Source organism: Hyperolius riggenbachi, chromosome 2, assembly GCF_040937935.1.
Source record: "Hyperolius riggenbachi isolate aHypRig1 chromosome 2, aHypRig1.pri, whole genome shotgun sequence".
In the NCBI taxonomy this organism is placed as follows: Eukaryota; Metazoa; Chordata; class Amphibia; order Anura; family Hyperoliidae; genus Hyperolius; species Hyperolius riggenbachi.
Genome location: NC_090647.1, coordinates 561,969,080 through 562,099,400, shown reverse-complemented (window position 1 = coordinate 562,099,400; position 130,321 = coordinate 561,969,080). Strand labels below are relative to the sequence as shown.

General features: G+C 48.2%; 1 protein-coding gene and 2 long non-coding RNA genes across 3 annotated transcripts; 2 read left to right on the top strand and 1 right to left on the bottom strand.

The window, feature by feature from the left end:
- The first annotated feature begins 12,104 nt into the window (after window positions 1-12,104).
- Window positions 12,105-39,253, top strand: LOC137545170 (uncharacterized). The gene is made up of 4 exons (XR_011026007.1): window positions 12,105-12,244; window positions 15,100-15,136; window positions 15,206-15,233; window positions 39,203-39,253. It is a non-coding gene; the product is annotated as an uncharacterized lncRNA (long non-coding RNA).
- A 5,107-nt stretch (window positions 39,254-44,360) lies between these two features.
- LOC137547384 (uncharacterized) lies at window positions 44,361-106,608 on the bottom strand. The gene is made up of 5 exons (XM_068270933.1): window positions 106,451-106,608; window positions 75,494-75,796; window positions 53,609-53,872; window positions 52,300-52,391; window positions 44,361-44,999 (listed from the first exon to the last, which is right to left on the bottom strand). Exons 1-5 carry the CDS (start codon window positions 106,530-106,532, stop codon window positions 44,562-44,564), a joined length of 1,179 nt encoding a protein of 392 aa, XP_068127034.1. The 5' UTR covers window positions 106,533-106,608; the 3' UTR covers window positions 44,361-44,561.
- Window positions 94,772-120,501, top strand: LOC137547385 (uncharacterized). The gene is made up of 2 exons (XR_011026580.1): window positions 94,772-94,886; window positions 119,395-120,501. It is a non-coding gene; the product is annotated as an uncharacterized lncRNA (long non-coding RNA).
- The last annotated feature ends 9,820 nt before the right edge of the window (window positions 120,502-130,321 follow it).

The following is a 130,321-nucleotide window of genomic DNA, read 5'->3' as shown; positions in this document are numbered from 1 at the left end:
AGAGTACAAACATATACAGTATACATACACAATACACATACACACACACAGTACAAACAGTACACACATACAGCACACACGAAGGTCACACCCAAAGTACATACGGTACGCATAGACACAGGTCACACATACAGTGCACACACACACAGGTCACACACAGAGTACAAACATATACAGTACATACGCACACACACAGTACACATACACACAGTACAAACAGTACACACATATACAACACACACACACAGAGTACAAACATATACAGTACACACACACACACACACACACACACAGTACACATACACACAGTACAAACAGTACACACACATACAACACACACACACAGAGTACAAACATATACAGTACACACACACACACACACAGTACACATACACACAGTACAAACAGTACACACACATACAACACACCAGAGGCGGGACAAGGTCCTCCAGCACCCAAGGCTGAGACACCAAAGTGCGCCCCTCCATCCCTCCCACCCGTCACACACTGATTGCCAGGGGCGTAGCAATAGGGGGTGCAGCGGTAGCGACCGCATCGGGGCCCTTGAGCCAAAGGGGCCCCGAAGGGCCCTCCCTCAACTACAGTATTAGTTCTCTATTGGTCCTGTGCTCATAATAATCACTTCTATATATACATTGAGTAGTGGTAAACATTAACAAGCTCTTCCCCATACCCTTCTTGCACCTCTGACACTGTAGTTGCCATTGGCAGGTTTTGGTGCGCCGTATCAATTGTTATGTATAGAGTGCCTGGGGGGCCCCATTGTAAAACTCGCATCGGGGCCCACAACTCTTTAGCTACGCCACTGCTGATTGCTATTAGACTAAGAGGTGCCACAGGGCCCACAACCTCCCCAACACCTTAATTTCTAGTTATCTGGCTTGCAGTCACTGCCATTTATCCCCTTTTCTTATTTATTTCTGCTTCAAATACAATTAGGAATGACAGCTGAATGAATTCTGCGCCCCCTCCTACACTGCGCCCTGAGGCTGGAGCCTCTCCCGCCTATGCCTCGGCCCGGCCCTGCAACACACACACACAGAGTACAAACATATACAGTACACACACACACACACAGTACACATACACACAGTACAAACAGTACACACACATGCAACACACACACACACACAGTACTTATTGTTGGTGGGGGGTATTGTGTAACTTACCTAATAAGAATACTGAATTATAGGAGATACTTACCGCTTGAACTTATAATGTACTCCTAACTCAGTAGCATTTGTACAGAAAATGTATATGACATAAGAGCAGTTAGTTGGTTGTTTTAATAAGTTTTATTAAAAGTTAAGTTTTAATAATATTCCCCTCAAACAGAGGGTATTTGCTGTTGAATCTGGTAATTGTAATGACGCAAGAAAAAGAAAGAGAATTGTCATACAGTGAATATTATGAGGCTGGGGTACATTTTAACACGTACGCCAAAAGGAACACTGTCCATTATTGCAGTGGTGCTCACCGCCAGGTCGTGATCACGCTTACGCGTGGATTCATGACCATTTTGACGCATTCCGCCTCGGACACGCTAAGCCGTGAATAGATTTTCAACCATGAAAATCTACTTCGGCTTCGCGTGAATGCGGACAGAAATCCGCATTCACGCTCGTGAAACCCGGCGCTGAAGTCGTGGTTTGCGGAAATGCGTCAAACTATGCGGAAGTGACACATTGCAGGCCAATCAGAGTGCCCCAGCCAGGCCCTAGCAACCAATCACAGGAGGGGAGCTATGCCCTCCCCTCCTGAATATAAAGCGGCGGCCATGATGGAAAAGCTCTGTCCTTGCTAGACTGTGGTGCTGAGAGGATTATCTCCAGGCCATTGTTGTTTGAGCAAGTGCATTTATTGTGTTAAAAACAAAGCGTTTTTTTTGCTAACACTGCTCTTATACTGTACACAGTTAGCTAGTCAGTGAGTGATTGCTGTAGTTAGTTGTAGTCAGTGTAGTGTAGTGGGAGTGTGGGAGTCTAGTGAATATTTAACTGTGTGTAGTGCAGGCAGGTTCAGTGCTGCAGTGTAGTCAGTGTAGTGGGAGTGGGGATTATCTGTGTGTAGTGCAGGCAGGCAGGTTAGTGCAGCTGCAGTGTTCACTTGTATATTCCAGTGACAGTTATACACTTGTACTATTTGCAGGCAGCCAGTCACACCGCCGGCGCCGCCACTCTCTGCCAGCGCTGTTCATTCATTCTGTCAGTGACCTTGTGCCGTGCCCAGTGCCCACTGCTCGCTCGCTGGCATATGAGCATCTCATTACACAGTGTGACATCCTTGTGTGCCCACTGCATCCTTCAGTGACCTAGTTGTATATCCAGTGCCCACTGCTGTGCTCACTGCATCCTTCAGTGACCTTGTACTATGCCCACTGCATCCTTCAGTGACCTAGTTGTATATCCAGTGCCCACTGCTGTGCCCACTGCATCCTTCAGTGACCTTGTACTGTGCCCACTGCATCCTTCAGTGACCTAGTTGTATATCCAGTGCCCACTGCTGTGCCCACTGCATCCTTCAGTGACCTTGTACTGTGCCCACTGAATCCTTCAGTGACCTAGTTGTATATCCAGTGCCCACTGCTGTGCCCACTGCATCCTTCAGTGACCTTGTACTGTGCCCACTGCATCCTTCAGTGACCTAGTTGTATATCCAGTGCCCACTGCATCCTTCAGTGACCTAGTTGTATATCCAGTGCCCACTGCTGTGCCCACTGCATCCTTCAGTGACCTTGTACTGTGCCCACTGCATCCTTCAGTGACCTAGTTGTATATCCAGTGCCCACTGCTGTGCCCACTGCATCCTTCAGTGATCTTGTACTGTGCCCACTGCATCCTTCAGTGACCTAGTTGTATATCCAGTGCCCACTGCATCCTTCAGTGACCTTGTACTGTGCCCACTGCATCCTTCAGTGACCTTGTACTGTGCCCACTGCATCCTTCAGTGATCTAGTTGTATATCCAGTGCCCACTGCTGTGCCCACTGCATCCTTCAGTGACCTTGTACTGTGCCCACTGCATCCTTCAGTGACCTAGTTGTATATCCAGTGCCCACTGCTGTGCCCACTGCATCCTTCAGTGACCTTGAACTTTGACCACTGCATCCTTCAGTGACCTAGTTGTATATCCAGTGCCCACTGCTGTGCCCACTGCATCCTTCAGTGACCTTGTACTGTGCCCACTGCATCCTTCAGTGACCTAGTTGTATATCCAGTGCCCACTGCTGTGCCCACTGCATCCTTCAGTGACCTTGTACTGTGCCCACTGCATCCTTCAGTGACCTAGTTGTATATCCAGTGCCCACTGCTGTGCCCACTGCATCCTTCAGTGACCTTGTACTGTGCCCACTGCATCCTTCAGTGACCTTGTACTGTGCCCACTGCATCCTTCAGTGACCTAGTTGTATATCCAATGCCCACTGCTGTGCCCACTGCATCCTTCAGTGACCTTGTACTGTGCCCACTGCATCCTTCAGTGACCTAGTTGTATATCCAGTGCCCACTGCTGTGCCCACTGCATCCTTCAGTGACCTTGTACTGTGCCCACTGCATCCTTCAGTGACCTAGTTGTATATCCAGTGCCCACTGCTGTGCCCACTGCATCCTTCAGTGACCTTGTACTGTGCCCACTGCATCCTTCAGTGACCTTGTACTGTGCCCACTGCATCCTTCAGTGACCTAGTTCTATATCCAGTGCCCACTGCTGTGCCCACTGCATCCTTCAGTGACCTTGTACTGTGCCCACTGCATCCTTCAGTGACCTAGTTGTATATCCAGTGCCCACTGCTGTGCCCACTGCATCCTTCAGTGATCTTGTACTGTGCCCACTGCATCCTTCAGTGACCTAGTTGTATATCCAGTGCCCACTGCTGTTCCCACTGCATCCTTCAGTGACCTTGTACTGTGCCCACTGCATCCTTCAGTGACCTAGTTGTATATCCAGTGCCCACTGCTGTGCCCACTGCATCCTTCAGTGACCTTGTACTGTGCCCACTGCATCCTTCAATGACCTAGTTGTATATCCAGTGCCCACTGCTGTGCCCACTGCATCCTTCAGTGACCTTGTACTGTGCCCACTGCATCCTTCAGTGACCTAGTTGTATATCCAGTGCCCACTGCTGTGCCCACTGCATCCTTCAGTGACCTTGTACTGTGCCCACTGCATCCTTCAGTGACCTAGTTGTATATCCAGTGCCCACTGCTGTGCCCACTGCATCCTTAAGTGACCTTGTACTGTGCCCACTGCATCCTTCAGTGACCTTGTACTGTGCCCACTGCATCCTTCAGTGACCTAGTTGTATATCCAGTGCCCACTGCTGTGCCCACTGCATCCTTCAGTGACCTTATACTGTGCCCACTGCATCCTTCAGTGACCTAGTTGTATATCCAGTGCCCACTGCTGTGCCCACTGCATCCTTCAGTGACCTTGTACTGTGCCCACTGCATCCTTCAGTGACCTAGTTGTATATCCAGTGCCCACTGCTGTGCCCACTGCATCCTTCAGTGACCTTGTACTGTGCCCACTGCATCCTTCAGTGACCTTGTACTGTGCCCACTGCATCCTTCAGTGACCTAGTTGTATATCCAGTGCCCACTGCTGTGCCCACTGCATCCTTCAGTGACCTTGTACTGTGCCCACTGCATCCTTCAGTGACCTAGTTGTATATCCAGTGCCCACTGCATCCTTCAGTGACCTTGTACTGTGCCCACTGCATCCTTCAGTGACCTAGTTGTATATCCAGTGCCCACTGCTGTGCCCACTGCATCCTTCAGTGACCTTGTACTGTGCCCACTGCATCCTTCAGTGACCTTGTACTGTGCCCACTGCATCCTTCAGTGACCTAGTTGTATATCCAGTGCCCACTGCTGTGCCCACTGCATCCTTCAGTGACCTTGTACTGTGCCCACTGCATCCTTCAGTGACCTAGTTGTATATCCAGTGCCCACTGCTGTGCCCACTGCATCCTTCAGTGACCTTGTACTGTGCCCACTGCATCCGTCAATGACCTTGTACTGTGCCCACTGCATCCTTCAGTGACCTAGTTGTATATCCAGTGCCCACTGCTGTGCCCACTGCATCCTTCAGTGACCTTGTACTGTGCCCACTGCATCCTTCAGTGACCTAGTTGTATATCCAGTGCCCACTGCTGTGCCCACTGCATCCTTCAGTGACCTTGTACTGTGCCCACTGCATCCTTCAGTGATCTAGTTGTATATCCAGTGCCCACTGCTGTGCCCACTGCATCCTTCAGTGACCTTGTACTGTGCCCACTGCATCCTTCAGTGACCTAGTTGTATATCCAGTGCCCACTGCTGTGCCCACTGCATCCTTCAGTGACCTTGTACTGTGCCCACTGCATCCTTCAATGACCTAGTTGTATATCCAGTGCCCACTGCTGTGCCCACTGCATCCTTCAGTGACCTTGTACTGTGCCCACTGCATCCTTCAGTGACCTAGTTGTATATCCAGTGCCCACTGCTGTGCCCACTGCATCCTTCAGTGACCTTGTACTGTGCCCACTGCATCCTTCAGTGACCTAGTTGTATATCCAGTGCCCACTGCTGTGCCCACTGCAACCTTCAGTGACCTTGTACTGTGCCCACTGCATCCTTCAGTGACCTTGTACTGTGCCCACTGCATCCTTCAGTGACCTAGTTTTATATCCAGTGCCCACTGCTGTGCCCACTGCATCCTTCAGTGACCTTGTACTGTGCCCACTGCATCCTTCAGTGACCTAGTTGTATATCCAGTGCCCACTGCTGTGCCCACTGCATCCTTCAGTGACCTTGTACTGTGCCCACTGCATCCTTCAGTGACCTAGCTGTATATCCTGTGCCCACTGCATCCTTCAGTGACCTTGTACTGTGCCCACTGCATCCTTCAGTGACCTTGTACTGTGCCCACTGCATCCTTCAGTGATCTAGTTGTATATCCAGTGCCCACTGCTGTGCCCACTGCATCCTTCAGTGACCTTGTACTGTGCCCACTGCATCCTTCAGTGACCTAGTTGTATATCCAGTGCCCACTGCTGTGCCCACTGCAACCTTCAGTGACCTTGTACTGTGCCCACTGCATCCTTCAGTGACCTTGTACTGTGCCCACTGCATCCTTCAGTGACCTAGTTTTATATCCAGTGCCCACTGCTGTGCCCACTGCATCCTTCAGTGACCTTGTACTGTGCCCACTGCATCCTTCAGTGACCTAGTTGTATATCCAGTGCCCACTGCTGTGCCCACTGCATCCTTCAGTGACCTTGTACTGTGCCCACTGCATCCTTCAGTGACCTAGCTGTATATCCTGTGCCCACTGCATCCTTCAGTGACCTTGTACTGTGCCCACTGCATCCTTCAGTGACCTTGTACTGTGCCCACTGCATCCTTCAGTGACCTAGTTTTATATCCAGTGCCCACTGCTGTGCCCACTGCATCCTTCAGTGACCTTGTACTGTGCCCACTGCATCCTTCAGTGACCTAGTTGTATATCCAGTGCCCACTGCTGTGCCCACTGCATCCTTCAATGACCTTGTACTGTGCCCACTGCATCCTTCAGTGACCTAGTTGTATATCCAGTGCCCACTGCTGTGCCCACTGCATCCTTCAGTGACCTTGTACTGTGCCCACTGCATCCTTCAGTGCCGTTGTACTGTGCCTGGTGCATCCTTCAGTGACCTTGTACTGTGCCCACTGCATCCAGTGATTCATTACTGGCAACATGTCTGGCAGGGTTTCGCGGGGTGAGAGGAAAGGGAGTTCAATTGCCTCAGCCACTTCTGGGACTGCTCCATGTCCAGGGAGAGGACGCCCAGCTGTACGTGGTCGTGATGCAGCAGAAAGGGGGGCAGCAAAGCCTGGGCCGAGTCAGCGGACGCCATTGTCCAAATATTTTAAAGTTTCTGGTCCCCGTGTGGTGGTTGAGCAAATGGAACCTGACGTACTCATGGACATCATGACTTCCTCCCAGACCTCTACTGTGAGCACCACTCCAAGCAGCAGCAGCAGCCAACGTCCCACGCTTGTTGTGACATCCACCCCAGCACCCACTGGTCAGCAGCCCTCCCAGGATGACAGCGTTCTGTCCCTCAGTCCGGCTTCTGGGAACCTGCTGATGCAAGAAGCTCAGGACTTACTGGGGACTGATGTGGCAGAGATTGAGATCGGGCCACAATCACAAGCGTTGTTGAGTTCTGGTGATGAAGAAGAGGGGTCTGTGTCTGGGGATGTAGGGACAGAAGAGTAGGCGGGGGAGTCAGAGGAAGAGCTGGATTATGATGATGCTGCTGATGATGACGACGTTGTGGACCCTAACTATGTGCAGCCTGCTGAGTCCGTGGAAGAATGGTCAGAGGCAGAGCAGGATGACGAGTCGCCTAGGCAAGGATATCGCCATATGTCAGGCAGGGGCAGGGGCATCGGCAGCAGTGGGCGTGGAGGAAGTAGACAGGACACTGCTTCAGCCGGCACCACCACCATGCAACCCCCGGCAACTACTACCACACATTGTTCCGCTGCACCCTCTGCTAGTGGGGGCCGCAGTAAATTAAAGTCACCAGTGTGGGATTGCTTTGAGGAATGTACTGATGACAAAAGGTATGCGGTGTGCAGGTTATGCAGCAAAAGATTGAGCCGTGGGAAAAGTCTGAGCAAGATGGGTACCTCATCCCTCCAGGGCCACCTGAGAAGCCGCCACTGCCGCGAGTATGCGGACTTTAAGAGGAAGCAGGCACTGCTGGCAGGGGTTCCTGAGAGCAGAAGGCCCACCAGCGCAGCAGCATCATCCCTCCCTCAGGGTCGTGAATCCCCCACAGCAGCAGCAGTAGTAGCACGCAAGCGCTCTTCCACCTCGGCTACTCAGGACACAGACATTGAGGCTGGCAGCCAGTGTTCGTCTCTCTCCTCTGTCTCCCCTGCATCCCAGCGTCGTCAGACCCTGCTGAGCGACACCTTTCAGGGTCTGACCAAGCCTCTGCCTCCAAGCCACAGGCGGATCCGCAAACTAAATGGCTTGCTGGTCCGGGCCATGACATCACAGCTGCTTCCCTACTCCCAGGTGCAGGAGGGGAGCGCCATGCGGACGCTGTTTCAATTTGGCATCCCCGACTGGCAAGTCCCCAGTCACCACTATTTCAGCAGGAGCGCGATCCCAGCACTCCACAAGTTTGCGGTGGAAAACATGGCCCGTTCCCTGGACTACTCTGTGGGCAAGCGGGTCCACGTGACCATGGACTCGTGGAGTAGCAGATTTGGGACAGGTCGCTACCTGTCCTTTACGGCCCACTGGGTGACACTGATGGAAGGGAGGGAGGACAAGAGCGCATTAGCCCAGCTAGTGGTGCCACCACGCGGGATCTGGGGGGATGCAGAAGGGTCCTGTCACGACACTCCCTCTGCACCCGGAAAGCAAGCCCGCCTCGGCAGCAGCAGCGCCAAGCCTTGGCACTGCCAAGCCCTTTTAAAATTGGTGACCCTGGGGAAGGAGAGGCTTACGGCCACCAACATCCTGGCCGCCCTCAGGAAGCAGGAGCGGAGGTGGCTGACCCCCAGAGGTCTGGAAGTGGGGTATGTGGCAGCCGATAACGGCGTCAACCTGGTGGCAGCAGTGCAGCAGGGAAACCTCCAGCACATCCCCTGCTTGGCCCACGTGCTCAATCTTGTGGTGCAGCGCTTCTTGCGCACCTACCAGGGGATGAGCGAGCTGCTGCAGGATGCCCGGGCGGTGTTACGCTTTTTCCGCCTGTCAGCCACTGCCTCTGCACTCTTGTCCACCTTACAGCAGCAGTATGGAAGGCCACAACACCGGATGATCATCGACATGCCAGTTCGCTGGAATTCGACTCTGGCCATGTTGGAGCGGCTGTGTCAGCACAGGCTGGCTCTTAGGGCCTACATGCTAGACCCAAGTGTCCCCAGCAACCAGCAAGTCCCCATGATTACTGCCACTCAGTGGACACTGATGCAGCAAGTATGCCTGGTGCTGAGTCCCTTCCTGGAGGCAACCAAGATGGTCAGTGAGGAGCGGGCCTCTGTGTGCCAGTGGGTGCCCTTGGTTTGTCTACTGGAGCAGGCAATGGACAATTTAATTGAGCGTGGGGATGAAGCCCTGAGGCAGTTGGAAGAACAGGAGCAGATGGCAGCACAGTCCAGCTCAGAGGAGGGCTCACAGCAGGTAGTGGAAGAGTTGGAGGTCCCTAACCTGAATGAGGAGGAGGAGGAGGAGCAGAGTGCAGCAGGCGTTGTACGTGGATGGCGGTTTGAGGAGGACAACGACATGGCACAGGAAGAGGACAGGCATGCGTTATGGGACAATGGCGAGGACGAGGAAGATCTTGCTGGCAGGGCCCACTTGTTTCCCATGGCTGTGCACATGTTGCGCTGCCTTCGCAGGGATCCCCGGGTGATCCAGATGCGTTCAAGGGAGGACATCTGGATTACCTTGATGCTTGATCCCCGTCTGAAGGGGAAGCTGGGAGACTTAATGACGCCATCCACCACCGAGCAACGCACAAGGGAGTTGAAGGAGGCCCTTGTGCGCAGACTACTGGAAGCATTCCCCCAGCCTTCCACCCCCACTGTAACTGCTCTGCCAAGCCAGCAAGAGGTGCCTGCCATTGCCACTAGCAGCACAACAACAACCACCAGCAGCAGCAGCAGCAACTGGCGCCCCGGAGACCTGAAGAGCCTAAGCAAGAGCCTGTATGCAGTGCAGCAGCCCAGAACAGAGGTGCCCGCCACAGCATCCACCACCAACCAGCACAAGCAACGACTGACCACCATGGTGTCTGACTATATGGGGTCATCCAGCGGGCTCAATGACACCGACAGCCCCGTGGACCCCTTGGAGTACTGGGTCAAGAGACTGGACATCTGGAGCGAGCTTTCCCAGTACGCCCTGGAACTCCTATCCTGCCCTCCTTCCAGTGTCCTCTCAGAGAGATGCTTTAGTGCGGCCGGTGGCGTGGTCACAGAGAAGCGCTCTCGGCTCTCCCACGCCTCTGTGGACAAACTCACCTTCCTGAAAATCAACCAGGCTTGGGTGGAAGGTGAGTTCCTGGCCCCTATTGTCGGACACAGGGGGACATGAAGTGGCTGCTGCATGTGCTGTTGTTAACTATGCCTGCCTTTATAAAGACAGTTACTACCTGCCTAGTGCCTACCTTGGTTAATTTTTTGGTGTTATGGTACTACTACCAGTAAGTTGCTATGGTCCTCCTTCTGAGCTGCTGAACTGACCGCCCGCTTTGTCCTCCTGACTCAGTCGCTACTACACTCTGCGTTCACACTGCCCGGGTCACCGGGTGCATTTAATTTTTTGGCCAGCACTATGACGCTGTGCTGCTACTACTACCACCAGTATGTTGCCATGGTCCTTCTGTGCTGCTGCTGCTGCTGCTGAACTGAACGCCCGCTTTGTCCTCCTCCTCCTCCTGACTCAGTCGCTACCACGGTACCACCAATGTACTCTGTCTGCGTTATCACTGCCCGGGTCACCGGGTGCATTTAATTTTTTGGCCAGCACTATGACGCTGTGCTGCTACTACTACCACCAGTATGTTGCCATGGTCCTTCTGTGCTGCTGCTGCTGCTGCTGAACTGAACGCCCGCTTTGTCCTCCTCCTCCTCCTGACTCAGTCGCTACCACGGTACCACCAATGTACTCTGTCTGCGTTATCACTGCCCGGATCACCGGGTGCATTTAATTTTTTGGCCAGCACTTTGACGCTGTGCTGCTACTACTACCACCAGTATGTTGCCATGGTCCTTCTGTGCTGCTGCTGCTGCTGAACTGACCGCCCGCATTGTCCTCCTCCTCCTCCTGACTCAGTCGCTACCACCACTGCACTCTGCGTTCACACTGCCCATGTCCACTGACAACTCTGCTGCGATTTCATTGCTAATTGCTGCAAAAAAAACAAAAAAAAATTACAAAAACCTCTCTGGGGCCTTTTTGACGTCAGCCACTCATCCTCCTCCAGCGGTACCTTCGCCGCCAAGTGCCATTGGAACTCGCCTTCACCTCTTTGACTGCTTAACGCGTATATCCCTTTTTAAAACCACTTATTACCAATTAATAGCCCCATTTAAAGTGTTGATTTCACTTTAAAATCCATTTTCTCTAGAAAAAAAAATTTGGGGGAATTTTTTATGTTGAAGTTATGTTGCCCCTTATCACCTCGATAATCCATGCAATTTGGGGGACTGTAGCATGTATGGGGGCTTTGTTATTAACGTTAAAAGAAAATCCGCCTCCGGGCGGGAATCCACGCGTGATTACGCCATTCACGGCAGAAAATCCGCGTGGTTGCGTGGACGCGAACGAAAATCCACATGCGGCGGGGCCGAATGCGGATTTTTTTTGCAACCACGCGGATTGCCGAATTCGTGGATGAGGCACATCCGAGCATCCCTGCATTATAGTCAATGGCCCACTCGGGAATGGGATGTCATTTGCATACGTTCGCGTTCCTAGTGTGTGTGTTTTCCCTGCATTTTTTAATCCATCAGCTTTCTTCCTTTTCCCACATGATGCGCATGTTCACAATTATAGTGTAATCCGCCACAGCCAAAAATTGCTTTATGAACATGGAAAATCACGCGTGGGAAAACGCAATTACAAATGGGAACACAGAACAATGGAAACTCAGGAATTGCGGCGGATGGGGGGGATCCACTGTGACGTGTGTACCCTGCCTCACACCTATCCTGCGATTTCCAGCCACATTTTTTCATATTTGCAATTCTGCAGTTTGTGATTTTATTATTATTTTTATTTTTTTATTTTTTTGCATTTTATGCACATTACAATAATTTTTATGTAATTAACTTCACATTTGCATGCGAAAATTCCCATTCCCATTGACTTGCATTGCGTGCAAATATGTCCCGTGCAGAAATAAGCACCCAAGTAGGACTTTTATTTTCTGCCAAAAGATTGTACAACAATGCCAGTCAGATGAGATGCCGATGACTTGTACTAGATGTGCTGTTATGTGTGAAAGGTGCCAAGGCAGCAGCTGGAGAGGCACCAGCCTCTGGAAGAACAGCCATGAGGGCACGCCCATACCACCTCACAACTGGCCATTGGAGAGTATGGTGAGCGGAGCGCTGAAGAAGTACTACTCATATCTTGGCAACTTCAGTGTTGCTTTAAGTGGTTTCCATTATTACATGCTTCACTAGAGGGAGACGAGAGGAGCTGCTAGGAGCCTGTGACATGCTGAGAGGGAGGTGAGTAGCTACTTTTTTTTTTAACACGTTTTATTGAAAATACTGCAAAAACAGTGCAGACAACAAGGTACAATACCAAGTAAATGATTCAGCAGAAAGAGAAAAAAAAAACCATGAAGTGGTAATACAACATTGGCATTAAACACATAAAGGAGAATAGACAATATGCAGTCTTACACACTACTTCTTGCAGAGTAATATTATAACACATAATCAATAGAACAAACGACAAAGCTTAGGTTGGCTGTCGGGATTAGAAGCGCCAACAAGTAAATTTAAATAATATGCTTCTATAAGGGAAGTTCATACATTAACCTCCTGAACGGTATGCCCGACACTGTGTCGGGCAAGAACTTTTTGCTGAAGGCAGTATGCCAGACACATTGTCAGGCTTGCCACTCAGAAGGTTTTGCGCCGCATAAGAGTCCCCCATTATAGATTATATAGGTGTGGGGTCATGACGTTAGTCTAGATCCTCCACAAATCAAAGAATACCGGAGCTGTGCGGACTGCAGAGAGGCTGCAGCCATTGCTGGAACAAGGCTTTGTATGCAAAGAGGCTGCATTAGGGGGTGGGAGGCACATACATTAGTGGTCCTATTCCTGCCTACATGGACCTGAACCCTCCACACCTATCTAACCAATACTGGGGGACACCTGTGTGATGAATGATACGGAAGTCGGGGTGATTAGCGATTCTGTATCGTTCTGCAAACAGATGTCTTTCCTTCTCTTCTGCGTGAAAGCAAACCCATCACCCACATTTAATTAACTTGTTCAAGTCCCTCTCCTGGCCAGTGACACAGAAGTGTGAACCCTAGCCTGGTATAATACATCAAAGGGTGTTCTAGCTGGTCACACTCAGGTGCTAAATAGCATACCAAAAGTCCTATTTATCCAGGGGAAGCTAGCTCCCCAGGGGTCCACTGAAGGGCTCAGACACAGAGGCACCGCTAGGGAACAGGTTTTAATGCATGTAGTTTTGATTCTGGTCTGTTAAATGAAAACCGTGTATAGCACAGATATGAAATTAATATAGTCTTATTCGTTAAAATCTGCCCAATGTGCTGATATAAAATTCATAACCATAACCCGTCCGGTTATTGGTGTACGATCCTTATTGGGGGCAGGACAGCCTAACCCACTCATGCAAGATGTCATATTAATCAGTATTTTCTGACAATTATGAATCTGCTATCCACCTAAATATGACACGTGTAGTTTATGAGTTACAGTGTTTTACCTTTATAAGCTCAAAATCCTCCTAGGAGGAGGTGGACTGTCATTGGTGAGTAATTCAGAGGGGGCAGGCGTTGCCACACCCCCAAACCAGCTTCATCAAAATCACATTGCCAGCAGGCGGACTTTAGTCCTCCAAATCTCATCTTCACGAGAGCCTGCTGCTGCTAACCAGAGGACCATGTGGTTAGCAGCCATCTTGGATCTGTAACATCTGTCTGAATTACAAAATATACCTAAAGGCCTATGATTCTGAAACCAAGGACTTTGCATTTCTTTTAACAGAAGGAAATATTCCCACACAGACTGCATTTCGCCTAAGTAAACCTTTCACAATTATTCCCTTTTATTTTAAGCTTTGTATGTATATGTTAATTAGTGTATGTAAATGTGTGTAATGCATTTTTGTATTAAAACGTTAAAAAATTGTTTAGCGGTTATGACCTGTTGCTGAACTTACACAATCGTAATTACTCCACCGAAAACGTTACCTTGTGTTCTATAGTATCTTGTATTTATAACCCGTATGCTTGAATCGGGCACAGATAGACAGATATGGCACCGATCCCTGCATACAGCTAAGGGTTAACTTACAGTGTTGGCAGTGTGCTAATATATTTACAGTCCTGTGCTGACTCACAGGTGGTGGCAAGCTTTTGAATTGTACATGTGTGGTAAATCCTTTGGAGTCAGGACGCTCCTCTCGGCTAGTCGGTTCATAGACTGTGAATCCACATATGGGCATCTATGTGCAAAGTGACAGCGAGACCAAGTTTCTGAGTGATTGACCCGATCAAGGACCGGCCCGTGCGGTCTATGACAACCTGTACCTATCTAGCCTACAATGGGGGACAGCTGTACCTCCCTAGCCTATACTGGAGGACACCTGTTACCTACCTAGCCTAGACAGGTAAAAACCTGTACCTAGATAGCCTATACTGGGCGACACCTGTACCTATCTAGCCTACACTGGGGGACAGCTGTACCTCCCTAGCCTATACTGGGGGACACCTGTTACCTACCTAGTCTAGACAGAAGAAAACCTGTACCTATCTAGCCTATACTGGGCGACACCTGTACCTACCTAGCCTATACTGTGGGAGACCGGTACCTGCCTAGCCTATACTGGGGGACACCGGTACCTACCTAGTCTATACTGGGGGACACCTGTACCTACCTAGCCTATAGTGAGGGGACACCTGTACCTACCTAGCTAGCTTATACTGGGGGACACCTGTACCTACCTAGCCTAAGCTGGGGGGGGGGGGGAGACACCTGTACCTACCTAGCCTATACTGGGAGGGACACACCTGTACCTACCTAGCCTATACTGGGGGGGAGACACCTGTACCTACCTAGCCTATACTGGGGGACACCTGTGTAGACTGTTTCAACTGCCAACTGAAGGAGAACTCCACAAACACCAATGCAGGTTGTAAAATTCAAAAAGTTTGTTGAAAATAAAAAATAGATGGATATAAAGAAAAAATGACTCCGTCACTTGTTCTCATGAGAAAACTAATCAATATGCTTGCTCCAAAAATACAGAAAAACTAAAAACTTTGCAGATCCAAAATCTGTCGCTATGGTATGCAATTACTTCTGTTCTTTTGCAGGACTAGTCTACTGCTAGGAAAAACAGTCTATTAACAGGTACTTATTCCAAATCTTTCACTACTGCTGGTAAATCAACATATTAATAATTTCTCCTTTCTTTTACAGGAATCCAGCTGGACGACTCTTCCCAAAGGTAAGTATTTCTCCAATATAACGTTGCACTGTCTTGTGCACCACACATAAAAATAAATAAAGCAAAAATGTCTTCTGGCATTTATTACTTTGTAAAGTCAATAGGCTATAAGAGGATATGATAGGCCTCTAGCAGACAGGGCAATAGCCTATTTCATTAACCAGATTCACTTTCTTCTCAATCTCACTATTTCATAGTCTTATGCACAGTATATGGGTAATAGGCAGTTCTTTGACTTTTATAACAGAAACTGTTTCCCCATTTCCGCAACCATCCAGTCAAACTTATAAAAATACAAGTGACATTATAATCATCACAATTAGGGATGGTCAGTATTAATTCTCATCCTCACTAACACTATGCTTCAGCAGTGAGGGACATTACCAGAGCCAGCTTCCCTGTAATCAAAATATTCAAGAACCTTCCTTGTCACATGCTGATTTATCACAACATTAATCATAGTTCATACGTGTCATCTTGAACAGTTTCTTTTCTAGCATCTCTATATCAAGAATCACTGGCTATACATCTGTCTGGCTCTTTTTCTCTGACTGGAATCTCTCTCCTGGCTTCCCCTCTCCTTGTCAGCTTTGATGGACTGATGGCTATATGTGGAGGATTGAAGAATCATCTAAGCGCATTACTTTCTACCCGACATGTCGTCTGCCACAGCTTTTGGCCTGCTTTTCTTCAGCTCAGCCTGCTGCATCCTTCCTCATCCTCTGTCCGCTCCAAACTGTGCCACACCGTCTCCTCAGAGAGCTGTTATCTCCCTAACGGCTCTATCGCGCGCGCCTGGTTGCTTAGCAACCTTCCCTCCTCACACGCGTAATGAACGCGGCCGGCTCTACGCATGAGAGCCTCACCCGACGCGTCCTGGTTGTCTGGGCAACCGGGAGGAGTGCATGCGTCAATATGTACGCGTGCACTCGCTCCCCTCTCCGCATAGCCATCAGCCCTGCCTACACACGCGGCAGCGGCCATCTTGACTAAGGGCAAAATGCCCTTACTTACAAACCTGTGTCAGCAGCACCTTATTTAAAGCTGCTGACCAGGTAATAATGGTAAATATATATAAAAAAACAGGTACCCCCTTTTCTACCTGCTATACCTGTACCTACCTAGACTATACTGGGGGACATCTGTACCTACCTAGCCTATACTGAGGGGGAGTCACCTGTACCTACCTAGCCTATACTTGGGGACACCTGTTGACTACCTAGCCTAGACAGAGGGACACCTGTACCTAGCTAGCCTATACTGAGCAACACCTGTACCTACCTTGCCTATAATGGGGACACCTGTACCTACCTAGCCTATACTGAGCAACACCTATACCTACCTTGCCTATAATGGGGACACCTGTACCTACCTAGCCTATACTGAGCAACACCTGTACCTACCTTGCCTATACTGAGCAACACCTGTACCTACCTTGCCTATACTAAGCAACACTTGTACCTACCTAGCCTATACTGAGCGACACATGTGCCTACCTATCCTATACTGAGCGACACCTGTGCCTACCTATCCTATACTGAGCGACACCTGTGCCTTCCTATCCTATACTGGGGACACCTTTTCCTAGCTAGCCTATATTGGGGACACCTTACCTATCTAGCCTATACTGGGGGACACCTGTACCTACCTAGCCTATACTGGGGAAACCTTAACTAGCTAGCCTTAACTGGGGGACACCTGTACCTAGCTAGCCTATACTGGGGGACACCTGTACCTACCTAGCCTATACTGGGGACACCTTACCTAGATAGCCTTAACTGGGGGACAAATTTACCTATGTAGCCTATACTGGGGGACACCTGTACCTGGCTAGCCTATACTGGGGACACCTTACCTAGCGAACCTTAACTGGGGGACACCTGTACCTAGCTAGCCTATACTGGGGACACCTGTTGCTAGCTAGCCTATACTGGGGACACCTGTACCTAGCTAGCCTATACTGGGGACACCTGTACCTAGCTAGCCTATACTGGGGACACCTGTACCTAGCTAGCCTATACTGGGGACACCTGTACCTAGCTAGCCTATACTGAGCAACACCTGTACCTACCTTGCCTATAATGGGGACACCTCTACCTACCTAGCCTATACTAAGCAACACCTATACCTACCTTACCTATAATGGGGACACCTGTACCTACCTAGCCTATACTGAGCAACACCTGTACCTACCTAGCCTATACTGAGCAACACCTATACCTACCTATCCTATACTGAGCGACACCTGTGCCTACCTATCCTATACTGAACGACACCTGTACCTACCTAGACTATACTGGGGACACCTTTTCTTAGCAAGCCTATATTGGGGACACCTTACCTATCTAGCCTATACTGGGGGACACCTGTACCTACCTAGCCTATACTGGGGAAACCTTAACTAGCTAGCCTTAACTGGGGGACCCCTGTACCTAGCTACCCTATACTGGGGGACACCTGTACCTTCCTAGCCTATACTGGGGACACCTTACCTAGCTAGCCTTAACTGGGGGACAAATTTACCTATGTAGCCTATACTGGGGGACACCTGTGCCTGCCTAGCCTATACTGGGGACTCCTTACCTAGCGACCCTTAACTGGGGGACACCTGTACCTAGCTAGCCTATACTGGGGACACCTGCTGCTAGCTAGCCTATACTGGGGACACCTGTACCTAGCTAGCCTATACTGGGGACACCTGTACCTAGCTAGCCTATACTGGGGACACCTGTACCTAGCTAGCTTATACTGGATGACACCTTTACCTAGCTAGCCTATACTGGGGACACCTGTACCTAGCTAGCCTATACTGGGGACACCTGTACCTAGCTAGCCTATACTGGGGGACACCTGTACCTAGCTAGCCTTTGCTAGGGGAAACCTGTACCTACCTAGCCTATACTGGGGACACCTGTACCTAGCTAGCCTTAATTGGGGGACACATTTACCTATGTAGCCTATACTGGGAGACACCTGTACCTGGCTAGCCTATACTGGGGACACCTTACCTAGCGACCCTTAACTGGGGGACACCTGTACCTAGCTAGCCTATACTGGGGGCACCTGTACCTAGCTAGCCTATACTGGGGGCACCTGTTCCTAGCTAGCCTATACTGGGGAACACCTGTACCTGGCTACCTACCTACAATAATCTGCAGGGGATTCTGAAAACAGATAGGGACCGCACGTTAGGCGACACAGGAAAGGTAATATATAAATGCACACATGGGGGTAAATTTTTTTTTTTTTTAAAAAGTCAAGTTTTTATTGAATTTTTGCACATAGTTACAGAGCATACAAACATCCCCAGGCAACCCGCCCAAACTTCCCCTCCCCCCCTTCCCTCCCACCCCAGGTGCATCGTGTCTTCAAGGCTCAAAAACAGGGTAACGTGGAGAGCCACCCCCTCCCAGGGGCGCCGCGAGGCATAAAGCGAACCAAGCGGTCGCTTGGGGCCTCACAATCTTAGGGGCCTCGGCGGCTCCGTGACGTCGGCGTGACGTCACTTTTTCCCCGCAGCCCCGCCGGGCTGGCAGAGCAGAGCAGGGCTACAGGAAGATGGCCGCCGCCGAAGCCCTGCTCTGGAGACTATGTCTCCAGTACAGGGCTTCGGGTGGCCATCTTCCCGACCCGTAGCCCTGCATGAATCAGCGCGGGAGATTGGAGGAGGAAGCCAGGGAGGGAGCTCCGTGGGAACTGCGCGCCTGAGAAGCCGGCCGGGAGAGGAGACCAGGGAGAGAAGACTTCTGCCAGTGCCAGCCTGCCAGGTGAGTAAATTCTTTTCTTTTTGCAGCCGCAGCCCTAATTGCGAATTTGCGATTGATTTCTGCTGAACTGTGCCCTAATTGCATTTGATATCTGCTGGAAATGTGGCCCTAATTGCGATTGATTTCTGCTGAACTGTGCCCTAATTGCGTTTGATATCTGCTGAAAATGTGGCCCTAATTGCGATTGATTTCTGCTGAACTGTGCCCTAATTGCGTTTGATATCTGCTGAAAATGTGGCCCTAATTGCGATTGATTTCTGCTGAACTGTGCCCTAAATGCGTTTGATATCTGCTGAAAATGTGGCCCTAATTGCGATTGATTTCTGCTGAACTGTGCCCTAAATGCGTTTGATATCTGCTGAAAATGTGGCCCTAATTGCGATTGATTTCTGCTGAACTGTGCCCTAAATGCGTTTGATATCTGCTGAAAATGTGGCCCTAATTGCGATTGATTTCTGCTGAACTGTGCCCTAATTGCGTTTGATATCTGCTGAAAATGTGGCCCTAATTGCGATTGATTTCTGCTGAACTGTGCCCTAAATGCGTTTGATATCTGCTGAAAATGTGGCCCTAATTGCGATTGATTTCTGCTGAACTGTGCCCTAATTGCGTTTGATATCTGCTGAAAATGTGGCCCTAATTGCGATTGATTTCTGCTGAACTGTGCCCTAAATGCGTTTGATATCTGCTGAAAATGTGGCCCTAATTGCGATTGATTTCTGCTGAACTGTGCCCTAAATGCGTTTGATATCTGCTGAAAATGTGGCCCTAATTGCGTTTGATTTCTGCTGAACTCTGCCCTAATTGCGTTTGATTTCTGCTGAAAATGTGCCCTAATTGCGTTTGATTTCGGCTGAAAATGTGCCCTAATTGCGTTTGATTTCTGCTGAAAATGTGCCCTAATTGCGTTTGATTTCTGCTGAAATGTGGCCCAAATTGCGTTTTTATTTTCTGGTGTCTGGGGTAACTGTTGCTGCATTTATTATTTAATGGTCATAGTTGGCTATATTTGCTGTGCTACGGTTAAGCTTCGCCCATACAATGTCATGGCCGCGCCAATCTTTCGGCGCGCTACGCGCGCCTCAATCACCCCATCATCCATTTTTTCCCCGCAAACAGCCCCGCCCCAATCCGCCCTCCTGCTCCACCCACATGTCATGGCCACGCCCACTTATGCGGGATAGCCACACCCATTTTTCGCCGCGGCGCGCTTCGCGCGCCGCAGGATAGGGCCTCTTGCTACAGTCCGCTTGGGGCCACAAAAACCTTAGCTGCACCCCTGCCCCCTCCCATATAGAGACTGAGGCAGGCTGAGCGGACACTCTAAGTTCATGGAAAGGCGTAGCCCTAGCTCTCAACAGATTAAAAAGGAGGCATAGACCCAGCGGACTCATAAACATAGGGCAGACAGGCGGTGAGAAGCCACTGCATTTGTAGGTAGAGGTACAAAATTATGAACCAGAAGGAGGTGGCTGTGATGTAATATACTCAGACCACTGCAGCCAGATTCTTTCGAATTTCTGTGGACATTTCCTATTTAAATACGTTAGTTTGTACCATGCCATAACTTTATTTATTCTTGATATCCAGGAGCTTTTAGAAGGGGGCTGATCTGACATCCATTTAGAGAATAGTTCCCTGCGGGCATACAGGCACAAGATTTTAACCAGGGTGGTTTGGTGATTGGAAAGAGTGGCGTCATCATATAAACCCAGGAGGAGGACTTTGGGGTCCAGTACAATTCTCTCCCCCATAACCTTGGTAAGTGTTTTCGCTATCATATTCCAAAAGACTTGGAGGATATCACAGGACCAAATCATATGGAAAAAGGTTCCCACCTCCCTCTGACATTTAGGGCAGATATCTGATCTGTCCGGGAAAACCACCCTCAGCTGTATCGGTGTGCGGTACGTTCTGTATATTAGTTTAAGGTGCATGAACTTATCTGTAGCTGAGATTGTAACCCCTTCCATACTTGACAGGACGTCTCCCCATTCATTATCTGATAGGGGACCCACATCCCCCTCCCACTTCAGCCTGGTCTTATCTAGTCTAGGGATGGTTTGAGGAATCAGTCTAGAATAGATTTCAGAGAGAGGTCTCTCAAGCTGTTGTTTTATAAGAGGTGCTTCTATATGATCTGATTCCCAGATCCAGTGGCCAGGGAATTGACACTGCCAAGCGTGGCGGACCTGAAGATAACGGAACAGCATACTATTTGGTAGCCCAAATTTATTTTTCAGTTGGGAGAATGAGAGCAGTGTGCCGGAGGGGGCAAGCTGGGCTACCTGTTTGATACCCCTGGAGGCCCATATCTGGGGGTCCGGTATGGATACGAAGTGTGGGAGTTTGGGGTTTCCCCATAATGGAGTGTAAGGAGAAAGAGTATTTGGTTTTCCCGTGCCAGCTCTGCTAGTCTCCCAGGCCTTAATGGTGGTCCTCATAGGAGTCGTAATGAAGGAGTACCTGTTAATCCCCCTAAAAGGGAGGTTCAACAGCGACTCAAGTGAACCAGCAATAGCGGCTTCCAGTACCACTGCTGTATTCCGCGCATCCTGGGAGAACCACCATCGTATGGACACCAGCATAGAGGCCAAGAAATATTTGCGTAGATCGGGGAGAGCCAGTCCCCCCCCCCCGTCCAGGGGAAGCTGCAGGGCAGTAAGCGAGAGGCGTGGGGAGGAGTCGCCCCAGATAAAACTAGAGGTAACAGAGTCTATTTTTTTGAACACCGACTGTGGGATCCAGATAGGAGACTGCCTGAGAACATATGTGAACCTAGGGAGGAACAGCATCTTAAAGAGATTCACCCGTCCCACCACTGAAAGCGGAAGAGCCCTCCAAATCTGGGCCTTTCGGGAGTAGTGATCAATGACTGGTTGCAGATTCAGGGTAATAAAGTTGTCTAGGGAGTCGTCCACCACGATACCCAGATATTTAAAACTGTGGACCCATCTTAGTTGGGAATGGGAAGCCAAAGGGGCGATACTTTTGTCAATTGGGTATATTAGGGACTTGTCCCAGTTTATGCGTATACCTGAGAACGTACCAAAAGAGTTAAGGATATGGAGAGCTGCATTCAAGGATGACCCTGGATCACCCAAAAAAAGGACCATATCATCGGCGTAGAGCGCCACCTTCTCGACCAATCCCCCTACCCGAAGTCCTGTAACATCTGCAGAGGACCTAATTTGTATAGCTGCTGGCTCAATCGCCAGAGCAAACAGGAGGGGAGAAAGAGGACAGCCTTGGCGGGTACCTCTGCGAAGGGGAAAAGGATCTGAGACCTCATCATTAGTTTTAATTCTGGCAACTGGGGAATGGTACATTAGTTTAACCCATGCAATAAATTTGTCCCCGATCCCATACAATTGGAGGACCTCCCAGAGGTACGGCCACTCAACCAAGTCAAACGCCTTTTCGGCGTCGAGCGTTGCCATGACTCTGGAGCCAGAGTTATCATGGGGGATGGTGAGATTAGTAAAGAGTCGTCTCAGGTTGATGTCCGTACCCCTGCCAGGCATAAAGCCAGTCTGATCTGGGTGTATCAAGGTCTCGACTACTTGGGACAGCCTCTTGGCCAGGATTTTAGCCAGTATTTTAATATCGACGTTGAGGAGGGAGATTGGTCGATAGGAGGCACAGCATCTTGGGTCTTTGTCTTTCTTAGGGATTACCACTATAAGAGCAGTTCTCATAGATTCTGGGAGTCGGCTCTCCAGTAGCATAGAATTATATAAATCAGCCAGGGTAGAGGCAAGGTCCTCTTTATACAGTTTGTAGTATTCGGAGGGGATGCCATCTAGGCCAGGTGTTTTACCCGATTGCATACTGGCTATGGCCGTGGCTACCTCTTCTTCTGAAATTTCGGCATCTAGGAGCTCCCTCTGTTCCGCTTCCAGCCGTGGGAGGGGGATCCCACCAAGATACTCTAACAGCTCAGGCAGGGTGTAGTGGGCCCTGGAGGTGTATAGGTTAACGTAGTACTTACGAAAGACCCCATTAATCTCTGAAGGCAAGCTATGAGTGACACCTACTTCATCGATGATGAGTGGTATACTGACTTTGGTCGTCTGCTCTTTGGCCAACCAGGCCAGCAGGCTACCGCACTTATTACCTTGCTCAAAGATACGATGGGATTGTCTAAGGAGATATTTTTTAGTGAGATCCACCTCCAGCAGATTCACCTTCACCTGAGCAGACCTCCACCGCTTAAACGAAGCCGGTGAGGGGCTGCGGCCGAAGGCCATCTCCTCTGATTTTGCGGATTCCTCAGCCTGGGCAAGTGAGAGTTTCCTCTCCCCCCTGGTTTTCTTGATCGTTGACTTGTATATCCCTCTAATATAGGCCTTGGAGGCATCCCAAACCATGTCTTTAGAAGAGGTACCTTTGTTAGTGTTCCAGTAGTTGAGCAGTTCAGTGTGTATCTCCCCCCCCACCTACTCATCCTGAATCCAATACGCAGACACCCTCCAGGCAGCCAAGGACCTCGCACTCCCCGTGGTAAGCGATAACATTACAGGTGCGTGATCAGAGATGGCCCAAGGGAGGCGATCAATGTCCCCGACCACCTGGAGAACGTCCTGGGAAACAAAAAAATGGTCTAGCCTGGACATAGTGTTATGCGAGGAGGAATGACATGTGAATCCTTGCGCTGATAGGTGCTTCCACCTCCACACGTCGGTAAGGGCGAAGGTATCCGCCCAATTGCGCAGTTCAGGTGAGTATCTACCCGTCGCTGGCGTTCTGTCAGACATTGCCATAGTAAGATTAAAATCCCCGGCTATAATTACTCTAGCGGACGGATATTGGGCTATTAATGGCATGAGATCGCGTAGGATAGTGGAATCGGCCGGAGGAGGGAGATACACGCTCACAATCACATACTCTATCCTTTGTAGGTTTGCATGAAGGAGTACAAATCTGCCATGGGGGTCAATTTTGAGTGAGAGGGTCTCAAATGCCAGACTTCTGTTAATTAGTATGCAGACACCCCTAGAATAGGAGGAGTAGGTTGCATGATAATGTGCTGCGACCCAAGGCTTTTTAACCGTAAGAACTCGGCTGCCCTGGAGATGCGTCTCCTGGAGCAGGCACACATGAGGCTTATGCTGTTTTAAGTAATTGAAAACTAGAGAGCGCTTAATTTTATTATTAAGGCCTCGCACGTTCCACGTGAGAATAGAAAGCCGTTGAGTGTCAGCCATTAATATGTAGATTAAGAGGTAAGTTTATGGGAGGGGTGAACCCCCGTGGCAGAGTAAAATTGAACAACACGATGCACCAAAGTAACCCTTTAAACACCCGCCCTGTATTCCCCCCCAACAATGAGAATACTTTATACCCAAAACCCTTTACAAGCAGTTGCATGACGAAAATCTTGATCTTCTGTCTCATACACTGTAGTAAACAACCTGCATATTTATATGAACAGATAGCCCAAAGCAATTAACCTGTGTTACCGAAAAGAAAACAAAAATAATAGGACCCCAGTCCGGTACCGGGGGGGGCGAGATGAAAGATTAAATACTAGGCCCCCGCTGACCAAGTTTTTGCAGTGCAGAATCTAAGCCCCGGTTCATCCAAAGCAATAGGAGGATATACCCGCCATTTTAGAGAGACAAGGCCCAGGGAGTATAATAACGAGTGGCCAAAACTCAGGGTGGACGTAGGCAGAGCCCACCAATAAATGTTGTTCAGTTTAGATAGGAGGCATCTGGAGGAAAAGTTCTAAAACAACAGCCCAGGCCCAGAGGAAGAATACAGGCCCGCCTAGCCTCAGTTCTCAACCAGGCAGTACAACATATAACGAATAGGTAAGAGGAAACAGTACTTATCCTGGCAGGGTCTCCACCCAGTCAGCGGCCTCTTTCGGGGTAGAGAAGATATGGACGGTCCCTCCATGTTCCACCCGCAGCTTTGCGGGGAAGATTGTGGCATATTTTATCTCTCTATCCCGTAGGGTTTTCCGGACAGCTTCAAAGGACTTACGGAGGCGTTGGGTCTCGGCGGTGAAATCAGGAAAGAGAAGGAGAGACACATTTTCAAATTCCAGCTCTCCAACCCGGCGGGCTTCCCTCAGGGCGAGATCCCTGTCTCGAAAATTGAGGAGGCGGAAGATGAAGGGCCGCGGCCTTGCGCCGGGTGGGGGCCGTTTGGCTGGTATGCGGTGGGCGCACTCGACCACAAACTGCCGGGAGAATTTCGCCTCTGGGAGTAGTTTCCTAAGTAATTGCTCAGTAAAGGTTGTGGTATCCACCCCTTCAGCGCCCTCCGGCAAACCTACAATCCGGAGATTGTTACGGCGGCATCTGTTCTCCGAGTCCTCCGCTCTGGTCTCCAGTGTGCGAACTCTCTTCAGGAGAGATTGGACATCTGTCGTGTTCGAGGCCGTAGCGCGCTCGTTAGCCTCCACCCTCACCTCCACGTCCGTCAGGCGACCCCGGATCTGGACTAGGTCCTGCCGTATCAGACCCGTATCCGAGTGGACCTGGTCGATCTTGGCGGAGAGCTTTTCGTCTAACTTAGCCAGGACCTCGAGGAGAGAAGGATGGTCGTCCTCGGCCTCCGTCGCCATGGTTTGCACTGCCTTGCTGCGTTTCTTGCTAGCGGGCGTCTGGCGTGGGGTTGCTGTATCAGCCACAGGGTCTCTGGACTCCTTTTTATTCTTCCCCGGTGACATGCAGGAGTGTTCACTGGGTCCCCCTCGACCGAATTATCGTGTAAAAAGAGGTAGATAGGGCTATCCAGGATAATATAATAGAATCCTACAGCGGAGACTCGGGAGGCACGTCTGTTCACTCCGCCATCTTGGTCACCCCCCCATGGGGGTACATTTATACACTGGGGGGGCAGCGAGGCAATGGACGCGGCCGATTCCCAAGAGATTTCATGTTGAAATTGATCGGGAATCAGCCTGCGGTGTATGGACAGCCGACCAATCTCTCTCTAATCAAACTTGACTAGAGAGAGATTTGTCTCTTGGTCGAATCCCTGTGTCCCCCATTATAGGCTAGGTAGGTACAGATGTCCACCATTATAGGCTAGGTAGGCATAGGAGTCCCCTAGTATACATTAGATAGATGGAGGGAAGCCTCTAGGCATAGGCAGTACAGGCCATTGGTCTGGAGTGCCATTGGACCTGGGGGGCGCCATGTTGCTGTATTAAGCCACGCCCCCTGGATGAAGCCACGCCTCCTGACTAAGCCCCACCCCCACGGGTGTTCTATTACCTGCTTCGAATGCATCTGCTTAGCGTAAGTTACAGGCAGCTGCCACTATGGCCCTCTGTGCCGTGTACATCCCCCCCCCCCTTTGTGCCTCTTTCTGTCCCTTTTGAGCCTCCTTCTGTCTCCTTGTGCCTCCTTCAGTCCCTTGTGCCATGTCTGATCCCCTGTTTGTCTTTCTGTCTCCCTTTATGCCTCCTGTCTCCCTTTGTGCTTCCTGCTGTCTCCATGTGCCTGCTTCAGTCCCCCTGTGCCACCTCTGCCTCCTTCTGTCCCCTTGTGCCTTTCTTTGTCCCCCTGTGCTACCTCTGCCCCCCTATTCCTCCTTCAGTCCCACTCTGACTCCTTCTGTCCTCATGTGCCTCCTTCTGTCTCCATTTGTGCCTCATTCTGTCCCCATGTGCCACCTCTGTCCCCTGTGCCTTCCTCTGTGCCTCCTTCTGTGCCCCTTTGTGGCTCTCTGTCCCCCTCTGCCTCCTTCTGTCTCCCTGTGCCTCCTTGCATCCCCCTCTGCCTTCTTCTGTCACTCTTTTGTGGCTCATTCTGTGCCCCTTTGTGCATCCATCTGTTCCCCCTTGTGCCTCCTACTGTCTCCCTGTGCCTCCTTCTGTCCTCCTTTGTGTCTCATTCTGTCCCCCATTGTGCCTCCTTTTGTTGCCCATTGTGCCTCCTTGTGTCCCCGTGTGCCTCCTTCAGTCCTCCTGTGCCTCCTTCTGTCCCACTTTGTGCGTCATGAAAGTGGAGCCCTGCCTATGTGTATTTTCTGGTGAAACGCTGCCCACATTGTGTATTTTCTAGTGAAACGCTGCCTACATTGTGTATTTTCTGGTGAAACGCTGCCAGCATTGTGTATTTTCTGGTGAAACGCTGCCACAATAAGTGTATTTTCTGGTGAAACGCTGCCGCATTACGATTATTTTCATGGTGGGGGCACGCACCACGGGTGGGGGGTACGGGCACCACAGGTTTTCTCGCCTGGAGTGACAAAATGGCTAGAGGCGACTCTGGATGGACTAGATAGGTGTGGGGGAGGTCCAGATCCATGTAGGCGGCAATAGGGCCGCTAATGTAAGTGCCCCCCAGTACCCTGTAGTCAAGAGTAGCAACCTACTTAAAGTGACCCTGAACACAACCAAAAAATGCAATATTAAACTTACCTGGGGCTTCCTCCAGCCCCTCGTAGTCTTTGAGGTCCTTCGATTTCCTCTGTGCTCCCTCCGTTCTCCTGATGGTAGTACCGTTAGTTGCCCAGCAGGGAATCATGCGCAAATATGCATGGCCCATCTGTATGCCGGTCTCGATTGCTGTAAGCATTCTGCGCATGCACAGTTCATTCTTTCAAGAACCCGCTACGTCACGCAGCTAACGGAGCCACCAGTGGGAGAATGGAAGGAGCAAGGAGGATGCTGAGGGACCTCTTAGACTACAAGGGCCAGGAGGTAGCCCCAGGTAAGTTCAGTGTTGCATTTTTTTGGTTGTGTTCAGGGTCACTTTAAAGTGCACCCGTACTCTTGCACAGCACACAATGAAAATTTTTTATTTTACATATACAGTAGTTGCTGGAGAAACAAATGTATCTATGTTCTCTGTTTAGGCAGATCAATGTATCCAATTAGTTCTTATTAGCAACTGTGAATAGACTGCAGGAGAGCTCTGCTGAGGCAGCTCTCCCCATCTCCCCATATAGTAAAACACTTTACACTTTAGAGGCTTTACCCTTTCAGTGCTTCCTGAAGAAGTGAAACCAAGTTAAACATCAGGTTTGTTTTTATTAGGATTTCCATAAATTGTAAAGGAAGATTTTTTTTCCCCATAATGGTTATCAGGCTGTGGCTAATATTTTAGAGCAAAGAAGAAGTACTGAGTTTAGTTCTACTTTAATATTAGCGCTACATCTGCTACCTACACTGAGGTGGGCAGAATTGGGGGGGGGGGGGGGGTGTCAAAATTTGGAATCTCCATTCTAGTGCTGGAGAAACTTGTCCCAGCCCTGCTAACCTCATAGTACAGTAAGGTGTTGAATGGGTCAATCATTGATCAATCAAAGTTGGATGTGTACCAGGCTTAAAGGCTGATGATGCAATTTTCATGTCAGATAGACTGAACTATTGATGTAAATATTCATGTACTCCCCTTTTAAAAAACAATAAAAAAAAAAACCACTAGTGACTACATGGCTAGGGAGAAGTATGAGCTGCACCTCAAAACTTAACTAAAAGCGCTCCCATCAGGCACAACTCCCAAACGGATTACTGAGTAATATGTCTGCCTAGCCATATCACCACCAGTGGTTTTTTGTTTTGTTTTATTTTTTCAAAAATTTGTTTTTATTGAAGTAAAGGGCAATATAAAAGACAGTTAGTACATGATATCAATAAATGGGTAAGTGAGTAAACAGCCAAATATAATATCATGACAGTCTGAGTCTAAAATAATAATAGCATAAACTATAATAAGAGAGGAAAAGAAGGGAGAAAGGAATATATAGGAAGAGGAGGGAGAAAAGTAAGGGGGGGGGGGGGGCTAGGGAGAGGGGAATGGGGCAGTAGGGTAGAAGGAGTAAAAGGGGGGAAGGGTTGCCTCAAGTATATGTTGCATCATATGGAGGACAATATGTAGATTCATGCGTAGTAGGAAAGTAGGAGACACCATTGCATGGAATAGGGAGGAAGGGGAGTGGAGCAAAAGAGAGTTGGCCTGGCCTGGATGATCTATGGAAACAAACATAAAACATATAAGACACAACAAAACTTCACATAGCAAAATACAATAAATAGAAATAGAAATTTATACAGCGAGAGCAAGCAGAGATGAATAGGTTACACACAAAATGATAGATCATATTCTCGATTCATCCCTGCTCTGCCCATTGCATCAAGTCTCTTAATCCATCCTGGCTCGCCGCGTAGTAGTTCTTTAACTTTGTCACCCCCCTTCCAAGTTATTGGGACCCCATCTATGGCCATGACCCTCAATTGTGCTACACTATGTTTGCAACTGGTGAAATGTTCAGCAACAGCCTGTCCAGCAGTAGCATTGCGAATGGCAGTTTTATGTGCAGAAATACGTGTTTTCAAATTTTTTGTAGTCATACCAATATAAATGAAGCTACAGGGACACCCCAACAAATATACTACATAGGTAGAGTCGCAAGTGTATCTCCCCCTCACATACTGCATATGACACTGCCACACATGTGGCATGACATACAAAGATACATACCACAATGGGACGAGGGAATCTGAGGCATAGGCACTGTTTTAACCCGTAATTTATCTCTGACAGTCGGAGCACGTCGAAACGACATCAGAGGGGGGTATCTAAACTCGGGCACCCGTGGTAAACCGTTGCGAAGAATATGCCAGTGTCTACGAAGACTCCTGGCTATAACATTGCTACACGTATTATATGTCGACACGAAAGGTATACGCGAAACATTCCTGGGTTTGCTTCTCCGCTACGTAGATTCGGTGCCCAGAACTGTGTCTGGATACCCCTCAAACAAAATTTGTTAGTCAGCTCGATCTTCCGTGTGTCACATGCCTCAGGTTCACTCACAATTCTACTAACTCTCATTAGTTGAGTACGGGGGATACTGTTCTTGACACTCTCCGGATGAAAACTCCAGTAGTGTAAAGTGGAATTCCTATATAGGTCAGAGATGACCCTATTGCCCTGGCGACTTACCAAGACATCCAAAAAGGAAATACTGTAGGGATCCCAATTAATAGTAAGTCTAATGGCGGCGCACTGGGCATGCATGGCATGAATGAAATCATCCAGTGCTGAATGCGGCCCCCTCCAAATGCAGAAGACGTCGTCAATGTACCGCCACCAGCACACAGCGTGCTGGCGGAACAATGGATTAAGATACACGAACGACTCCTCGTAGAGACCCATAAAAAGGTTTGCATAAGAGGGGGCCACGTTCGACCCCATAGCTGTGCCACGACATTGTCCGTAGGCGGTACCCCTTAACCTCAAAATAATTGTATTTAAGAACAATTTCCAATAATTGCACCAAAAACCATCGTTGCTCAGCAGAACAGTCAATATAAATCATAAGAAACCAATCAGTAGCCTCCACACCCTTATCATGTGGGATGGAGGTGTAGAGACTTTCTACATCCAGTGTAACAATCCTAGGAAAGCCTCTGGCCCAGACGGCGTGTCATCCATGTGCCTAAGATCCTGCGCTAGCCAGCTAGCCCCGGTGCTGACCTCCATTTTTCAGAATTCCCTGTCGGCTGGCAAAGTACCCTCCTGCCTTAAAAGGTCCACCATCATCCCACTCCCCAAAAAACCAGGGGTCACGGATCTCAACAACTACAGACCCGTGGCCCTTACCTCAACAGTCATGAAGATCCTTGAAAAAATAGTCCTCACCCATCTGAAAAACTCCACCAACGCCCTCCTAGACCCACTTCAATTTGCATACAGGGCAAACAGGTCCGTAGAGGATGCCATCAACATCAGTCTGGCATACACTATGGAACATCTGGACAGACCCAACACCTACGCCAGGATCCTCTTCCTGGACTTTAGCTCTGCTTTCAATACGATCTGCCCGAACATCCTGTATAACAACTTAGCGCAACTTGGGCTTGAGGGTAATCTCTGCACATGGATCAAGGACTTCCTCACAAACAGGACGCAACAGGTCAGACTTGGTAGCTGCCTCTCCCAAACGAGGACCACAAATACTGGCGCCCCCCAAGGCTGTGTACTGTCTCCGATACTGTTTTCCCTGTACACGAACAGATGCACCTCAACCGCGGACTGCGTTAAGGTAATTAAATTTGCGGACGACACCACCATCCTTGGTCTCATCAGTGAGGGGGACGAACGCACCTACCGCAGTGAGATTGAGCGAATCTGCAGCTGGTGCAAGGACAACATGCTTGTCCTAAACGCTGCAAAGACAGTCGAGCTGGTTATCGATTTCAGGAAACGCCCCCCCCCACTCAGCCCGGTACTCATCGAAGGCACTGAAGTCACCAGAGTATCAAGTGTTCGGTTTCTGGGCACTACCATCACCAACGACTTGAGATGGAGTGAAAACACCACCAAATGCCAAAAGAAGGCGCAGCAACGGCTGTTCTTCCTAAGACAACTCAGGAAGTTTGGCATGCCGCAGGAACTGTTATCAAGCTTCTACACTGCCACCATCGAGTCAATCCTGTGCTCATCTATCATCGTGTGGTATGGGGGTGCCACCACGAGCGACAGGTACAGACTTCAAAGAGTAATCAAGGCAGCGGAAAGAATCATTGGGTCACCCCTGCCACCTCTGGACCTCCTCCACGCATCCAGATTGAAAACAAGGGCATACAGGATCACGAATGACCCGCACCACCCCGGTGGCCGCTTTTTCAACCGCATGCGCTCGGACCATCGTTTCAGAGCTATTTCCACCAAAACCTCCAGGCACAGGAACTCCTTTTTCCCCCAAGCAGTGTGCCTTCTGAACTCAAGTCACACACACAGAAAAACTAAATAGAACACCTGCGACCCAGGCCTAATTAAATATGTACTTTTCCGTGGTTCCGCACGCAGTTTTTGCACTACAATACCCTAAAGTCTCTTGTCTGCACATGTTTTGCTTGCACTATGTTGTTTTATTGTTCTATGTCTGTCATTGCATGCTTTGCACTACTATGTCTTATGCCGATGTGTACCACAAACAATTCCGAGTGTGGCAACTGCTGCACTTGGCGAAATAAATCTGATTCTGATTCTGATTCTGATCAAGATTTGTCTTCAGTCAGGTCATACCCCTCCTTTATCCTATCTCACAGTTTTTTTGTTTTTTTTATTTGTTCTTTTGGAGTGGAGGGCCTGTGTGACCACAAATTAATCACACTCCTGTGTACCCCATGAGATTAATGCCCACATTGCATGGGACAATTTGATCCTCAGGGTCAGGGATTACAGGGGAGTGTCTTAGGCAGCATTTGGTGTGAGATGCTTCGGTGGGACAGTCTCCTGGCCCGGGTGGAGAAGGAATGCACGCAGACGCAGGGCGCTAGGGACACGCAGCAACTAATTAATGGCGGTTTTAGGAAGTTAACTAAATTATATGAGAGAAAATCAAAACTGTGGTGGAATTTAAAATATAATAAGGTGTATTTGGATGACCAGTTTGCTCCACTCTGGCTACGGTTTCAGATTTTCCCCCACCGTAGAAATCTCACGGAGGATTTCAAAAACCGGTGGGAGAAGAATTTTGAGTGTTGTGCCAAAATTTGCCTGACTTTAATGAATGAGTTGGATACAGAAGATTTAAAAACGACGGAGGAGGAAATTCAAAAGGTGACAGATTCTTTAAAAGAATTTGACAAAGATCCATTATATAAAATTTGTGTAAGGCTTGGTGGTGTATTCTCCACAGTCAGCATGCAACGCATGAGCTGACGTGGAGGAGGTACACACACTAGCACAAGGAAACAGGCTATCCCTAGTATAGTGGAGGGGAGGACTGACTCCAAAAGGAGATTGTGGCGCACAGAGCCGGTGCAGATCCGACAGCCACAAACAATACTTTTGCGATAACGTCTCAGCGCAAGGTAGCGCTGAGCGCATAAACCAGAACTGAGGAGATCAGGACAGGTAGACAGAATGAACGCTTGCTAGCTAGCCGCTACTTAGTGACAGCAAGCGTCCACAACAAGACAGACTGGAATGAGGCAGCCAATGCGTTTGCAGCGATGAAAAGAAACTTGGGTGCTGATCAAGAGGGACAGAGGTTCCCAGTAATGAAAGGTTAGTCCGTGCCTACCTCAGGCTCCACTGTGCCCACTCTAATAGTGGGCACCTATCACTGCTGATTTGAGGGTGGTGGCACCAAAGAAGTTGGTTGGAAGAAGACACAAAGTCTGCCTGATACTTCTATAAAGGTGTGTGTGTGTGTGGTGGTGGTGGTGGTGGGGGGGGGGGGGGGGGGGTTAAGACTGCATAATGCTTTCTGGAGAAGGGGTATTGCATACACAATTTAGCACGATTTATCGATTAGGGCCCCTTTTTCAAATTTGAGCACCCCCCCTTGAGAATCCTCTGCACGGCCCTGATTGAGGTATATTTGTGACCCAAGAAGGAGGCAAGGAAGTCTGTTCGATTGGCATTAGCCATAAGGTGTGGGGAGCCTGACAAGCATTTGTTTGTATTGAGGTATATTTGTGACCCAAGAAGGAGGCACGGAAGTCTGTTCGATTGGCATTAGCCATAAGGTGCGGGGAGCCTGACAAGTACCCCAAAAACGATTTAAGGCCACTGTAATCACTGGCCCACCAAAGTTGGTGAGTGTGAATCCTTTAGGGTGTTCCTGGTGGTGGTTACAGTCCATATACAGTGAATTTATGGTTGGAGCGCTGTTCTGGTGTAAAGATAGTATTTGGAAGAGAAGGACTGACTCAAGCCTTTTTACAGAAGCACACCCATAGGACTGTGAGGGAATTATGAACTGTGTTTTTTCCATTGCAGATAAATTTGATTGGCGTGGAACTTTTGCGCAGGACAGTATATGTGATATAAATCAAATTGATTGTATTGAATATTTAATCATATTGATCATATTGAATACATCCAAATCATATTGCTTGTAGTATATGTAACATCTGAGCGCTGTATAATTTGGGTTGGGGGGGTATCTGCTGTCATCAAGTCTTCCTTCTTCCATCTAAGAAATATAGTGAAAATCAAACACCTTATCCCAGCTGAAGACCTACCTGTCCTGGTTTGTATCCTCCCGCCTAGACTACTGCAACACTCTGTTCATCGGATCTACAGATAAGGTTCTGCGCCCCTTACAGCTAGTACAGAATGCTGCAGCCAGACTCCTAGCCAATGCCCCCCGCAGCTCACACATCACCCCAGTACTGCAAACTCTTCACTGGTTGCCAGTAAAGTGGAGAATCAATTTCAAGATCTGCCTGCTGACATTCAAGGCTCTACACCACATGGGACCCAAATACATAGCGATCTATTGGAACTTTATGCCCCTCCACGCACCCTCCGCTCTGCCAACAAGATGAAGCTGGTTATTCCCAGGATACACTTAACATTTGGTGCTCGGGCCTTTTCCTACGCAGCCCCTACTCTATGGAACTCACTTCCACAATCAGTACGAGAGTCTCCTTCTCTGGACAGCTTTAAAGAAAAAAAGGCTTAAAACTCACCTCTTTTCCCGAGCCTTTGAGACTGTATAATGCTGGGTCACAGCGCTTTGAGTCCCCAGGGAGAAAAGCGCTATAAAAATATTATTGTTATTGTTGTTGATGTGTAATAGGAATTCGGGGAATTAGGCATCAGTGTGGAGAGAACCATGCGTGAAGAGAGGCATAATAACTCGCTCTTGTCAAGATTAACCTCAAAAGGGGTTCTCTTGCATATATATATATATATATATATATATATATATATATATATACACACAAAAACTGACACTTACCTGGGGCTTCTATCAGCCCCCTGCAGCTGTCATGTGACTTGTTAGTGTGACTAGGTCTCAGGTGTGAATGGGAAGCAGGTGTATTACATTTGGTGCTATTGCTCTCACACTCACACCATGAAACTGAGCTCCTGCTCTATGGCCAAGGCCATTTAACAAGAAAAGTCCCACTCAGAACAGGCCACACCATGGTCAACCATGGCCAAAATTGTACTTGCACTCACGTGTTTGTGCGATACTGTCTATTAGGACCGACCACCGCCAACTAACCCTCACTGCTGTGCACTGTGGGGGGACTATACTCACCACTCAGTATGTGTCACTGCTGCTCTCTGCAATACTCGTACTGGCGCTGGAGACCAAACCGATGTCACCCTCAACGTTCCTCACAGATTTTCACAGGCTTTCCGTGGACGGTGGCCTGGACAATCCACGATTAATCATTGCGTTTCACCGCCTCTATGCCAGTTTCTATAGGATATTTGGTTTATTCGGAGTGTGCAGCACCCTCTTGTGGGCTTTTATGCGTTGCAGCTATGAATACTCATTACATACTAGTTTCTTGAGTGCGGTCTGGTTTTAGTCATGGAGAAAATCCGAAGACATAACAACAAAGGTTAAGGAACTATAAGTCCCACAATGCATTTGCCTTTATGAATCATGACTGGGGCTGTCAGACTCCTGCAATGCATTGTGGGACTTGTAGTTCCTTAACAGCCGAAGAGCTAAGTTTGCCTATTACCGGTTTAGGTGATACCTCTAATGACTAACTGTATAAGATTTCTCTGCAAGCTTTCAAAACTTTAAGTGTCTTCTTCAGAACTGGTTCAGAGCCTGAAACATGCCTGAGGAAGAAACAGAGTTTTGAAAACTTGCAGAGAAATCTTGTACAGTTAGCCATTAACCACTTAAGTACCCGCAGTCTCTGCCCCCTTAAGGACCAGGGACCGATGGTACAGAAACGGCGGAATCCCGACAATTGCCGCATATACCCTCTGCAACCGCCTTCACTGCCGCAGGTCAGAAACCTGGGCCACCCACTCTGACGTCTCTATGACGGCAGAGCCCTGTGAGCCGGTCAGGAGCCGCTTTCATTGGCTCCTCACCCTGCCTATCAATGTAAGCCAATGGGAGTTGCTTAAATTGAAAGACAGGGCCAAGAGCCAATTAAATCGGCTTCTGACCCGCTCACAGGGCTCTGCCGTCATAGAGACAGGCAGAGTGAGTGTGCTGCGATGGGAGTTGGAGGGTATTAAGCGGCGAGATCGGCAAAAACGGTGGTGGTGGCAGCGAGTTTAAAATCTACACCCTGGCAGCCAGATAGCCATCAAAACAGGGCATAGATTTCAACTACTAAGGTCCTTAAAGAGAATCTGTAACATAAAAAAGTACCCCTGGGGGGTACTCACCTCGGTAGGGGGAGGCCTCTGGATCCTATCGAGGCTTCCCCCATCCTCCTCCGTCCCACGGCGGCAGTGATCGAGCGGGGATGTAAATATTTACCTTCCCGGCCCCAGCGAAGTCGTAGTATCGGCATTCGTCTCCGAAATAGGCGGAAATACCCGATCACGGTCGAGTCCACTGCACAGGCGCAAGATCGGCTATTTCTGCCTATTTCCAAAAAGAGAGCCACAACAGCGCCCCCACTGGAACAGGGAAAGGTAAATACAAATTGTCGGCTGTGCATTCCGTGGGCTGCAGCGAGACAGCCGTCAGCCGTGGGACACAGGAGGATGGCAGAAGCCTCATTAGGTTCCAGAAGCTTCCCCCTACCGAGCTGAGTACTCCCCAGGGTAATTTTTTTTTTATTACAGAGTCTCTTTACAGAGTTAAAGGTATCATCTTCTAAACCAGTGCTGTCCAACTTCATGGGCATGGAGGGCCATCTTTTTTTCAGACCCCAGGTTGGAGGGCCGAAGGTTCTTGCTAGAGCCGCAGCCCCCCCCCCCCCCTCCCCGGAAAAAATGCAATTAAAGGATAATTGGATTGGCAGCACTTTTCACAAAATGCAATTTAAAATAATGGTGAAGTGCGCCAGAAAACACGCCGAAAAATGGGTGTGGCCATGGACCAGAATGCGGGTGTGGCCACGGGTGGAGACAAATTTACATGAACTTAGCAATGTGGGACATTAGATTATGACAGTGGTGGTGAACCTTTTGGAGGCCGAGTGTCCAAACTGCAACCCAAAAGTCACTTATCGCAAAGTGGCAACAGCAATTTAAACTAAATACTGTACAAACGTTTTAACTCATACATGAACATTATGGAAAATCCAAGTTGAAAATAAACTGTGAAGATAAACAAATATCATCCATCCTACTCCTGAAAAATGTGGGTTTTTTTTTTAGAACCTCCCAGTTTTATTTTCCGTTTTAAAAAGCTAAAAAAGTAGGTTTAATGCTATTGTCTCATATGATAAGGATTCAGCTTTTCCCATAGTCTCGCAGTTAGCAATCATGTGACCCCCAACAAGACAAATTCAGCAATCATGAGGCCCCCAACAAATCATGAGGCCCCCAACAAGACAAATTCAGCAATCATGATGCCCCCAACAAGACAAATTTAGCAATCATGTGGCCCCCAAAAAATCATGAGGCCCCCAACAAGACACATTCAGCAATCTTGAGGCCCCCAACAAGACAAATTCAGCAATCGTGATGCCCCCAACAAATCATGAGGCCCCCAACAAGACAAATTCAGCAATCATGAGGCACATAAATAGACAGCATTTCACATAAATAAGCAGAATGCCCCTTTAATATGGTAGACACCTCTCACCTGGCTTCTAAATTCTCCTCTACCGGCTGCTGTGCCTGGCAATAGTGTTTTGGGCCGGATTGGGGATGATGTGTGGGCTGAAATGCCAGGTGACAGGTGTCCCCCCAGTTGAGGTAGTGACAGGTGTCCCCCCCCCCCAGGTTAGATAGTGACAGGAGCCCCCCCCCCCCAGCTAGATAGTGACAGGTGCCCCCCACTTAGATAGTGGCAGCTGCCCCCCACTTAGATAGTGGCAGCTGCCCCCCACTTAGATAGTGGCAGCTGCCCCCCACTTAAATAGTGACAGGTGCCCCCCACTTAGATAGTGACAGGTGCCCCCCCAGCTAGATAGTGACAGGTGCCCCCCACTTAGATAGTGACAGGTGCCCCCCCAGCTAGATAGTGACAGGTGCCCCCCCTAGTTAGATAGTGACAGGTGCCCCCCACTTAGATAGTGACAGGTGCCCCCCACTTAGATAGTGACAGGTGCCCCCCCCCCGGCTAGATAGTGACAGGTACCCCCCACTTAGATAGTGACAGGTGCCCCCCACTTAGATAGTGACAGGTGCCCCCCCAGCTAGATAGTGACAGGTGCCCCCCACTTAGATAGTGACAGGTGCCCCCCCAGCTAGATAGTGACAGGTGCCCCCCACTTAGATAGTGACAGGTGCCCCCCCAGCTAGATAGTGACAGGTGCCCCCCCCCTAGTTAGATAGTGACAGGTGCCCCCCACTTAGATAGTGACAGGTGCCCCCCCAGCTAGATAGTGACAGGTGCCCCCCACTTAGATAGTGACAGGTGCCCCCCCAGCTAGATAGTGACAGGTGCCCCCCCTAGTTAGATAGTGACAGGTGCCCCCCACTTAGATAGTGGCAGGTGCCCCCCCAGCTAGATAGTGACAGGTGCCCCCTCCCCCCGTTAGATAGTGACAGGTGCCCCCCCAGTTAGATAGTGACAGGTGCCCCCCCTAGTTAGATAGTGACAGGTGCCCCCCCTAGTTAGATAGTGACAGGTGCCCCCCACTTAGATAGTGACAGGTGCCTCCCACTTAGATAGTGACAGGTGCCCCCCCCCAGCTAGATAGTGACAGGTGTCCCCCCCCCCTGTTAGTGACAGGTGCCCCCCCAGTTAGATAGTGACAGGTTCCCCCCCAGTTAGATAGTGACAGGTTCCCCCCCAGTTAGATAGTGACAGGTGCCCCCCCAGTTAGATAGTGACAGGAGCCACCCCAGCTAGTGACAGGTGCCCCCACCAGTAGCGAGCCCGTTACCTCTGTGTCCCCGCGGGCCTCTCCGGTGTCCCCGCTGGCCTCTCCTGTGTCCCTGCTGGCCTCTCCGGTGTCCCCGCTGACGATGCCGCTGCTGCCTCACAGATCAGACCTCACAGATCGCGGCAACTGAAGCAAGCAGAGCGCGCGCATGACACCCGCGCGGCAGAACGTCACATGCGGAAGTGAGTAATGATTCACTTCCGCATGTGACGTACTCCGTGCGGGTACCATGCGCCCTCTGTTTACCTCAGTCGCCGCGATCTGTGAGGTCTGATCTGTGAGGCAGCGGCAGCGGGGGGACATAGGAGAGGCCACAATAAGAGGGAGCAGGCATGGCGCCCATAGCGCAAGCCATGCCTGCATCCCAGGGAGACGAGCGGGCCGCAGCAGGTGGCCTGGTGGGCCGGATGCGGCCCGCGGGCCGCCAGTTGGACAGCACTGTTCTAAACAACTTTTGTTGATATGTCTTCAGTTACTTTCTCTCTCTTTCCATATTGCAGATTACTGGAACTCTCTATCGCCATCTTGTGGACTTTATTCTCAATGCACCCACTTGGCTTTTTTGGAAGTACATATACTGCTTTCACATTACTATTCTCCTACTAGCCATGTTAAATTAAATAAATTGCTCCCATCTCTTAGCCATATCAATAGCCTATTCTTAAAATACCTATTCATTGGAGGGGGGTACCCCGAGAGAACCACAGCCCCACACTGAAGCCATTCATTGCTTATATATATTAACCACTTCCCTACTAAGGGTTTTTTCCCCCTCTGGACCAGAACAATTTTCACCAGTCAGCATTCCTCCCATTTATTCGCCAATTACATTATAGCTACTTATCACAAAGAAATGAGCTATATCTTTTTTTTTCCTAGCACCAATTAGGCTTTCTCTGGGTGGTACATTTGCTAAGAATTATTTTATTCAAAATGCATTTTAATGGGAATACGGTAAAAAATGAAAACAATCATTATTCCTCAGTTTTCGGCCATTACAGTTTTCAAATAAAACATTCTACTGTGGATAAAACTCACACATTTTATTTGCCCATTTGTCCCGGTTATAAGGCCTCTTGCACACTGCAAGTGATTCCGATTCAGATTCCGCTTTTTAATCAGTTTTTACATCAGATTCAGATTCCGATTTGCAGTTTGCTCCCTGCACACTGCAAATCGGAATCTGAATCGGATGTAAAAACTGATTAAAAAGCGGAATCTGAATCGGAATCGCATGCAGTGTGCAAGAGGCCTTACAATGTTTAAAATATGTCCCTAGTACAATGTTTGGTGCCAATATTTTATTTGGAAATAAAAGGTGCATTTTTTTTCAGTTTTTGCATCCATCACTAATTAAAAACACATTTTCATAAATAACAGTAATAAATCCTCAGGACATACATATTAAAAAAAAGTTCTGTCCCTAAGGTAACTATGTATTTTTTTTTTAATTGACATTTTTTTATTTCTTTTATATGCACATATTTTTTGGGGGTAACTATGGAAGAGTGGGGGAGGTAAGGGGTTGATTTTAATGGTATATATGTTATGTTTTACTTAATAAAACGTATGCAGGTATAATTTTACTATTTGGCCACAAGATGTCCTCATACATTTTCTTCCTGCCGCGTACTAATAGCACGCAATCAGAAAGTAATGCGTATAAGTGTAATTTCGTTTTGTTACATGATGCCGGCGATCATTGACAGGGACACTTAGGTTGGTGAATGGGATCTGTGATCCTATTCACTGATCTCCGGGGCTAACAGGCGGCGCCGAGAATGCGGGCGGAAGCATGCACAGCAGCGATCACGGCAAGCTCTGTATATCTACGCCCCTGTGGGGGAAATGAAGTCCTGAGGGGCGTAGATATACAGCCGCGTGAGGCAAAAGTGGTTACAGGATACCTTAGCACGAATATGAATTTAAAAATGGCTGGAAAAGGCATGTGTAGTGGACTCTGCTCTTGCCCCGACCCCCCCCCCCCCACACACACCATTCTCCTCCATTACTGTGCACAACCCCTCAAACTTACTTCCTAGTCAGGAGGGTTGGTGCCGACTGTGCAGGCGCTGCCCGGCCACACGCGTCCTTGACCTGCAGCCGGGAGTGCTCTGTGCATGAGCACTATGTAGTTTTGGCAGGGCGCTCCCGGCCTCTGGTGGGTGATCAAGGCCGCGTGTCACTGGGCAGCGCCAGCGCAGTCCGCACTGATCCTCCTGACTAGGGGGTAAGATCAAGTGGTCGTGTACAGTAACGGAGGAGAAAAGGGGGAGCGGTGGGCATGAAGAGAGCCCACTACACATGCAAACATATAATAAATGTATATTTGTGCTAAGGTATCCTCTAAGATAGACTTGACCTGGCAGTTACCTGGGGTGAGAATTTAAAGGAATTTAAAGGAGTGGAAGAGGATTTCAATGGCAACCTGTAAAGGTCTAGTGAGCTCCATGCCCAAGACAGTTCAGGCAGAGATGGAGAATAATGGTGGAGATTTTGCGCTTAATTTTGACATTCTGCACTTAGGGGTGAACTCACTTCTGTTGCCAGCGGGCTAGACATTAATGGCTGTGTTTTGAGTTACTGTAATGGGACAGCACATTGAATTTACATTGTATTTTAGTTTCATAACTTCAGAGTAGTCCCATAAAAAAATATAAAATATAACAAAATAAGAGGTGAACTCTCTTCTGTGGGGTACTGTATGTGTGTTTGTTATGCTGGAGATTTAGCCTACAAGACTTGTGCTGCCAGCTTACAAAATGCTTCATATATAGAGCTATGCAGAGACCTGTTTCATGTAAGATGATTGTGTAGTAATTAGAGAGGCCATACAAGGTTTATGGAGGTTTCTTGTCCGCTGATAAAACTTGTACTGCAAGGACACACCAGGCATGTTAATAGATAAAATCTTTACTTGATAAAAACATAAACATATTTACAGGATATATACACACACGTATACACACATTCCATGGCTGAAACATATATAGGTGGAAGAACATGATAAAAAAAAAAATATCCTATAGGACGCAATGTAAATAGCAGGTCTCAACTTATTAAGTAGTGGCCAGTTGGATTTTGTCTCTGAGAAGATGCCAGACAGGACATGTAGATAGAGTTGCTCACACTTTTGGCCGAAGCTGTAAGGCAATTCAGATTGACCTGATAAGGTTGGCAGAACCCCTTAAAACGCGTTGTCTATTATTTTTTAAAGTTTTTTTTATAAAAAGAAAAAAAAAGTTTTGTTGAAAAGACAAAGACATTAACATACACAATAATAAAACAGTACGTCAGAAACAGATAAAAACATCACAGGGATACATTTTCAGCCAACCAGCATTCCCATAGAAGTACCTTCTGACACACAATCTATCTATCTATATATCTATATCTATATATATATATATATATATATATATATATATATCTATATATATATATCTCTATCTATCTATCTATCTATCTATCTATCTATCTATCTATCTATCTATCTATCTATCTATCTATCTATCTATATATATATATATATATATATATATATATATATATCTCTATCTATCTATCTATCTATCTATCTGTCTATCTATCTATATATATATCTATATATATCTATATCTATCTATCTATCTATCTATCTATCTATCTATCTATCTATCTATCTATATATATATATATATATAAATATATATATATAAAATCGGATGTGTGTATGTGTGTGTATGTATGTGCCGCGATCACTCGAAAACGGCTTGACCGATTTGAACGAAACTTGGTATACAGATCCCTTACTACCCGGGATGATATGTTCTGCCGTGGTTTGGGGTGCGGCATAATGGCAGCTCTGTAACATGGCTCACCACACTGCAAAACATCACTTATGTTCACAATGCAGCCGGTGTGAGTTGCGTGGGGTGTAACAGAGTGTAGAATGGTGACACGCTGCATGCAGTGCTTTACAGCAAAACGCCCGCATGAAAGTTACAGTGCAGCATACTTTTCATTGATTGTATGCAATGTCATGCCTGGGGAAGGGGCGGCACCCCAATCCCTTGCCTTCCCTGTGACAGCAGCAGTCACTGTGAATATGGCCTCAAGTTAGAGTTGGCGTTTCAGGAACTCTTCTATAGGCTAAACTGCTTCCCTGATCGGTCTTCAATTCTGCACTGAATATGCAGCTAAGGATGGCTCACTTACGTTTTCTTGTTATAAAACTAAAAGAAATATACTGTATATACTCGCATATAGGCCTAATTTTTGAGCATAAAAAAAATGTGCAGAAAAGTCCCCCCCTCGGCTCATATGTGAGTCAGTGGAGCAGACCTGATGATGGAGCAGGTTTTGTTATTGGCAGAGAAGCGTAAGGATTGTACACTAGTGATCCTGCTCTTACCAGCTGGTTCCCTGCTGTGTCCATGCCCCCCCCCCCCCCATCCCCTGCAACATGGTGTGCAGAGTGCGCTGCTCAAGACTACCTGTGTCCTCCGGGTTGTGGAGCGGAGCATGCAAGCAATGTGTCAGCCGTACAATGATCAGGGATTCTTCCTGTGTCGCAGTGTCTCATATCTATGACGCCATCTAGTGGCTTCTTGAGACACAGCTGTATGTTCCTGGGGGCACATCTGGCTATGGGGAGGGGGGCTGACTTGTACTGGGGGCACAGCTTGCTACTGTGGAGGGGGCTATATTGAGGAGGGGGCTTATACACGAGTCAATCACTTTTTCCTGGTTTCTGAGGGAAAAGTGGGTGACTCGGCTTATACACGGGTCGGCTTATATGCGAGTATATACGGTAAGTTTATAAAATCAATATGAAGCAGGTAATCAATCCCGTATTGCTGCTGTAAACCTGCCAGGATATGGCTGAATACAGACAGCAGTGGTGCCAGCACACTGCTCAGCTATGAGTACAATCAGGGTATGCAGGGGGGTCCCGAATCCCAACCATACTGCCTCTCTTAATGTGGACCTGAACTCTTCCACAGGACAGAGGGAAAACAGAGAAATGTTCCCTGTATGTATTTAGAGAGTTTAGCCTGTCTAATTCCCCCTCATCTCTGCCTGATCACAAGTTGTAATTTGATCTCTTCGCTGTGTCACATGACTGCCATGGCAGAGATGGCAGATAAGCTCATTTGAAAGCACCAAGATGTTAACAATAGGTCTGCTTCCATGAAAGCAGGAAGCAGACACACTGCAGAATTATTTCAGGATTTTTATCAGCTGTAACAAAGAAATGATTTTCTTTAAAGGTGATTATGCTGTTGCATATATCTTTTAGAGCAGAGAGGAAGTTCTGAGTTCTGGTGCACTTTAAGAGAAACAAAAAGGGGGAAAAACCAAGAGCCCTTATGGTGTAGTATGTAAAGACTTGTTAGTGTCAATATGGACAAGGACAATGAAATGATACAAGTCTGAGTTACCACTCAGACAACTACTGCAAATGCAGGTGGACAGATCAGACCCAACCTCAGAGAAGTAACTCTCTGTAGTAGATGGAAATAAGGAGTAGCACCGCTTTACAAAGGGTGGACAATAAACTGGATGGAAATAGTATAATGGCGCTATGCACCAGCACAGAGATACTGTCCTTAAGTGACTCCCTCATTCCCTGAAGAAGCAGGTTTGACTCAAGAAACGTGTTGCAGCAAAGTGGAGTGTTCTCCAATAAAGTGTTTTTTATTTTGAAACAAACCTATTGTGCTATCTGTTGGGAGGTAAGTCCACTACAACCTCCTATTTTTAAACGTTTTTAGTGTATTTTATTCTTTTTGGCTCCTCTGTTTATACTATTTCAGTCCATACTCCTTACTGGTGACAACCTCCAACCATCTTGTGCAGAAGAGCTATGGCCACACATTACTGGAGCTGGGTGATGGGTGCAGAGTTATCCTGAGGAATGGGAGTATAACCGTTTAGGATTACAGGGGTGGAGCCTTTATCAGCTGTCTGCACAGATCCATCCTGGCCAATGGGATTATAGCCATTTGGGGCGACAGGGGTGGAGCCATTATAAGCTGTCTGCACAGGGTCATCCTGACCAATGGGAGTACAGCCTTTTGCAGTGACAGAGGTGGACCCATTCTCTGCTGTCAGCACAGGGCCATCTTGACCAATGGGAGTACAGCCTTTTGCAGTGACAGAGGTGGAACCATTCTCTGCTGTCAGCACAGGGTCATCCTGAACAACGGGAGTATAGCCATCTTCTGTTTGGTGACAGTCATTGTTGTTTTCAATCACCATTTCTAGCCCTGCAGGTTTCTCCTCATCTCTATTTGCCTTCCTCTGGCGACGTTTCTGTGAACATAAGCAGGATGAGAGGTCAGGTGACATCACAAAACATACATCACTCCACCCCCCTCTGACTGCTGCAGGCCATGCTTTGGCATTATGGTGTGAGATGAGATAACATCAATGATATTGGCCAAAATATTTAGTTCCTTGATCAGAATCTAGAGTAATCTAATGGGACTAATCAGGTATAGGCTAGTGGACTGAGCCCCTTATCCCGTGTAAAATCACCTGGAGAAACAAAGAACTATGTTACATCACTGCATAAATTTACAAGATGGCGCAAGGCTACACCTGACTATAATGAAGATTGGGGTGTAGTATTGGAAAAATCCACAAGATGGCGCCAAGCACTATGCGACCTTATGGCCGCATTGATACTTCTATATGAACTGAACTGCAGTTTAGAAAATGTCCACAAGATGGGGTGTATGTTATGCAACGTTAACGTCGCATGAAGGAGACGCTATAAACGCCGCAACTGGAAACCGCCCCCACTGATCACATGATTAAGGCCGGTGTAATGTCAGAATGGGCAGCCCGGAAGCAGCCTTCCTCACTGAGTACCACGCATGCTCAGTGGGAAGTTAGACATTATTTACCTGAAATATCTCCGCTTCCGCACCACGTACACTCCCGAAATTTTCAGGGGAGGGAGGGGACCCCCAAATCTAGTTCTGTGTCGAATTGCAGCCCCCGAGCCCCGCTAGTTCCCGAGATAGGTTTGCTGCAATCAGTCTCGGGAACCAGCGGGGCTCGGGGGCTGCAATTCGGCACAGAGCTAGATCTGGGGGTCCCCTCCCTCCCCTGAAAATTTCGAAAGTGTACGTGGTGTGGAAGCGGAGATATTTAGGACGTTTTACGTGGCTGCACAATTTAATGGGACGCAAGCTCCTACTGCGCATGCGGGGCTGCAAAACGTGCGGGGCTGCCCATTCTGACACTACACCGGAAGCGGCCGATACGCGTGGTGACGGAGGTCCACGGCCTATCACACACCAGCCTCTCTCCCTGCCTATGCCCACAGTGAAGTCCGGCGCCGGACGTGCTTTATGGGCAACTTACAAAAAGGGACGTGCGGCTGATTGTACCCCGGCTGGAGGCTTATGCGGGCACACACCCACCTGCCTATCACTGTTTGGGGGATCACGACATCACTGCCATCCTTGGGACTCTACTATGATGGAGGATGCTGCTGTTCTATCTATGATTCCAGGAAATCTGACGGCTGACAACTACGCAATGGAGTGGTGAGAGCCTCTGTTGAGGCGAACATTCTGTGTGTTTACACTGTTGATACCACTTGCCATTGACAGTGACGGCCCAGTATGAGAGGAACTGTATTGTAGTGGCGCTGCTACCACCTCTTTATTGACTGATGCCCTATGAATTATACTCCCTGCACTAAAAGGGGATTTCCAGGACTTAAGATTAGATCAATTGAGCTCATTGCTAGAGAAGCAGTGCATGGTTAATGGGATCCCAGGTGTGTTTTGTATGTTGTAGTGCTGATTGTATGAGCCCAGCCAGCTGTACTATCAACATCCCGCAGCGTGTTTCATGTTTTTAACGTTTGATACAGCAGTGACATGCATAGTGTGATTAACCTTTGAATAAAGTTTTGTATGTGATTTTGAAGCAGAGGTTGATATTATCTTTTTTCTTTGGAGCTACACCATCATCTACCCCGTGCTCCCTCATTTTGGTGAGGTAAAACACTTTTTTTTCAATTCCAGAGAGTTCTGGGTATGATTTTCTTCTATTGAGATGAGGGGGGGGGGGGACAGGAGTGACAGGTTCTCTTTGCTGACTAGCAGTGTTGAGGAGGCGGAGCTGGTATTTATCTCTCTGCCCCTCTCCCTCTCTTAGTCCAGCTCTGGGGTGGAAAAAACAAGCCAGGAGTGGTTATCCCGAGCTGGACTCGTGATAGCCGCCAGAGATCTATGCAGAGCAATGCGCACAGCAGGCGTTTTCACTCACCTCCCGGGGGATCCCGACGTTGGCCACCATTCTTCTTACTCTTCTCCGAGGCTCTGCTTCCCCCTGGTGAGATCGCCGGCTGTCGTCATGACAACAGCTGGCAATCTCACTATAGGGTTACAGCACCACCCGGAGGACGGAGGTAGAACTGCAGCGCTGGACCCCAGGGAGGTGAGTGATTGCTGGGGCTGCTGCAGATCTCTCTGTGGTGTGATGTTTTTCCAGGTTTTAGGGTCTAAAAGCATGCAAAAAAGTTGCACCGCATTTAGACCCTCAAATCCGTAAATAATCAGACCGCCAAGGGGGTTAAGAAAAGACTTCTAGCAAACACAAGCGAGGACTCGCAACATTCAACAATAAACAAGTGCGGCAGCACATGTGCAACGTAGTGACAAGACAGAGTGTGCAATAGACCAAAGTTTATTGTAGAAACTGGATAAAAAGTGATCTACACAAAGCCACACCATGAATTGCTTAACCACTTTGATACCTGCAGCCTCTGCCCTCTTAAAGGGAACCAGAGATGAACGTGTCACACAAAATAAACATATCAGTCGATAGCTTGTAAAGAATAAATGCTCTACCTGATAATTTCGTCGCTCTGGTGTGCCTTTTTTAGTGTTTTTGTATCCATTATTGCTCCAGGAAAAATCAAATATGGCCGCCGGCTCATATCCCTTCTCCTTCCGGGTTATGAGTTGTTCTGGATGTGCTGTCTAGGCTATATGAGACTAGGCTGCTATTTAGGCTATATGAGAAAGGCTGCTGCAGTCTTTCATCTGTGTGCTTTCATTTTGGTATGATGTGCCTGTAGGAAGTCTCTCTCATAGGAATGAAACTGCAATCATCATCAGTATCTATGCTGAGAGCACACAGATCATATTGCAGGCTTGCAGCCACACTTGTCTGTTTCAGAGCTTCTCTCTAAGCAGCAGCAGCCCCTCCCATATCATCACAGCTCTCAGTATGCAAAGCAGGACATCTGAGCCAGAAGGTGGCAGGCTTGGGCTTGAAAAGACTCCACAGAAGAGTGACTCAGGAAGAGTGACTCAGCTATAATGATTCCAGGTCAAACCTAGACTGAGCCAGTCGGGGATTCTTATCACAGCTGCTAATAGACTAATTAAGCAGATAAGAATGAAACTAAAAGCAGGGTAGGTGTTTACTGTTCCCACTGATAAATGTAATAAAATACATGAGGGTGCTTCATCTCTGGTTCTCTTTAAGCACCAGAGATCGCTGGTACGAAAAATGGGTCCCCACGACGTCATGCCACATTGGCGTCTGACCCTGTGAGCAATGTGAGCCAATGAGATTGGCTCACAGTGATCATCACAGGGTCAGGAGCCAGTGAAATCACAGAGTTCTGCTGTCATACTGATGGCAGGGCGAGTGAGCTGCAGCGGAGAGAGCGGCACAAAGTTGAAATCTACGCCCTGGCAGGGATAATAGCTCCTAAACAGGGCGTATATTGCAACTAGCGCGGTCCGTAAGTGGTTAGTCAAGTACATAAACTTTATTGATCAACACACATAGTTAAAACATTAAAAACAAAGAATATGGACATAGTGGGAATTCATGAATTAGATAAGGACCAGCAATAGGCTGATAACATGATAAATCCCACACTATTAAAGTGACACTAATGCGGAAAAAAAAACCTCTTGATATAATGAATTGGTTGTGTAATACGGATACTTAATTGAACATCAGTAGCAAAGAAAATAGTGTCATATTTTTATTTTCAAGTATATAGCTTTATAACATTGCATCATTCTCTAATATTTGCAGTTTATACACTACACTCAACATTTTAAATGATTTCACAGAGCAGGCTAGTGACCCTTTGAGATTTTCTCAGAAGAAAACCCATAAACAAAGAAGAAATAATGAGAGACAGTTGAGATAAGTGCTTCAAAAGACAGTGCTGTCCTGGACTTTATAAAGTCGCAGAGCTCACAGAAGCTCTTTTGCATAGATAACAACTGAACTTTCTCAACTCTTCCTGTACTGGGAACAATATGAGACTCATATCTGTGCTCCTAATGTTTTATTTCTTAGCTGTATTACACATACAAATCATTATATCATAAGTTTATTTTAACTTCAGATTCCCTTTGAAGAAAACTTTAGAAACGATGCTAGTGCAATAGTAGCATTGTGTCTGGCATTAGTAGCCTCATTGAGAAAGCATGTTGTCCTGATTTGTTTATACAGGGATCTGCTGTGACTTCTGAGTTTGGGATTCTTTGGATCTCATCCCTAATGTAGAATGGATCAGTTTAAACGGACCATGGGTTAACATTGGATCAGTTAGCATCGTTCAGAACCGTTCCATTAGGATCTGCTAACGGTCTGTTTTGCAGTGCCAGTGTGGCCCAGGCAGGCCTGTGATGTAGAGGCCATCTACACAAACATCAGTGACTGCAATGTCCGCTGTGCTATCCAATATTTTGTGGCCACTACTTCAACAATGAGAAGGGACTTCAATGATTTCTTAACCTCCCTGGCGGTACGATTTGTGCGGCTGCGCGGCCACGGGAGGGTTTTTTTCACTTTTTTTTTTTTTAGCATGTAGCTAGCCTAGCGCTAGCTACATGCTTCCCCCCTCCCTGCGGCGTCCCCCCGTACTAACCGATCGCCGCCGGCGCCGCTTGCCCATAAGGAAATCCCGTTCTGAACGGGAATTCCTTGAGGGCTTTCCCCGTCGCCATGGCGATGAACGTCGTGATGTCACAGGGAATCCCGATCCACCCCATAGCGCAGCCTGGCGGCGATTGGCCAGGCTGCGCAAGGGGTATGCGGGGGGGGGCCTGTATCGCAGCGGGTAGCAGCGCATCAGCGGTGGCAATCGCAACAAACATGCAGCTAGCAAAGTGCTAGCTGCGTGTTTGAAAAAAAAAATTATGCAAATTGGCCCAGCAGGGCCTGAGGAATCCTCCGCGGCGGCTTACCCAGTGTCCAGTACGGGGTTACCGCTAAGGAGGTTAAAGAACCATAAAATTGTAAATTGAAAAAATGAAATTGTCCCAGAGTGTGCATGCAGTCAGAGGCGGCCTTAGAGTATGCGGGGCCTGGGGCGAGTGTCATATGCGGGGCTTAGAGCCATAAGTGTAGGCCATCTACCATACCACCATGCTCACAGGCTTTTAAAGGGAACCTTAGTATAAAAGTAAAAAAAAAACACGAGTTTAACTTACCTGGGCTTCTACCCGCCCTTGCAGCTGCCCTGTGCCCGCGCCGTCATTCAGTGATAAACGCTCAGTGATCCAGTCCTCCGCAACGCCCCTTTCGGTCGGGCGACTCGCTAAGTCATTGTCCACTGCGCATGTGCGGCCGTCCTTGATCATGTTCCCATTGCTGGGAGCGTTATGCACATGCGCAGTAGAGATTTCACAACACTGCGCGTGTTGTGCAATCAGGAGGTGTGCAGACCGGGGCCGTGCATTCAAATAAAAGGTATGCTGCAGGGGACTGGAGGATCACTAAGTGACAGCGGGGGCACAGGGCGGCTGCAGGGGCTGGAGGATCACTAAGTGACAGCATGGGCACAGGGCGGCTGCAGGGGCTGGAGGATCACTAAGTGACAGCGGGGGCACAGGGCGGCTGCAGGGGCTGGAGGATCACTAAGTGACAGCATAGGCACAGGGCGGCTACAGGGGGCTGGTAGAAGCACCAGGTAAGTTAAACTTGGATTTTTTTTTTTTAACTTCAGTTCACTAATATGGTTCAGATCAAGCTGGCAGAAGAAATCTGAGTGCTCCCTGCCGGCAGGACGGACGCTTAAAGAAGAACGCGAGCCGTCAGGTATGCGTGATGTCACGTTGAGACGGAGCCCACCTTGCGGAGGAGCGCCGGATACAAACATGGCCAAGTTAGGTTCAGTACGACCTATAATAACAGCTAGTCAGAAATGAGGGCGATTCCGTGGAAACATTGGCCAGTACATTGGCCAGTACTGCTGAATGTTCAGCGCACATCCATCAACTTTTACAACTTCTTACAAGAATTCCTCATTAACCAATTTTAGTGTCTTGCAGCTTTATGAAGTAACCATCACCATAAGCTTATGGTGGAATATGTGGAATATGTGTGAGTGCAATTTTAAAATAAATGTTTTTAGTGATAACAGTATCACGCTATGGCCCCGTTCACACTGCACACGTTTCCAGCCGTGTTTTGGAAACGCGTGCAGGAGACAGACACGCACGACATCAGACAGTGCATAGAGTGCACTGTCTGATGTTCACACTGCATGCGTTCCGGACCTGTGCGGTCGGGGAACGCATGCTGCACGCGTTTTTTGTAAAAACGCGTGGCTGTCCCATTCACTTTTCAGTGATGGGATCAGCCACGCAACGCACACAAACGCGGATGGCGTGCGTTCGTACGCGTTGCGGTCCGCATGCGTGGCCGTCCGCGTTTGTGATGTGAACGGGGCCTAAGTGAGCTTTTTTTCTGAGGTCTTGCACTAAAGAAAATCAAAGTGGGAGGTGTCCAACTGACAAAGTTGATACCAGGATCCTGAGGCTCCTAGGCTTCCTGGACTTGTGCATGGTTGGCCAGTCTAACAGTGGCCAATACGTCCGGTGAGTCTGCTTCTATTGGGTGCTTATGGTGATGGTCACTTCATAAAGCTGCAAGACACTGGAATTGGTTAATGAGGCATTTTTTAAGAAGTTGTAAAAGTTGATGGATGTGCGCTGAACATAAATATAGTGGTTTTGGAAAGACTTGCCTGGTCTGGTGATAGCGCACTCTATGGGACATGTGCAATCTATGAGTGATACTATTGCGCTTTGAGATAATTTTAGAGAGTACTGCTGAATGGCCCAATTTTTCCTGAAAATGTATCCCCATGAGCATCTATGATCGCAAACTGTGCACTAAATCAAGGATTTACTATGTTTCAGAGATTTCCTAGGCCTGGAGATATGGTGGTTGGACGTTTGCCATAGATAGATGGCCAGGAAGCCCCCTTCAACCAGCCTTTCTACCTTATGCTGGGTACACACGTTGCGATTTCCCGCTCGATCCGCGGGATCGATTCGATTATTTCCAACTTATTTGATCGGGTTTTGCTCGATACAGCCGTCGATTTTGTATACTTAACATGCAAAATCGACGGCTGTATCGATCGAAACCCAATTGAACATCTTGGAAATAATCGAATCAATCCCGCTGATCGAGCGGGAAATGGCAACGTGTGTACCCAGCCTTACAGAGATGATGGAGGAGCAGAGATGGAGCTCAGCGAATCCACAGACTCTACATTACCAGGAACTCATTTCACCACTCAGTGCAGAGAGATGTGACTGTTACATACCAGATGTATAATGCAGATTATCAATCCAACCAGCAATGCGACACTCACAGCAGTAACAATGGAAATGTGACTTCTCATCCACATGGAAGGCTCTGTAAGGAAACCGTACATACAATGTTATAAGTGTGATAAACATACCATCCACCAGCACATATCTCCAGTGATCTCTCACCTGGTCTGCCCCTGCAAACAATCATTAACCCTCTGCCCTCAAGCATCAACAAACTGGAACTCTAGTAATGATAAAAATAACTCTAATGGAAGTTGTACTTGGTTGCTCTGATGGAGGATGTTCGCTTCCAAAAAAGTTTACATGCAAGAGTATTCTGTACTAAACCCTTTCACCAGCAATGAGGTTTCCTCCAGGTCGAAAGGGTCCCTACTCTGCCCACACCAGCCAGCAAGCAAGCTCTCGAATCCGAGATCCCTGTTGAGGCCTGTCTGGTTTTATCGTTCTAGGGAACACATGCATGCAAATAAATCGGTTTAAGATCTCCAGGGAGGTACAAATTGCACTACTTACACCATTATATAAATGGGCTGCACCGGTACAGAGGCAAGTGAGCTACAGCCAGACCACAATGGCTGCTGAAACATACACACAAGCAGGGGAGGCTGTGCTCATCCTATAGAGGGCGCTGGAAGAGGGAAGCATGGGGGAGAAAAAGAAATAAAACCATTCAGGAAGTGATAATTAGTGCATTTAATTGTCCCAATTAAAGCTGCATACCCTTAGCATTAAACCTGTATGTAGCTGCAGGTGAGGAGTGTCATTCCCCCACTAATCATGCGGTGCCGGAGGTGGTGGTACCAGAGCAGCAGATTACCAGCTACAGAGCAATGTTCAGCTATAGGATGACCAGATGTACTACAACGCCCAGAACAACAGCACAATCCCCTGATATGGATGATGTGTGCCTGTTTATATTACAAGGCTTCACTATCCATGCACACCGAATTATAGTGTCACTGCTCTGTGTACCCCTCACACTATGACAATGCCCTACCCCCCTCTATACAGGTCACATGATCACCCCACCCAGTACCCACCCCCTTCCTCTGATCTCCAGCCGGTGGTCCCAGCACCGCCCCCTCCCCCCTCTATACAGGTCACATGATCACCCCAGTACCCACCCCCTTCCTCTGATCTCCAGCCGTTGGTCCCAGCACCGCCCCCTCCCCCCTCTATACAGGTCACATGATCACCCCAGTACCCACCCCCTTCCTCTGATCTCCAGCCGGTGGTCCCAGCACCGCCCCCTCCCCCTCTATACAGGTCACATGATCGCCCCAGTACCCGCCCCCTTACCTGTGATCTCCAGCCGGTAGTCCCGGACCTCCTCACTGACGGGGTTGGTGACCCTGACCCGGAATGTCCTCTCGGCATCGTCTCTCTGCACACTCGGGATAATCAGCGTCCTGTTGTCATCTATCAGCCGGTATCTCTCAGGGAGACGCCCCCCGTCCAGCTCCCAGGTGACATGGCTCTCTTCTCCAGAGAACTGGACAGTCACAGCAATGTCCTCCCCCAGCCGGCTGCTGTTACTGCTTATGTTGTAGATGAGAACCGGATCTGCAATGATCAGGAGAAGGACACGCCCCATCAGTCATGTGACACCAGCACAGACACATGGCATAGATTGCTAGCTCTTGTACCCACACTGATCATGTGATCTGCAGCCCCTCCCCCCACATACACTCCCCATCAGTCATGTGACACCAGTACAGAGGCATGGCATAGAGTGCTAGCTCTTGTACCCACACTGACCATGTGATCTGCAGCCCCCCCCCCCACTTACACTCCCCATCAGTCATGTGACACCAGCACAGAGTCATGGGATAGATTGCTAGCTCTTGTACCCACACTGACCACGTGATCTGCAGCCCCTCCCCCACATACACTCCCCATCAGTCATGTGTCACCAGCATAGAGACATGGCATAGATCGCTAGCTCTTGTACCCACACTGACCATGTGATCTGTAGCCCCTCCCCCATATACACTCCCCATCAGTCATGTGACACCAGCACAGAGACATGGCATAGATTGCTAGCTCTTGTGCCCACAATGATCATGTGATCTGTAGCCCCTCCCTCATTTACACTCCCGCTCAGTCATGTGTCACCAGCACAGAGACATGGCATAGATTGCTAGCTCTTGTGCCCACACTGACCATGTGATCTGCAGCCTCTCCCCCACACACACTCCCCATCAGTCATGCAACACACTTACAAATATTTTAATTTTTTTTTCCAGAGAGACAAAGGTAACACACAAAGCTCTCTCATCCTCAGGAGTTGAACTCCAGTTCTCGAGGGCCACATCCATGCCAGTGTTTAGAATGGACAAAGAAATGCGTTTTACTTGATGAACACTGTCACAAGCCCCCTAGTGGCTGGACCGGAAAATGCCTTCCAATCGGTTTCAGCACACAGACCATGCAAGCTGTGGTCGCAATCGGTGCGCAGAAACCGCTGGGATTTTGGCAGCAGACCGACTAGAAGGGAGCCTGTGAGTTACGGTAATTACAAATTACACACTATTTCAGGGTATAACTGCCACCACCTCTGTTACCATGGGACAGAGGAGCCCACATACTGGCTAATTCTAGACCTGCAAATAAAAACGGTTAAACATACTCTATGATATCTAGCTATCAACAATAGTAGCGACTCTTCAGAAGCCAGGGTTCAGTTTGTGCGGCTGAATAGCAGGGTAGCTGAACAAATAAATTACGTTAGCATTGTTTATTAAAAATGCAATATAAATAATTAATATATACAGAAAATCATTAAAATCAACAATTATAGATACATTAGTAGCCAGTATGGAAATAAAAATGGAAGAAAATACGTACACTTAAGTTCAGGTGAAATATATCCTTTCTGGGAAAAGAAATGCCAAGTCCTTGGTTTCAGAGTGGAGGACTCAGTGTCAAAGTCCAAACAAGCCGGATGCCAGCATGTCCTCAAGCTGGCAAGGATGTAATCAGGATGATGTTTCAAAGTGGAGGACATTAATTTTGGGTCCTCTGCGATTTTTATACCCCTGATCCAGTAGGAGGGAGTGAGGGCGGGAACCACACACCCCCTTAGAACATGAGATGAGCCTTCCCCCTTCTACTGGCAACCAAAAATCATACCTAACCATATATGGGCTCTATCTCACAGAACCGTACAGGTCAGGGCAGATTTACTAACATTTTCAGGTCAGTCACGATTTACCCAGCAGCCTGATACCAAACACGAGGGGTAGGACCCTTGTGGTATCACCAGGTCACTTTCAAACTGCCTAACTGACAGCCCCTACCTCAGAATGTTCTGAAACCTTCTCAGTACCAGCGCCAGGCAAATCCCGTCACACTGAGTTTGGAGGGCCTGGCAGCCTTGCAGCTCAGGAAATATGACAAATATAGCAGTTTATAGATTATTATAGACATCTAGGAGTTACAGCAGGTCAGTTCTAGGGAAGGGCTCAATGGGGTGTCTTTGAAGCTAAGATAGCAGAGCTACGTGTCGGCTTCCCTGCTGAGATCGGGGCCGAGGAGTCTCACTCTATCTCCGTTAAATTGTTTCTGTCAGGCTACTTATCTGACTTCATCTGATGGATGGGCCCTTAGTGTCCCAGGCTGGGTGCCTGGGACACTTTCCTGCTGAAGGCTTCCTGCCATTTGGTAAAAGGAAAACAAGCTGTCTTTTAAAAGAAGAATTGTCATTCTAATCGCTGCAATGACTGCGCAAATCTAACCGGAAAGCGATCAGAAAATCGACTGCGGGAATCTGCCCGATTCGCCTGTGCTCCTCACGGCTATTCCGTGACAAACACCACCACCAAAATATTTGTAACTAGTAGACCTAAGCCCGTTTAAAAACGGGCTCTAGGTCTGTGTTCCTGGGCGCGCGCACGCACCCGCAGCACCCTCCACCGCTCACCCGCCGCCGCCCGCTCACCCACCGCCGCATGCGACTGCCGTCCGCTCACTCGCCGCACATCCGGCCGCCTGTTCACACGCCGCCCGCTCCACTCCCTGTCCCTGTCCTCCTGTCTCTGGGTCCGTGCTGCGCACATGCGCACTGCCTTGCAGCATGGACAACGCTACACAGAGACAGGTGTCCGCAGCACGGACACTTGTCTCTTATTATAGAGTATGCGCTTTTCTCCCGTAGGACCCAAAGCGCATAACCCTTCTTGATTCAGTTCCAGTGTTCTCCCCAGGCTCTGTTAGCCGGGTGCTCCACCGGCTAATTTTGTTGACCACCCGGCTGCCATCAGCTAGCCTCCTCACCCTCCTCCTATGCTGTAAAAGCAGTGTTGCACTGGTCCTGCCTTCCCCCAACATGCCCCATCCGTCTACTTTTTCGTTTCACCTGGCTGGAAAAAAATTCTGGGGAGAACACTGCAGTCCCATCAATGTGAGCTGTGCCAAACATGTGAGGACCTCGGCCCAGGGTTGTGGATTCTGAGTTGAGGAGTCGGAGAAATTTTGGGTACCTGGAGTCGGAGTGGGAGTCGGTGGTTTCAATAAACTGAGGAGTCGGATGATTTTTGTACAAACTCCACAGTCCTGGACTGGTAGGAATTAGTCTAAGGAGTCGGAGAACTTTTGGGTACCTGGAGTCGGAGTGGGAGTCGGTGGTTTCAATAAACTGAGGAGTCAGATGATTTTTGTACAAACTCCACTGTCCTGGTAAGAATTAGTCTAAGGAGTCGGAGCACTTTTGGGTACCTGGTGTCAGAGTTGTGGCAGTGGTTTCATAAACTGAGGAGTCGGAGTAGGATGATTTTTGTACCGACTCCACAGCCCTACCTCGGCCCCCGAGGACTGTCGTTCAACATTCATTGTTTTGAAAGACATGTGAAGAGCTGGATTGTGTAACATAAGCTCACAGGACAAGTGGGCCAGCAGCCAATCAAGTATCATGCTCTCCCTCAGCCTGAGTCAGAGATGAACACATGGTCTCCTTCTGCAGAACAGCAGTCTGTACAAGGTGAACTAAAAGTTTAAAGATAAGTAGCAATGCACAATTAAGGTGGCCATATACTTATAGATTTGCAGAAGATTCGACTATCAGATAGATTTCTGGCAGATGCCTTTCAAGCCGAATCTGACAGGAATCTATCTGATGTGTGCCACACACTAGGAACAGATTTCCAATAGATTTCAGAATGAAATCTATTGGAAATCGATCTAAATGCATTATTGGACCATTAGATCCAATACAACTCTATGGGCCATCGATCTGCTGCCAGTAGCAGATTGACCTAGATTTCCCATCCTGTCAGATAGATCAAATTGATCGAAATTGGCCGCAAATCGATCGTCAATAGATTTGATAGAATCGATTTCTGATCAATTGATGCCATAGAATCGATCGATGGCTGAAATCAACCAGTGTTTGGGCCCCTTAAGTTTTTGATTTTGTTTTTCTTTTGTGTGTGCATTTGTTCCGTTTTGAAATTGTTCTGTTTGGCACTTTTTTATTCACTAAAACAAGCTTTTGCATCCATTGTTTCTTTCTGTAGTATTTATAATAAAATAGATAATATTAATTGTGAATCGGGAGAGCAGAGGCACTCGGGCACAGGACAGGTTCAGCTGGTGTGGAATGCTGGAAAATCTGTGGAAGGCGGGGCTGGGAGGTCCAATTTGTCACATTAGGGGCCTCTAAATCAATTTTCAATTCACAGATCAACCTAAATGAGTAGGTGTCGGGAAAAGGAGGACATGGGCAGTACAGCACTCAGTCAGCATTCCCATCAAGTAAAAGAACACTCAACTTATCAGGTTTTCTATCGATCATTCCTATTACTGTGTACGGTATCATTTCTAGTATTATTGGAGTACTAAGGAACAGGGAACAAGAAAAAGAAGAAACCTCACTAATACAGGTGAAATTGTACATTGGCCTGTGTGTGGGGGGAGGGGGGGGGGGCTGGAGAGAGAGAAAGCAGAGACCACACTCTTCAGGCCTGGTTCACATTGCACCTGATCCGAAATGGATCCGACAAATCGGATCCGTTTGATACCTTTTCATACCAGTGGCGGACACAGGCAGCAGTGGGCCCCTGTGCAAAATATCAATTGTGGGCCCCCCTGACCTGCGTCGCGCAAAGTGCGCCGTGGCAAAAAATGGGCGTGGCTATAACCTACGACGCGCGAAGCACGCCGCAGCAAAAAATGGGTGTGGATAGAACCTGCGGTGCGTAGCGCCGCGACAAAAAATGGGCGTGGCAATGACCGGATAAGGGCGGAGCTAACTGTAATTTAAAGTGATCCCGGGGTGAGAGTGATATGGAGGCTGCCATATTTATTTCCTTTTAAACAATACTAGTTGCCTGGCGGCCCTGCTGATCTATTTGGCTGCAGTAATAAACTGAATTACACCAGCAACAAGCATGCAGCTTAATCTTCTCAGTTCTGACAATATAGTCGGAAACCCCTGACCTGCTGCATGCTTGTTCAGGGTCTATGGTTGAAAGAATAAGAGGCAGAGGACCAGAACGGCAACCAGGCAACTGGTATTGCTTAAAAGGAGAGAAATATGGCAGCCTCAATATTATTCTCACCTCAGGTTCCCTTGAAAAGTGCAACGCAAAGACAGTGGGCCCAGGTTTTGGTGACCCTTTCCCCAGAAAATTCACATAATTGTGCAGGTTTTCTCATGAAAATACACATAATGTGAGCAGATTTGCCCAGAAAATACGTGCAATGATGTCGGCAGATATGCCCAGAAAATACGTGCAATCATGTCGGCAGATATGCCCAGAACATACGCGCAATCATGTCGGCAGATATGCCCAGAACATACGCGCAATCATGTCGGCAGATATGCCCAGAACATACGCGCAATCATGTCGGCAGATATGCCCAGAAAATACGCGCAATCATGTCGGCAGATATGCCCAGAAAATACGCGCAATCATGTCGGCAGATATGCCCAGAAAATACGCGCAATCATGTCGGCAGATATGCCCAGAAAATACGCGCAATCATGTCGGCAGATATGCCCAGAAAATACGTGCAATCATGTCGGCAGATTTGCCCAGAAAACACATGCAATCATGTAGCAAATTTGCCCAGAACATACATGCAATCATGTGGCAGACCTGCCCAGAACATACATGCAATCATGTGGCAGACCTGCCCAGAACATACACGCAATCATGTGGCAGACCTGCCCAGAACATACACGCAATCATGTGGCAGACCTGCCCAGAACATACACCTGCTAAAATAAATAATAAAAAAAACCATTTACTCACCTGCAGCAGCAGACCTCCTGTCCCAGCCTCCATCCAGCGCGCAGCTCCCATGGGTGGTTGGGTGGATAGGTAGCCTGGTGGGTAGGTAGGTAGGCAGCCCTTAGCCGGGTGGGTAAGTAGCCTGGTGGGTGGCTGGGTAGCCGGGTAGCCTGGTGGGTAGGTAGCCTGGTGGGTGGGTAGGTGGGTGGTTAGGTAGCTGGGTGGGTGGGTAGGTAGCCTGGTGGGTCTTTAGGTAGGTAGCCTGGTGGGTTGGTAGGTAGCCGGGTGGGTAGGTAGGTAGGTAGCCTGGTGGGTGGGTAGGTAGCCGGGTGGGTGTGTAGGTAGCCGGGTGGGTGGTTAGGTAGCCGGGTAGGTAGCCGGGTGGGTGGTTAGGTAGCCGGGTGAGTGGTTGGGTAGCCGGGTGGGTGGGTAGCCAGGTGGGTAGGTAGCCGGGTGGGTAGGTAGCCGGGTGGGTAGGTAGCCGGGTGGGTAGGTAGGTAGCCGGGTGGGTAGGTAGCCGGGTGGGTAGGTAGCCGGCAGGGTGGTTAGGTAGCTGGGTGGGTAGGTAGACGGGTGGGTGGTTAGGTAGCCGGGTGGGTAGGTAGCCGGGTGGGTGGTTAGGTAGCCGGGTGGGTGGGTAGATGTGTGGGTGGTTAGGTAGCCGGGTGGGTAGCCGGGTGGGTGGTTAGGTAGCCGGGTAGGTAGCTGGGTGGGTAGGTAGCCGGGTGGGTGGGTAGGTATCCGGGTGGGTGGGTAGGTAGCCGGCAGGGTGGTTAGGTAGCTGGGTGGGTAGGTAGCCGGGTGGGTAGACGGGTGGGTGGTTAGGTAGCCGGGTGGGTAGGTAGCCGGGTGAGTGCGTAGATGTGTGGGTGGTTAGGTAGCCGGGTGGGTAGGTAGTCGGGTGGGTGGTTAGGTAGCCGGGTAGGTAGCCGGGTGGGTAGGTAGCCGGGTGGGTGGTTAGGTAGCCGGGTGGGTAGGTAGCCGGGTGGGTGGGTAGGTAGCCGGCAGGGTGGTTAGGTAGCCGTGTAGGTAGCCGGGTGGGTGGGTGGGTAGGTAGCCGGCAGGGTGGTTAGGTAGCCGGGTAGGTAGCCGGGTGGGTGGTTAGGTAGCCGGGTAGGTAGCCGGGTGGGTGTGTGGTTATCCGGGTGGGTAGGTAGCCGGCAGGGTGGTTAGGTAGCCGGGTAGGTAGCTGGGTGGGTGGTTAGGTAGCCGGGTGGGTGTGTGGGTATCCGGGTGGGTAGGTAGCCGGGTGAGTGTGTGGGTATCCGGGTGGGTAGTTAGCCGGGTGGGTAAGGTAGCCGGGTGGATGGGTGTGTAGCTATCCGGGTGGGGGGCCCGACTCCTATCCTCCCTCACTCACCTCGGGGCCCCCCTCCCGGTATGCGCGGCGGCGGCGGCGGGCGGGAGAGCAGAAAATCCAGGAAGTCTCCGCCGGGGCTGCAGCAGACACTAGAGGCTGCTGCCGCTTGGTCTCCGGGAGACACGGCGGGAGACACGGGAGACCAAGCGGCAGCAGCCTCTAGTGTCTGCTGCAGCCCCGGCGGAGACTTCCTGTATTTTCTGCTCTCCCGCCGCATCGCATGAGGGGGAGGGGAGGGCCGATGTGAGGGGGGAGGACAGGAGTCGGGGCCCCCCAGGTTAAAATAAAAGGTAAAATTAGAAAAAAAACCCTGCAATACTTAATGGACCCCTGAAGCAGCGGAACTTCAGGGGCCCTCGTGCGGCGGCACGGCCTGCACGGCCGTATGTCCGCCACTGTTTCATACGTTTTGTTCACGTTTTACAACCATTTTTTATATGTTCTGTTCCGGTACAGTATGAACGAAAACGTATGGAAAATGGACAATGGGGAAGGGAAAGGGGTTGGCCAGGGTGGGGTTTGGAGAGGGGGTGTAGCTTCCAGTAGCCATGCTGCAGTGGATGGGTGATGTGGCTTGCAATGGGCCTATGTTGCAGTGTGCCTATGCAGCAGACAGACAGCCTGGAACCTGCTGTGTCTGGCGTGGTGGGCATTGATCTGTGCCCCGGAAGTAGAGAAAATCAAAACAGGAAGTGATATTTTGGTATGATTCAGGTATGTTTTCTAGCCAATGGGATCAGTATTGTTGGTTTTCCATTGAGATACATTGCATACGTTCAGCGTTCAGGCCCGTGTCAGTTCCGTGAAAATGGTACAGGACGGGAAGTCCGATCAGCTTAGCGGAACGTAGGAAGCGGCTCCGTTTCATAATACCAATGTGAACTTTCCCATTAAAATTGCATTGCATCCGTCCACAGATACGCTTCTACGCTCCGCTTAATGCTGCGGTTTTTGTGCAATGTGAACCAGGCCTCAATCTATCATGCACCTGTACAGATCTCCTCTCACAGCTTTTGGAGCTAACCCAGATTATATAGTTCTCCAAGGTCAGAATAAATGTTAGCAATACATGAAAAAAACAGGACTAGATAAAAAAAAAAAAAAGTTTCAGCAGCAGATATAAATAGCTGAACCTAGGACCTGAACTCAGAACTTCCTCTCTGCTCTAAAAGATATGCAACAGCATAATAACCTTTACAGAAAAACATTTTTGTTACAGCTGATACAAATCCTGCAATAAATCTGCAGTGTGTCTAATTCCTGCTTTCATGGAAGCAGACATAGGGTTAACATCCTGTGCTTTCAAATGAGCTTATCGGCCTCATCTGCCATGGCAGTCATGTGACACAGGGGAGAGAACACATTAAAACTTGTGATTAGTCACAGTTGAGGGGGAATTAGACAGGCCAATCTCTCTAAATGCATACAGGGTGCATGTCTCTGTTTCCTTCTGACTTCCATAGACTTTATGCTATGGAATGATTTAATATTTCCTATCCCCAAATTACATAGAGTGGGAGGTTGCCCTGTCAACACAAGGGGCTCGATTCACAAAGCGGTGCTAACCCAGTTAGAGACTTTAGGCGTGATAACCATTGCACCACGCTGGTGAAAAGCCAGTTTAGGCATGATAAGTTTAGGTGTGATAAGTTTAGGCATGATAAGTTTAGGCGTGATAAGTTTAGATAAGTTTAGATCGCGCGCAAAGTCCTGCACGCAAAGCAGCGCCATTAAACTTTATACGAAGTGCACCAGACTTTGCTAGCGCAAAACTTTTGATCAGCTGTGCACTGCGGTACTAACCCAGTTGGTGCTTAAACTTATCACACCTAAACTTATCACACCTAAACTTATCACGCCTAAACTTATCACGCCTAAACTTATCACACCTAAACTTATCACGCCTAAACTTATCACACCTAAACTTACCATGCCTAAACTTATCACACCTAAACTTATCACGCCTAAACTTATCACGCCTAAACTTATCACGCCTAAACTTATCACGCCTAAACTTATCACGCCTAAACTTATCATGCCTAAACTGAGTTTAGGTGTGATAAAGGGCTTTTTACCAGCGTGCTAACTGTTAGCACCGCTTTGTGAATCAGGCCCAAGGAATTAAAGTGATTAAAAACATATAGATATGATTACAGTCTTTGGAAGCACGTTTCAGTAAATTCAGTAACCATCAAGGATCTAAAAAGCAGGCCCTATATAGTAGTGGAAGGGTTGCCTATTCTCAATACAAAGAGATATAGCACAGCTTTATTTACAGGTGAAAGTAATCCAAGGATAATTATACGTTATGTATTAGAATCATTATGGAATCACCTGCATATTGGTTGTGCTAGAAGAGTTATTTAGGTAGTAGGTCCTTTCTCCTCTTTTTAGTTTTTAATCTTTTTATCGTTAGAGCCACCCTTTATATGCGGATCTGTTGAGAATGCGTATCCGCTTCTGACAGATCTGTATAGGAAAACATTTCCTACACTTTGGCTCCACCTTCTGGTCATTCGGCATTCATGTCTTACTCATTAGCTGAATCGCATGGAGCCGTGACCAGCGTGGAACGCTCCATTTTCCGGACTGCTGACGTCAGGGGGGCGCGGCATTTCCCGGAAGTGGGACGGGCGGCGAGACCCGGCTACGCGGATTGGGAGATTTCCCTCATTTAAATATATCGAAGTTCGGCAGCCCGGCGTGCGCAGAAGCCTCTGAAGACGCTCACGGAGCGAAACGGTCGTTAGGCGGCCCCACTGCCCCCCCACAGCCATCAGGAACAGGGTAGGCAAGATTTATGTGTGACGAAATGGAATGCTTTGAAATGTATCAGGGGGACACAATAAAGCTGTTTTATGTGTTTGGAATGTGCAAGTGCCAGCCTGCTCTCTCTTAATCTGCTGGTACATCTAAAACCAGAATACATATTGTACAATACCGTTGGATAATGACATCTAGTGGACAAATAAGGGTAACACATACAAAAAAATAAGCATGGAATGACATAAAATTAGCATTAAGAATGATCTATGAAACAGTTTAGATTATTTCTAATTTTATCCTTCTAATTTAGTATTTACAATGTTATTATTCATGAAATGTATTGGTATTGTAAATCTTTTGGGCCGCCACTTGTTTAATTTCCTATGCTACTACTGCATATTCTTGATTTTGTATCACATTGCTGCTAAAGTAGCTAGTACTTCACATGCTCATGTGACTTTCTTTGACCAATGTCTGCAGTGCTCTTAGAAGGCAGAAGACTATATCCCCCATAATGCCAAGCATTGGCCGGGCGTGCACACCGGCTCATGCAGAGTCTTAAGGTGGCCACACGCCGTACAATTTTTTTATTTTGATTTGATTTGAGCATTCCGATCTAATTCTCTGATTGATCAGAAGTTTCCATCAGAATCTTTGAGGGACCACACATTTATTTTCAAAATAAAAAGATCAGAAACTCCCCCAAAAATTGGTTGGTTACAAAAATCTCGAGAAAATGTACAGGATAGTCGCATACATTTTTTTCTGGGTGAATACAATTTCACAACCCTTCACACACCATACAATTCTTGATAAAATTGGTCTGAATTTTCCAACATGCCCAAACTAAAAAAAAAAAAAAAAAAGAAATTCGATCGTATTTCGAAAACAAGAAAGCTTTCGATCGTTCGGGACAATCGATCGTATTTATCGAATTGGTGTAAAATTTGATCTTTTAATTATATGGTGTGTAGCCATTTTTATTCTGCATATACCATGTACTATCCTAACGGCATGCGACTGTCTTAAACTACAAGCCTCATGATTCATTGCGTCCCCTTCCACCCGCTCCAGATGACCAGCTCTCAGCCAATAGCAGCTATGCAGGCGGTCACCATGGCAACCGGGACTGATGGTTGAATCTACCGAGTCCCGTAAGTGCTATAGTTTATTCAAATGCCCACTCTTGCTCAGTCTCATTTCCTGACTCCACAGTGCCGAAACCAGTAGGGAAGAGAGACTGGACATTCTCTAACTATACCACATTTGTGATTGTGTACTATTGTACAATTCAGGGGTCTTTCACACCGGGGCAGTGCGGTACGTTAAATTGACACACTTCTACCGCAGCCTAATGGAAGTCTACCGGGAAGTCCATACTTCCCGCGTTGCGGTACGCTGCGTAGGAAGTGCACAATTTAACGTTAGCGCATATGTACATTACAACGAGGCTCCTGTGGCAATCTGCATCAGCCCAGAAGTTATGTTAGCCTATGGTGACGCATTGGCGTTGTGACGTAGCGGTGTGCATGTGCGAAAGCGTATTTTTATACACTTCTGTTCACTTCCGCATACCCCAAAGCAGGAAGTGACTGCAAGCGCGCATCACTTCCCGCTTGGCCGAATGCCAGATAGGGAATAACGTGTACTAATACAGTTTTCCCTGAAAGCCCATTTTTGCCGTTGTGATGTGGTGCGTTGTGAGCATGACGCACGCTAACACCAGTTTGTAGTGTGAAACCAGCCTCAAGCGACTGATTACTGCTGGGTCATTGTCATAGGGGCCAACAATGTAAGTGATGCTGATGATGTTTTAATTTGCTTACGAGCTTTATTAAAAGTTTAGTGTATTGAGCCCCAGTGATTGCAGGAAGTCCATATTTTGATTGACTGATTCCGTCGAGCAAGTGCTGAGGCTTTTAAAGTGTGTTGGATTTTAATATAATGCAACATTATTAACCAATTAAGCTCTCAGTCGTTTTCACTTTATGCATCCGAGCAATGTTCACCTCCCATTCATTAGCCTTTAACTTTATCTATATTATCACAATGAACTGATCTATATCTTTTTTTTTCCGCCACCAATAAGGCTTTCTTTGGGGAGTACATTTTGCTAAGAGCTACCTTACTGTAAATGCATTTTAACAGTAAGAATAAGAAAAAAAATGAAAAAATTCATTATTTGTCAGTTTTCGGCCATTACAGTTTTAAAACAATACTTGCCTCCATAATTAAAACCCACGTATTGTAACTGCCCATTTGTCACGGTTATTTCACCGTTTAAATTATGTCCCTATCACAATGTATCGCGACAATATTTTATTTGGAAATAAAAGAGCATTTTTTTCCGTTTTGCATTCATCACTATTTACTAGCTTATAAAAAAAAAAAAATAGAGAGAAATATTTCATCTTTATATAGATATTTAAAAAGTTTAGACCCTTAGGTAAATATTTATGTGTTGTTTTTTTTTAATAGTAATTTTTTTTTTTTTTTTTTTTTTATTAAACATTTTATGTGGGCATTTTTGGGAGGGTGGGATATAAAAGTGTTTTATTTGGGGAAATATTTGTGTATTGTAATGTTTTTTAACTTTTACTTGTAGTTTTACTTTTTAGCCACAAGATGGCAATCTTGAGTTTGTTTACATGACGTCACTCTAAGCGTACAACGTACGCTTAGAGGGACATAGCTTCAGAAAAAGCGAAGCTTCCAAGAGAAGCTGTCGCTTTTTCAGCGGGGGAGAGGAATAAGTGATCGGGCTCCATAGCCCGATACATTGATTCCGTGGCTACCGAATCCGCGGCCGGGAGTACGCGTGCACGCGCGCGATCGGCCGCGGGAGCGCACCTGTCCTTGACGTTTTTATACGTCAAGGAGGACAAAGTGGTTAAACAATTTGGTCAGTTTACCCATTTTTCCATAAAAAGGCAGAATTGATCTTCAAATATTATAGTTCTATCGTTCTGTCGTTTAGTGATGAGCTGAAGTGTTTGCCGGACAGTTCCCAGCGATAATCGACCCTTTGGCCACCAGCGAACAGATCATACAGTTTGATCTGCCCGCCAGGGGCGTTTCTAGGGTCCCTGGAGATCAGTGGCACCTGTGGGCACCAGGAGGGAGGCAAAAAATGGGCGTGGCCATGCGGTGAGTGGGCGTGGCCATGGGTGGGGCCAAATGTACATGAACTTAGCAGCGGTGTAAGCTACGGATAACGGGCCTGCCCATCGAAATATTGGACGGAGCCCCCTGTCCTTTATTTCGATCATTTACAATCAGTATAGGCATAGATCAAAGATGTATACGCACATACAATTTTGATTGGTCAATCACTGACCCCCAATTTCCCACCCCCGTGCAGTAAGTGGGCCAACAGACAATGAATTTTATGAACAGTGCTAAAATTGGCTAATCAAAATTGTATGTGTGTACCAGGCTTTACAGCTAATACTGTACATACTGAAAGTAGCAGGGATCAGCATACAATACAGCTGGTTTACAATCAATAAAGGCACAGAGTAACACCTTACACTGTACACACTGGAGGTAAATCAGCACACAGTGCAAGCACTAGAGAACAGCGTATACTGTACATACTGTAGGCAGCAGAATTCAGCACACTGCAGCTAGCGTGCCAAAAATATGACGATCACGTTGTGTGGCGTGCTTATCGCGCCGCACCAAAAAATGGGTGGGCCATGGACCAGAATATAGGTGTGGTAACGGGTGGAGACAAATTTACATGAACCTAGCAATGGTGGGACATCAGATTAGGACAGTGGTGGCGAACCTTTTGGAGGCCGAGTGCCCAAACTGCAACCCAAAAGTCACTTACCGGTATCTATCGCAAAGTGGCAACAGCAATTTAAACTAAATACTGTACAAACGTTTTAACTCATACATGAACATTATGGAAAATCCAAGTTGAAAATAAACTGTGAAGATAAACAATTTCATCCATCCTACTCCTGAAAAATGTATTCAATTTTTTAGAACCTCCCAGTTTTATTTTCTGTTTTAAAACGCTAAAAAAGTAGGTTTAATGCTATTGTCTCATATGATAAGGATTCAGCTTTTCCCATAGTCTCGCAGTTAGCAATCATGTGACCCCCAACAAGACATATTCAGCAATCATGAGGCCCCCAACAAATCAGGAGGCCCCCAACAAGACAAATTCAGCAATCATGAGGCCTCCAACAAATCATGAGGCCCCCAACAAGACAAATTCAGCAATCATGAGGCCCCCAACAAGACAAATTCAGCAATCATGAGGCCCCCAACAAATCATGAGGCCCCCAACAAGACAAATTCAGCAATCATGAGGCCCCCAACAAATCATAAGGCTCCCAACAAGACACATTCAGCAGTCATAAGGCACATAAATAGACAGCATTTCACATAAATAGGCAGAATGCCCCCTTAATATGGTAGCCCCCCCAAGTTAGGTAGTGAGTGACAGGGACCCCCAGGTTAGCTAGTGAGTGACAGGCGCCTCCAGTTAGGTAGTGAGTGACAGGGACCCCGATAGTGAGTGACAGGGAGCACCTTTAGGTAGTGAGTGAGTGCCAGGGAGCCCCTTTAGGCAGTGAGTGAGTGCCAGGAAGCCCCTTTAGGCAGTGAGTGAGTGCCAGGAAGCCCCTTTAGGCAGTGAGTGAGTGCCAGGAAGCCCCTTTAGGCAGTGAGTGAGTGCCAGGGAGCCCCTTTAGGCAGTGAGTGAGTGACAGGAAGCCCCTTTAGGCAGTGAGTGAGTGACAGGAAGCCCCTTTAGGCAGTGAGTGAGTGACAGGGAGCCCCTTTAGGCAGTGAGTGAGTGACAGGGAGCCCCTTTAGGCAGTGAGTGAGTGACAGGGAGCCCCTTTAGGCAGTGAGTGAGTGACAGGGAGCCCCTTTAGGCAGTGAGTGAGTGACAGGGAGCCCCTTTAGGCAGTGAGTGAGTGACAGGGAGCCCCTTTAGGGAGTGAGTGAGTGACAGGGAGCCCCTTTAGGGAGTGAGTGAGTGACAGGGAGGCCCTTTAGGGAGTGAGTGAGTGACAGGGAGGCCCTTTAGGGAGTGAGTGAGTGCCAGGGAGCCCCTTTAGTGAGTGAGTGCGTGCCAGGGAGCCCCTTTAGTGAGTGAGTGCGTGCCAGGGAGCCCCTTTAGTGAGTGAGTGCGTGCCAGGGAGCCCCTTTAGTGAGTGCGTGCCAGGGAGCCCCTTTAGGGAGTGGGTGCGTGCCAGGGGAGCCCCTTTAGGGAGTGAGTGAGTGCCAGGGGAGCCCCTTTAGGGAGTGAGTGAGTGCCAGGGGAGCCCCTTTAGGGAGTGAGTGAGTGCCAGGGGAGCCCCTTTAGGGAGTGAGTGAGTGCCAGGGGAGCCCCTTTAGGGAGTGAGTGAGTGCCAGGGGAGCCCCTTTAGGGAGTGAGTGCCAGGGAGCCCCTTTAGGGAGTGAGTGAGTGACAGGGAGCCCCTTTAGGGAGTGAGTGCGTGCCAGGGAGCCCCTTTAGTGAGTGAGTGCGTGCCAGGGAGCCCCTTTAGTGAGTGAGTGCGTGCCAGGGAGCCCCTTTAGTGAGTGCGTGCCAGGGAGCCCCTTTAGGGAGTGGGTGCGTGCCAGGGAGCCCCTTTAGGGAGTGGGTGCGTGCCAGGGGAGCCCCTTTAGGGAGTGAGTGACAGGGAGCCCCTTTAGGGAGTGAGTGACAGGGAGCCCCTTTAGGGAGTGGGTGCGTGCCAGGGAGCCCCTTTAGGGAGTGGGTGCGTGCCAGGGAGCCCCTTTAGGGAGTGGGTGCGTGCCAGGGGAGCCCCTTTAGGGAGTGAGTGAGTGCCAGGGGAGCCCCTTTAGGGAGTGAGTGAGTGCCAGGGGAGCCCCTTTAGGGAGTGAGTGAGTGCCAGGGGAGCCCCTTTAGGGAGTGAGTGAGTGCCAGGGGAGCCCCTTTAGGGAGTGAGTGAGTGCCAGGGAGCCCCTTTAGGGAGTGAGTGAGTGCCAGGGAGCCCCTTTAGGGAGTGAGAGTGACAGGGAGCCCCTTTAGGGAGTGAGTGCGTGCCAGGGAGCCCCTTTAGTGAGTGAGTGCGTGCCAGGGAGCCCCTTTAGTGAGTGCGTGCCAGGGAGCCCCTTTAGGGAGTGGGTGCGTGCCAGGGAGCCCCTTTAGGGAGTGGGTGCGTGCCAGGGGAGCCCCTTTAGGGAGTGAGTGAGTGCCAGGGGAGCCCCTTTAGGGAGTGAGTGAGTGCCAGGGAGCCCCTTTAGGGAGTGAGTGAGTGCCAGGGAGCCCCTTTAGGGAGTGAGTGAGTGACAGGGAGCCCCTTTAGGGAGTGAGTGAGTGACAGGGAGCCCCTTTAGGGAGTGAGTGAGTGACAGGGAGCCCCTTTAGGGAGTGAGTGAGTGACAGGGAGCCCCTTTAGGGAGTGAGTGAGTGACAGGGAGCCCCTTTAGGGAGTGAGTGAGTGACAGGGAGCCCCTTTAGGGAGTGAGTGAGTGACAGGTAGCTCCTTTAGGGAGTGAGTGAGTGCCAGGGAGCCCCTTTAGGGAGTGAGTGAGTGAGTGCCAGGGAGCCCCTTTAGGGAGTGAGTGCGTGCCAGGGAGCCCCTTTAGTGAGTGAGTGAGTGAGTGAGTGAGTGACAGGGAGGCCCCCTCTCTAGCCGCCGCCGCTCCCCCCCCTACCTCTCAGCAGACCTCAGGATCAGCGGCGACCCGACCAGATGTACGAGCGGGCGCTGGACGCACCCGCTCGATATGCGGAAGTGATGTCACTTCCGCATATCAGTGCGGGCGCTGGGTCCTAGCGCCCGCACGATTGGTCGCCGGCTCGCCGCCTGATCCTGAGGTCTGAGACGCGGCGGCGGCGGCTGGAGGGAGCCGCTGACAGAGGGGGCAGCGGCGGCCGGGAGATCCGTGGCACCCCAGGAAAGATTGGGGGCACGTGCCCCCCTAAAACAGGGCTAGCGACGCCCCTGCTGCCCGCATACATTTGCATGGAGCTAAAATTTGACCCCTCATCCCAGAGTCAGCAGGCACACGGCATCCAATCAGGTATCCCTCCCTTTTGGACACACCCTCCCACCCATAAAAACGTGAGCACAGCAGCCATTTTACATTCTGCATGTGGCTGCTGCTGTGTGCTAGGTAAAGGGGCTTGCGTATATAAAAGTAGCATGATTAACACCGCCTCCTCTCTGCGCTGTTTACACATATAGGCAGAAATATTTTCCAGACACTGTGTATATAGCTACATAATTATGTTGGGTGGGGTTAATTATGTTATTTAGAGGGACACGGCTGCCTTATGTAATTGTGGGGGAAGTGACTGACTAATTATAATCTAAAATTTCTAGAAGTTGCCAAAACACTACTTGCATTATGTAATTTATTATTTTATTTGGTTGCTTGTATGGTAGTTGAGAGGTATTTTTTTTTTTTGTCACGGGGGAATGATCAGAATTTCCAAAGGCAACACTGCCACAGGGCCCCTAGTGGCCGGACTGCTCAATGCCTCACAATGTTTCAACGCACAGACAATCTGGTTTCAATCGATGCATAGAAATTGCTGGAATTGGGCCACAGACAGGCCAGGAGGGAATGTGCCAGCAACACAAACACTGTACTAAACAATATTTCAGGTAGCTGCCATCCCCTCTGTAGAAGGACAGAGGACCAGCGCTGACTATTCTAAACCTACAAATAAAATTATTAAAACACTCTGGTCTGACTGAAACAACACAATACTTCAGGTAGCGAATTTTCAGAAAGGCTAGGATTTGTCTGCGGTGCTCAAATCAGGTATGTAACAAAAAAAAAATGACCTTAAAGAGAACTCGAGGTGGGTTTTTGCAATCAATATTAGGACACAGAGGCACATTCTGCATAAGCTTCCTCCAATCGTCTTACTGGGGCGGGAAGGGACGCAGGCAGGGAGCCATGCTATGGAGGAGGCTGGGGAGCGGCAGTGAGTGGCAGCCAAAAGGTAAACAGCCGACTAGTGACAATCTGTGTGTTGCTAGCCTGGCGTTTTTTATAAGGGGGGGACAACAGGGGGAGCCTGGGGGCACACTGTAAGGACACAGAGGCTGGTGATAGTATGCAGAATGTGCCTCTGTGTCTTAATATTGATTGCAGAAACCCACCTCGGGTTCTCTTCAAGTCTTTTATTGTAAATGCAATATCAATAATTAATATATAAAGTATTATAAGTAACAATTATGGAGACGGTAACCACAGTGTGAAATAAAAAAAAAGGCAAAAAATAGAATATGTAAAAGTGACCCTGAGTTGTGTATTAAAAAAAAAAAAACAGACTTACCTGGGGCATCCTCCAGCCCACCGTAGCCAGCGAGGCTCCTGGCGGCTCCTGTAACACGCCGACTTCAGATTAAGTCGCGCATGCTTGCCCCTGCTGTGTACCCATTGCATCATCATGACAGTCACCGTAAGAGCCCTGAGTATGTGCGGTTCTCTAAATACTGAATTGCGCATGCACAAGGCTCTTACGGCAGCCGTTGTGATGACGCAACGGCTATACAGTGGGGGCGAGCATGCGTCACTTCATCCGAAGGCGGGACATTCCCTGAGCTGCCAGCGGAGGGGGCCAGGAGGATGGCGGGAGCCTCGTGGGCTACGGTGGGCTGGAGGATGCCCCAGGTAAGTCTGGTTTTCCTTTTTAACCCCCCTGGCCAGAGCCGGATTTTCAACCAGGCACCTCAAGCACCTGATTAGGGCCCTATTCAGGGTCCTAGGGGCCCCATCAGCATGTCATTTGGCGTTTCTATAATAGTGCGCAATGGGCAGAGCACTCCGGGTTACAGGGCAAGGAGGATGCCAAAAAGCCCACATATACCGGAGGTTCGGGCTTCCCAGCATCTGCAGATTCTGAGCACTGTGGGCTGCACTGCCTGTGAGTGTTACTCGTACGCTGACTGGCTGAAGGGCTCCCTCTCTGACATAAGCTCCGCCCGCCCTCTCTCCTTACTCTGCTCTGAAAGCTCCTTCATGTGTGTGGCGGGCTCCTCAAACTGCAGTTTCCCTGGATGGCAGTCCTGGATTTCTTCGCTCACAGTCACATTCCACACAGTGCCATCGTTAGTGGCCACTAAGAGACAGAGGATCAGAAGGATAGCCAGGCAACTGGTATTGTTTAAAAGGAAATAAATATGGCAGCCTCCATATACCTCTCACTTCAGTTGTCCTTTAAGATTAAAGAGGGTAAAAAAAAATAATTCATAGACCCGTTTAGCTCCATCCACTAGCTCTGCCCTTGTCTGTCTAAAATTTTGAGTGTCCAGATTTTTTGAGCCTTTTGTCCATCAACATTTTTAAATCTGGGTGGCATCGCTGCCCTGCTGCCAAGAGCATGCCTGATCGATGATGCGACGAAATTGGTTGCATGTATCCATCAGACATGCTGATAGGTTTCCTGCCGACGTGCTTTTTTACCTGCCAGTCTGCCACAGCGGCAGCGTTGATCGGTTTCCAAAAGGATGAGCGTCGCCATTACTATGGTAACAAGATGCTCTCCACTCCAGCCTGCAGAGTCAGCATGCTCACTGTGGCTGGCAGATGCTGCTAACCTCATTGGCCCTCCCCTCCCTCCTCCTGAACGTGCTGCAGGCTCAATGTGACAGCGCAGTCCATGCGCCATAATAGTGAGTGAGTAGTACAGAAGGCAGCAGTAGGTTGTGGGTATACATTACCGATGAATATGGTATATATGCACATACAAAGTAGTTTGCTAATAGTGAGTAGGCTACAAGTGGCTGCCAACCCACCCACAGTTCAAGGGTGGGTGGGAGGGCCCAAATCTGCTACTTTGCTTAGGGCCCCATTTGGCCTTAATCCGGCTCTGTCCCTGGCGTTACAATAAAATCACCAGGGGAGCGGCGCAGGACTTTTTTTTAATTATTTTTTTTTAAATCATGTAGCTAGCCTAGCGCTAGCTACATGATAGCCGATGTGCAGTGGCATCCCCCCACCCCTTCCGATCACCTCCGGCGATCAGAGCAAACAGGAAATCCCGTTCAGAACGGGATTTCCTGTTTGGCTTCCCCCGTCGCCATGGCGATGATCGGGATGACGTCATCCACGTCATGGCATCTGGGGGAGTCCTGATCCACCCCTTAGCGTAGCCTGGCGTGATTGGCCAGGCTGCGCAAGGGGTTGGGGGGGGGGGGCAGCGGGTAGCGGGCAGTACACGCAGCTAACAACGTGCTAGCTGCGTGTAACAAAAAAAATTATGGAAATCGGCCCACCAGGGCCTGAGAAATCCTTTGCGGCGGCTTACCCCGAACTCAGTTCGGGATAACCGCCAAGGAGGTTAATACATAGCTCAGGGTCCCTTTAAAGATTTAGAAAAAAGTATGTCCTTTGTGTGGAAATCCAATAAATTCAAAGTTCCCTTGCTTCAGAAGGAAAACAGGGAAACCAGCCTCATGGTTCTCTCACTGGCTTTGGTCAGGTGGTGAAATGGAGAATTTTTCTGAAATTACTGCGTTTCCTTTTATACAGATCTGCTCTGAGGGTGGAACACAGGCCCCTGCCCTTAAGATTAATCAGTCCCTTACATTTGGGAGAATTTAAATCCCAAATGTATGACATTTCTAGATATCAGGCCACGTTCATTGCACACTAATAATAATAGCAAATTCACAATGGCCCAAAAATATGGATTACATTAATACCAGACATGAATAGTGTGTGACACTCCTTTCCTGAGAAGTTAAATAATGGGGCTTTCGGATTACCTCAGCTCTCCGAAAATTGTACCAAAACGTTGAGTAGGACGTTAGCAGTCGAAAGATATTTTCCATACAGATCACTAGTACGTTATCTCTAAAGAAGGCAAAAATCATACAATACAGCTATTTAATATAACGAGGGCTTTCTCCACTCTGTCTGTATCCTGCTGGGCTGGAGCTGTGCTGAAGGCTCTCTCTGGCAGCAACAAGCCAAATGGTGCTTTTCAGGTCAGAGTTCACACTCAAACAACAAACAAACAAACACAGAACATTTATATTGCGATTTTCTCCTGGCGGACTCAAAGCGCCAGAGCTGCAGCCACTAGGACGCGCTCTATAGGCGGTAGCAGTGTTAGGGAGACTTGCCCAAGATCTCCTACTGAAAAGGTGCTGACTTACTGAACAGGCAGAGCCAAGATTCGAACCCAGGTCTCCTGTGTCAGAGGCAAAGCCCTTAACCATTACACTATCCAGCCTACTCCTGTAGGAGCTGCCTGCAGAAAGCAGATCCTTGTTGTTGTCACCTCAGAATAGCAGCTTGTATCCAAATGGAATAAATAAGACTTCAGGCAGGGGCGTAGCGATAGGTTTGCAGAGGTTGCGACCGCATCGGGGGCCCTTGAGCTTCAGTATTAGCCCTCTATTGGTGCTGTGCTCATAATAATTACTTCTATAGATACTTTGAATAGTGGTGATCATTAACAAACTGTTCCCATCCCCTTCTTGCACCTCTGACACTGTAGTTGCCATTAGCAGGTTTTGGTGCACCGTATTAATTGTTATGTATAGAGTGCTTGGGGAGGGGGCCCCATTGTAAAACTTGCATCGGGGGCCCACAGCTCCTTAGCTATGCCACTGACTTCCGGCTTTTGCTCTGTACTTCAACTACACATCCAATCTGAATTGTAAAGTGAATAACAAGTGATCAGAAAACCGATTGTGATTGCGTTTTACACAGATCACCCGTGATAAACACTGCTCTTTTTACTTATTCTTGTAGCTAGAAAACCCACGTCCTCCCCCACATACAGTCACCAGTGTTACTGGCCTCTATGACATGCGGTATAACGTCAGCTCCCCCCATAGAGTACAATGGAGGTTAGAGGGAAGTGTGATGCAGGATATGGACTCTTACCCAGCACACGGATGTATGTAGAGGTCAGGACTTTATCTCCAGCCCCCCGATCCCGGACCTCATACACACAGGAGTCTCCCCTCCCAGCCTGGGGGAGGGTCCAGCAGCCGCTGCTGATGTTCAGGTGGTATCTGGGGTCCAGCCATATAGTGTAGTTGGTGTTACAGTCTAGTTGCAGCAGCCTCTCCTCCTCCTTCCCTCCACATCGCCGGTACAGCATCAGCAAATCGAAAGCGTTGCGACACTTCATATCACACTGAGTGATGTTTGATCCGGTCTGTATGTATTCTGATCCTGATGACTCTGTTGGGGTAATATAAAATGCTGAGTCTTGTAATAATTAAGATAGTGACATTTTAAACTATCAGTTACTGCCAACAGATAAAAAGATTGTTTATTAAAACAGAGGCTCTTTCTTATTCATTTAACATTTCTCCTGAGTTTTCTCACAATCAAAATAAGTTTGATATCACTATATTGTATTTTATTACTTCTTTTTACCTACTATTTAGTACTTTTTTCGGTTGTGAAATCTTAAAAGGTTCCTTTGTAAAAACTAAAAAGGATTTAAAAACGTGTCATTGTAGGATAAAACTCAGATAACATTAACTTTTTCGTCTAGGTGATATTTTTGCATAAATGAAATGAAGGCGCCTGGAAAAAAAGGGCGCACGGGATTGCTGCTAGTAGGTTATCGCTACAATTAGCAATAGTCTACTGCTGGGTTCCATAATAAAATATCTGTAAAATTTACCAATATTTTACTATAGCTAAACTGCACCCTACTCTCACACAGAACCCTCCCCTGGTTGTGCCTAACCCTAAAGGTACGTACACATGTCTGATATTTCTGAACGACTTGTCATTCAAACCAGTCTTTTGAATGACAGTTTGGCATGTGTACGAACGATCGTTAGACTGATAGCAGGAGTTTTAGATGATCCGCTTGGCGGATCCGTGAACTGTCATTAAAACGACAAGTAGGTCTGTACATATGGCTGAATAGAGTACTGGTTAAGAGCACTGCCTTTGACATGGGAGACCAGGGTTGGAATCCTGGCTAGGGTCAGTACCTATTCAGTAAGGAGTTCAAGGCAAGACTCCCTAACACTGCAGGGTTGCCTCTTGAGCGCGTCCCTGTGGCTGCAGCTCTTGAGCGCTTTGAGTCCGACAGGAGAAAAGTGCTATACAAATGTTCGGATTATTATTATGTGTACAAATGACTTGTTGTTTGAAAGTCTATTCGTTTCACACTAATAGACTTCAGGCGCGTACACACGCGCTACTGTAATGAACGATTGGTCCGTCAGACCCTCCCGCTGGGCGGGCGTTCACCCAACAGTAGGACGTGTGTACAGTCTGTCAGGCAGACTGATAAGACAGTTTCTGAACAATCCGCTGAGCGGATCCATCAGAAACAGTCTTACCAGTCTGTCGACAGACTGTACACACGCTCTACTGTTGGCAGACCGCCCGCCCAGCGGGAGGGTCTGACGGACCAATCGTTCATTACAGTAGTGCGTGTGTACGCGCCTTTTCAAACAAGTCGTTTGATCAGTCATTTGATCTGGTCCATTGTTCTATCCAGTCCATTGACCAGTCAAATGACATGTAAATTAGCTGTAATTAGCATTCCAAAAGTTTTGTTGTCTGTGTGTACAAGGAGTCTGAATGACTTTTTGTTTGAATGACAAGTCGTTCAAATGTCCGGTTTGAACGACAATTGGGCATAAAATCAGACAAGACCCCCCCATGGAGCCTAATCCTAAAATAAAACTATATATTCACAACGACTCACTCAACACCCCTTCCACCTTAATACAGTGCCAACCGCAAGCAGCACGCTATATATTCAAAGTCCACAATACAACCACAGATCACATACGCAGCGCAGCACCAGGGCCGGGCCGAGGCATAGGCTGGAGAGGCTCCAGCCTCAGGGCGCAGTGTAGGAGGGGGTGCAGAATTCATTCAGCTGTCATTCCTAATTGTGTTTGAAGCAGAAAGAAATAAGAAAAGGGGATACATGGCAGTGACTGCAAGCTAGATAACTAGATATTAAGGTGTTGGGGAGGTTGTGGGCCCTGTGGCGCCTCTTAGTCTAATAGCAATCTGTGTGTTATAGCTGGGGTGGGAGGGATGGAGGGGCGCACTTTGGTGTCTCAGCCTTGGGTGCTGGAGGACCTTGTCCCGGCTCTGCGCAGCACAATCCTTTCCCAGGGATAAAGTTCCTCTGCTATGTAGGGATGCTCATTCGGATTTCCCGGAATTGCAATTTCCGAATTTACGATCGGAAATCTAAATTTCTGATCGGAACTCGGATGTCTGCAGAAATACAGCATTAGTGCAATTAGGTAATTTTAGGCCAATCACAGAACTGATTGGACCAATCAGAGGATGCAGAAACAACTCGAAAGTATTTGGCCAATCAGAGAATGCAAAAAATGACAAAAAAAAAACACTATTTGAATTTGAATTGAATTGAAAAGCAATTGGAAATCGGATTTCTGTACAAATACTGCATCACCACAACTCGGTAATTTTAACCCAATCACAGAAAAAAATAAAATAACATTTATATCGTGCTTTTCTCCTGGCGGACACAAAGCGCCAGAGCTGCAGCCACGAGGGGGTGCTCTATAGGCAGTAGCAGTGTTAGGAAGACTTGCCCAAGGTCTCCTACTGAATAGGTGCTGGCTTACTGAACAGGCAGAGCCGAGGTTCGAACCCAGGTCTCCTGTGTCAGAGGCAGAGCCCTTAACCATTACACTTTCCAGCCACACAGAACTTGGAAGCATTTGGCCAATCAGAGAATGCAAAAAATAACCAAAAAAACCCCACTACTCGGAAATCCGAACTCGGAAACCGATCGGAAATCCGCAAAATCGGTAATCGGCATTGGTGGAAATCGACATTTCCGACCATCCCTGCTGTTATTCTTCCCATTTAAAATCGAAATCGCTGACGGCAGTGATTTTCGATTTTTTGCGCGTTTTTATTCTCCTCCCGGCGCTTACCTGCACGCTGTGATTTTTTTATAAATCGCATCGCTTTTGCAGAGCAATTTGTTTTTTCACTTCCTGATACAAGTCACTAAGACAAATGGCATGACTGATCAGTTAACGCTCCTTATCAGAGTAGCATAGCGAGCACTACGAACTTATGCCTGCTAATTGGCAATGACGAGAGCTCCACTCATCCTGCCCTGAGCCCCTGCGGGCCCAATCACTTTAAAGGACATTATCCCCGCACTTTGATTGGACCATTAGGCTGCCTGTCAATTTACCTGTCAAGTGACAGGCAGCCTGTTGGACCAATCAAAGTGCGGGGAAAATGTCCTTTAAAGTGATTGGGCCTGCAGGGGCTCAGGGTAACGAGTGAAGCGCTCGTTATTGCCAATTATCAGGCATTAGTTCATAGCGTTCGCTATGCTACTCTGATAAGGCATGCTATTTGTCTTAGTGAATCAAGCCCAATGTATTTATTCTTAAAAGCGCTCGGAAAATCGTTATACTAAGTGCTTTATCAAGTGCTTTGCGTTTTCTCTATACCTTCCATTGAGCAAAAAATGGTACAGGCAGCGTTTGGCTGAGCGGATCGGAAAGGAACCGCTCAGATGTGAACTCTCTCATAGGGAATAATTGCACAATCGCTTTTAGGGTGATTCTGAAAATCGCCAGCGCTTAAAAAAAAACCCGCAAAAGCCCTAGGTGTGAACGAGCCCTTTCAGAGGAACCATAAACCTTGGGGAAGGATTGCGCTGCGCAGCATATGTGAACTGTGGTGCCTAATCCTAAAATGCCCCCCAGGTGGTGCCTAACCTTAAGACCCCACGCCCAGTGCCTAATCCCTAGATCCCCCTGGTGGTACCTAATTACCCCCTCTTCTAACCCTAAGGGCTGGAACCCACAGGAGCGCTTTTGGCAGCGTTTTGGCAGCACTGCGATACGCTAGCAGTTTGCCAAAACGCTGGGCTAATGTTAATGGATGGGGTAACTTCCCAGAAACGCAAACGCAGGACGTGCAGCATTTTGGGAGCGTTAGCGCTTCAATGTAAAGTATTGAACCGCTAGCGGAAACGCTCAGCAAAACCTAAACTGAGCGGTTTTGCTAGCGTTTTGCGGTCCAGCACACTTTAACAAAATGCAAAATAATTCACAGGACCAATCAGGATCAAAACGCAAAACGCTACACAACCGCTGAGCAAAAAAATACAATGTTGCAAAACGCGACCGAAAACGCGCATGAATCCGCTTGCAAACCGCTCAGACAAAACGCTAGCGGTTGCGTTTTGCGTTTGCTTATTTCAGTGGGTTCCAGGCCTTAGGGCTCATTCACATCAATGTGCTTCTGTCCACTTCTGTTTGCTTTTTTTCAGCAACCTGAATCTGTTAATATTATGTGCTGAAAAAAAGCGGACAGAAGCGCACGAAGTGTGAATGAGGCCTTAGGCCTCTTTCCCACTAAGACGTTGCGTTAGATGCGACGTTAAGGTTGCATAACGTGCCCCCAACGCAACGCATAGTGGTCTTGAAGTTGTACGTCAGATTGAGCTGCGTTATGCGGCTCTTGATGCGTCCGTGATGCGTACTTTTTGACGCATGCAGATCACGTGGTCCCGCCCACCAATCGCCACACAAAGTGGCCGCTCCAGGAAGTAAAAACTGCACGTCACACAGTGCAGTGCATAATTATTAGCCATGTGGCTGGCCGCAATAGCGGACTCTCCCCTCCTCCAACATTACTGAGCATGTGCAAACCGTCTAACGTGGCTTAGCCGTGTATAACGTACTGCATGCAGTACTTTCACTTGACGTCCTGCGTTACAATGTAACGCAACGTGGGCACTGTGAACAGCCCATTGATTTTTCATTGCTGTGCGGTGGGGTGCGTTACAGGTTGCACTAACGTACGCCTGTAACGTCTCACTGTGAAAGTAGCCTTAACCCCACCCAACCATTCCCAAGGTAAAGCTGAGATACTGTGGCAAAGAAGCTCATTTTGGGAGCTGGGAGGCGCCCAATTAGCGACAATCATGACAATCATTAAACATTTCCGCATCCGCTCAATACAATTGCTGGCACTGGGGTTTTTGGAAATGCAAACTGCGGCATTGCATAGTGTACACCCCCTGGCGCCCAAAATTAGCCACTTTATGTTAAAATAAAAGCTGCAATTTGTGGCAAAAATGGCAAGTTTAGTGTGCGCCGCAATGCGCCCAAATTTCCCTTTCCTGCCGCTAATTGTGGCTTTTATCAAAGGTGCCAATGTTGCACCCTTTTTCCCATAAGAGCTCCTGCGCCCTTTCTTCCTGATTGGGATATTTTCACACCCTATATTAGATTATTCAATATAATGTCTTTTAAAACCCCAACAAGAAAAAATGCACAGCGGCAGTCCATCAGTGATCACCACAAGTCACAACTGCTGCACATGCACAGCGGCAGTCCATCAGTGATTACCATAAGCCACAACAGCGGCACATGCACAGCAGCAGTCCATCAGTGATTACCACAAGTCACAGCTGCAGTACATGCACAGCAGCAGTCCATCAGTGATTACCACAAGTCACAGCTGCAGCACATGCACAGCGGCAGTCCATCAGTGATTACCACAAGCCACAACTGCAGCACATGCACAGCGGCCGTCCATCAGTGATTACCACAAGTCACAGCTGCAGTACATGCACAGCAGCAGCCCATCAGTGATTACCACAAGCCACAACTGCAGCACATGCACAGCGGCAGTCCATCAGTGATTACCACAAGCCACAACTGCAGCACATGCACAGCGGCCGTCCATCAGTGATTACCACAAGTCACAGCTGCAGTACATGCACAGCAGCACTCCATCAGTGATTACCACAAGTCACAGCTGCAGTACATGCACAGCAGCAGTCCATCAGTGATTACCACAAGTCACAGCTGCAGCACATGCACCGCGGCAGTCCATCAGTGATTACCACAAGCCACAACTGCAGCACATGCACAGCGGCAGTCCATCAGTGATTACCACAAGCCACAACTGCAGCACATGCACAGCGGCAGTCCATCAGTGATTACCACAAGCCACACCTGCAGCACATGCACAGCGGCAGCCCATCAGTGATTACCACCAGACACAACTGCAGCACATGCACAGCGGCAGCCCATCAGTGATTACCACCAGCCACAACTGCAGCACATGCACAGCGGCAGTCCATCAGTGATTTCCACAAGCCACACCTGCAGCACATGCACAGCGGCAGCCCATCAGTGATTACCACCAGCCACAACTGCAGCACATGCACAGCGGCAGCCCATCAGTGATTACCACAAGCCACACCTGCAGCACATGCACAGCGGCAGCCCATCAGTGATTACCACAAGCCACACCTGCAGCACATGCACAGCGGCAGCCCATCAGTGATCACCACAAGCCACAACTGCAGCACATGCACAGCGGCCGTCTATCAGTGATTACCTCAAGCCACAACTGCAGCACATGCACAGCGGCCGTCTATCAGTGATTACCTCAAGCCACAACTGCAGCACATGCACAGCGACAGTCCATCAGTGATTACCACAAGCCACAGCTGCAGCACATGCACAGCGGCCGTCCATCAGTGATTACCACAAGCCACAACTGCAGCACATGCACAGCGGCAGTCCATCAGTGATTACCACAAGCCACAACTGCAGCACATGCACAGCGGCAGTCAATCAGTGATCACCACAAGCCACAACTCCAGCACATGCACAGTGGCAGTCCATCAGTGATTACCACAAGCCACACCTGCAGCACATGCACAGCGGCCGTCCATCAGTGATTACCACAAGCCACAGCTGCAGCACATGCACAGCGGCAGTCCATCAGTGATTACCACAGCTGCAGCACATGCACAGCGGCAGTCCATCAGTGATTACCACACGTCACAACTGCAGCACATGCACAGCGGCAGCCCATCAGTGATTACCACAAGCCACAACTGCAGCACATGCACAGCGGCAGTCCGTCAGTGATTACCACAAGCCACAACTGCAGCACATGCACAGCGGCAGTCCGTCAGTGATAACCACAAGCCACACCTGCAGCACATGCACAGCGGCAGTCCATCAGTGATTACCACAAGCCACACATGCAGCACATGCACAGCGGCAGTCCATCAGTGATTACCACAAGCCACACATGCAGCACATGCACAGCGGCAGTCCATCAGTGATTACCACAAGCCACACCTGCAGCACATGCACAGAGGCAGTCCATCAGTGATTACCACAAGCCACAACTGCAGCACATGCACAGCGGCAGTCCATCAGTGATTACCACAAGCCACAACTGCAGCACATGCACAGCGGCAGTCCATCAGTGATTACCACAAGCCACAACTGCAGCACATGCACAGCGGCAGTCCATCAGTGATTACCACAAGCCACAACTGCAGCACATGCACAGCGGCAGTCCATCAGTGATTACCACAAGCCACAACTGCAGCACATGCACAGCGGCCGTCCATCAGTGATTACCACAAGCCACACCTGCAGCACATGCACAGCGGCAGTCCATCAGTGATTACCACAAGCCACACATGCAGCACATGCACAGCGGCAGTCCATCAGTGATTACCACAAGCCACAACTGCAGCACATGCACAGCGGCAGTCCATCAGTGATTACCACAAGCCACAACTGCAGCACATGCACAGCGGCAGTCCATCAGTGATTACCACAAGCCACAACTGCAGCACATGCACAGCGGCAGTCCATCAGTGATTACCACAAGCCACAACTGCAGCACATGCACAGCGGCAGTCCATCAGTGATTACCACAAGCCACACATGCAGCACATGCACAGCGGCAGTTCATCAGTGATTACCACAAGCCACACCTGCAGCACATGCACAGCGGCAGTCCATCAGTGATTACCACAAGCCACAACTGCAGCACATGCACAGCGGCAGTCCATCAGTGATTACCACAAGCCACACCTGCAGCACATGCACAGCGGCAGTCCATCAGTGATTACCACAAGCCACAACTGCAGCACATGCACAGCGGCAGATTATGTACTCTGTAAAAAGTTGCAGAAGATGTCAGTGCTATATAAATACATAATAATATGGTAGGACATCCTATATCCTATACAATGAAATGCAAGTGTCCCTGCGTCATCCACTGAATGATAGTGTGTCCCTGGCTTTTTTGTACTGAGCATGTGCGCAGCCAGGGCAGTTAGGACACAGGGCCGGACCTGACAGTTTGCTGTCTGTGGTTCACAGAGGTTTTCATTGCATTGTGGGAAATAACAGCTTTTTCCAACTGCCAAGCAAGCAGCTCCCTGTGTGCATATACTTCAGACAGTGGTAAGGAACGAGCAAGCGGGACGCGTATGTGCGCGAATTGCAGGGGGTAGCGGCTGTGACCTAGCGCCCGTTTTTTAATGGGCTTGGCATTTTACAAGTTACATTATGACTATGGTAGGATTAGATTGTGAGCTCCTCTGAGGACAGTCAGTGACATGACCATGTACTCTGTAATATGCTGCAGGAGATGTCAGTGCTATATAAATACATAATAATAATATGGTAGGACAGTCAGGGATTACACTGTGAGCTCCTCTGAGGACAGTCAGTGACATGACTATGTACTCTGTAATGTGCTGCAGAAGATGTCAGTGCTATATAAATACATAATAATAATATGGTAGGACATTAGACTATGACTATGGTAGGATTAGATTGTGAGCTCCTCTGAGGACAGTCGGTGACATGACTATGTACTCTGTAATGTGCTGCAGAAGATGTCAGTGCTATATAAATACATAATAATAATATGGTAGGACATTAGACTATGACTATGGTAGGATTAGATTGTGAGCTCCTCTGAGGACAGTCGGTGACATGACTATGTACTCTGTAATGTGCTGCAGAAGATGTCAGTGCTATATAAATACATAATAATAAAACCTCACAAAGTCCTGCAACTTCCACCTTTATAACATCTGTAAGATTCGCCCTTTCCTGATCTCTGCCACCACCAAACTCCTCATCCATGCCCTCATAATTTCCTGCCTTGACTACTGCAATGCCCTGCTGTCTGGTCTCCCTATGACCCGAATAGCCCCACTGCAGTCCATCATGAATGCGGCAGCCAGAATTATCCACTGCTCCCATCGCTCCACCAGGGCGGCTCCCCTCCGTGAACCCCTCCACTGACTTCCTATCCAGTCCAGAATCAGATTCAAGATACTGTGTCTGACCTACAAATCTGTCCACGAAACATGTCCAACCTACATTTCCGATCTTACTCAGAGGTACACACCAAGCCGCTCACTCCGCTCCTCCAATGAACTTCGCCTGACCGCCCCCCACATCACCCAGTCCCATGCACACCTCCAGGACTTCTCAAGAGCTGCTCCAACACTTTGGAACTCCCTACCTCCACCCATTAGGGCAGCCCCCTCCTTCAACATCTTCAAGAAAGCCCTCAAAACTCACCTTTTCACTCTGGCCTACTACCCCTCACAAGTGCTCTAAACCCACAGCTAAACTCTGGTCCCTACCTTTCGTGTCCTTGCCTCTCCCTCTAGATTGTAAGCCTTTGGGCAGGGTCCTCCTTTTGTGTCCTACCTGATCCTGCACCTCCATTACTGTGAACCCATGCTATGCATCTGAGTGAACCTAACTTGCCTAATCTTCATGCTCCATCCAGTGACTAAGCATTACCTTGTACTCATACTGTGCTGCGTGCTCTCCATGCTCCATCCAGTGACTAAGCATTACCTTGTACTCATACTGTGCTGTGTGATCTCCATGCTCCCCTTCAGTGACTAAGCATTACCTTGTACTCATACTGTGCTGCGTGATCTCCATGCTCCCTCCAGTGACTAAGCATTACCTTGTACTCATACTGTGCTGCGTGATCTCCATGCTCCCTCCAGTGACTAAGCATTACCTTGTACTCATACTGTGCTGCGTGATCTCCATGCTCCATCCAGTGACTAAGCATTACCTTGTACTCATACTGTGCTGTGTGATCTCCATGCTCCCATCCAGTGACTAAGCATTACCTTTACTCATACTGTGCTGTGTGATCTCCATGCTCCCATCCAGTGACTAAGCATTACCTTGTACTCATACTGTGCTGTGTGACCTCCATGCTCCCCTCCACTGACTAAGCATTACCTTGTACTCATACTGTGCTGTGTGATCTCCATGCTCCATCCAGTGACTAAGCATTACCTTGTACACATACTGTGCTGTGTGATCTCCATGCTCCATCCAGTGACTAAGCATTACCTTGTACTCATACTGTGCTGCGTGATCTCCATGCTCCCTCCAGTGACTAAGCATTACCTTGTACTCATACTGTGCTGCGTGATCTCCATGCCCCCATCCAGTGACTAAGCATTACCTTGTACTCATACTGTGCTGTGTGATCTCCATGCTCCCCTTCAGTGACTAAGCATTACCTTGTACTCATACTGTGCTGCGTGATCTCCATGCTCCCTCCAGTGACTAAGCATTACCTTGTACTCATACTGTGCTGCGTGATCTCCATGCTCCATCCAGTGACTAAGCATTACCTTGTACTCATACTGTGCTGTGTGATCTCCATGCTCCCATCCAGTGACTAAGCATTACCTTTACTCATACTGTGCTGTGTGATCTCCATGCTCCCATCCAGTGACTAAGCATTACCTTGTACTCATACTGTGCTGTGTGACCTCCATGCTCCCCTCCACTGACTAAGCATTACCTTGTACTCATACTGTGCTGTGTGATCTCCATGCTCCATCCAGTGACTAAGCATTACCTTGTACACATACTGTGCTGTGTGATCTCCATGCTCCATCCAGTGACTAAGCATTACCTTGTACTCATACTGTGCTGTGTGATCTCCATGCTCCCATCCAGTGACTAAGCATTACCTTGTACTCATACTGTGCTGTGTGATCTCCATGCTCCCATCCAGTGACTAAGCATTACCTTGTACTCATACTGTGCTGTGTGATCTCCATGCTCCCATCCAGTGACTAAGCATTACCTTGTACTCATACTGTGCTGTGTGATCTCCATGCTCCATCCAGTGACTAAGCATTACCTTGTACTCATACTGTGCTGCGTGATCTCCATGCTCCCATCCAGTGACTAAGCATTACCTTGTACTCATACTGTGCTGTGTGATCTCCATGCTCCCATCCAGTGACTAAGCATTACCTTGTACTCATACTGTGCTGCGTGATCTCCATGCTCCCTCCAGTGACTAAGCATTACCTTGTACTCATACTGTGCTGTGTGATCTCCATGCTCCCCTCCAGTGACTAAGCATTACCTTGTACTCATACTGTGCTGTGTGATCTCCATGCTCCATCCAGTGACTAAGCATTACCTTGTACTCATACTGTGCTGTGTGATCTCCATGCTCCCATCCAGTGACTAAGCATTACCTTGTACCCATACTGTGCTGTGTGATCTCCATGCTCCATCCAGTGACTAAGCATTACCTTGTACCCATACTGTGCTGTGTGATCTCCATGCTCCCATCCAGTGACTAAGCATTACCTTGTACTCATACTGTGCTGTGTGATCTCCATGCTCCCATCCAGTGACTAAGCATTACCTTGTACTCATACTGTGCTGTGTGATCTCCATGCTCCCCTCCAGTGACTGAGCATTACCTTGTACTCATACTGTGCTGTGTGATCTCCATGCTCCCATCCAGTGACTAAGCATTACCTTTACTCATACTGTGCTGTGTGATCTCCATGCTCCCATCCAGTGACTAAGCATTACCTTGTACTCATGCTGTGCTGTGTGATCTCCATGCTCCATCCAGTGACTGACTAAGCATTACCTTGTACTCATACTGTGCTGTGTGATCTCCATGCTCCCCTCCAGTGACTAAGCTTTACCTTGTATTCATACTGTGCTGTGTGATCTCCATGCTCCATCCAGTGACTAAGCATTACCTTGTACCCATACTGTGCTGTGTGATCTCCATGCTCCATCCAGTGACTAAGCATTACCTTGTACTCATACTATGCTGTGTGATCTCCATGCTCCCCTCCAGTGACTAAGCATTACCTTGTACTCATACTGTGCTGTGTGACCTCCATGCTCCATCCAGTGACTAAGCATTACCTTGTACTCATACTGTGCTGTGTGATCTCCATGCTCCCATCCAGTGACTAAGCATTACCTTTACTCATACTGTGCTGTGTGATCTCCATGCCCCCCTCCACTGACTAAGCATTACCTTGTACTCATACTGTGCTGCGTGATCTCCATGCTCCCTCCAGTGACTAAGCATTACCTTGTACTCATACTGTGCTGTGTGATCTCCATGCTCCCCTCCAGTGACTAAGCATTACCTTGTACTCATACTGTGTTGTGTGATCTCCATGCTCCATCCAGTGACTAAGCATTACCTTGTACTCATACTGTGCTGTGTGATCTCCATGCTCCCCTCCAGTGACTAAGCATTGCCTTGTACTCATACTGTGCTGTGTGATCTCCATGCTCCCCTCCAGTGACTAAGCATTACCTTCTACTCATACTGTGCTGTGTGATCTCCATGCTCCCCTCCAGTGACTAAGCATTACCTTGTACTCATACTGTGCTGTGTGATCTCCATGCTCCCCTCCAGTGACTAAGCATTACCTTGTACTCATACTGTGCTGTGTGATCTCCATGCTCCATCCAGTGACTAAGCATTACCTTGTACTCATACTGTGCTGTGTAATCTCCATGCTCCCCTCCAGTGACTAAGCATTACCTTGTACTCATACTGTGCTGTGTGATCTCCATGCTCCCCTCCAGTGACTAAGCATTACCTTGTACTCATACTGTGCTGTGTGATCTCCATGCTCCATCCAGTGACTAAGCATTACCTTGTACTCATACTGTGCTGTGTGATATCCATGCTCCATCCAGTGACTAAGCATTACCTTGTACTCATACTGTGCTGTGTGATCTCCATGCTCCATCCAGTGACTAAGCATTACCTTGTACTCATACTGTGCTGTGTGATCTCCATGCTCCCTCCAGTGACTAAGCATTACCTTGTACTCATACTGTGCTGTGTGATCTCCATGCTCCCATCCAGTGACTAAGCATTACCTTGTACTCATACTGTGCTGTGTGACCTCCATGCTCCATCCAGTGACTAAGCATTACCTTGTACTCATACTGTGCGGTGTGATCTCCATGCTCACCTCCAGTGACTAAGCATTACCTTGTGCTCATACTGTGCTGTGTGATCTCCATGCTCCCCTCCAGTGACTAAGCATTACCTTGTGCTCATACTGTGCTGTGTGATCTCCATGCTCACCTCCAGTGACTAAGCATTACCTTGTGCTCATACTGTGCTGTGTGATCTCCATGCTCACCTCCAGTGACTAAGCATTACCTTGTACTCATACTGTGCTGTGTGACCTCCATGCTCACCTCCAGTGACTAAGCATTACCTTGTGCTCATACTGTGCTGTGTGATCTCCATGCTCACCTCCAGTGACTAAGCATTACCTTGTGCTCATACTGTGCTGTGTGATCTCCATGCTCACCTCCAGTGACTAAGCATTACCTTGTACTCATACTGTGCTGTGTGATCTCCATGCTCCCTCCAGTGACTAAGCATTACCTTGTACTCATACTGTGCTGTGTGATCTCCATGCTCCCATCCAGTGACTAAGCATTACCTTGTACTCATACTGTGCTGTGTGACCTCCATGCTCCATCCAGTGACTAAGCATTACCTTGTACTCATACTGTGCGGTGTGATCTCCATGCTCACCTCCAGTGACTAAGCATTACCTTGTGCTCATACTGTGCTGTGTGATCTCCATGCTCCATCCAGTGACTAAGCATTACCTTGTACACATACTGTGCTGTGTGATCTCCATGCTCCCATCCAGTGACTAAGCATTACCCTGTACTCATACTGTGCTGTGTGATCTCCATGCTCCCATCCAGTGACTAAGCATTACCTTGTACACATACTGTGCTGTGTGATCTCCATGCTCCATCCAGTGACTAAGCATTACCTTGTACTCATACTGTGCTGTGTGATCTCCATGCTCCATCCAGTGACTAAGCATTACCTGGTACTCATACTGTGCTGTGTGATCTCCATGCTCCATCCAGTGACTAAGCATTACCTGGTACTCATACTGTGCTGTGTGATCTCCATGCTCCCCTCCAGTGACTAAGCATTACCTTTACTCATACTGTGCTGTGTAATCTCCATGCTCCTATCCAGTGACTAAGCATTACCTTGTTCTCATACTGTGCTGTGTGATCTCCATGCTCCATCCAGTGACTAAGCATTACCTTGTACTCATACTGTGCTGTGTGATCTCCATGCTCCCCTCCAGTGACTAAGCATTACCTTGTACTCATACTGTGCTGTGTGATCTCCATGCTCCATCCAGTGACTAAGCATTACCTTGTACTCATACTGTGCTGTGTGATCTCCATGCTCCCATCCAGTGACTAAGCATTACCTGGTACTCATACTGTGCTGTGTGATCTCCATGCTCCCCTCCAGTGACTAAGCATTACCTTGTACTCATACTATGGTGCGTGATCTGGTTTTCTTGTATTCCTGTATTGTCATATTGCTGTATGTCACCCCTAAATATTGTCTGTAACCTAAACTAATGTCCAGCGCTGCGTAATATGTTGGCGCTTTATAAATACAATAAATAAATAATATGTTAGGACATTAGACTATGACTATACTGTAGAAGATGAAATCCGCACAATGTCGGTGGAATCAAATGGTTTATTTAATCAAACACATAACAAGCTAAAACCATCGCCACATGCTGAAATGTTTCGGGCGCTATACGCCCTTAATCATAGCATAGGCACAAGTGAAAGGAGTGACCCATATATAGATTAAAGTCACACCCGGTAACACAAGCTCAACTGACCCCACCCACAAAGTGCATATAAAACTCTGGGGAGATAAAAAAAACACAGATAAACCCCCAATTGAGTAATCTAATACATACAGACATGATACAATAGTAAAAATGTGAGAGCATATGATTAAGCACAGTAAACCATTAGGCAGCAAGAAATGCAAAAAATTGTACATCAATAAATGCAATTTAAAAGAAATAGCAAGCAGACAATAAACAAAGCAACCACTTCAAGTAACTGAATTAAGATCCCATTTTGCATTTAGACCTCCTGGCGAACGTGTCCCTAATTGGAAAATCCAATACGCCTCCCTGGTGAGGAGTTGTTTATAGACATCACCCCCTCTCGTAGGCCTCAGGACACGTTCAATACCTTGAAATGAAAAGGAGGACATATCCCCTGAGTGGCCTGATCTGAAATGTTTCGCCACATTAGACACCTCCAGTGTTAACCAGCCTGCTCCCCTGTAGTGTTCTGCTATACGTTGTCTAAGGTGTCTGGTAGTACACCCGACGTATTAAATGTGGCATAAAGAACATGAAAAAAGGTAAATTACATACTTTGTATCGCAATTCATATATTGTCTGATAGAGAAAGTTTTATCATTGAGGAAAGAAATAACAGAGCGAGTAGAAGTATGAACAGCACAGTAGTTACAGGTTGAAAAATTGCATCTGTAAGAACCTGGTGTAGTCAACCAGCATGGCCGTTGTGTGTTGGGGGAGAAAATACTTGGTGACAGAATACTCCCCAGTGTGGGAGCCCTCCTGCTTGCAAATCTGACTCCCTTTTTGATTATCTGATTGAGAGAATTATCAGCCTGCAACACAGGTAAGGACCTCCTCACGATCTGTGTAATTTGTTTGTATTCCTGACTATACGTAGTCACAAAGGTTGTGTCAGTATTAGACCTTTGCAGTATCTGGTGAGGGCCAGAGTTTAATAATTCATCTCTTGTTTTACTAAGGGCCCGTCTCCTCCCCCTCTCTATCATCCAACGAGGGTACCCACGCTCCGCAAGGCGGGAACCTACCGCATCCAACTCCACTCCAAGGGCCGAAACATCAGAACAGTTGCGCCGTACCCGAATTGACTCCCCCACCGGAACTGCCCGGATGGTATGAGACGGGTGGCAACTGTTGGCCCTCAGGGTGGAGTTGCCGCTGCAGGGCATGCGGTACGTGCCGGAGACAACGGATGCTGAAGAGGAATCACCTCTCAGTGTGAGGTCAAGGTAATTGACCTCAATGAGGGACCACTGGGAAGTGAACACCAAGTTAAAAGAGTTGGCATTAAGCAACTCCACAAATTGGAGTGCCTCGTCGCGCGTGCCATCCCAGACGACCAAAAGGTCGTCAATGTACCTGCCATACCACTTAATATGATCCGAAAAAATATTAGTATCACTAAACAGGTGGAGTTCCTCCCACCAGCCCATATATAAATTGGCCAGTGAGGGAGAAAATGTTGCTCCCATTGAGGCACCACAACGTTGTAAATAAAAATCCGATTCAAAAAGAAAATAATTATGGGTAAGCAGGTAATAGACGGCACGCCCAACGAAGAACTGTAGGTCCTCAGGGAAAGCAGAGTATCTGGCCATATAATGGTCAAGGGCATCCAGGGCAAGGGCATGGGGAATGCAAGAGTATAACGATTTGACATCAATGGTAATGCAGCTGTAACTATCCCGCCATTGAAAATGCCGTAAACTACTAAGCACATGCTTAGTGTCTCGTATGTAACCCGGAAGAGGTCGCACAAGGGGCTGTAGATGTTCATCCACCCAGTCACCCAGGCGCTCCCCCAGAGAGCCAATCCCAGCCACAATTGGCCTACCCTCCGGGGGAAAGCCCGGTTTATGTATCTTGGGAAGATGATGAAACACAGGGACAACTGGTGAAGAAACGGCCAGATAGCCTGCTAACCGCTCGGAAATGACTCCCAAACTTTCCCCCATGGACAAGAGTGAAAGCAGCTGAGTGCTAAACTCCGCAGTAGGGTCACATCTCAGAGGGGAATAGGTGACTAGGTTTCGAAGCTGCCTCTGTGCCTCAAGGCGGTAAACCTCCGCATCTAACACCACCACTGCCCCCCCCCCCCCTTGTCTGCATTTCGGATAATAATGCGTGTATTCTTTTTAAGGGAGGAGAGGGCCTGCTTTTCGGCGGAAGAGAGGTTGCTACGGAGGTTTGAGATATTGTTGGAGGCTAAGTCCAGTAACTCCCTCTCAATAACCTCCTGAAAGGCGTCGACAGGGGGACTGCGGGCGGCTGTGGGATAAAAGGCTGGGTTGCGGATGGAGATGGGCCTAACATCATCTTGGGAAACCAGCGGGACCGTCTCTGAGAGCAATTGTTCTAACGACAAGAGAGACTTAATGTCTCCAAAGGTCCCTATATCAGACAGGACCCTGCCCTCCTCGGCCGCTACATCATCAGCCATTCCCTCCGCTGTCCGACCGTCTAGAAAATGCTTTCTCAGGAGAACAGACCTAACAAATTTGTTTACGTCCAAAAGTGTGGAAAAAACATCGAAATGTGTAGTTGGGGCAAAGGAAAGCCCCTGTGAAAGTAATGCAATCTCCGAAGATGACAGGACAGTGGCTGAAAGGTTGACCACAGTGTGATCAACATTCTCAGATGCCAAAAGCCCCCATATTCTGCTTTCTATGCTTTACACCCCCTCTCCTCGTCCGCCTCAACCCTTTTTCTTTTTGTATCTGTTGAACCTCTTGTGGTGAGCAGGTAAAGAGGGAACTGGCTGCGGGTTTTTTGGCAGGTTACTAGAGGATGTCACAGGATCTATACCCCCGGTCGCTCCATGTATGTGTGCTCCAGCAGCATCCGATAATTCCGACTGAGTCGGAGGTCTCGGGTGAACTGAAAGTAACTTTATCATGTCTGTATGTATTTGATTACTCAATTGGGGGTTTATCTGTGGTCTTTTATCTCCCCAGAGTTTTATATGCACTTTCTTTGTGGGTGGGGTCAGTTGAGCTTGTGTTACCGGGTGTGGCTTCAATCTATATATGGGTCACTCCTTTCACTTGTGCCTATGCTATGATTAAGGGCGTATAGCGCCCGAAACATGTCAGCATGTGGCGATGGTTTTAGCTTGTTATGTGTTTGATTAAATAAACCATTTGATTCCACCGACATTGTGCGGAATTCATCTTCTACAGTATTGGATTTTGAGGTTCTAGCAGCCTGTTTTCCTGCACTGCCGGTGGCTGGAGGTTTTGAGCGGAGTTCCACCTGTGTTGCAGACTATGACTATGGTAGGATTAGATTGTGAGCTCCTCTGAGAACAGTCAGTGACATGACTGTGTACTATGTACAGTGCTGCAGGAGATGTCAGTGCTATATAAATACCTAATAATAATATGGTAGGACATTAGACTATGACTATGGTAGGATTAGAGTGTGAGCTCCTCTGAGGAAAGTGACATGACTATATACTGTAATGTGCTGCAGAAGATGTAAGTGCTATATAAATACATAATAATAATATGGTAGGACATTAGACTATGACTATGACAGGATTAGATTGTGAGCTCCTCTGCGGACAGTCAGTGACATGACTATGTACTCTGTAATGTGCTGCAGAAGATGTCAGTGCTATATAAATACATAATAATAATATGGCAGGACATTAGACTGACTGTGGTAGGATTAGATTGTGAGCCCCTCTGAGGACAGTCAGTGACATGACTATGTACTCTGTACAGTGCTGCAGAAGATGCCGGTGCTATATAAATACATAATAATATGGTAGGACATTAGACTATGACTATGGTAGGATTAGATTGTGAGCTCCTCTGAGGACAGTCCGTGACATGACTATGTACTCTGTAATGTGCTGCAGAAGATGTCAGTGCTATATAAATACATAATAATTTGTAAAGCGCTGCGGAATATGTTGACGCTATATAAATAAAAAATAATAATAATATGGTAGGACATTAGACTATGACTATGGTAGGATTAGATTGTGAGCTCCTCTGAGGACAGTCAGTGACATGACTATGTACTCTGTAATGTGCTGCAGAAGATGTCAGTGCTATATAAATACATAATCTTTCTAGACACTCCTGTTCTGTACACCCTCCTGTATTATACAGCTGATTACATTTCTGCAGATAATCTCCATAGATGAAGAGTGTCCCGTTTACCAGCTGATACCGGTAGTCCTGTCTGTGTGGCAGAAGCTTTATTAATATACACTGTATGTAGCTCTGCCACACGGGGGCGCCATTGTTCCCTCGCACAGAGCAGGAAGGCTGATAATACAGGATTTTAAGCGGGCTAGTTACGGACCCCGCCTCTCATATTACCGTCATCACTCCCCCAGCGCTGAGCGGGATCTCTTCTGATTTGCTAAGCCTCCCGCGTGCCCGCCGATGCTGCCTGCGAGTCGCGCGCAGCTGTTTGCGGATTGTCAGCGCGCGATGGAGCTTCTGCATGGCGGCCCCGGGGAGGCAGCAGGTAAGCGCGGCTGCAGGGAGAGGAGGACACCGGGCGGTAGTGCTGTGCAATGGGGGAGGGGGGCTCTGATGCATCTGGCCAGGGAGGGAGATGGGAGACCCCGTTACAGGGGAGCTCACGTTGTCCCAGCCCCGAGGTAGTGGAGGTGTCCCCCCTCTTTGCAGCATGCGGGTGTGAGCCCTGGCTATGGGGTGCCCACTCACTAGCAGCACTGCAAGGTGATTGGCTGCTGGGCAGAGATCAGCAATGCCAGAGGGTTAAAAGCTGCCAGTCACTGATCCAACTATCTCTCCATTGTGATTGCAATCTATTTTGCACAAATTAAGGTCTAAATAAATTGAAAAATATATCCCCAATGTTCATTTTTAGTCGTTCATGAAATAATTCAGCTTAATATTGACAATCAGAAATGTTGAGTGATTGAATAGTGTGTGTGTGGGGTGGGGGCAGATTAGGCATTGGGAGGGGGTTGGGGACCCATGCTGTGGTAGTGATGGGGTTATGCTAGGAACAGACAATGAGATTTTCTAGATTTATTGTCAGATCAATTATTTCCAACATGGTCAATCTGATTTCCGGTCAATTTTCTGTTCACTTATATGGAAAATCGATTGGACATCAGATCAGACATGTTGGAAAAAAATTGATCCGACAGTAAATCTGCCAAAAAATCTCATGTGTACCTAACATTATGCTGGGTACACACAATGCGATTTCCTGCTCGATAGTGTGTGCACTGAGCATTAGGCATGAGAATGCATGAGCAAGCAATGTTCAAATTGGTAGTTGAAGAAAGGGGAAGTTAGCACCAAACAACATGCTATTGTGATATTGGCCTCAATTCACTAAGCTTTATCAAACGTTTGATAATTTACCTCATGGGTAAAATCTAATGTTGAATTCACTAAGGTGTTATAGATTTATCGAATGTTTTATCGATGAAATGATCAATAAATCTATAACACCTTAGTGAATTCAACATTAGATTTTACCCATGAGGTAAATTATCAAACATTTGATAAAGTGTTTGATAAAGCTTAGTGAATTGAGGCCAATTTATTGACTATAATAAATATATATTATATATAATATAGTGATTTTGTCTATAATAGCCTGAGCACATTGCAATACAGTATGAAGTGCTTTGAAGAAACAGAAAAGTGTGAACTACTGATGCATAGACCTTATGAGCACACTCATTGTCTGCAACCATGTGAGTTGCAAGCATGTGAAATGCTGCAGGGCGGGAAGGGGCGTTAGGCAGCAGGAAGGGGTTAATGGGTGTGTGGTAGAGAAGCAGATGGAAGATTTGAAATTTGGTAACAATTTATCCTTGGGCTATGTTCAGTGGTCAGTTGCATAACTCACATTTTATGACTGAACTGCAATGGTGACTGGCCATAGACTTCAATACAAAGCCTGCATGCAGCGAGTTAGAATAACGTGATCAGATACAACACAGATGTGAATAGCACCATAGAATTGTATGAACAGTGAGTTGACCTGCAGAATTATTCTGCAACGCAACAGACCACTATGAACAAGGCCTCAAGGTGGCCACAGAAATTGCAATTTATTTTTTAAACTTTTTGTTTTAGATTTGACAAAAGATTTAATTGATTTGAAGTTCCAAGGTAGTTTGAGGTACCACACATGTTTGATTGAGATTGAAAAATCTTATATTGTGAAAATGTTGATTGGATTAAAAAAAAAAAAAAAAAAAAAAAATTTGTCTCAACTTTAGACCTCTGATTTTTAATATGGCTAATTTCCTCTCCTCTTCTCCACCCCATCCGAATTGGTCATATATTGTATATACAGACACATACGCTGGGACTGAGTTTACTATATCCAGAGGTTTAATATCACAAGAATGTAGTGTAGTTGAGATACTTTTTTTTATTCTACCTAACACTCACTTTTCCATACATATTTTCATGTTACAAACCATACTATTTCCATTTTATTATAAAAATACACACTTTGATAATTCCATCTTTTTTGTTGTTTATACTAGCAGTAAAAGTGTGGAATGCACTGAATAGTTTCATACAAGTTATTCAGGTTGACTACAATTTAGCAATCTCACAGACACACCATACAATTCTTGGTAAAATTGGTCAGAATTTTCTGTCACATCCGATTTAAAAAAATAAAAATAGAAAAATGGAAATTTGATCAAATGAGCGCTTTCAATTTTTCTGTACAACCAATGTTTTTTTTATTGAATTCCCATAAAATTAGATCATTTTATAGTGTGTATGTGGGGCCACCTTTTAAAGGGTACCAGAGCGGAAGAAAAAAAGCTTTTATACATACCTGGGGCTTCCTCCAGCCCCATACGCCTGGATCGCTCCCACGCCGCCGTCCTCCCCTGCCTGGATCCGCCGCCACCGGGTCCCGTCATTGCCGCGAGTCGGCCGGCGCACGCGGCCAATTCTCCGCATCACAGCGTGTTCCATGCGTACGGGTATGGAGGGAGCCCCCGTGATGCGGACAATTGGCCGCGTCCTCCGGAAGTGACGGGCCTGGTACCGGCGGATCCAGGAAGCGGCGGATGGCGGCGTGGGAGCGATCCAGGCGTATGGGGCTGGAAGAAGCCCCAGGTATGTATAAAAGCCTTTTTATATTTTACAAAACGATTCCTCTCTGGTTCCCTTTAAGCTTTGTGCAGCACAAGTTCTATCCATTTACACGTGTCCTAATACCCAAATGGGTATGAAAAATTATATTATGGAATATGTAAACTGGTGGGTAACCTATAAAACACATGCAGTCCCGTGGGGGGTTAGTTCCCATCACTTTTTTTTATTTACTTATTTTCTGGTCACTGTGCACAGCTATTAACACGTGTGTGCAGTCCCTAATACCTGGAAAAATCTCACCGCAAAGAGATCTGCTGCGTCCCCAGCAATCGCTCACCTCTCTGGGATCCAGTGTTGCAGTTGTCCCTCCGGGTAGTGCTGTAGCCCTATAGCGAGATTGCCAGCTGTCGTCATGACTCACCAGGGGGAAGCAGAGTCTCGGAGGAGAGGAAGAATAGTCGCCGACCGTCGGGAACCCCCGGGAGGTGAGTGGAACCGCCCGCTGCGCGATTTGCTCTGTATAGACCTCCCGACGGCTACCACGAGTTCAGCTCAGGATAACCACTGCTGGCTTGTGTTTTTTTTTTACCCCAGAGCTGGACTCATGATAACCGCTAAGGAGTTTAAAGGGCACTACAAGTGTGGTTAAAAAAAAAAAACAGCAGTTTAACGTACCTTGGGCTGCTTCCAGCCCCCTGCCATCCACCTGTGCCCTCGCCAATGATTCCACATTCCTCCAGTCACCCACAGTGCCCCTCTGCCAGCTGTATGCGCGACTCCAGTCCGTACACCTCCAGATCGCACTCTTGTGGTCAGGAACATTCTGCGCGTATGTATATTGCTCATGCGCAGGCTGCTCACGGCAACTGGAGTGCGATCAAGGAACAAGTGTGCAGTGGCCGTTGAGTCACTCGGCCTTCAGAGGGGTGCTGTGACTGACTGGAAAATCATGGAACCACAATGCCGGCACAGTGCTTCTGCAGGGTGCTGGAAGAAGCCCCAGGTAAGTTAACTGCTGGTGGTTTTCCGCTTTAGGTACCATTTGAAGGACAACTGAAGTGGGTGGCTGGATAGTGTAATGGTTAACAGGAGACCAGGGTTCAAATCTCTACTCTGCCTGTTCAGTAAGCCAGCACCTATTCAGTAGGAGACCATGGGCAAGTCTCCCTAACACTGCTACTGCCTATAGAGCGTCCTAGTGGCTGCATCTTGCCTAACACTGCTACTGCCTATAGAGCACCCCCTAGTGGCTGCATCTTGCCTAACACTGCTACTGCCTATAGCGCACGTCCTAGTGGCTGCAGCTCTGGCCTAAACACGGTAAAACGAGTGTGCATGGTATAACCATGGTATATCGTTATACCGGTATACCACGGCAACCCTAGTGCATAGAGATGGAGGTCTGTGGCACAAAAAGGGTTACTGCTGTTGGAAGCGGTGCATAGAGATGGTCTGTGGCACAGAAGGGGTTACTGCTGGAGGGTGGAGGTCTGTGGCACAGAAGGGGTTACTGCTGGAGGGTGGAGGTCTGTGGCACAGAAGGGGTTACTGCTGGAGGGTGGAGGTCTGTGGCACAGAAGGGGTTACTGCTGGAGGGTGGAGGTCTGTGGCACAGAAGGGGTTACTGCTGGAAGGTGGAGGTCTGTGGCACAGAAGGGGTTACTGCTGGAGGAAGGGGTGTATGTACACGAAGTGGCCAAAAAAAAATTAGAAACTCCCTCTAATAAGTTGGTCCACCTTTAGCTCTGATCACAACCGATCTTCTTGGCCTGGACTCTGCAAGATGCTGATACGGTTGCTGAGGAATGTTGGCCCATGCGGACATAATGGCAGCTCTAAGTTAGGTCAGATTGGATGGTGGCGTTTCCAAGCTTTGACGTGATCTTTCGACTTTGTCCCATTAATTTGTGCTGTTTGCGCCTGATCCTGCCATCTGCATGATAGAGCAGGGAATAAGTCATCGGACTAGGCTACCAGTTTCCAGTCCTCAAGTGACCAGTTTTCTAATTTTGACTTATGACTAAGGAGCGATTGTGTGCTCCGATACGCGTGAGCTGATTGCCTTGTCAGTATGCTTATCCAATAAAAATCTGCCTTCTAACCAACCGGTTGAGTGGACCTTTCTTCAGTGTTTGCGTGGCCTGGCTGCCAATGGTCCTGCTCTTGGCTGGTGTGGTGACCGGTGCTCCCATTTTCTTTTTATGACCAGTTTTGTGATTCCTGGGTCCACAAAGGGACTCTTGATGGTCTCCTGCAGCTAAAGCCCATCCTTTCCAAAGTACGTCTTGTGTGTTGGGATATGCTTTGTGATGCACCTGCATTGAATTCGGCTGTAATTTGTTGTGGTGTTGCCCCTCTGTTGCTGTGGCTTATGCGTGCTATCTGCCTTTCACCTCTCGTTCAGCCTTTTCAAACAAAATAGTCTTTACCGCTTGAAGTTGTGTGTTTTTCTCAACTGTCACCCTCTAAACACCTGGCATACTATTGGGTGAGGAAAAAGAAAATTTCAGAGCTGCATCACCCCTCGTTCAAAGTCACTGAAATGTTTTGTCTCACCCATTTTGAAGTTTACTTCCGTGATAACTACGTCGTCCGAAGCTGAGCGTTCTTATATAAGCAACTCTACTTTATGGTACTGTCACTGTTGGACTGGTTTACTTTAAAGAGATTCAGAGATTAATAAAATAAGTTTTATACATACCTGGGGCTTCCTCCAGCCCCATCCGCATGAATCGCTCCCACGCCACCATCCTCCGCCTTTTCAATCTCCTGTACCGAGTCCCGTAACTTCGGCCAGTCGATGCAAGCGCACTGCCCTCCTTCCATACTGTGCCCTCCTTCCATACTGTGCAGGCGCTTGCGTAAGGCAGGCGCCAGAGAGACTGAGGGAGTCCCTGCGCATACGTACAACTGGCCAAAGTTACGAGACCCGGTACTGGTGATAGAGAAGGCGGAGGACGGCGGTGTGGGAGTGATCCATGTGGATGGGGCTGGAGGAAGCCCCATGTATAAAGCTATATTTTGTCTCTGGGTCTCTTTAACCACTTCAGGACCTCAGGATTACACCCCCCCCCCCCCCCCCCCCGTGACCAGGATATTTGATAACCTAGGGCTGTGCAGCTTTGTTGGCGTGCTGCACAGCCCTACAACTCGGCACACAAATGAATTTAACCTCCATTTAGTGTCCTTAGTAGGACACTATGTAGGAGGTCTATGATCAGTGCTGTGGTTTGTTCCCCCCCTCATTGAGAAAAGGCTGTTCCCTTCTTCCTCCCTCTCCCCCGTGCCGTCCTAAATCGCCATTGGATGGCGATCGGCACTCATCCCCACCTCTCATAGGCATCAGCCTATGAGAGGCTACGCATTGGGAGCCACAATGAGTGACAGCAGAGTGTTCCTCGTACAGCGCTGCAGGAGAAAGCAGCGCTGTACAAAAGTAAACAAGGAATTATTTTTCCTTTCGGCTCTCAACAGTCTGCTAGCTGCGATCGGATCTCCGTGAACTGGCAGGGAACGCGCGTGTTCCCTGCTAAACCGCAGCTCCAGGACTTGACGCCAATCGGCGTTAGGCGGTCCTGGGGCTGCCGCTGGAGGAGGGGGTGTGATGGAACCCCAAGGGTTGTCCGCCATCACACACCCCGCCCGCCAATGTTAAAGTGAACCTTAAGTCTGTTAAAAAATGAGATTTACTCACCTGGGGCTTCCCTCAGCCCACTGCAGCTGATCTGTGCCCTCGCAGCTCCGCTCCGATGCTCCTGGACCCGCCGGCGAAGACTTCCGGTCTCGCCGTCACCGGCCGACAGGCATGGGAACGCGAGTGATTCTTCCTGTTCCCAGCCACAATAGCACCCCCTAGGCTACTATTGCGGCCTGCCCCCCAGGTCAGGTGACTGGGCACTGGCGGTGTGCAGCTGCCGGTAAGAGGAGGAGGCCCAATGCAGCTCTGGAGCAGGTAAATGCTAAACTGCTTCCTATAGTAGTCTACATGTGGGGAGTGGGTGCCAGGGGGTAAAGGTGTATAGGGGTGCGTATTTACCCAGGCACGGGGCGATTTGGATCCGAGGGGACCCCACTCTGTGCCAAAATGACGGGCGGCGACTTGTACGCTGTTACTGCACCCCAACTCGAAGTAACAGTGTTTCATCCAGAAAGTCACTGGCGTTCTCCTTTGGATGCTTACGATAGATGCATGTTTGAAGCTCTCTAGGGCCACATTCAGCATGTGGGTCTAGAGATTGACTGTGCCATAGAGCCTCCTCACACATGTTCCTGACTGCTTCTCTGCTATATCCTGTTATGACCTCTCGTTTCTTAAAACTTTATTAAAGAGACACTGAAGCGGAAAAAAATATTTTGATTTGTATGTGTAGCTAAGAAATAAAACATTAAGATCAGATACATCAGTGTAATTGTTTCCAGTACAGGAAGAGTTAAACTCCAGTTATCTCTATGCAAAAAAGCCATTAATCTCTACGACTTTCAAAGTCGTGGAGAGGGCTGTCTTCTGACTTATTATCTCAACTGTAAGTGAACAGTTTTCTTTTTATCTGCCAGAGGAGAGGTCATTAGTTCAGACTGCTCTGAAAGAATCATTTTGAATGCAGAGTGTTGTGTAATCTGCACATATTAGAGAATGATGCAATGTTAGAAAAAACACTATATACCTGAAAATAAAAATGAGAATATTTTCTTTGCTGCTAATCTTCTAGTAATTATTCATAGTACACAACCAATTCATTATATCATTTTTTTCCGCTTCAGTGTCTCTTTAATGCAGTAGTCTCGTTATAGTAAACTTTGATACAAGTAAACCTCAGGATGTAGTAAACCAGCAACTGCGCCTGTATAAATATACAATGCATGACCAATTCTGATATAGTGAACTGCTGATATAGACTACTACTTTTTCTGGTCCCCTGAGTGAGAACCAAAGTAATTTTTCTACCGTCTTTGCCTGATCTAACAATGTTGGTTGTGACTGGCACTGTTCCAACCTGTACTGAACGTGGCTGCTCTTCTTTCGTCTCTCTTCTCGCTCTTCCTCTGCGGCTCCTCTCTGTCAAGATCTTCTAACCAGTGGAGCCAATTCAAACTCTTAACCCTAAAGGTGGCCACACACGATACAATAAAATGATCCAATTTTACAGTAATCCGATAAACGATCGGATCTCCCGAAAAATGATTTTTTTTTTTCATTCGGCTGAAAAATCTGATCGGATTTCCCATTTTCTTCCATTTTTATCAATCCGGAATGCCAGATATTTTTCTTCAACCTCTCTAAAGATTGTATGGTGTGTGTTAGATTGCCAATTTATTAATATACACACCCTAGCAATTTTGTCAGTTTTCAATCATTTTTTATCATAATTGGGGGGAAAATTAAAACAGGTGTGTGGTACATTGGTCATATTTTTTAAATGTTAGTCAGAAAGATTCTTAAATTGAACAGATTTAAAGTGCGTGCGTGTGTGTGTCCACTTTAAGCCCCATCTACACGATACGATTCTTTGTGCGATTCGATTACGATTCTATTTATGATCCGATTTAAATCCGCCATGTTCGATTGGGATTCAATTTGCCATTGTTTTGCAATGGCAAATCAAATTCCGATCGGACATGTCTGATTTAATCGTATTGTAAATAGAATCATAATCAAAATCGCACAAAGAATCATATCGTGTAGATTAGGCCTTACCTACAAAGCTCTCCACAATCTTTCTCCTGTAAATCTCCTCACTAATTTGCAGATAACAACCCAACCGCAATCTCAGATCTGCACATGACCTTCTATTGTCCTCCTCTAGAATTACCTACTCGCATTCACGTATACAAGATTTCTCACCTGCTTCACCCCTCTTCTGGAATTCCTTTCCCCAACACATCCCCCCACCCGTAAGATCGCTTTTGTTACCAATTCTATATTTTGTATATTGGTGTACACAGTTGTCTGTATATGTACCGCATGTTTTCTTCTGCACAGCACCACGGACTATGCTGGTGCTTTATTAATAAGAGACTTCCGGTCCTCTCTCTGTGCCCTCCACACTCTTAATTCCCTATAAACTAAGCCTCGCCTACAGCTTTTCAGAGAGCCTTGGCATTTTCAGACAGTAGCAAGGGTTTATGGGAGGGAGCTCAGTCTGGTCAGGAGGAGAGTGAGGTGTTACTAGCCAGATATTTCAGAGGCAGAGGGGAGGAGGGGGAATTAGGTTTTCACAGGTTGAGGGCTGGAGATGCAGAGCAGCTTGCCTGTGTGTAATGTTTACAAACAGAGCATGGCCTCATTGTATCACAGGAAGAAATAATCATATTCTATTGAAGTTGTTTGCAGCCAGATTTGCTGTGTAATCTATCTAAACTTTAAAAAGATATAGACAAGTTGTTAGTTTTTCATCTCTGATCCGCTTTAAAGGTGCAGTGGGCTGCATATGTTTAATACATTTTGTGTTTAGAGGGCCAGTGAAAAAGCCTTGGTGGCCCGTAGTTTGAGGACAACTGTGGTGGAATATGTCATCTGGAGTCCTCAGAAGCACTTGTACCCTGAATTCTTCTGAAGACTGCTGGCTCAGTACTGTACTCAAGCATGCGCAGTACAGTCACCCGTCTTCAGAAACACTTGGGGACATAAGTGCTTCCCAGGACCCCATGGAGTTTCAGTGGGGGACAGTGGTAGGAAGGCTCCTATGAGGTCCAAAACCTTCCCCTATTCGTACTTATTAATTTTTACAGAGAACTTCACATTTACTTGAACTGTCTAATTTGAGCCATGTTTTTCTGGGCTGCCGAATGCTGGGGATACACGGTACGTTTCTGTACCGTGTATCGAGCAGCTGATAATGTTCAGCTGGTCCAATCAAGCTGCTCGATCCCCGCCCGCTCGATCCCGGGGATCGATCCGCGAGGATGCAGCGGGAGTCGATCCGGCGGCTAATCGGCCACCTAATCGACTCGTATATTTCAGCCATTAAACAGAAACGTATTCCCTATTGGTACTAATGGGACAGAGCAACACTATAAAAAGACCAATCTGCTGTTTGTTTTTATGGTTTTGCTCATGTTATACACCTCTGGAACATCTATCAATTGCTTATCTGGAGGTCTGGTTTGAACCACTGAACATACAATTAGGGCCCGCTTCCACTGGAGTGGTTTTCACTCCGAATCCGTTTCAGGCAAACGGTGCGGGGAAACTCTGCCATAGAGAACAAGGGCACCACCGGCCGAATCGCTTGCGTTAGCGATTCGGCCGGCATTTCCATCCGAATCTGTGAATCTCACAGCCATGCATAGCACAGCTGATGGGATTTGTCAGCATAACCGCAGACCCGGAAGTGCCGCTGTGCGTCTCGCAGACGCGTACAGCTGCAGTGGAAACTGGCCCTTAGGCTGGCCATACAATGGGCAATTTTACTGATATACAGCGAACTGTCATTTGATTAAATCTGCCTTCACTCTATCCAGTCCTCTGCCTTCACCCGATCCCCACACTATCCCCATCCTCTGCCTTCACCCGATCCCCGCACTATACCTGTCCTCTGCCTTCACCCCGCACTATCCCAATCCTCTGCCTTCACCCTGCACTATCCCAATCCTCTGCCTTCACCCTGCACTATCCCAATCCTCTGCCTTCACCCCGCACTATCCCAATCCTCTGCCTTCACCCCGCACTATCCCAATCCTCTGCCTTCACCCCGCACTATCCCAATCCTCTGCCTTCACCCCGCACTATCCCAATCCTCTGCCTTCACCCCGCACTATCCCAATCCTCTGCCTTCACCCCGCACTATCCCAATCCTCTCTGCCTTCACCCCGCACTATCCCAATCCTCTCTGCCTTCACCCCGCACTATCCCAATCCTCTCTGCCTTCACCCCGCACTATCCCAATCCTCTCTGCCTTCACCCCGCACTATCCCAATCCTCTGCCTTCACCCCGATCTATCCCAATCCTCTGCCTTCACCCCGATCTATCCCATTCCTCTGCCTTCACCCCGATCTATCCCATTCCTCTGCCTTCACCCGATCCCCGCACTATACCTGTCCTCTACCTTCACCCTGATCTATCCCAATCCTCTGCCTTCACCCGATCCCCGCATTATACCTGTCCTCTGCCTTCACCCCGATCTATCCCAATCCTCTGCCTTCACCCCGATCTATCCCAATCCTCTGCCTTCACCCCGATCTATCCCAATCCTCTGCCTTCACCCCGATCCCCGCACTATACCTGTCCTCTGCCTTCACCCCGATCTATCCCAATCCTCTGCCTTCACCCCGATCTATCCCATTCCTCTGCCTTCACCCCGATCTATCCCATTCCTCTGCCTTCACCCCGATCCCCGCACTATACCTGTCCTCTGCCTTCACCCCGATCTATCCCAATCCTCTGCCTTCACCCCGATCTATCCCATTCCTCTGCCTTCACCCCGATCCCCGCACTATACCTGTCCTCTGCCTTCACCCCGATCTATCCCAATCCTCTGCCTTCACCCCGATCTATCCCATTCCTCTGCCTTCACCCCGATCTATCCCATTCCTCTGCCTTCACCCCGATCTATCCCATTCCTTCACCCCGCACTATCCCAATCCTCTGCCTTCACCCCGATCTATCCCATTCCTCTGCCTTCACCCCGATCTATCCCATTCCTTCACCCCGCACTATCCCAATCCTCTGCCTTCACCCCGCACTATCCCAATCCTCTGCCTTCACCCCGCACTATCCCAATCCTCTGCCTTCACCCCGCACTATCCCAATCCTCTGCCTTCACCCCGCACTATCCCAATCCTCTGCCTTCACCCCGCACTATCCCAATCCTCTGCCTTCACCCCGCACTATCCCAATCCTCTGCCTTCACCCCGCACTTTCCCAATCCTCTGCCGTCACCCGATCCCCCGCCACAGCAGATAACCGCTGCTCTATACATGTAATTATATACACGGCACGCCTATGGAGAGATCGCACTATGGCAGCCGCTGTCACTCACCCGCAGCGCTCAGGACGGCCAGGCTCAGCAGCAGCGCCGGGATCAGGAGGAGCGGGGAACATCCGAGGCTTCTGCGCTCCATGTCTATCTGGAAGATGGAGGGCGGAGTCTCCCTCCCGGCTCTTCCAATCTGCGCGATCGTATTCCCCGCGAACTTCTCCGACCGTTGATTGGCCGCGCTGGGCTTGTGAGGGGGCGGCCCCCGTCAGCCGCCCATCCGCCGTCACGACTATGCCATGAAGTGAACGGCCGCTGATTGGCTGCTTGGAGCGGGTCGGGCCGCCCAGCCGCAGTCAGGACTATGCCGTAAAGTGAACGGCCGCTGATTGGCTGCTTGGAGCGGGTCGGGCCCCCTCAGCCGCCGTCACAGCTGTTCCTTCTCCGGCCGTGGCGCCATTTTATGAACTGCGGAAAGTGATCCAATGAAATGAACGTTTTCGGGTGCCCGACTACATCTCGGCTGCCATGTTAGTTCAGTGTACAGAAGTGCCGCTATTCTGCTGTGACGTCATGCATTATGATCTGTAACACATTCACTGTGCTCACTACAGCCTGTCTCTACAGCAATGTGTACAGCGCTGACATCTTCTGCAGCACATTACAGAGTACATAGTCGTGTCACTGACTGTCCTCAGAGGAGCTCACACTCTAATCCCACCATAGTCATAGTCTAATGTCCTATCATATTATTATTATTATTATGTATATAGCACTGACATCTTCCGCGGCACATTACAGAGTACATAGTCATGTCACTGACTGTCCTCAGAGGAGCTCACACTCTAATCCCACCATAGTCATAGTCTAATGTCCTATCATATTATTATTATGTATTTATATAGCACTGACATCTTCCGCGGCACATTACAGAGTACATAGTCATGTCACTGACTGTCCTCAGAGGAGCTCACAATCTAATCCTACCATAGTCATAGTCTAATGTCCTACCATATTATTATTATGTATTTATATAGCACTGACATCTCCTGCAGCGCATTGCAGAGTACATAGTCATGTCACTGACTGTCCTCAGAGGAGCTCACACTCTAATCCTACCATAGTCATAGTGTAATGTCCTACCATATTATTATTATGTATTTATATAGCACTGACATCTCCTGCAGCACAGAGTACACAGTCATGTCACTAAAGTGGCCATACACTCGTTAGATTAGCAGCAGATAGATCATCAGATAGATTTCTGATCTATATGATGTGTTTAGGAATATTTTTTACTAGGAACAGATTTCCAATAGATTTCAGTTTGAAATCTATTGAAAATCGATCTGATGGCATTTTTTTGCCATCAGATTTCCATTAGGGCCAATGCAAAATGATAAGCAATCTCAACAGATCGACCTAGATTTTCCAGCCAGACCGATCGAAATCGGTCGATTGATCCCTTAACCACCTTAGCGGTATGGACGAGCTCAGCTCGTCCATTACCGCCAGAGGGTGCCGCTCAGGCCTTCTGGGCCGATTTACATGAAATAAAGAGCAGCACACGCAGCCGGCACTTTGCCAGCCGCGTGTGCTGCCCGATCGCCGCCGCTCTGCGGCGATCCGCCGCGAGCAGCGGCGAAAGAGGGTCCCCCCAGCCGCCTGAGCCCTGCGCAGCCGGAACAAATAGTTCCGGCCAGCGCTAAGGGCTGGATCGGAGGCGGCAGACGTCAGGACGTCGGCTGACGTCCATGACGTCACTCCGCTCGTCGCTATGGCGACGATCTAAGCAAAACAAGGAAGGCCGCTCATTGCGGCCTTCCTTGTTTATTCCGGGCGCCGGAGGCGATCAGAAGAACGCCTCCGGAGCGCCATCTAGTGGGCTTTCATGCAGCCAACTTTCAGTTGGCTGCATGAAATATTTTTTTTTTTATTTAAAAAAAACCCTCATGCAGCTGCCCTGGCGATCTTAATAGAACGCCAGGGTGGTTAACTGTCCTCAGAGGATTTTACACTCTAATCAGGGCCGGTTCTAGACAGGCACATATGAGGGGGCAGACAGAAATTTGCAGGGGGCATACAAAAACCCTGCGCCGCGCTACGCGCGGGGCGCCAAAAAATGGGCGTGGTCATGCAGCAGACTGTGGGCGTGGTCATGGGTGGGGCCAAATAAACATGTCATGACCTTACAGTGGTGTTAAAGGACTTCCGAGGCCAAAAACAAGAAAATGACACTATACCTTTTTAATATCTGAATCCACAGAGGACGTCCAGCGCGTCCTCCGCACCGTTCCGCCGTCATTGCAGCCCTTTTCGGTGCGGAGGACGCGCTGGACGTCCTCCATGGATTCTGATAATAAAAAGGTATAGTGTCATTTTCTTCTTTTTGGCCTCGGAAGTCCTTTAAAGGTCTGCCAGGGAAGTTTGAGCTCTGCTCTTTTTAGCACAAATACAGCTCTGCGCACTGCAGATTATCGAAAAAAATGTTCTCAGGTGTAACACAGAAATACTTTTCGTCAAATGCTAATATACTGATATTGCGTGTTTTTTTTTCTACCACAAATACAGCTCTGCGCACTGCAGATTATCAAAAAAATGTTCTCAGGTGTAACACAGAAATAATTTTCTTCAAATGCTAATATACTGATATATTGCGTGGGTTTTTTTGCACAAATACAGTGCTGTGCACTGAGGGCCTGAGGCGGCGGCAGATGGCAAAGAACGCCCACAAAATAAATGAGGCAATCTGAGCGATTGATTTGCCAGCAAGGCTGCAGTGCACTCTGGCAGTGACACTGATTGACTGACAGCCTTAAATGAGGCAATTATCTGATTGATTTGCCAGCCAGGCTGACTATTGGACTGGCAACTGAACTGGCACTGTGGCACAGCACACACAAAATTATTGATTTGCCAATGCAACTGGTCTGGCACTGGCAGGCACAGCACACAGACAGTGTCTGGTGAGGCAGGTGGCAGATGGCGGGACCGGGTAGAAAAACTGTCAGCACGTCTACTCTCTCTGAGAGGAGTCTCAGCTCTGACGCAGGCACAGTGGCGGGAGCGGGACCTTAAGAAGTCGCCCTGCATAGAGGAGGAGTCGACTCTCTCAGAGGAGGAGAATTCCTCTTTCTCTGAGAGAGTCGACTCCTCCTCTATGCGGAGTGGCTCTTACGGTCGCCACTGCCTGCGTCACAGCAGAGACTCGTCTCGGAGAGCCGTCCGAGGAAGAAGCGGTCATGTGACTGATCACATGACCGCTCTGCGCTCCACACCACGGACCAGGAAGCAGCCAGCGGCATAGCGAGAGCGGCTCTGATTTGAGGGGGCAGTGAGTCTGTTTGAGGGGGCTCTGCCCCCTCTCGCCCCCCCCCCCTAAAGCCGGCCCTGACTCTAATCCTGCCATAGTCTGTCCTACCATATTATGTATTTATATAGCACTGACATCTTCTGCAGCACATTACAGAGTACATAGTCATGTCACTGACTGTCCTCAGAGGAGCTCACAATCTAATCCTATCATAGTCACAGTTTAATGTCCTCCCATATTATTATGTATTTCTATAGCACTGACATCTTCTGCAGCACATTACAGAGTACATAGTCATAGTCTAATGTCCTGCCATATTATGTATTTATATAGCACTGACATCTTCTGCAGCAAATTACAGAAAACATAGTCATGTCACTGACTGTCCTCAGAGGAGCTCACACTCTAATCCTGCCATAGTCTAATATCCTCTCATATTATTATGTATTTATATAGTACTCAGATAATAGGTTGGAAAAGTGATTATTGATCAGCAATTATAAACAATCTTCTCATTCCAGATTAAATCAACCCACGCTACCAATTGATATAGTTGTTTTTTTTGTCACTCTGCCTCAACACCCTCTAATTCCAACTGATGTGATCGCTACTTTGCAGTCTGATGTCCCAGAAAACGTTACTGTAATGCTGGGTACACATGATGCGATTTCCAGCTCGATTATCCCGCTCATATTAACCACTTCAGGATTCGGCGTACGCTTAACTACGCCCCTGAATCCTGAAGTGGATTGCATGGAAACGGCCGCTCGTATGAGCGGCCGTTCCATGTCAGTTCACGGAGCGTGTCTCCGTGAACACCCTGCGAGCCGCCGATCGTGGCTCGCAGGGTAAATGTAAACACACAGGGAAGATCTTCCCCGGTGTTTACATGTATACGGCGCTGCTGCGCAGCAGCGCCGTGGCAGAGATCGGCGATCCCCGGCCTCTGATTGGCCGGGGACCGCCGGCACCTGATAGGCTGAAGCCTATCCTATCCGGCGCAGGACGGAATTCCGTCCTGCGCCGCTCACAGGGGGAGGTAGAGGGAGGGAAGGGGAAGGCGGCCAGGAAGCGCTGCGGAGGGGGGGCTTTGAAGAGCCCCCCCCCCGCAAGCGCAAGCAGCCGGTGGCGATCAGACCCCCCCAGCAGGACATCCCCCTAGTGGGGAAAAAAGGGGGGAAGTCTGATCGGCCTGGCTGCCAGATGATCGGTGCTGCGGGCTGGAGAGCCCACGCAGCACCGATCAGCAAAATACCCCCCTGGCACAGAAGTGGTTAAGAATGCAAAATCGGCGGCTGTATCGATCAAAACCCAATCGAACATGTTGTAAATAATCGATTGTGATCCTGCTGATCAAGCGGGAAATCGCATCGTGTGAACCCAGCGTTAGCTTTATGCTGGGTATACACGGGTCTTTTTTCCCTTATCAATTGAGCTGCTCATGGCTTGATTGAGAATATCCGACAAGTCCGATGACCCGCTGGATCAATTCCCTGCGGGCGAACAATAGCAGGGAATCGAGCAGAAGATCAGGAAGCTCCCGCGGGGATGAGCGGGGACGCGGCGGGAGTCAATCCGGCGGATAATCGAGCTGCTGGGTAGACCCGTGTATGCACAGCATTACAGGTTTAGTTTTGGCAGTTTACCTGTCAGAGGTGCTCAGGCATGCGGGGGGGGGGGGGGGGGTGTTGATAGCCAGTGAGCAGTAATGGTAATTTTGTGATAACTTGCCTGAAGTCTGATGGAGGAAGAGGGAATGGGGTGGTAAAGAGTAATGGTGGCCAACACACATTACAATTCATTTTTTTTTTTTTCCCAATTAAACAATTGCAATACCGTATTTGCTGCCGTATAAGACGCTCCAGAATATAAGACACACCCAGGTTTAGAGGGTATAAACCAGGGGAAAACAATATACTAAACCTGGTGGGTCCATATTCCTGGAGCATCTTATGGTGTCCCCTTCTGTACTTTGATTTCCTGTTTGTCCCCTTCTGCCCCCAGGTGTCCCCTGTGTATCCCTAGGTGTCTTTTTCTGTCGCTGGGTGTCCCCACCTCCTGCTCTCTGTGTGGCTGCTCTGTCTAGCCTGTGTCCCCTGTGGTGTTGTCTTCTTCTGTGGCTGTGGCCTATCCCTGCACTATCCCAATCCTCTGCCTTCACCCGATCCTCGCACTGTACCAATCCTCTGCCTTCACCCGATCCTCGCACTGTACCAATCCTCTGCCTTCACCCGATCCTCGCACTGTACCAATCCTCTGCCTTCACCCGATCCTCGCACTGTACCAATCCTCTGCCTTCACCCGATCCTCGCACTGTACCAATCCTCTGCCTTCACCCGATCCCCGCACTGTACCAATCCTCTGCCTTCACCCGATCCCTGCACTGTACCAATCCTCTGCCTTCACCCGATCCCTGCACTGTACCAATCCTCTGCCTTCACCCGATCCCTGCACTGTACCAATCCTCTGCCTTCACCCGATCCCTGCACTGTACCAATCCTCTGCCTTCACCCGATCCCTGCACTGTACCAATTCTCTGCCTTCACCCGATCCCTGCACTGTACCAATCCTCTGCCTTCACCCGATCCCTGCACTGTACCAATCCTCTGCCTTCACCTGATCCCTGCACTGTACCAATCCTCTGCCTTCACCCGATCCCTGCACTGTACCAATCCTCTGCCTTCACCCGATCCCTGCACTGTACCAATTCTCTGCCTTCACCCGATCCCCGCACTGTACCAATTCTCTGCCTTCACCCGATCCCCGCACTGTACCAATTCTCTGCCTTCACCCGATCCCCGCACTGTACCAATCCTCTGCCTTCACCCGATCCCCGCGCTGTCCCCAATCCTCTGCCTTCACCCGATCCCCGCGCTGTCCCCAATCCTCTGCCTTCACCCGATCCCTGCGCTGTCCCCAATCCTCTGCCTTCACCCGATCCCTGCACTGTACCAATCCTCTGCCTTCACCCGATCCCCGCGCTGTCCCCAATCCTCTGCCTTCACGTTATTCCCGCGCTATCCCAATCATCTGCCTTCGCCCAATCCCTGCACTATCCCAGTCTTACTGCATCCATACCGCCTGGGGATCGCCCTCTACACAAGCGCCGGACTAGAGGGAGAATCGAGGACGTCTGCGATCCCCGAGTGGTATGGATGCAGTAAGACGTGCTGGCTGGCGCTACATTTAACATGCACGGGGAGACACCGACAGGGGGAGCGGATAAAAGTGGCCACACAGAATAGAAGGGGGACGTTACACATGAGCGGAGAAGCAGAATACGGAGCTGGACAGCGCGGCCACACAGGTGACAGAAGGGGGACACCAGAGTAACAGACATGCGGCTGGGACTATGCAAGGAATCCCCAACGTTGCGGTGGTTTGTAACGGCGTTCGATTGTAAGTCGGGGTTTCTCTGCCTTTGCCATATAAGACGCAGGGACTTTTTCTCACCATTTTTGGGGGAGAAAAAGCTCTTATGGCGCAAAATACGGTATATATAGATTTTGGTGTGTGTTGCTCCGTGCCTTCACTGCTCTGTATTAAGGCACAACACAAACAACCTTAATAAATGAGTAACAGATTTGTTAATATAAAAGTACATTTTCTAGCAACAACCTTACATTTCTTACAGTGAAAAAATAAACATTCTATCTAATGTGTCATTTTGACAAATAGTTTCTTCATTCTTGAATGTAAACTTAAAGTGAACCCGAGGCATTTCTAAAGATAATGGGACTCAGAGGCATGCCTGTGCGCAATGACATGCCTCCGTGTCTTTCTATTGTCGCTGGCTGTCCCCCCTGAAAAATAGCACCAGGCTAGCGGTAATCTGATTATCGCTAGCCCTCTGTTTACCTGGCATTTGGCAATCAGCATTACCTCCTCCATTTCATGGCTCTCCGCCTCTGTCCGCTTCCTCCAATCAGAAGCTAAGTACTTTCTTGGTAACTGCTCAGCTTCTGATTGGGGGAAGCTGACAGAGGCGGGGAGCCATGAAATTGGGGATGCAATGCCAGGTAAACAGATGGCTAGCGACAAGCAGAATGTTGCTGTCCTGGTGCTATTTTTCGGGGGGGGGGGGGGGGGGGGATAGCAGAGCCTGGGGGGACAGGCAGTGGCAATAGGACACAGAGGCATGTTATTGTGCTAAGAAATCTGATTTTTTTTTTTCAACTTTTCCGATCGACTTTAAAGCGGAATATAACCCAGCATCTTTGCTCTAAAACATTATTTACAGCATATTATATGCAACCAGCTTTTCTTTTTCTTTTTTTTTTTTACTAGACCAGCATTCAAAGGGATACACACAGGGCTTGAAAGTTCAGTGCAGTGAAATGTGGATGCATTGGAAGTTGTAGATAATGTTATCTTGTGTTAATTGTAGGGCTGCACGGTTTTGCGGTTTAAAACCGAAACCGCGATTCACATGCAGACGATCTTGAGATCGTCAGTAGCTTCGGTTTTTTTTTGTGCTACTAGCTTGCTCAGCTACCTCCCGCCGGCCGCCGCTAATCCCTGGCTTCTATGCCGCCCCACTCTGTCTGCACTGCATCTCCCAGCGTATCTGCTGACCTCACTGCCCCTGCGACGGGGGAGGGGCGCTGTGCACAAACTTATGCCGGGAGACTCAGTGTGGCTGCTCAAGCAGAGCTGTTTCTGCTGCTTTTGCTGCTTTCTCCTTCCCTGAAAAGGATGACAGCCAGGGCCGGCCCTAGACTTTTTGCCGCCTGAGGCAAATTCAGGAGAAAATTGCTAACGCCTAAGCCCCCCCCCCCGTCCGTCCGTCCGTCCGAGCAGGAGGGGTAGCGGGCAGGTCGGGGGTATTGGGCCTAGCGGTGGGGAGGGGGGTCGGACACCCCCCTCCCTCGCCTGGGTCCCCCGATCTGCGCTCCCCTCCAGCTCCCCTCCAGCTGTAATTAGGAAGCAGCCGCTTGCAGATCGTAAGAGGCACGGGCGGGGAGGACTCACCTTATCCGCGTTCCATTGTGCGCTCCACTAACGTCACTTCTTGCATCGCCATCCACTTACAACACAGTGGTCGGCGATGCAGTAAGTGACGTCAGTGGAGCGCTCGCTGGAACGCGGAAAAGGTGAGTCCTCCTCGCCCGTTGCCTCTTACGATCTGCAAGCGGCTGCTTCCTAATTACAGCTGGAGGGGAGCGCAGATCGGGGGAACCAAGCGAGGGAGGGGGGGTCCGACCCCCCCCCCCCCTTCCCACTGCTAGGCCCAATATCCCCGACCTGCCCGCTACCCCTCCGGCTCGGCGGGTGCCGCCCCTAGAAGTTTGCCGCCTGAGGCAAATGTTTCACCCCGCCTCATGAGCCGGCCCTGATGACAGCGAACAGCTATATGGAGAGAACAGGCAGCTCCAGCCGAGAGAGTGTGGGATGCTCTCCCCCCTCCTTCCTCCAGGAAACTTCAGACTGCCCCGTGAAGTAACTTTTTTTTTTTTCAGCTGTGTGATTGCACGGAGGTGGGGGTGGGGAGATGAGTGTAGAGCGTGTGCCTGTCAGAGCTGCACGGTTTTGCGGTTTAAAACCGAAACCGCTGCCCGGGTCAAGCACTCCAATACGCCGCACATTAACTGCCCCCAGCCCAGCGTCCTCACAGAAGGCCCCACTTGCATATATGTGCAATTTAGAGCTAAAGCTTGCTTTGAAAAAAAAAAAATCGAAATCACAATTTCTGAGTGAAAAATCGCAATTTCAATTTTTCCCTAAAATCGTGCAGTCCTAGTTAATTGTATCAGGTGAGGAATGTGACACATTCTTGTCTGCCTTCAATACATAATGAATAAAACTAGTTATTAATAAAATGCAAAGTCAGCTCACAAACCAAAAAAATGTACTTTTGGGAACCTATAATTTCTAAATGAATTAATACGTATGCACAAATGCAAATATAACCGTATGGCATATAAAAAGTAGGAAAACCTTTTTCATTGAATATTATGTCAGTGTTTTAAACAGTTTTAATTGAAAAACAAAATACAATTTTTATCAAATTATTGATAGAGAAAATATATTTTCTCTTGAGATTTTTTTTTTTTTCCACACAATCGATCGTTTTTATTGAATTGGGGTAAAATCAAACAGAGGAATTGTAACCTGTGTGGCCACCATAACTTGCTACATGCTTTACCTAAGGGCTATTTCCCACCAGCAGCATTGTGCCTGTGTCCTGATCATTTGTGGATCGCAGATTTCTAGCCAATTCTCAAACTAATGAGAATCCCACAGCTACATTTCCATTAGTGTGATGCAATTTTTCCTGATCACAAAACTGTCCTACTGATTTTTGTGTGTTTGATTATTCTGCGCAAGCGCAAATGCAAATGTACCGTTACTTGGTTGCCATGTTGAACACCTGCTATCTAGCAGATTGGCAGGTAGTGGCTGTGATTTGCTAGCAGAGATTTGTAAAGGTATTGGCCTGCTATGGTGCTGTAAGGCCACTCAGATTCTGCCCCTCCTGCTACCCAGTAGTAGTTTCAAGTATCTCAAATATTTTTTTTAATTTTTTTTTGAGAGCTCATAGAGTACCAGGTGGTTCTTGTAAGGCCCAGTGCACACCAAAACCGCTAGCAGATCCGCAATATGCTAGCGGTTTTGGGAGCTGATTTCAGAGCGATTCTAGGCATGATTAGAGAGGTTTTCTAAACATACCGAGCGGTTTTGGAGCGTTTGTGTAGCAGATTACACATATTGTTACAGTAAAAGCTGTTACTGAACAGCTTCTGTAACAACGCCTGGGAAACCGCTCTGAAGTAGCGTTTTTCAGAGCGGTTTGCGGTTTTCCTATACTTTACTTTGAGGACGAAATGCTTCAGAAAACCGCAAACGTGCAGCAGGAGGCGCGTTTGCGGCTTGGCAAATACCTCAAACCGCCGGTGTGCACCATCCCATTGCAATACATTAGCCAAGCGTTTTTACAGGCGGATCGCTCCAAAAACTGCTCGGTGTGCACTAGGCCTAAACCAGTGTTCTCACCAGGCTCTATTAGCCGGGTGCTCCACCCGGCTAGTTTTGGTGAGCACCCGGCTGCCATCGGCTCTCCTCCTATGCTGTAAGCAGAGTTGTGCAAGAAGCACCGGCCCTGTATTGTCGTCTCGCCCCACCTGGCTGTAAAAAAAATCTGGGGAGAACCCTGAACCTGGTGCACAGCATTGCTCTGATTGCTAAATTCCTGAACATGTGACAAGGTGGGAGGTCCTTACAGCTGCTAGAAAGCTCTGTGATCCTCTGTATTAGGCCTTATTCACATTATAAGTCGCCAGCACTATCGCAAGTGCTGAGCCATTTACAAAGTGCTTTCCTGAATTAGTCACTTTGTGAAGTGATCACTTTGCCCCACAAATCAATAAATACACTGTATTTATTCAGTAGAAGCGCTTGGGAAATTTTTTCAAAGCGCATATTCAAGCTATTTCCCTATACTTTCTATTGAATCACAGATGTTCTGAAAATGGTGCAGGAGCCGTGTTTGCGATTGGATAGAAAGCTTATCGTTTGTTAGAACACTCACAGAAGCTAACATTACACTAGCCCTTTTGAGGTGTTTTTTAAAATCGCCAGTGCTAAAAAGGAAAAAAAAATAAAGTGAAATTGCCCTTCGTGTGAACAATCCCTAATAGTGTAAAATCTGTATATTCCAGGACTTTAAAAACACTGGTGCACATGATGGGTGGGGGCCCCAGACTCTGCCACCGCCCAGGACCCCCAAACCCACATGTGACTGAACCCTCTCTCCTGTCTATGGCTGAATTGCGTACGATGGAGAGCAAAATAATCCGGGCACCAACTCCAAAGCATCCAAATGCTAATCACCTTTATTTCATCCCATCGATTCCAATAAAGAGTGTAGACCTGACAGCTGTTTCGCAGGTAACAACCTGCTTCGTAGGAGGTAAGTGTATATATCTTGCCTCTGACGAAGCAGGTTGTTACCTGCGAAACAGCTGTCAGGCCTACACTCTGTTTGTTGGAATCGCTGGGGGTGAAATAAAGGTGATTAGCATTTAAATGCTTTGGAGTTGGTGCCCGGATTCTTTTGCTCTCCGATTTACACATTGATCATGTCTGGAGGCACATCCACGACACCGGAAACCCCCCAATGTCTGCCAATCGATCTAGTGTCAACCAACCTTTCTCTTGTTATTGGAATTGTGGTTGAGTTGCACAGCTGGCTGTCAGTCAAGAGACTATTTGGCTGCAGAAAAATGCTGTCTTTCTGCGGCCTCAAGTGTGACCCTAGTCTCATGTAATATCCTTTCAGTTAACGTGGAACATATATTAACAAATTTAACATAGAGGAGTCAGAGGTACCACAAATTAGTAGTCAGATGATCTTTATACCTACTCCACAACCCTGGTTGTGATCATTTGTAAATGCAGCTGGTAACTGCTGGTGAAGTTGCTATAAAATGAATAGGGCCTTTTTCACATTAAGACGTTGCGTTTTGATGCGACTCGCAACAGAAATTACAACGCAATGCCCCCAAAAATGTCGCACCGCAACTTAATGCCCCGTTATCGTCGCATACAGTAGAGCGTACAGGCAATGAAATGTATGCTTCCAGGTCATTACTGAGCATGTGCAAACAGTCCAACGCAGCTAATAACGTGTATAACGCACAGCATGCAGCACTTTCTAATAAGAGGTCTCAAGGTGCGCACACATCCAATTTTACTACATCCATGTATTATGAGAGCTTACCTACACCAGTGATCTGCAAACTTGGCTCTCCAGCTGTTAAACACTTAAGCCAGAAAAAAAAAGTTTTACCCACCTGGGGCTTCTACCAGCCCCCTGCAGCAGTCCTGTGCCCTTGCAGCCACTCACTAATCCTCTGGTCCCCCGCTGCCAGCTAGTTTTGTTTTTGCCGGCAGGCCCGTCAGGACTGGCCGCGAGTAGCTTTTTCCGCATTCCCGACTGTAATTAGCGCTATTGCGGGCCGCGACGCGTACAAAAATACGCGTTGCCGCATATTTATGCGTAGGTAATGCAGCAACGCGTATCTTTGTACGCGTTGCGGCCCGCAATAGCGCTAATTCCAGTCGAGAATGCGGAGAAAGCTACGCGTGGCCAGTCCTGTCGGCAAAAATGAAACTAGGTAGCAGTGGGGGACAAGAGGATTAGTGAGTGGCTGCGATGGCACAGGATGGCTGCAGGAGGCTGGTAGAAGAACCAGGTGGGTAAAACTCATTTTTTTTTTTTCTGGCTTAAGTGTCCCTTTAAGGAACTACAAGTCCCACAATGCATTGCAGGAGTCTGACAGCCACAGTCATGATTCATAAAGGCAAATGCATTGTGGGACTTGTAGTTCCTTAACAACTGGAGAGACAAGTTTGCAGATCACTGCCCTACACAATCTGTTCATAGTATTCAAGATCTATTGGCCCTCATACTACATGGAAGAGGTTAAATTGGCCAATCACTGGCCAACTAAAATTGGATGTGTGTACACACCCTAAAAAGTGTCTCTAAAAATGTGGGTTAGCGTGTACACTATAAGCTGGACATGTAGTATGAGCGGCGGCATTGTGGGTAATGTCTGGTTTATGGAATAGCTGGGATGTCACTAGAAATGTATAACTGTAGTGTAGAGACAGGAAGTGTCGTGCCTTAACATTCCCTCCTGTGTGATATTTCCTGCCGCCGCCCCTCTAATCTCCTCTGTTCTGTCCACAGGAAACCGGCAGATGACCCCCATTCCTGTAACCTGGACAGCTGGGAGCCTGGAGGTCTGAGACACGCCCCCTGGAGATAATCACACTGCAGAGCAGCAGCACTGGGCTATAACATCACTCATCTACCTGACCCTGCTTCATTCACCAGACTGCAGAGGTCATGTGACTCAGTATAATTTCATGTGCATAAAAATTGTTTACTTTATAAAAAGGAGAGCGGCCTTTTACAGGTTGGTGAGTATGATCCTGATATGTCAGTGGGTGATAGGACAATGTCCTTTCACAGGATCAAGTTTTATTGCTGCAGTAGTTTCTGCATGGAAAGACTTCATTAAAAAACAAAAATGTAGAGTTCTGTCCTCAGCACCCTGGGATGCACGGCTCCGCACATAGCGTCAGCACCTATGGACGCACGGCGCAGCACACAGCGTCAGCACCTACGGACACACAGCGTCAGCACCTACGGACACACAGCGTCAGCACCTACGGACACACAGCGTCAGCACCTACGGACACACAGCGTCAGCACCTACGGACACACAGCTCCGCACACAGCGTCAGCACCTACGGACACACAGCTCCGCACACAGCGTCAGCACGGCTCCGCACATAGGGCTTGATTCACAAAAGAGTGCTAACACAGCACGCCTAAAAGCTTTGGATGTGCAAACTAGGGTGCTAAGTAGTTTGCATGTCCAAAGCTGTTACTGATCGTGCGTTAAGTTGGTGTGCCCAAAATGGCGCACCGGTGTGCGCACAAAATGTCGTACCGTTTGCGCGTAAAATAACTTTTCAAGCTATTTTGCGTGTGAACGGTGTGACATTTTGCGCGCAGCACTAACCTTTGCACGCGCAAACGCTTGCACGCATATTAGCGCGTGAAGCAGACTTTTCGCGAAGTGCCTTTTCACAGGTGTGCTAACACTTAGCACCCTTTAGTGAATCGAGGCCATAGCGTCAGCGCAGAGTAACTCACAGCTCCGCACATTGCCTCAGCACGTAGGGAGGCACGGCTCCATGCATAGTGTCGGCACGCAGGAACGCTCGGCTCCACACGTAACCTCAGCCCTTATCTTTTGTATGAATAAACAGACTTCAGCCATTGTCAGAGCTTTGTGTTTTGTACTTTTTGACCAGATGTGGTTGTGCTGTGTGTGGGGATGTATGAGCACGATTGGGGTTTGGCTGTCAGATTGCACGATCTGTAGATCTGTCGGTAACGCTGGTGTGAGACAGGTGTAGGCCAACGCTGAGACTTTGCTTCATATGCCGCCCATCACCCAGAACAGGAAGCTGTGGTGGGCAAATCAGTCTCTATCCACTGATGTGCTGGATATCACCGCTGTGAGGTTATTCAGCAGCTGATGATTCTGGCCTGTCTGCAGCCTCTACCTAGGCCGGCCAAACTCATCAGGAACGGTATATGATTGGCCCATTTCAGTGCTGCATATCATTTGTATGCAGCTGCCATAATTTGCATCTCACTGATCTCCGCTGTCAGATAATCGGTGGATATTACCTTTTGATTTGTCCACCATAGCTTCCTCATCCATACCACCAGGGGGTCTCTCCCAGAAAAGTAGGCGTGGCCAGTGAGATGCAGATTTGGAGTTGATGCAGAATTATGCAAATTTACTGATCCAGGTTGAAAATGCACCAATATATTCCCACTTCTGCTTTGATTGGCCCTTTCTCAAGCTGCATACACTTGCATATTAGGGAGAGTACACACACACAGTTTTAATTGGCCAATTTTTCCACCTCCATGTAGTATAAGAGCCAACAAATTCTGAATACTATGAACAGATTGTGTTAGTAAGCTCTGCTACATGGAAGTGGTAAAGTTGGCCAATCAAAATTGGATGTGTGTATGCACCCTAAAGGTGGGTACACACCAGATAAAAGTATTTGGAAACTGAAAGATCACAGACCAATGTTACCCCCTTCCATGTAGTATGAGAGCCATACTCTACACAGTCCATTCTATGGAGCTGAACTCCACATCAGACAGAAATCTTACCCCCTCCCATGTAGTATGAGAGCCATACCTACACAGTCTATTCTATGGAGCTGAACTCCCCATCAGATAGAAATCTTTGCAAGATGCTGCACACAAAGATGCTGTACACATGCCAAAGATCAGTTCCTGCAAAATGCATTCATAGTCTGAGATCTGCAGATCCTCATACACACCTTGTTTAATGGACTTTCATCTGAAGATCCATCCTGGTGGATCTGATCTGCAGATGAATGTCTGTTAAACAAGGTGTGTATGAGGATCTGCAGATCTCATAGACCAGGGGTGTCAAACTCAAATACAAAGTGAGCCGAAATTGTGCACTGGGACCTAGTTGTGGGCCAACTTCAATGTTTATTGGCCACCTTCCTCCTTTATAAAGTTCCCAGGTGTCTAATGCCCCCCCCCCCCCTTCAACCCCTATACAATTCCCTGGTGTCTAGTAGTCCTCCCTCCCCTACACCGTTCACAGGTGTCTAGAGGCCTTCACCCTCCCCTAAACAGTTCCCTAGTGTTTATTGCTTTCCCCCTAACTCCCCATGTGGCTTCACTGGCGTTCTAGGGCTTCACTTACAATATAGCTTCCCTGGTGGTCTAGAGTAGGCCAAACATAATGCAAAGTGGGGAAACCACTTGAGGGCCAAATTTTATGTCTCTGGGGCCAGATTTGGCCCGCAGGCTGGAGTTTGACATGTATGTCAGACTATGAATGCATTTTGCAGGAACAGATCTTTGGCAGATATTGATCTGTTGAATGTGTACAGCATCTGTGTGTGCAGCATCTTGCAAAGATTTCTGTCTGATGGGGAGTTCAGGTCCATAGAATAGACTGTGTAGACTGGCTCTCATACTACATGGAAGGAGGTAAGATTGGTGTGTAATCTTTCATTTTCCAAATACTTTTATCTGATGTGTGTACATAGCTTTAGGCTGAGTTGATGCAGAATTATGCATCTCATTGGCTATCCCTAGTGAGTTAGCCAATCCAAAAAACTAATCTCAAGGCTGCCTCTATCAGAGACACAGCTACGTCTGTGCCCACCAATCAGAGGCACTGCAGTGTATAGATCAACCCGCAGGGGGCGCTGCAGTGTATTGATCAGCCTGCAGGGGGCACCACTGTGTACATAGCGACCTGCAAGGGGCAACGCAGTTTAGATGGCAGACTGCAGGGGGTTGTGTACCTGAGACTCCTGTAGGTATAAATCTTGTACGGTTCTTGCAGCAGGTTTGGTATTATGCTTATCCTCTGCAGTGGGCTCCTATGTGGAGACAGGTGTAGATTGTGTACAGTAACCGTATAGAGATCTGACCGTGTCTGCTGGTGTGTGCACTAATCTTCACAGTCTAACACACTGTTATACCTATTTACTTACTGTGAGTCCTGTAGTGCTCTTTCCTAGCAGTTAAAGAACTGTACTGAGAGGTGTATGGAGGCTGCCGTATTGATTTCCTTTTAAGCAATACCGGTTGCCTGGCAGCCCTGCTGAGCTTTCCACCTGCAGTAGTGCGAATCACACCAGAAACAAGCATGCAGCTAATCTTGTGAGATCTGATGATGTCGGACACACCTGATCTGCTGCATGCTTGGTCAGGGGCTATGGCCAAAAGTATTAGAAGCAGAAGATCAGCAGGATAGCCAGGCAACTGGTATTGCTTAAAAGGAAATAAATATGGCACCCTCCATATACCTCTCACTACAGTTCTCCTTTAATACAGAGTTGTAAAATTTGACCAATCAAAATTGGAAGTATGTACCAGGCTTTAGTTTGTTGGGGTGGCATAGAATAGCAAATTGATGCAACAGTAAGTGTATGCAGCTTGAAATTGGACCAATCAAACGCCATCTCGGCAGGGTTCAATTGTTCCATTTTCATACTGCATGAAAACATTTGCATAATCCTGGCTTCTCAACCTTTTTTGTTTGTAGTAAACATTTGCTTTTTCCCCCCACAGTAGCGAATGTAAAAATCAGAATATTTTGACATGTCCAGCATGTGATAAGCCCCACCCCCTGATTGCCACCTGCCTAGACCAGGCATCAGAGAGAAGCTCCGCCCTATTACACCCTTACTTGTGTGAAGAGAAGAAAGTGCCCTAATGAAAGCTGCAGACAGGAAGTGGTCACCTTGGCTGAATTGTGAGGCAGAATGTGGATCAGGAAATGCCACAGCTAGAGGTGCTGTATGTGACTGGAACCCCTCTGTGCTGCCCTATGAGGGGATCTCCACCTATCACACATCACAGTGCGTGCAGGAAAATTATGCATGCCCCCTCGGGCCTGCATTTTAATGCGATTGATACTGCACTGGGGGGGGGGGGGGTTGGGTGTTACTCACCTCAGTAGGGGGAAGCTTCCATATCCTATTGAGGCTTTCCCCTGTCCTCCACGGTCCCACAGCGTTGGAAATAAAGTTCCCCGAACAGCGGGGATGTAAATATTTACCGCTCCAGCGCAGGCACAGTATCTACTCTCCGTCTCGGGGATAGGTGGAAATAGCTGGCTGCTGTTGGGCCGCTCTTCTGTGCAGGTGCAAGTCACTTGCGCAGAAGAGCAGACCCAACAGACATCGGCTATTTTCCCCTATCTCAATGGGAAGAGCTGCAACAGCACCCCCTGGAGCCAGGTAATGTAAATCAGCGCTTGTTGAGGGAGGATTCTGGGATACTTCGGGGGAGCCAGCGCTGGACTGCCTCATTGGGACATTGAGGCTTCCCCCCCCTACGGAGGTGAGTACACCCCAGGGGACTTGTTGTTGTTACAGGTTCTCTTTAAAGGAAGGTTTGAAAATATTACTATGCACCTATTTATTACTGCATGTAATGCAGATGGTTGTCTACCAGTGGGTACTCTGTATGCAAACACCATCTTTCATAAAGGGGTACTTGATGCAGTGATAAACTCTGTATTACATGGAGGAGACACAAAGTACGGTTCAGAATTAAAACTTCCTTCCTGCTGGAATATTCTAATATTGTTCTGAACACAGGTGTGGAACCTCTCAGGCTTTTATTTCTATCTCTCTCCTGATGGTGTAGAGTTCTCCAAGCTGTGCGTCATCCAAAAGTATCACCAGAGTAGGAGGAGTTACAACCTCCATAGTACCTCACTTCCTGTCATGTGACAACCAGATTTAAAGAGATCCCGAGGTGAGAGGCATATGGAGGCTGCCATATTTACTTTGTTTAAAAAAAATACCAGTTGTCTGGCCGACCTGTTCATCTTCTGGCAATAGTAGTGTCTAAATTAAAACAAGCATGTGGATAAACCAGTCAGAACACCTGGTCTGCATGCTTGCTCTGGGTCTATGGCTAAAAGTATTAGAGGCAGAGGGTCACAACTGCCAGGCAATTTGCATTGCTTAGAACAGGGGTCTCAAACTCGCGGGCCATTTGCGGCTCAATACAATATTTTGTGGCCCGCGCCAGCAAAAGCTTCCTTATAGTTCGCTTCAGTGCTCCCAAGTAATCCACCGCATCCCCGCCGCTAAACAAGGGCTGCAGAGCCCCCAAATCGCCCGGGGGGTGTTATGCAGTGGGAGCTGCTGGTTGTGAAATCCCTTATGCGGCCCAGCCTTATCCTGACTTTGCCTCCTGTGGCCCCCAGGTAAATTGAGTTTGAGACCCCTGGCTTAGAAGGAAATAAACATGCAGCCTCTGTATCCCTCTCACCTCGGGTTTCCTTTAGGACCTGAGCCTACTGCTGCAGTTAGACATCAATGTTACAGATGCTAAAAAGCGGAAACAGCTGCGTTAGTGGGCTTAGGCCCCTTTCACACTAGGCCACATTCTTTGCGGTGCGTGACCCCTTCTGCATGCAAGGTAACACAACTGCAATGAAAGTGTGGGGCCCAGTACACTAACTGTGCCAGAAGTGTCCGATTCGCCATGGACCCGCTGCAAAGTCATCCTCGTTACTGTTGTATGCTCGGTGACCAAATGCATGCAAGTCAATGGCTGACGCAGAAACTCTAAATATGTTGGTGGTGCACATGCGTGGAACAATGCAAATATGACAGGGATGCTGGGAATCCTAGTGATGTAGTTCCTGTCCAGCAGGGATAATGTTGGGGGGGGGGGGGGTCATAGGAATCTTTTTTTGGCCATGTGAGGTGGTGGAGAATTGCACGCAATGCTCGGGCCAGGCACAAGACTGACCTTTATCCCCGCATGCCCTTGGTACAGGTAATGCTGGCCGTGTGGCTGGTGGCCTCTTTCCATTGGTGATTGCAGCAAACATCACTTCCTATATCTGTGAGGGAGGCACATGAAGCATGGGGGGGGGCGCTTCACAGCTGCTGATGTCATGGAACTCCTCCCACATCCTGACCACCATCAGTACATTGCTGCCCCTACATGTGTGACCTGAAGGGAGGAAGCAGCAGGACCTACGCCGGGACACCATGCCTATTCCTGGAGACCAATCAGACCTCAGCTAACAGCAGCAGGGACTGTGCCTAACAACCAATCAGACCTCAGCTACCAGCAGCAGGGACTGTACCTAGCAACCAGAGCTCAGCTACTAGCAGCAGGTGCCTAGCAATCAATTAGAACACAGCTAACAGCAGCCAGGACTGCCTAGCAACCAATCAGAGCTCGGCTACCAGCAGCAGAGACTGTGCCTAGCAACCAATCAGACCTCAGCAAACAGCAGTGGGGACTGTGCCTAGCAACCAATTAGACCTCAGCAAACAGCAGCAGGGACTGTGCCTAGCAACGAATCAGAGCTCAGCTACCTTCAACAGGGACTGTACCTAGCAACCAATGAGAACACAGGTACCAGAAGTAGGCACTGTGCCTAGCAACCAATCAGAGCTCAGCTAACAGCAGATCACCACAGGGAAGGAAATTAGTGTGGAAAAACACACACACACCTGTTATTTATCTTTTAAGTTCATTTTAATTAAGAATTGTTGGCAACACATAAAACATACATTTTTATATAACAATAGTATAAAATACTGGCATATTGAGTGTTACAATGAACACCAATTGTATAGCTACATATTACCTGAAATGTACAGGCCTTTATTCCTGAGCTCAGTAACAGCCATAGGCCAGGATGGTTTTTATACACCTGGAAAGAAGCATCTCACATTCATGATCTATTATCATTTTGTAAACATCTTGTACTCCATGCAAAATAAAAAGCAAACCACTTCCTCCGAGATTCTCAGCAGCTGCCTGCTCCCCCACCATCTAGCTACACAGGCAGCAGAGAGCCAATCAGCTGACAATACACCTCTCTGACCGTGAACAATATAATTTTCTCACCAAATGCAATCTTTCGATGCGATTTTAATGTTCAAATTGTATAGAAAATTTGCCGTTTTATGAAGGCAATCGATATGGAACAATTTTTTTGTCGATTGTTAAATAGGATAAAATCGATCTGAAAGTTGGATTTTATGATCGAACTTAAAGAAATAATCGTTCAGTAAATGTAAGCAATCGATAATTACCTTCCCATTGTTTTTGATCGTAAAAATTGCATCACTAGATCTTATTTACTAAAAAAATTGTACCGTTAATAGACACCTTCAGATGGATTGGGAATCAGGAGGAAGTGAGCAGGCAGCTGGAGATCTCTGAGGAGGAAATGAGAGGAGGAGGATTCACAAAGCATTCCTCTGATGGTGTCACCTGAGCAGTGACTGGCCAACCAGAACATGATATATGAAGAGGGAGGATGGAACGCCTACTTAAAGGATACCCGAAGTGACATGTGACATGATGAGATAGATATGTGTATGTACAGTGCCTAGCACACAAATAACTAGGCTGTGCTCCTTTTTTTCTTTCTCTGCCTGAAAGAGTTAAATATCAGGTATGTAAGTGGCTGGCTCAGTCCTGACTCAGACAGGAAGAGACTACAGTGTGACACTCACTGATAAGAAATTCCAACTATAAAATACTTTTCTAGCAGAAAATGGCTTTCCTGAGAGCAGGAAAGAAATAAAAAGGAGAATTTCTCATCAGTGGGGGTCACACTGTAGTCACTTCCTGTCTGAGTCAGGACTGAGTCAGCCACTTACATACCTGATATTTAACTCTTTCAGGCAGAGAAAGAAAAAAAGGAACACAGCCTAGTTATTTGTGTGCTAGGCACTGTACATACCCATGTCTATCTCATGTCACATATCACTTTCGGTATCCATTAACGTAAACCTGAACTGGAAATAAAACAAACTTCTGAGATGAACTGTAGGCATATTAGCGATGTAATATAGGACCTCCCTGGACTCTCACATTCTTACTTTAAAGGGAACCAGAGAGGACCCTATGTAAAAAATAGAGAAAGGTTTTATACATACCTGGGGCTTCCTCCAGCCCCATAAACCTGAATCGCTCCCACGCCGCCGTCCTCCGCTTCCTCTATCGGCAGTACCGGGTCCCGTCACTTCCGGCGGACGCGGCAAATTTTCCGCATGAACAGGGGCTCCCTCCATAGCCTTACGCATGACACGCGTAAGGCTAAGGAGGGAGCCCCTGTGATGCGGAATATTGGTCGCGTCTGCTGGCCGACTGGCGGCAGTAACGGGACCCAGTACCGGCGGACAGGGGAAGCTGAGGACGGCGGTGTGGGAGCGATCCAGTCTTATGGGGCTGGAGGAAGCCCCAGGTATGTATAAAACCTTTCCTCCCAACCTCTCTGGTTCCCTTTAAGGATTTCATTTTAGCTCTGAAGCGTGAGGTAAGATCTGGTTTATTCAGCTGCCAACAAAGAGAAATCATAAACATCCGAGCACCCTGGTGTCATCAGGATGGTTTGTTCAGCCAGATAAGAATGCCTTGGCTTCTATTTACTTTTCAGGAGCGCTGGACTTCAGTTTGCATACGTACATTTCACATGAGCACGTGTGATACATTATAACATTTGAAAAATCTGATCAAACATGTATTTGATGAATCTTGTGTGACCACCTTTACAATCACCAATATAATACGACACGCTGGTAGCTGCCTCGCATCTCTAGGAGATGTGACTGCCATGTTTAGTGCAGGGTTACACCTGCACTATCTACATTACAGAGAAATAACAATGATACATAACAAGGCACTTTGCTTATACAGTAAAGCACAATGAACGTAACAGTCAGTGGATGGGCACTTATTGGCCAGTAGCCGAGTTACCTGAGATACACTCGGCCTGAATCTTGTCCTCCCACATTCGTAGGGCTGATCCCCCCTCAGGATCTCCTGATGAATAATCATCATGATTTCCTTCTCTATAGCATAAAATCTCCCCTTCCATAATCACAACCTCAGACCGGCTAGAGCTGCTTTGACATAGGGAGGGGGTCAGCAGATGACCTGGAAGCCTGATATCACATAGTGGTGATGTAAGGCCCGGTTCACACAGGCTTCTGCCAGCGCCATGTTCAAACGCCGGCGTTTAAATGCCAGCGTTCACACGCTAGCTTTTGAAGGCTGCGATTGTTTCCTGGCGTTTACCGCCTCTGAAAGCAACATGTTGCTTTCAAGGCTAGATGCAATGCCAGGATCTACCGCCAGGCTTTCATGAAAGTCTGCAAGAGCCAGCTCTAAACGCTCCCATGAATGGGGCGGTGGTAGATCCCAAAAAATGCTGCGTTCGACGCCATAAAAACTGTGAACCAGCCCTAAAGGCGGCCATACATAATGTATCATGTGGACCCAGATATACTGTATATACTTTTTTTTTTTTAGATAAGTTCATTTTTACTCGGTGGATTATTGTAAGCTGCATGTTGTAATTCATCCATTGATAACCTTGTTTTCACATTAGGACCGATTGACACTCGCAGAGGATCAAAACCGATCCATCTTCCATAATTTTGCAGCACACGTTTAGTACGTTTTAACATTTGGTAAAAATGTGGTGGCTGTTTTTAATATGGTAATGTAGCAATAGGAAGGAATTGGGAGTGGTTATGCTGTGGCCATGTTTAATATACCATTTAATGGCAATATTCTATTTTACACGTTTACATGTTAATGTATTGCTTGTTTAATGTACCGCTGAAATAGGTCGGCATGTTTGACGTCCTGCTCCAGTCCTGCTTGTAAACTGGAAGTATGCAAAGATGGCGCTGAGGGGAGGAGCAGGAAGTTTAGGCCATCCCCCTTTGACATACTATATATGAGTGCAAAGTTGTGTGTGTGAAGGAAGGTCTGTTTATGCATTGGCTTTCATTGCCTCCGTGGGGATCCAATCGCCAGAAAAAAAATGTGGCAAGTTTGGACTTTCCGCTCAGTTTTCACAACCATATCCAATGGATCTGTTTTTATTCGCAAATCAAGATGGAGAATATTTTTAATATTACAATCCGTTCCTCCATTTTTATCCGCTCCAAAAAGCGTACCGAAAGGGAATGCTTTTATTGCAAGTGTGAATCGGCCGTTACTGTAACTTGGTTGAGATTTATAAAAACCCTAAACAAAACAGATCACATAATAATAATACTGCTGCACAGAATGGAGGTCAAGTAATAACATAAAAGTATAAAATCATCATGTAAATATGGCTCAACAAAATAATTCAAAATTATTCCCAAACACCGGCCACTCGACTATAGTACACAGTATTATCCAGTAGAGGGCGGCTGTGACACAGTACAACTGATTTAGCAGACACACACAATGTAGACGCAGCAGTACAGACATAATGTCTCTTTAAAATCCTTTTTTTTTTTATTTAAACAATCCTGTTTAAAGGGAACTAGAGGCCCCAGAAAAAAGCTATTCTACATACCTGGGGCTTCCTCAAGCCCCATACGCACGGATCGCTCCCACGCCGCCGTCCTCCGCTTCCTGTATCCGGCGGTACCGGGTCCCGTAGTTTCGGCCAGTCGGCGGCAGGACGCGGCTAATTATCCGCATCACAGGGGCTCCCGGCATACACTTACACGTGCAGCTGCATACTGAACAG

Coding starts and splice junctions, on each gene's coding strand:
- LOC137547384 (XM_068270933.1), bottom strand. CDS start 106,532: ATGGAGCGCAGAAGCCTCGGATGTTCCCCGCTCCTCCTGATCCCGGCG. Junction 75,797..106,450: donor GGCCGTCCTGAGCGCTGCGG/GTGAGTGACAGC, acceptor TTACCCCAACAG/AGTCATCAGGATCAGAATAC. Junction 53,873..75,493: donor TACATACATCCGTGTGCTGG/GTAAGAGTCCAT, acceptor TGATCATTGCAG/ATCCGGTTCTCATCTACAAC.